The 144,179-nt window shown below is 44.4% G+C and overlaps 2 protein-coding genes across 3 annotated transcripts in view; one reads left to right on the forward strand and one right to left on the reverse strand.

The window, feature by feature from the left end:
* Positions 1-10,284: 10,284 nt before the first annotated feature.
* On the reverse strand, positions 10,285-56,234 carry SMIM7 (small integral membrane protein 7; the record flags this gene model as incomplete). Of its 2 annotated transcripts, XM_082243499.1 has the most annotated exons (5): positions 56,134-56,234; positions 32,794-32,835; positions 15,276-15,328; positions 14,024-14,114; positions 10,285-10,465 (listed from the first exon to the last, which is right to left on the reverse strand). In XM_082243499.1, the coding sequence occupies exons 1-5, from the start codon at positions 56,157-56,159 to the stop codon at positions 10,450-10,452; spliced, it is 228 nt and encodes a 75-aa protein (XP_082099625.1). In that variant the 5' UTR covers positions 56,160-56,234. The 2 variants fall into 2 exon arrangements, with proteins under 2 accessions (XP_082099625.1, XP_082099626.1); XM_082243500.1 differs by lacking the exon at positions 10,285-10,465 and having other exon boundaries at positions 14,020-14,114.
* A 68,537-nt stretch (positions 56,235-124,771) lies between these two features.
* Positions 124,772-144,179, forward strand: part of TMEM38A (transmembrane protein 38A) — a 52,360-nt gene continuing 32,952 nt past the window's right edge. The window contains exon 1 of the mRNA XM_082275451.1: positions 124,772-125,023. Coding sequence (XP_082131577.1) covers positions 124,900-125,023 — 124 coding nt within the window. The 5' untranslated portion in view covers positions 124,772-124,899. The remainder of the gene's footprint in view (positions 125,024-144,179) is intronic.

Here is a 144,179-nt window from a genome sequence, read left to right on the forward strand (position 1 = left end):
TCTATCGAACTTCAGAGAAAAGGATTTTACAGTAAGTTCTTACAAAAATCCAGAATCCAGTTTTCTTTTCGTTCGACAGACGCAGCTCTGCTTAATCATAGACTATAGGGATATCCCAAAGCAGTAAAAACATGAGGGGTGGAACAAGATAGGAACAAAAAACCTGAATGGCCCAATGGCCAAACATAGCCAACCAGGTAAAACAGAGCTCAACCAGAAACAACAGGAGCTCCCCCAGAACAAGGAACCATCAAAGAGAAACTGAAAAAAAAAGGGGGTTCTCTCTTAAACTGCAGCCTGCAAAACCTTGCAGCCAAAAGAAGCATCCGCTGATGCCAGCACATTTACCTTGCAGAATTTTGTAAAGGTATGCACAGATGACCAAGTTGGCGCCATGCAAACTTGTAGCACCGGCGCCCAGAGGGCACTCAGCACTCTAGTAGAATGCGCTTTCACTGTAAAAGGAGGAATCTGACCCTTTGGTGAATAGGCCAGTACAGCAGACACAGCCAGTCCCTTACAAGGTCCATGTGATTTTCTGAAGGATGGAGTGGTCTCTAAGTAAATCCTGATAGCACACATCCAAAGAATGTAAAGCATACTTCTTAGGATGCTGAAGTTTAGGGCAAAGGGTAGGCAGTACAATGTCTACATTTAAATGGAAATCAGAAACCACCTTAGGTCGAAGTACCACCTTTTCTCTGTGAACCACCAGATAAGGTGAGCAGCAAGACAACGCCGCCAATTCAGATACTCTGTGGGCAGAAGTGATTGCCACCAAGGCAACCTTCTGAGACAAAGCAAGCAGCGAAATCTCCAGAATTTTCTCAAAAGGGGGCTTTTGAAGAACAGACAGCACCAAATTGGGATCCCATGGTGGTAACGGGAATCACGGCAGAGGCGCCAAATGGTACACACCTTGAAAAAACGTCCGGATAACGGCATGCGTGGCTAATGGGTGTTGAAAATAGACAGCCAAAGACAAAAAACTTGGCCTTTGATAGTACCCACGGCCAACCGCTGTTCAACCCCTTTCTGTAGAAAAGCCAAAACCCTGGCAATGGAAAACAAGCGAGGGTGCACTTTCAGCGATTCGCACCATGAAATGTACAATTTCCACGTGCGATGACAGATCTTTTGAGAAGTCGACTTCCTAGCCTTCAAGAGAGTGGGGATTACAGACAGAGAGACCCCTATCTCTCGAAACCTGACTTTCAACGGCCATGCCGTTAAAGCCAGTGACTGTAAAGCAGGATGGAAGATCGGGCCTTGAAACAACAGATCTTCCCTGAGAGGAAGCCTCCAAGGGGTACCGGTGGCCAATCTTATGAGGTCTGCGTACCAAGAGCGACAAGGTCAGTCTGGAGCCATCAGAATGACCGGAATGTTTTCTACCTCTCTACTGCGCAGAAGACACGGCAGAAGTTTCAACAGGGGAAATGCATAAATCAGCCAATACTGACCCCAAGGAGCCACCAGGGTGTCTGTGGCATTGGCCAGAGGATCTTGAGACCTGGCTACGAATCTCTGCACCTTATTGTTGAGGCTGGAGGCAAACAGATCAACCTCGGGGGGTCCACCACCGAACACACAGTAAGAGAAACACCTCCGGGTGTAGGGACCACTCCCCTTGATCCAACACCTGACAACTCAGGTAATCTGCCTGCCTGTTTTCCACACCTGGGATGTGTACAGCAGAGAGGGCTGGAACAAATCTTTCTGCCCAAGTCAGAATCTCGGCCAGCTCCTTGGCTGTCAGGACACTCCTGGTGCCCTCCTCGTGATTGATGTAAGCCACAGCCGTGGTGTTGTCTGATTGAACCCGAACTGGACAATCGCGTAGGCGAGTCGTCCAATGGCTCAGACAAAGTTTGTCAGAGGAGGAAGACCCTTGCAAGGCTAAATCCAGAGTCAGGCCTAGGTACTCCAGTCTCAGGACCAGAGTCAATGCGTATTTTTTAAATTGATGTTCCAACCAAACTCTTTAGAGTTCTCACAGTGACCTCCAGATTCTCCAACAGAACCGAATAAGAGACCGCTCTTAACAGGAGATCGTCCAGGTATCGCAATCCACCTCTGGCGCAGCCATGCTAACACCGGAGCCAGAACCTTGGTTAACACCCTGGGGAGCGAAAGGAGAGACAAAAGGGTAACACCACAAATTGAGAATGCTGCTCCGCTCCTGCAAAGCTAAGAAACTGCTGGTGTCCAGCGTAGATAGGGATGTCCACTACCATACCGATGGACTCCATCCGAAACCTCTGTACCCGCACAAAGCGGTTCAGGGCTTTGAGATCTAGGATGGGGCACACATTGCCTTCTTTTCTGGGCACGGTGAACAGGTTTGAATAAAACCCCTGAAAGCGTTCCGAAGCTGGAACAGACAATTACCCCTTGCGACAGCAAGTCGTGTCCAGAGAGGCTCCAAATAGCTTCTCCCCCATAAAAGGAAGATCAGCAACAGCTTTTTTTAGAAGCCTGTTCAGCCGACCAGCATTTCAGCCATATTTGGCATCCAATATGCTGATGTCCTGGCCACCAATAAGGCCAAGTCCAGGGACGTATCACACATGAACACCAGGTCTTGGACCAACTGGCCTAACAGTTCCAGAACCACAGGGGGAAGCTGTGTCGTTTTCAAGTTACTTTTTAGCAACTTCACCCATTCAGTAGCAGTCTGTGCTATGAGAACGTTCACAAAGTTAGCTTTTAACATGTGACCCGTCACCACATGTAAATGGCAGGATAAGGATTCCACCAGTCTATCCACGGGATCCGAAAAGGTCGGCAACTCTTCCACCGGAACCAGAGTCCCTTTATTAAACCTGGCCACTGGGGAATCCAGCTTTGGTAGTACAGCCCACCTGGTATCCACCGCCTCCGCAAAGGGATAAGGGTGTGAAAAACGCTTCGGCACCACCAGCATGTGCTTAATGCGTCGCCATTGTTCATCCACAATAGAGTGAAACAAGCCAGGACGAGGGAATACTTTACCTGATTTGCGACATATGCGGGAGCCAAAAGACAACGGGGTACCTGACGCTGTGGGTTCATCAGCCATTGTAAGAGTTTCCCACACAGAAACTATCACATTTTACACCAAGGCACGTTCTCGCCCAACAGCGGCGGACAGAGCCTCTTCACCATCAGAATGTGAAAACACCGACCCCTAAGGATGGTCTGCGGCAACCATATCGGTGTCAGAATCTGAAGATCCTGCAGATGGAGGGGAGGACATTTGCAGCTAGCAGCACCAGAACAAACCAACTACACTTTTGACATCAGGCTTTGCAGAAAAACCACAATCTCTGGCTGCGACTGCGAGCCAGGAGGTTCCCGCAGTCATTTCCAGGGGGTCTGCAGGGGATATTTTATCCTGGAACTCCATTTGCAAATAAAAAAAAAAAAAATCTGTGCACTGTCCCATTAAGACCACGAAAAATGTGGTCTCCCAGTTATTACTGTGGATCCCAAAACCTGAGCAATGTCTAAATATAGTAGAGCAGGAGAGGGAAACCTAAAGAGGACCCCCAGAAACATTCCTGGTCAGTGTCAAAACGAAAGTAACACAGAAGAAACAGGAAGAGGAAGCAACTCTGCCTCAAGCATAGAAAAAAAACGTGCTGCATGCCAGTCCTGCCTCCAGACCACAAGAAAATGTCTGCTATACATGCTCAATGGGGAATTTCAGAAAATGGCTGCTCATACAGACTAATGGGAACACAGAGGTCATGAACCACTGCAAAATGGTGGCCCCCATGCATGCCATGCGGTCTCCAGGACCCCTAAAAGGAGTCCCAGAACAAAAGGCAACTAAGGGTCCCCATTCAAGGACCCCCTCTGACGATCCATCAACCGTAAATATGCGCCGAAAACCGGCTGCATTATTACCGCCCCCCCCCCCCTGTGAAAACCCAGAAGGAAGGGGGGTGAGCAAGGGGTACACCAGTTAGGCTTCCGGGGTGCCAGGGAACCGAGGATGCCCCTAATGTCCGACCATTGCAAGAAGGGGCTCCCGCCCACTCCACGACCACCAGGGGTAGTGGGGAGGGACAGGTTACTCACCATATCGCGGTACCAGGCAGGCGCCACTCCAAAACAGATCCCCTCCCAGCCGGGATGGGGGTGCTGTTTGCCAAGGGGAGGCTATGACTCAGGACATTCCAGGTCGTCTGCTTCCCGGCCAGATGATCCACTCACAGGCTCATCGGGGCACTGTCGTGGCGAGGCCTAGTACTGGACTATTACCTGCTCACGCTGGATGGCCAGGCTGGGAGACTTTAAGGATCTTTATTATGTCAGCTGGCTGTTACTTGTAGCTCCTCGGGATCTTGGTCCTCAGAAACTAAATAGAAAAATAAAAAATAAAATCACAAACTTTCCCTGTTACAGCGAAAACTGAAGTCCCAGCAGGAACTAGGCCCTATCCCTGTCACTAGGCAGAACAAACTATTTGAGTATAGCAGAGCCTGAGGGGTTATGCTTGGTGGGACAGCCCCTATAGGCATGGACAAGTTTTTTTTCTGCCTAGTGCCCATCCCTAGTGGGAGGAGCATATCCCAAAAGAGCTGCGTCTGTTGATGAACGATAGAGAAATGTAACTTTTGGTCTTGCAAAGATCTCGGTTATGATACCTGTATAAAAGAGGAATAAAATAAATTGGATTTTTATTCCTGCTATGATGTACTATTTAGCATGCTGTGGTGGTTGTAAACCTCAGACATGAAAAGTAAACAAAGCACATCCCAGTATCGTTTGTACCAACGTAAATCCATAGCACCAAATCTGGTTCCTCTCTGATCTCTTCTCTTTCTGCTATCTGCATGAATCACCACTAACAGATCAGCCCGACACCTCAGCCTCCCAGGAGATGGCCACCCCCCACTCCTGCACAAAGCAGATGACTCATACCCTCAGCTCTCGGTTTCAATGAGCCTGTAAGGGGGGGGGGGTGTCACTCCCCCCCACCAATCAGCTATTTAGATGACACTAAGCTCTATTGCTCTAGCTCAGTGTTTCTCAACCTTTTTTTAAGTCACGGGACCCTTTAAAAACTATGGACAATTTCGAGGCACCCTTTAAAATTATGGTCAGTTTTGAAGCACCCCATTCTAAAATGTAAAAACTTTTCTAATATTCTAATAGTTTTACATAATACAGCAACATCCACACAAGTAGGACACCCAGCGTTGGAGGGGATTTATTCTTCCAAAGCAAATATACTTTTGCAAACTGGTACTGACTAGTATTCCAAGGTTTCTCTTCTCCCTCAGTTTTTCTACGCCACTCAGCTAATGTGACTCCAACGCTGATGGAGGGGGGCAGGGGAGGGTCAAACAAGGATGCTATGCAGCCAATCGACATCCTCCTTATCAAAATGATTATGCCAATGTTTGTTAGGATGGTGGCAGATAGAAGGTTGTAATGGTGCACAATGAAATCCTGTGGCTTTGTGTAACTAAAAGGCAGCCTTCATCCACATGCCAGTTTGTATACAATTTTTGGGCAATTTGTAGCCATTTTGCCAAGGCATCACTAAGGAAACCTCAAGGCACCCCCAGGGTACCTGGGCACACTGGTTGAAAAAGGTTGCTCTAGCTCTGCGGTGCCTATGATGTTAGATCCCCGCTTCCCACTTTCTGCTGCTCAGAAATGCTGTGTAAAATGTGTGTTTTGGAAGACTGTAGAGGAGCGAAAGCTGCAGATAAACAGGTACAATTTATGGAGGAGTATTTGTTTCATTTCTGTGTATCACTTGAGGCGGTCACTTCACTGGGTATTCACTGCATATAGTCTACTTACAAAAACAGTAGTAAATCAGCATAGGGCACATCTGTTGTTCCAGACATTTTTCAGCAGGATAAATAATTTTTTTACCTAACATTCAAACCCATACAGGGGAAAAATTCAGACCATTTAGATTAAATATTTATTGTATAGAAAACCTACAGTTATAAAACAGTAAGTTGATGGCACTGTTCTAGAAACAAAAAAGACTAGGCAGAATACTAAGCAAACCCTTTCTATAATTAAATTACACAGCAACAGTGCATCTTGAATATGACCTGTCAAAATCAGACTAAGGGATTAGTAAACCTGATTTATAAAATAATTTATGCAAAACAATCAAAAATAAATATAGGCATTTATCAGAAACAAAGTTATTTGAAGTATGAGTTCATCCACCTCACAGATAGCCTGTTAGCAATTTGTGCAATAAACGTGGATACAGCTGCTCTGTCAAAATTTGGAAAACAGAAAAAAAGGCCTACTATATGCCAAACAGTGAGGACTTTTGAAATAGAACAGGAAAGGGTTAGAGCCACTGACAGGATTTGATTTTGTGTCCCTATTGGGGGGGACTTCTAACTTCCTGTTAGGATAGGAAGTAATGGGTAACCTTACCAACATGGACACAGAAAAAAACAGAAAAAAACACATTTTAGATACTTGGTGAACAGGCCCTTTTCTGACACTTGTTTACAAGTAAACATAAGGTTTTTTTTTTGCTAAAAAAGTACTTTGAAACCCCCAAACATATATAATAATTATTTATTTTTTTTTACAGACGGCGGTCGTTGCAATTTTAGATCACACGTTTTTTTGCACAGTGGTTTTTCAAACACTATTTTTTCAGGAAAAAGTACACTTTAATGAATTAAAAAAAAAAAAAAAAACATAATATATAGTCCAATTTGTTTGTAGAATATGAAAGATAATGTTACGCCAAGTAAATAGATACCCAACAAGGAATGGCGCCAAACTATGGTACTTAAAAATCTCCATAGGTGATGCTTTAAAAATGTTAACAGGTTACTAGTTCAGAGCTACAGAGGGGGTCTAGCGCTAGATTTATTGCTCTCGCTCAGACATTTGTGGCAATACCTCATGTGTGTAGTGCGAACACCGTTTACATATGTGGGTGTGACCTACGTATGTATTCCCCTCTGTGCAGGACCTCATGGGGACGGTGGGGCGGTTTAAAAACTTTTTTTCTATTGCTTTTGCAAGGAATCTAAACATCCCTTGCGATAATACAGCATAACACATCGTCTTCATGGAGAGATCTATGGTCTAAAAGACCCCAAATCTCTCCTCCACTCTTAAAGGCAAAGGATCAAAAAAATAAAAACATTCTGATCTTTTGGTTTAAAAAAAAAAAAAATAAAAAAAAAAGGCCTTGTTTACATGTGGCCGGAACTGGAAGTGACGTCATGAGCAGAGGCCATCTTTCCTTCTCTCCTCTCTCTGCCCATGCGCCTCCAGCCCTGGATCGGTCTTCAGCTTCCTGATCCGCCAAGTAAGCCCAAAAAACACCCGGGGGGGGGGCTGTGGTGGGAGTAGGATAATGACCCCTTAAACCACTTCTAAAAGTGACCTAGCCAGGAATCCGCTGCTTGGACCACTTTTATAGGAAAGACTAGCACGAGAGAAAAAAATTATACTGGGGGGGTGTTATGGCATCCAGCTGCATCCATAACCCCAGTAGTTAATGTCAAAGTAATTACGTATTTTCCCAGTTAGGTGGTCGGCAAGTCGTTAGTAGAAAATGTTTTATAATGCTTCTCTTGTTGACCTGATTACAACCCCCCCCCCCCTCCTCTTTCCTCACTTGATACAAAATTGGACAGAAAATTTAACTCTTCCATACTCTATCTAAAACTAAAAAAATTGGCTTGAAGGCTTTAACTTATGCACAGGCATAATTTTCTACATACATATTTAAAGCACCACATTTTGTAATGAACCTTGTATTTCAGGTTTTCTTACCAGTGTTCCCAAACCTTACTTCAATTACCATTAACGGTGCATATTTTCCAGCTCTTTGCACAGATCATAAAAAAAAGATGAAGACTGGCAGGTAAATTTTTTAGACCAAAAATCACTGGACAATTTTAAAGCTTTTAAAAACCTTTAACTAGTAGGTGTGTGACAATGTAGCCCTGGAGCATACTACATGCTTGATAGGACAAGGGCCAGGGAGACTGACAATGATTTACACTGCACAATTTCTCACAGGAATTCACTGCTAAGATATATCTTGCAGCAATTCTCAATGAGATCTGTTCAAAACAGATTAGTCAGCATAACTGCCTGACTGTATGTTGGCTGATGTAATGTTCTACAATGTAGCGCAACCCATTAAAGAAAGAAAAAAAAAAACAGTGATGCTCAATAGAAACAAAGACGTAGTGATAAGAACAGCCAAAAAATATCAGCCAAAGACATCAGGTGAGACCTTTTCTACATAAAAATCACAGAGAAAACATTTTATACTGATGACTGCTGCATCATCGTGGTATGGAGGCCAACAGTTTACACCCCAATGCTGTCTATGTCCCATATTCATTCCCCCTCTCCATTTGTATTGTAACTCCACTGTTTCCCTTTATATTGTAAAGCGCTGCACAAACTGTTGGTGCTATATAAATTCTGTATAATAATAATTTCTTACCAGAATAGGAATAGATGGTACAATTTTCCAATGGGGATCATATTCTAGTAACAACTGCTGAAGTGGGGATTTCCCCATGCTTTGGAGTGAGTTTTTGCTCAAACAAACATATTATACTTACCTGTTCTGTGCAGTGGTTTTGCACACAGCAGCCCAGATCCTCCTCTTTTTGGGATCAACGCCATTGCTCCTGGCTACTTCCTCCTGCTGGTTGCCCCCACAGCAATCAGCTGAATGCATGAAGGTAAAAAAAAACCTTGTGCCTTTAAAGTAGAACTATAAGGAAAACTATTTTTTTTTCTAAGGGAGGGTTTTTTGCCCTCTGTGCCCCATTGGGGGCATTTACCGTCACTTCCTGTCACATAGCAAAAACAGGAAGTGAGAGGAAACTCCTGCAAATAAAGGGAGTTCCTTGGGGCCCCCAAAGTCACTAGAACTAGTGTCCTCATTGAAAGATTACCCCTCTATACATTTTCTGGGGACAACCCAAAATTTGGGATTTTCTTTTACTTTCACGGATAACAGTAAACAAGACAAATAGAGAGGGCGAATCTTCCAACTGGGGGCGCAGACAGCAAAAAAAAAACAAAAAAAAACTGTCAGGGGGTCTAATCCCTCTGCATTCCGTCCAAAGCAAAAGAAAAAAAAGTTTTACCTTTTAGTTATACTTTAAGTAAAACACAGTTAGAAAATAAAAACTTAATAGGGGTCTTAACCATTTCATATGGTTATCAAAACTAAAATAAAAGGTGCAAGCTTTATATATAAAATATATACACTTTTTAAGATTATCTAGGAAAAAGACCAGACTAAAGTGTCAATTCATTAATGACTGGATTGCTTTTTTTTATTTATACAGATTCAGATTCCTGCTTTACCATGACATCAAAAAAAAAAAAAAAAAAAATATTTAATAAATAAAAATGTAGGGGTCCCTTTAAAAAGATTCACACAACTTTTACCCAAGATTAACACATTATTCGAAATGGATTCATTTTGGAAAATGTGTGAACAATAAGTGAAAGATGTGTAAATCTTAGGTGAAAACATTTACAAATAGACACCTAAACATCATACACATTAATAAAACCCCTCTGTATACAATCACAATTGTCCCTGGAAAAGAAACAACCCAAATACCATTTGGAAGTAATTCATTTCAAAAGGGCAGGACATATTGGGTTTTGTTGTATACTTTAGCAAGAATATTCGGGTCCTTTCACACGAGCGATCTGATCAGGTCCGCCTGTCAGTTTTTCAGTTTTTGCATTCCTATGGACCTCTAGGGTCCGATAAGGCCCGCTATAAAAAAAAAAAAAACAAAAAAAAAAAAAACTGGAGAATGGAGGTGTCCTCTTCCATATGGGAGGACTGAATCAGGGGTAGTCAGGTGTAAACAGACAGGGGAGTCTGTTTACTCCCCGCCATCCATACACAAGCGATCCGATCAGGTCCGTCTGTCCGTTTTTGCTTTCCTACACACTCTCGAGTCTGATCAGGACTGCTAAAAAATTGAGGACTGTGTCCACTTCTGTTTAGGAGCAATGGATTGAAAGAAGCCAGGTAAAAAATGGACAGTGGAATCGGTTTACTCCCCACCGCCTATACAGCAGACTAGGGTCTGTCCATGTCCGCTCTGCATAAGCTGAGCAGACACAGATGTGTCATCCGCCCGCTCTGCTCCAGATCCCCTGCTGATCGGATCACAAACTGCCTGTGTGAAAGTAGCCTTGAAGATCATGATATACGAATTAACTTTTAAAAGGTTTCCATCTATCTAGAACATACTTTTGGTTTATCATTTTAAACCCAGAGCCATTTTGGATAGGCAAGTCACAACTTATCTTTTATTTACAAGTATACAGAAAGACGGTATTTACAAACAGACTTAGAACCTTTGTTACAGAAATATGCCTGGTGGTAGAGAGGGGAAACTTAAAGGACATATCCGGTGTAGAAAATCCACTTAGTCCAACGGGCACCATTTGTCAAAATTATGAGCCAAATAACCTAAAAATTGAGAACAAACATGAATTACAAATTAACCAATACCATAAGGCTTGTACTATGCATTTCATAATATATTTTGCTACAAGCCCATCTTTAATAATAGTCTAAGATAAAATGCTACCTTTAGCTGTAACTCTAAGAGCCGGTTCACCCTACTCCGACTTGTCAGGCGACTCCCAATGCTGTGCAATGGAACCGTTCTACTCAAGTCGTTCCGACTTAGAAAAAGGTTCTTGCACTATTTTTTGTGATGAGAAGTCGTTTGCAAGCCGCGATGAAGTCGCGCTGCACGGGCGACTTCAAAGTCGTCCGAAGTCAGGGCGACTGAGTCAGATTATTGTGAACCGGCTCTTAAGGGGTTAAACTAAAAACAAACATGAAACTAATTAAAAAGAGGACACGTAGGGGTTGATTTACTAAAACTGGAGAGTGCGAAGCTGTGCATGGTAGCCATCTAGCTTCTAATGCAGGCCAAACATAGGTCAAATTCTGAACAAATTTTGTCACTGGGAATCTTCTTTGCTTTCCAGGTCACGGCTCATGCTCATTTCTTTTTCGATTATATTTCTCGCACAATTCTCTCATCATTGATTAGAAATTCGTTGATTTCCAACATACCCAATCACTCAAATTTGACGGCCGCACAAAAATCAGCTTTTACTCCGGCCCGCTAATGGTGTGAAATTAAAATTTATAATTACAATTTTTGAAAGAAAATTAGTTTAGAATTTGAATTTGCCATAAATCCAGCCTAACTTCAGCTTGTTAAATTAAGCTTTGACAAAAAAAACCTGGAATCTGTTTGGTTTCTATGCAGAGCTGCACCAGATTTTGCACTCTCCAATTTTAGTAAATCAACCCCATTAGGTCTCTTCTCATCTAGCACCAAATGTTAGCCTAATTCAAATCACAGAAACAGATATGCAGTCAGATTTACCTATCTTTTTGTTACAACAGTTGAGCAATATTTAAATATGACTTGTGTAGTCCAATAGGCACCAGAGTTAGAGCCAGCGCTCTCACTAATCAGTGCTCAGTAACAAAACTGCTCAGACACGCCCCTCTACCATTAAAGTCTTTGTGAGAACTCCTATGGTTAGGGGTATGGCTGTTACTTAGCTATGCCACAGCAGAGCACTGGAGTAGGAGGGCAGAGAGCAGCAATATTACATGGAAAAATAAGGTATTTTAGAAATTTCCCTGACCTAAATCAATGACAAATAGCATGCAGGTGTACATAACTATGTTTAAATAGAAAGATGTGAGACTAACTGGGTCTTCTGGGAACTACTGCTGGCTCATTGGCTCAAAAAGACAAACAATAACTGCAGTTACACACCGCAATTAATCAAATTACACTTTGCTGGAATCAGGTGAATTCTGACTGGTAACCATGGATTATGTTTTTTTTACATTCCTAAATAAATGTTTGATGTTAAACATTACATATAAAAGGCTATATATTTTTGAAGTTCATATGAGGTATTAAGTAGATATTTTAACTTTTGTCACCAGAAATGAAAGACACTGGGGCTGATTTACTAAAACTGGAGAGTGCAAAATCTGGTGCAGCGGAGCATGGTAGCCAATCAGCTTCTAACTTCAGCTTAATTACGCTTTGACAATAAAACCTGGAAGTGGATTGGTTTCTATGCAGAGCTGCACCAGATTTAGCACTCTTCAGTTTAAGTAAATCAACACCGCTATGTACGACCATCTGCCATAAATCCAATTTGTGTATTCACTAAGGCTATATTTACACAGTTGGCAGTAAAAGTAGGTGGGATTTGTACACAGTATTTCAATAAAAATTTCCCTCTTCAGCTAAAAAAAAAAAACAGCAATTCAGGGAGGTAGCAGTATTGCCTCCTGAATGCCTGGTAGCTACTGCTCTACTGCACTCTGAAAAGCAATTCAACTCAGATCATTTTTCAGAGACGAAAATTACAGGTAACACAAAAATAATTATTCTTAGCCTTTCCCTATGTTCTCAAAAGCAGAAGCCATGTGGTTAAGGAGCAAGGCCAGAGGGAAAATGTGGAAATGTAGTGGATCTGCATAGCTCGTTCTCAGATTTGGAAGAGCAACATTCTCTAAATTTACATAAATCTTGATCAAAATGATGCAATATACTTTTGTGCTTTCTGAAACTTTATGCAAAAATAGGCTGAACAAAACTGAAAGAAGAAGGGATAGTTTCAAATTTTATGTATGAAGAAAAAAAAAAAAAATCTTTAGCGACAGGCAATAAAATGGGAAATTACAAAGCTGGCCACATGCACTAGTTACAATCTGACTGCACAGTCTTCTTAAGAATTACAAATAACTATGTATTGTAGTTTGGATGTGGTTTCTTACCCCTTTCCCTATTTCTGTTCTTGCTTTCTCCCTTCTCTTGCTGACTTACTTTGGGAGAAAACTGTACATGAGTCATGTTCTGGACAAGTAGAGCACATTTTTGTATGTTATCTTTAATGTGGAGTGGATTTTATTTATTTTATGGAACTGTCACCTCTTTATAGGTCAAGGATATTTCATTGATTCTTCCTGAATGACATTCAGCACATTAAAGTTGGGTGCACACTATAAGAAAATTGGGTGAACGATCGTCCGATTATCCTCGTTGTTTGTTGTTACTGATCATGCGCAGTCTCTCTTTTCAGATTTTTCTTGTACAAAAATCGCACGAAAATGGTACACAAACAAAAATAATTTCTTTTGTTTCCCTACGAAAAATATTTTTGGGGTTTGTCCCTTCGAGAATTTTCATACAAAAATTCTTAAAATCGGCTGTCAAAAGTTGTGTACACACAATACAAAAATGTTTGCCTGATTTTCTTATAGCGTGTACCAATCTTTAGATGCATTAAACTTAGGCTGGCCATACAGTATACAATTTTCTTCTATAGTTTTCCTTTAGATTTACCCAAACAATATAATATGAGGTCACACCTAAACACTTTCAATTCATATACAATCAGGCAGGCCCTTTCACTACATAGTTGAAGGTAAATCTAAAGGAAATTGAATAAGAAAATTGTATAACGTATGGCCAGCCTTAGGCTCCTAGTAATCCTATTTATTCCAATCCACTGTATGCCTGCCTGTGTAGAGCTTGTTTTTTTTTCCCTTTGTACTCTTGTTATTTAAGTCTTTTCAAAATAAGAATATTTGAAACGTTAACTTCGTACTGGAGAACAGAGACCTGCCTGTCTGCATACAATATGGACAATGGTATAAATAGCATCCCATACACTTTTCAAAAAATTTAAAGTACACTGTATAGAAATTATGCAATCAGTTTGTAATGTGCATGCCCAGCTTAACTGTGTAATGCACTCCAGCAAACCCATCAAGTTTCATATATTCTTCAGCCAGGTTCACCTATTTTGCATTCCCTAACAAAAAGATAATCTGATCATATAGTTTGTGGAAGTTTACATTCACCTACCCTATGCAAGTCTACATTCTTGCATGCAATACATTTCCAAAAAAATTCTAAAAAAAAAGTTTTTAGAGGGTCCCTAATTGACAATAAAAAAATAAGTGTACACTTACACAATCATACAAAACATCATAAAAATGTTCCACAAAGCAATGAAGATCCGGAAGTATCGGAGGCTGAGCAGGAATTCACGAATGTTGTCTCCTGAAATAAATGGAAGACACAGAAAATGCCTGTAGATGAGGAAAACCGATATGCAGAACAAATGTTGACTGCCTACGATTAAGGGGGGGGGGGGGGGGGCTGGGAAGAGTGTTGAAGCCAGAACTCATCTTTTGTTCCAGAGAGACACAGGAATCCACTGGAAAAACCTACCTGCTAACAATTCTTCACGGGTGCACAGGCCAATAAAGTGGCTACTAACGTCTCATTCACGCCATAGGAGAAAAAAACTGATGGATAAAAATGTGCAGATTTGACTTGAACAGAATACTTTGAACTTGCTCACACCATGTGCAAAGCCGTGCGTTTTTTATTTTTTTTTATTTTATGTAGGTCTCTGCAAGGACACAAGGAAAACAATTGTTTTTTTAAGTGTTGTGGTCACACCTCAACCACTTAAATATCTTGATAGTACTCAACGCCAGGCGCTGCTCAAGCCCCCCATTGGAGGAAGGTCAAGATCAGAGCCACAGAAAAGGAGAGAAGATGAACCCCAAGAGACTCACACCATGTAATATATGACTTCCATGTACAATGGTAGATCTTCCTAGAGGTAGATTTTCTAGCTTTTAACAGCGTAGGAATCACTGAATCAGACAAACTTCTATCTTACAGCACCTGGCTTTCAACAGGCAAGTCATTAAAGCCAGGGACTGTAAAGCAGGATGGAAGATTGGCCCTTGGCACAGCAGATCTTCCCCGAGAGGAAGTCTCCAAGGAACACCGGCAACCAGCCGTACCAGATCGGCGAGGCCAGTCTGGAGCCACTAAGACGTGCCCCACCGGAGGCACAACTGATGAAACACCTCCGGATGAAGTGACCATTCCCCCTGGTCCAACGCCTGTTGACTGAGGTAATCCGCTTGCCAATCTACCCCCTGAATGTGTACAGCAGAGATGACCTTTCGTTTTACTTTAAGTCAGCAAGTTGTAGAACCCTCATATCTGCTGAAATCTACACGGCTTACTATGCAAAGGCCACCCTAATATGGAAATAATAATATCACTACTACCTCCACCACCAATAGAGATATGGTTGTTGTCATATGGTTCCGAAAAATCTTAAACTGTTATACAGAAGAATTACAGATTTATTTTGGACTTGTAAGTGTTAATTGATCTATACTGAGATGTGGACTTTACCTGTGGTTGCTATTGCAGGGTCATCACCAAATCCTTGGGATTCTTTTTTCTTTCTGTAAATGTAAACAGTGGTGAAGTAAAAGTTAGTCGTGATTTTTGAACTTACGCTTACCAAACAAAAATCCAAAGTACATCAGCGCTATTAAGGGAAATAAGAGCGTGTTCAGTTGGAAAATAAAAATTAAAAGCTTATCCTGAACTTCAATATTCCTCGTCTATATTATGGTTAATCATACAATTTAGCATAGAAGTGCTAATGAATTTTGGTGGCAATACAAGCGGTTGCGGTGCATTAGTGTGGCAATTCTAGAGTTAAAAGAAAGTCAAATGCCTCTGAAAAGTGATCCGAACACAAATCACTTTTTAGAGGAGCATCAAGTTAGCCTTACAGGTATGCTTTTACATACAAGTGAACCTGAGCTGACAGGGTTACCTTAACCACTTGTCTACTGGGCACTTATACCCCCTTCCTGACCAGAGCTTTCAGCGCTCCCACAATTTGAATGACAATTACTCACTCAGTCATGCAACACTGTACCCATATGACATTTTTGTACTTTTTTTCACACAAACAGAGCTTTTTTTTTTTTTTTTTTTTTGGTGATATTTAATCGCCACTGGGTTTTTATTTTTTTGCGCTCTAAATAAAGACTGAAAATTGTGTTAAAAAAAAAAAGCATTTTTCTTTGTTTCTGTTAAAAAAAATTGCTAATTAGTGCTTTTTCTTTTTACGTTTTAACCAAAATTTATATGGCTTCTTATCTTTGGAAAAAATAAGCAAAATCAGTGTCAATTATTTGGTCTTTGTGAAGGGTATAGAGTCTACAAGCTATGGTGCCAATAACTGAAAATTGATCACATCTGATGTGAAGGCTTATCTCATTATTTGAGCCACTAATAAGCCAGGAAGTACAAATACACCCCCCACAAATGATCATTTTTGGAAAGTAGACATTCCAAAGTATTTAGTAAGAGGCATGTTGAGTTTTTTGCATTGTAATTTTTCCCCACAAGAATTTACCGTAAAATCCTTTTATCTGAAGTTCGACAAACGCAGCTCCATATCTTCAATACCTCTGTGTTATGCTCCTCCAATCAGGAATAGGCACTAGGCAGGAAAAAAAAAAAAAAAAAAGTTACCACGCCCATGGGGCTGTCCCTGTAGGCATAACCCCACACCACTCTGCTTCAGATTGCAGTTTTGTTGCAAGCAGTGTTTGGAAGACAAACAACCCCATACGCTTAAAAGTAGAGGGGCGGGTGCTGCGACTGTTGATGAACTTTAGAGAAAAGGATTTTACGGTAAGTTCCTACAAAAATCCAATTTTCTCGCTCGTTCATCGACAGATGCAGCTCCATATCTTCATTACCATTGGGATGTCCCAAAGCAGTATAGACATGAGGAGTGGGAGAACAAATGCAAAGAAGAACGTAATTCCACAAGGGCTAAACTAAGCCAACCAGGTAAAAAGGAGCTAACCCAGAAAAAACATACACCCTCAAAAGGGAACAAAAAAAAAAAAAAAAGAGAAGATTCGCTTTAAACAACAGCCTGCAAAACCTTGTGGCCAAAAGAGGCATCTGAAGGTTCCAACACATCTACTTTGTAAAACGTTGTAAATGTATGCACAGACGACCAAGTTGCCGTAGAAGCACTTAACGCCTTAGTAGAATGCGCCTTCACAGGGAAAGGAGGAACCTGACCCTTCAGCGAATAAGCCTGAACCACCGTCTGCCTGATCCATCTGGATATGGTCGCAGCAGATGCAGCCAATCCTTTACGAGGTCCCTCAGTAAGTACAAAAAGAGCATCTGATTTTCTAAAAGACTCAGTGGCCTCCAGGTAAACCCTGATTGCCCGAACCACATGCAAAGAATGCAAAGCAATTTCCTTAGAATGCGTAGGCTTGGGACAGAGGGAAGGCAACACAATGTCTTCATTCAAATGAAAATCAGAAACCACATTAGGAAGAAAAGACTGATTAGGTCAAAGTACTACTTTATCTCTGTGGACCATCAGATAAAGTGAGCGGCAAGACAAAGCCGCCAATTCCAGACTCTGCAAGCAGAAGTGATAGCCACCAAAAAGGCAACCTGAGAAAATGAAAGCAGAGAAATTTCCCGAATGTACTCAAAAGGAGGCTTTTGAAGAACAGACAATACCAAATTGAGATCCCACGGAGGTATCAGGGACCGTCTCGGAGAACCCAAATGGCGCACTCCCTGAATAAAAGTACAAATCAAGGCATGCGTGGCTAACGGGCGTTGGAAATATATAGCCAAAGCTGACATTTGGCCATGGATAGTGCCCAAAGCCAACCGCTGTTCAACCCCTTTCTGTAGAAAGGCCAAAACCCTAGCAATGGAAAATAAGCGAGGGTGCACCTTCAGCGATTCACACCATGAAATGTACAATTTCCACGCACGATGATATATATTCCTGGAAGTCGACTTCCAAGCCCTTAACAGTGTAGGAATCACTGAGTCAGAAAAACCTATATCTCTCAAAACCTGGCTTTCAACAGCCATGCTGTTAAAGCCAGTGACTGTAAAGCAGGATGGAAGATCGGCCTTGAGACAGCAGATCTTCCCTGAGAGGAAGTCTCCAAGAGCATAGGCGACCAACCTTACCAGGTCTGCGTACCAAGACCGGCGAGGCCAGTCTGGGGCCACCAGAATTACCGGAATCCTTTCCATCTCTACCCTATGTATATGTAGAAGCCTTGGCAGAAGTTTTAACAAAGGGAAAGCATAAATCAGCTGATAGTGCTTCAGTGGCGTTGGCTAGAGCAGTGGTCCTCAACCCTGGCCTACAGGGCCCACTAACAGGCCAGATTTTAGGTATTACCTTGGGGAGATGCAGACTTGAGTACTGCAATCACTGAGCAGCAAATGATATCACCTGGGATTTATTTCAGTTATCTTGCAAATCTGGCCTGTTAGTGGGCCCTGTAGGCCAGGGTTGAGGACCACTGGGTTGGAGGATCTCGAGACCTGGCTATGAACCTCTGCGCCTTCTTGTTGAGACGAGAAGCAAACAGATCCACCTCGGGCATCCCCCACCGAACACACAGGAGATGAAACCTCCGGGTGTAGGGACCACTCCCCTTGGTCCAACACCTGACGACTCAGTTAATCTGCTTGCCAGTTTTACCACAGATAGAGCTGGAACAAACTGTTCCACCAAGGCCAGAATCTCGGCCACCTCCTTGGCCGCCAAGACACTCTTGGTGCCCCCCTGGTTATTGATGTAAGCCACAGCCGTGGCATTGTCCGATTGAATCCGAACCAGACAATCGTACAGATGAGTTGTGCACTGGCGCAGACAAAGCTTTATCGCTCTAAGCTCCAAAACATTTATCGACAGTTTGGACTCCTCTGCTATCCACGTTCCGTGTGCACAGAGCTTCCCTAGCACCCCGCCCCAGCCTTACGGGCTGGCGTTCGTGGTTATCACCGTCCAAAACAACGGGAGGAAGGACTTGCCCTGCATAGTGCTGATGACTGAAGCCACTACAACAGAGCAGATGGTGTGTTGTGGCTCAACCGAATCACAGTGTCCAAGGACTTGTTCCACTTGACAAGAATCAAAGATCTTGTATGGAACTGAGCAAACGGAACCGCCTCGAAGGTTGATACCATCAGTCCCAATACCCGCATGCAGGTTCTCAGAGAGGGCAGATCAATTCCCAACAGTAACCGAATCGCCTCCTGCAACTTTTTCAGCTTCTCTGGGGGAAGAAAGACCCTCACCAAGGCAGAGTCCAGAGTCATGCCCAGATAATCCACTCTCAAGGAAGGTATCAGAGCTAATTTCTTGAAATTGATGGTACACCCGAACTCCTGTAGGGTTTGAACAGTAATCGTGAGGTCGCCCATCAGGACTGAATGAAGAGTTCGCTCTCAATAGGAGATCGTCCAAGTACCCCAGTATTGCAATCCCCCGTTGGCGCAGCAATGCCAGCACTGGGGCCAATACCTTGGTAAAAACCCTGGGGACGGAGGCGAGATCAAAAGGTAACGCCACAAAATTGATAATGCTCTTCTGCTACTGCAAAGTGAAGAAACCGCTGGTGTCCAGCCTAGATAGGAATGTGTAGATATTATTATTATATAGGATTATATAGTGCCGACAGTTTACGCAGCGCTTTACAACTTGAGGGTAGACAGTACAAATACAATACACTTTAATACAGTAGGAATCAGAGGGCCCTGCTCGTTAGAGCTTACAATCTAAGAGGGAGGGTCAAGAGATACAAGAGGTAATAATTGTGGGGGATGGACTGATAGAGAAAATAAAACTACAGTTGTTAGGAGGAGGATGCCAGATAGGTTTCTCTGAAGAGATGTGTTTTCAGGGATTATCTGAAAGTAGACAAAGTAGGAGATAGTCGGACAGACAGGGTAGAGCATTCCAGAGGATGGGAGAAGCTCGGGAGAAGTCCTAGAGGTGAGCATGGGAAGTGGTTACAAGGGAGCTAGAGAGCAGGAGGTCCTGGGAGGAAGAAAGAGAACGAGTTGGTTGGTATTTTGAAACCAGATTAGTGATGTAGCTGGGCGCCAAGTTATGGATGGCTTTGTAAGTTATTGTTAGTAACTTGAATTTAATTAGTTGGTTGAGTGGCAGCCAGGGAGTGAGTGGATCAGAAGCTTTGTGGTATCATTGGTTAGGAAGGGACATATCTTGGAGATGTTGCGGAGGTTGAGGCGGCAAGCATTGGAAAGTGACTGGATGTGTGTCCTTGATATCTATTGAGGCCAAAAAATCTCCCTGGTGTAGTGAAGCCACTACCGTGCGGATGGATTCCATCCGAAATTTCTGTACCCACACAAAGTGGTTCAGGGCCTTGAGGTCCAGGATGGGACGCACCTTGCCCTCCTTTCTGGGCACGGTGAACAGGTTTGAATAAAACCCTCTAAAGAGTTTCTGAGAGGGAACTGGCACAATCGCTCTTTGCAACAGCAAATCGTGTATCGCCCCTCGCAAGTCTCTTAACCGGTCTGGAGATAGGTGAAGATTGGACAGGAAAAATCTGTTCGACGGCCGAGACCAGAATTCGATCTTGTACCCTGAGCAGATCAGTTCGTGAACCAGTTTGTCCTGAATCAAGGAGGTCCATGGTTTCGGAAAGAAGCGAAGATGTTCTCTCACCCCAGAAACGGGCGAGAGCGCCCCTTCATGCAGATGAAGATTTGTCTGCAGATCCGGACAGACCCGCCTTTGATTTTCCTGACCATGGCTTCTTGGAATCCCCAGAAGACCTGAACCGTTTTCCTTTTACTTGCGTCCCGGAGGCACAAAAAAGCCGCTTATAAGCAGAGAAGGCCCCCGCTTAGAATGCGGCTCCTTACCCTTAGAGGATTGAGGAAGAAGCATACTCTTTCGCCCAGTGAGACCTTTGATCAACTCATCCAGAGAGGATCCAAACAATCTTTCCCCTGTAAAGGGGAGATCAGCCAAGGCATTGTTGGAAGCCTGGTCCGCAGACCAGCTTTTTAGCCGCACCATGCGTCTAATAGCAATCCCCACTGCCGACACCCTGGCCACTAGCGGAGCCGCATCCAGGGAGGTATCACACATGAACACCAGGGCTTGAGCCAGCAGGTCAGTTAGTTCAAGCCCCGCAGGGGGAGCCGTTCAGCTTCCAAGTTTGCTTTTAATAGCTTTACCCATTCAGTAACAGTCTGACACCAGAATGTTCACAAAAGTAGTTTTCAATATGGAACCCGCTATCACGTGTAAATGTCGGGATAGGGACTCCACCCGTCTATCCACAGGGTCCGCAAAAGTTGGTGAATCCTCCACCGGAACCACAGTTGACTTATTTAGCCTGGAAACTGGGTGATCCACCTTCGGTGGTACAGTCCACCTAGTGGATTCCTCATCTGCAAAAGGGTAACGGTGTTTAAAACGCTTAGGCACCACCAGCATGTGTTTGATGCACCGCCATTGTTCATCCACAATGGCATGAAACATATCAGGACAAGGGAACACCTTGCCTGATTTCTGGAATTTGCGGGAGCCAAAAAACACCTGCGTACCCGACGCTGTAGATTCATCAGCCAATTTTAGAGTTTCCCGCACTGAAACTATAAGAGCTTCCACCAAGGCACGTTCCCCCGCTGGGACTGAGGAGGACAGGTCCTCTTCACCGTCAGAATGCAAAGACACCAACTCTGTAGGGTGGGATGCATCTGCGGCAGCCATATCTGCCTCAGAGTCTGAAGACACTGCCGATAGAGGCGAAGGCAGAGGGCGTTTGTGGCTGGCAACACTTGTAATTACAAAATCTACTTTTGACATCAAGCTTTGATAAAAAGCTGTGAGATCGGGCTGTGACTATGACCCAGAAGGGTCCGCAGCAGCACCTAAGTGGTCTGTAGGAGAAATTTTATCCTGGGACTCCATTTTACACTGGTAAGAAAAAAAGTGCACTGTCCCTTTAAGAGTCCCCAAATCGCGATCTCACTGCTATCTGAGCGGGCTACTTAAACCCAGGCTAGTACAATCTAATAGAGTGTAAAAGGAAAACCCATAGGGAACCCCAGAAAAACGTTACTGAACCGCTGACGGGACTGCCAGGATACTCTGTGAAAACGAAAGTGAAACTAATCTACACAGGAAATAGAAGGAACAGCCTGTGTCTTTGCTAGACTTTAAGTGCCATGCCGCTCGCCTGTCCAGCGATCATGGACCACAGGAAAATAGCCGCCCCATGCAGTCCTATGGGGAACTAACACAAAATGGCTGCCCACCTAACACAAAGGGGAAAAAAAACACGTATCCACAGCAAAATGGTAGCCCCCAGGGCCCCCAGAACATCAGGCATCGGAGGGTCCATAGGAAGGAACCTGCACAGGGTAGGGGAAAAAAAAACTGAGGGGTTTGGGCCTAGTCCTCCCGAGAGGCCAGGGGAAACAAGGGAGCCCAGAGGGTCCGACCATTCCAGGGATAGGGCCCACGTCTGCCCTCGAGACCGCAAGAGGTTTTGGGGGGACCATTACTCACCATACCAAGATACTAGGTGGGCGCCATTCCAAAACAGATCACCTCCCACCTGGGATGGGGGTGCTGTCAGCCAGGGCGTACACCGCGACTCACGGTGTTCCAGGTCGATCGCGTCCCAGCGAGATGGTTCACTCGCAGGCTCATTCCCATCTGTCGGGGCACCGTTATATAGTTCTGGACTATAACCTGCTCATGCTCGCTGGCCAGGCTGGAAGACCTTAAGGATTTTGATTATCTCGTCCGAAACCACAGCTGGCTGTTGCTTGTAGTTCTCCAGGAACTAACTAGTGAAAATAAAAAAAAAAAATCACAAAATAATAAAAATTCCCTATTTACAGCTAAGACCGAAGTCCCAGCAGGGAGCTAGGTCCTATTCCTAAAATTAGGCAGAAACAAACTACAATCTGAAGCAGAGTGTGTGGGGTTTTGCCTGCAGGGACAGCCCCACGGGCATGGTAAAGTTTTTTTTCCTGCCTAGTGCCTATTCCTGATTGGAGGAGCATAACCCAATGGTAATGAAGATATGGAGCTGCGTCTGTCGATGAACGATAAAGAAATGAAGATTTTTTTTTTTTCCTCCACAAAATTGTCATATTAACAGGTTATTTCTCACATGGCATATGCATACTTGCAACTACACTACACGCCAAAACGCATTCTGCTACTCCTCCTGGTTATGGCGATACCATGTGTGAGACTTTTTCACAGCCTAGCCACATAGAGAGGCCCAAAATGCAAGTAGCACCTTCAGGCGTTCTACGAGCATAAATTGCACATCTAATTTCTTGACTACCTATTAGGCTGGCCATACATAATACGATTTTCTTATTCAATTTCTTTTAGGTTTACCTTCAACTATGTAGTGAAGGGGCCTCCCTGATTGCATATGAATTTAAAGTGTTTAGGTTTGACCTCATGTTATTTGCTTTTGGTAAATCTAAAGGAAAACTATAGAAGAAAATTGTATAATGTATGGCCAGCCTTACACTTTTGAAGGCCTTGGAGCAGCAGGACAATTGAAACGCCCACAAAATAACCCCATTTTGGAAAGCAAACACACCAACGCATATTACATAGTTACATAGTTACATAGTAGGTGAGGTTGAATAAAGACAATAGTCCATCTAGTTCAACCTGTGTAGGTATGTGTGGCTGTAATCATCTCCCATACCCCTGAATGTTCTGATCCTTGAGATGTAAGTCTAAGAGTCTTTTGAAAGCCACCATACTACCCGCAGAAACCACCTCTTGTGGTAGAGAATTCCACAATCTTGTAGCCCTAACAGTAAAGAACCCCCCGCGTTGCCTGAGGTTAAAACGCTTCTCCTCTAATCGCATTGTATGCCCTCGAGTCCTCATGCAATCCCTTCGAATGAACAGCTTTTTTTCTAAGCTGGGATCCCCATTAAGATATTTATAAATTGCTATCATGTCCCCCCTCAGACGTCTCTTCTCCAGGGAGAATAAATGGAGCGATTGTAGACGCTCTTCATAGTCAAGGTCCTCCAATCCCCTAATTAGTTTAGTTGCCCTTCTCTGGACTCTCTCCAGCTCCAACACATCCCTCCTGAGGACTGGCGACCAGAACTGGACGGAATACTCCAGATGCGGTCGGACCAGAGTTTTATAAAGTGGAAGGATTATAGTCTTATCTCTGGAATGCATCCCTTTCTTTATGCATGCTAATATTCTGTTGGCTTTGGAAGCTGCCGCTTGACATTGCATGCTGTTTCCTAATCTATCATCAACCAAGACTCCCAGATCCTTCTCCATTTTTGATTCCCCCAAGGGCTCCCCTCCTAACGTGTATTGTGTTTTTATGTTTTTAGTCCCCAAGTGCAAAACCTTACACTTCTATGAGGCATAATGAGTCTTTTGAACAGGTCATTTTTTTCCAAAACTTTTTGGAAATAGTGGAAAGAAAATGAAACTGCATTTATTTATTTTTACAAAAAAGTTGTCCATTTATAACATATGGCTAACACACAGCAAATATGACACCCCAAAATACATTCTGCTACTCCTCCTGAGTAAGGCATACTACAGTGGCACTGCTGAGTGAGTTAATACATAAATAATTAATATTCCAACAAGAAATTCCTTAAAAAGTGCAGCAACTGGTGAGTGCTCCAATATGAACCGAAGAAAAGTGCAAATAGATGATATAATATTTCAAATATAAATAGTAAATAAATAAATCATTCAAAAATCAATAGAGTGCAGTTTATTAAAAGTCCATAATGAATAAATAGTAAGGTGACTGTAGTTAGCAAAGTCCAAAAGTTTTCCTTTAAATTTTAGGAGAGAAATTTCAGGAAAAAAAGCTGAAATTTGAAATGAACAGCTTTGAATCAAATGCAGTCTCACCAGTGCCCACGAATGCAGCCTCATCAGCGCAGTGCCCACGAATGCAGCCCCACCAGCGCAGTGCCCATCCATGCAGCCTCGCCAGCGCAGTGCCCATACATGCAGCCTCGCCAGCGCAGTGCCCATACATGCAGCCTCGCCAGCACAGTGCCCATAATTGCAGCCTTGCCAGCGCAGTGCCCATAATTAAAGCCTCGCCAGCGCCATTGACACTATCCGAATCACTTTTAAAAAAGTCCAAGAAGCAGCGTCGAGAGGTAGAAGGGGGCCGGCGGCGCCGAGGAAAAGGAAGGACGCACTGTCATCTGAAGTCCCAGTGCCTATGATAGACGTCAGCATAGGAGGCGGGACTTCCGATGACAGTGCGTCCTTCCTTCTCCTCGGTGCCGCCCACCCCCTTCTACCTCTCGGCGCTGCTTCTTGGACTTTTTTAAAAGTGATTTGGATAGTGTCAATGGCGCTGGCGAGGCTTTAATTATGGGCACTGCGCTGGCGAGGCTGCAATTATGGGCACTGCGCTGACGAGGCGGCAATTATGGGCACTGCGCTGACGAGGCGGCAATTATGGGCACTGCGCTGACGAGGCGGCAATTATGGGCACTGCGCTGGCGAGGACTTTTTTTTTTTTTATATCGGCGTATAACACGCACTGTTACTTTTTCCTCAATTTTTAGGAGGAAAAGTGTGTGTCATACGCCGATAAATACGGTAAATCTTCCAGTCTTTAATCAAAGTGCAGGTGCTCAATGTTAAATTTTATCCGATGCGGCTTTTGACTAATATGTGGCATAGATTCCTTTTCCACAGTAATATTATAAGGGTGACTTACCAGATGTAATGGGTCTTATGTGCCTTATTAGCACTAAGACCAATAACGCTTGTAGGCCCTCAGAGCCAAGGTAGGTTCCCTCGTGTCTGCTCATGTGATGGGGGTAGGGGTGGGTTCCTCATGCCTGCTCCTGAGATAGGGTAGGGGTGGGTTCCTCCTCACCTTTTTCTTACATCCAGTATGGGGCCAGGGTATAGAAAAAAGAAATGCTCCAATAGTGTAATGAGTTTCAATGAATTTTATGTCCCATCCGTGGGTAAAATTGGGTTAAAAGCAGAGTATACAGTAACTGTGACAAAAAGACTCAGCTATGCTGCAGAGTGGCGAGCAGAGTGTTCCGGCTTGCGCTCCTAGCCAGCGTGCTGATGTCACGCCATGCATTTCAGATCTGACGCATTTCGTCACTTCCTGCGACGTTTTCTGGCACACGTGTTTTTAATCACTTCCATACCGGGCCATTTCTGGCACTATGCTCCTATATGTAACAATTATAATTTCTTTTGCTAGAAAACTACTCAGAACCCCCAAACATTACATACGTTTTTTTAGCAGAGACCCTAGGGAATAAATTGGCGGTCATAGCAACTTTTTATGTCACACAGTATTTGTGCACCAATTTTTCAAACGCTTTTTTTGGGGAAAAAAACTGTTTCATTAATTAAAAAAGAACAAAACACTAAAGTTAGCCCAATATTTTTCTATACTGTAATGTGAAAGATGATGTTAGGCTGAGATACCCAACATGTCACTCTTTAAAATTGCGCACACTTGTGGAACGGCGTCAAACTTCGGTACTTGAAAATCTCCAAAGGGAACGCTTTAAAAATTTTTTACAGTTTACCTAATTACAGTTACAGAGGAGGTCTTGGGCTAGAATGTTGCTCTCGCTCCAACGTTGGCAGTGATACCTTACATGTGTGGATTGAACTTAGTTTACATTAGTGGGCGCGACGTACATATACACTTTACATCGTTTTATTGTTTATTTTGTTTTAATTTTTTTTGTTTTACACTTTCCCTTAATTTTATTTTTTTTCATCACTTTTATTTCTATTACAAGGAATGTAAACATCTCATGTAATAGGAATAGTGCATGACAGGTCCTCTTTATGGAGAGATCTGGGTTCAATAAGACCTCAGATCTCTCCTACAGGCTGAAAAGCCTGAGATTAAAAAAACAAAAAAAAAAAAACCAAAACAAAAAACACGATCTCGGCTATGCAGCCGAGATCATGGCAGTATTTACAACTGCCAGGCGTCGCACCCGGGCCTCCGAGAGTCATAGAGACTGTCGGGGACCATCTAGAAATTTGAAAATAAAAAGATTCCAAGAGATAACCTGCCAATGATTAGCCCTGGATGCAGACTGTGTGCATCCAGGGCAGATCGTTTGCAGGTAATCACTGCATGAGTGATTACATACCCTCCCTTTGAGATTGTAAGCTCTAATGAGCAGGGCCGTCGGATTCCTCTGTCTATATTTTGTAAAGCGCTGTGCAAACTGTTGGTACTATATAAATCCTGTATTATAATAATAATAAATAAATACTTGCATGTGATTGGCTGCAAATAGATCCGGGACTAAGTCAGCCTCCCATTGCTTTTAATGGGGCTTCCTGCCTGAACGCAGAGTCCCCCTGGTCTCCCACAGCGAATGTGTGAATGGGGCCATAGTCAGTGACTCAGAAAGCACAAGAACTACTTGATCCGCACAACAGGCAGCAAATTAAAGTTTTCAATTCTATTACAGAACCCAAAGCCTGCTATACAATATATAAACAAATCACAGCTGCAGCAGCACTCTGATAAAACTATGATAGCAGGCAGAAAGTGATGGCCTAGTCCCCAGTATTGCCTGTGGTCTCCCTGCAGCTGATTTTTCCTCATTAGGGACTTACCGGGTCTTGTTCTGCACTGTATCTCTTTGCTCAGGCTGCCATCTTGGTAGAGGCAAGGCTTTGCTTCCTCATTTCAGAGGTTCCAGAAAGGCTAACCGTAAAAACCTCATTAAATCTTCCTCCAAATCTCCTAAAATTAGCAGGCAGTGCCCTAAATTTTAAACAGCCGATATACAGCTCTGAGGAGACCGATATGGTGACCTAACCACATTAACAAACCTAGAAGTACACTTTTGCTTTGTCAGAGAAATTGAAGACAAAAAAAAAAAAGGATTATATTATATATTATATATATATATATTATAATATAATATAAATCTTCACTTTTTGAGTTCAGGTCCAATTTTAGTGCTTGTTTAGACATGCTTTGTGATGGATCGCTATAATGTACATTGTGGAGCCTACAACGTTGGGGCTTGCACCTCCTGCCCAAGACTCCTGAAGGTGAGGACAGAGAGTGTAAAGACACGGAATGCCAAGAGTGCCATGGTAGTTGGCTGACAATATGGGCACTGTAGGTGGGGATAACTAGAAGCCACAGTCCTCAGGACACAGGAACAAACTGGCACCAGAGCAGAAAGGTAGTAAAGGAAACCAGAGAGAAGGAAAGTCAGTAACAGTCGGGCAAGCATGGGACCAAATCAGCATAGAGCCAAGTCCAGAAAGCAGGCCAAGGTTGGTAATAGCCAGGCAAAGTAGTATAGAATAAGAAGGCAGAGACAAGTCTTGTAATTAGTCTGAAGTTGAAAGAAACCAGATGAGCAGAGTTGAGGCAGAATGCAGAAGCGAAGTCCAGGGGAAAGCCGGGTCATACATGGGTAGGCAACGGATCAGGTCTCAGGCAATACAGGAACAAGCTGAAGACAATTGAGCAACTTCTCTCTCAGTGACACATCAATTTAAATAGGCTGCTGGGCGCCAAGTGTGCATGCCAATTGCTATGTGCACATGTGCAGCGAACCATTATAGTATGCATGGTATTCCCTTTTTGCCAAGTATGAGTGGCACAATGCGCATGAGCATAAGTCTGCAATGGTTCTCTGAACCTGGGAAAATCATTTACCTAGCATTGCCCTGGATAACAGCCAACCTCCAGATGCCCATATGGGATATCGTCTAAGGTAAGTTTGAGAAAAAAAAAAAAAACACCTTTCACCAGTCTTGGGGTGTAAACATAGTTTTTCAGTTCCCACAAGTGAAATTTTCAGATGGTGGGAGTTCAATGACAAAGTCCAAGTTAATCATTTCTCAAGGCTTGCAAGGAATGGGCAAAATGCCTTGGTAAGCCCCAAGCCTTATTGCCCAACAGAATTTCACCCTGGGGAAGACCTGTGACCCTGTGTCAACACGCATAGTGGAGGGGCCAGGACAGTGACGATGCCAGGAACCAGCGTGGAGCTGGATGTCGGAGTGTCTGTAAGGCTTGCTTTTTTTATGAGAGCAATGGAATCTTCCCAGAAACAGAGTATATATACCTGTATTAGTCTGGTGCGCTGGAAGCACTAGATAAAAAGGGAGTACCCTGAGTATATGTTTTTTCAATAAATCAGTTTTAGAAGGATATAAGCACTATTGGTCTTTTTATCTTTATAAACATGATCTCTGGATAACATGATCTCTGGATGCCATGATCCCTTTATGAGGAGATAACGGAGGAGAAGCTGGATGTAGCCCTGGTTAGGCTAAAAGCCTATTTCTGACCCTACCTGACTATGGTGGTCACGCAAACCCCAGGTGAGATTATTCCTGGTGGGGGGAGCACTCCAAGGTGACACACAATTTTTTGTACACGGGAAAGGAGTCGTGGACAAGCACCGTTTGTGGATCATCGCTTAGAAAAATTTGCATATATTTTTATGTTTGCATGGACATTTATGATATATTTGGATTGCACTATATTTTTGTTAGATTGCACTCACTCTTGGTTTCGTTTGATTATATTGGACAGGTTTGGGATATATGGTTTGGCCTATTATGACATTTGACACTTGCAATCATGTATAATTAGCACCAACTATATGTATATTTTTGAACGAAGAAGTTTTGACACAATTTATCATATTAAGCACTTTTAGCGCAGCATTACAGTGTATGTTAAGCTCCAAACCAATCTTGTCATTCTTGTTTTATATACATTATTCACAGGCCCTTACATAGTCCTAACAATCAGCTCTCAGGTTTGGCCACCAAAAGGAGCGCTGTTGCTGTAAAAATTCCAAGGTCTTGTGTATTCCAAAAAGCCCAGCCAAGGGGTGGTTATCACAGATTCAAGATTATCTGACAAAAGTGAGTGCACAAAAAACACTTTGCTCATGGGGAAAACAATCCATCCTGTTCTTGTCCTGTGGTGGACCTTCTTCCCTTGAAGCTTGAGTTGTAAAACGAAGCCTCCTTGAAGCAGCAGGAAACTTTATGCCTGGTCTATAGGTTATTTGAAATGAAAACTGTGAGAACAAAGCCTATCTGGCCTGGCGGGGTTTCAACCACTTGGCAGTATGGAGGTACTCCACATTTTAGTGATCTGTGAAAATTAGAACTGGATGACTTGCACCCTCAAACAGGCAACACCATTCCTCCAAGGTAGACTTGAAGGCAAGCTATGCATGAAAGTCATATATTAATTTTCCAAAGAACCAAATTTCCTTGAGAAAAAGGCAGAGTGTAGCAGTGACTTGGCACTTTGGTGTTGTGATACAATAACACTAACTGCGCTTTCCGAAGTGCCCACTTCAAGAACGATAGGTATTGTGGGATCAGAATGTAGCAGAATCAGTGCAGATGTGAACAGAGCCTTTAATTTGTCAAAAGTGAGTTGTGCTGCTGGTGTTCACTGAAACTGGGTATTTTGTTTATTGAGATGGGTAATGGGGCACAAAGATTTTTGATAAATATGCAGTAAAATTTGGGAAAGCCAATTTAGCTTTGGACACCCTTTCTATCCGCTGGAATAGGCCACTCAAGAATGACACTAACCTGGGGAACCATTGAGATACCAGAGATCGAGATAATCAGTCCCAGAAATTGGATTGTTTCTCTCAAACTAACATTTTTCAGTTTTAGTGTACAGCTGGTGTTCCAGAGATGGTTAAGAACTGAACGTGCACCTGGTATTCCTTCATGGATAGAGAGAAAATTAATGAAAGTCATCAAAGTAGTCGATCACAAAGAGATTAGGAAAGTCTTAAAAGATATTCTTGACAAAATGCTGAAAAGCTGCCATAGCATTGCACAGTCCGAAAGGCATCACTAAATATTCAAAGTGCCCAAAGTGAGATTCGTCCCCTTTCCGGATCCTTACCAGGTTACTATATGCTCCTCGCAAGTCAAGGTCTGTAAAAACTTTTGCTGTTCTGAACCTCTTGAAAAATTTGGAAACAAGGGGCAGGGTACCTGTTTATGTTATTATGTTTAGTTTTCTATAGCCAACACAGGGCCTCAGGGAGTGATCCTTTTTTTCTACTAATATGCTAGCCCTGGGGATGTGGATGGACTAATGAACCCCCTTTCCAAGTTCTCGAAATATTGACGCAAGGCCCCAAGTTGGGCAATCGTATGACCGATGAGGTGGTAATATCTCAGCCTTCTTCTCATCAATGACATCTAAGAAGCCATGATATGTAGAGACAGGACATGCTGAGAAGCTGAGGTCTCTGGTTGTAATTCCATTAACCACTTAAGCCCCGGAGGATTTGGCTGCTAAAGGACCAGGGGTTTTTTTGCGATTTTTTTACTGCGTGACTTTAACGGACAATTGCGCGGTCGTGCGACGCTGTACCTAAACAAATTTGACGTCCTTTTTTTCCCACAAACAGAGCTTTCTTTTGGTGGTATTTGATCACCTGTGCGATTTTTTGATCACGCGCTATAAACAAAAAAAGAGCGTAAATTTTGCAAAAATATTTTTCACATTTTTTTATATGAAATTCCCCAAAAAAAAAGTAAAAATCAAAATTTTTTAACATTTTTCGGCCAATTTGTTTTATGCTACCTATGTTTGGTAAAAAAAAAAAAAAAAAAATCGCAAAAAGCGTATTTTGATTGGTTTGCGCAAAAGTTATCGCGTTTACTAACAAAAGGGAAAGATTTTTGTCATTTTTGGTGTTTTTTTTTTTAACGCGTAATGGCGGCGATCTGCGATTTTTTTTGCGGTACTGCGACATTGCGGCGGACAGATCGGACCCTTGACTGACATTTTTGACACTTTTGGGGGTACCAGTGACATTACTGCAGTAATCAGTGCTATACATATGCACTGTTACTGCAAAAATGACACTGGCAGGGAAGGGGTTAACTTTATTGGACAGGGAGGGGTTAAGTGTGTCCTAGGGGCGTGATTCTAACTGTGTAGGGACATTCCTATTGGTGTAAAAGCAAAGATCAACCGTTCTACATAGTAGAACGGACAGATCTTCACTTTTACACAGGGAGAACTGACAGGCAGCTTGTTTACACAAGCTGCTCTGTCTTTCTCCCTTCACAGGAGCGATCGCAGTGTGACTGGCGGACATCGAGTCCGCCGGTCACACGCACTGACTTGTCTGTGAACGAGCCGCGGCGGGCGCGCGCCCGCCCGCGATAGGCTCACAAGTCAGTGACAGGCGAGTGACGTACCGATACGTCACTCTGCCTGGCCGGGGCTGACCGCCGCAGTATATAGTCGTGCGGCGGTCGGCAACCGGTTAAGGAAACAGAGTCAGTGGAAGTCACATGGCGAACCTTCACAGAACGTCTGGTAAAGTACTTTTGCCTAGAGGTATGAGGGACACAATGCACACGTGCATGAGCTCGCACTGGTTTTCTGAATCTGGAAATCCGGTTTACCTTACAATCACTTTTCAGAGGGCATTGGAGGGATGGTGAAGAGGCGTTATGTCACCTCCTTACCACCTATTTTAACCCCTAAAAACTCACACTGCCCCACATTGCACGCAGTTGCAGGGCGGTTGTGGCGCAGCCCTATTAAGTTAAATAGGTACTGCCCATTAAATGCGACAGGGAGAACAATTTTTGCTGTACTGCAATGCAGAGCATTGTGTACATCTCCACCTGCTGCCTTCGCAGCACAAAGTGCAAACCTAGCCCTACTGTCTATGTGCTTCAGTGTGCCCTTTTACTTAATCAGAGAATGTAAAGATAGTCAATTCAAATTAATGAAGAACTCAAGAAGGCAAAAAGTCAAGAAACATTATAAATTATCTACAGATGTTGCACCAACACACTACCATGCAACTGCCTAAACATTTTTTGTTTGCATTCATTACAATCACATGTTTATGGGACGATGTGGTTCTAGCACCGCTCCAGTCAATGATGGTGAAAAATAAAATGTTAGTTTTAGTAAATCCAACAAATCTGTTGGGAGATATCTAAACTAGGTGAACATTTGGATTGAAAGAAAAGAAAAAGAAAACTTACAGTTTGAAGTTCAACACAGCTCCTGCATTGACAAGCAAGGTCCTGCAATTAAAGCAATAAAACAGCAATAAATAAAACAATCACAAAAGCTTAAAGAGATATGACATCCCAGCGCATCCTGTAAGCAACAGTAAGGCTCAGTTCACATATATGCATTGTGGAAAACGCAGCGAATTCTGTGCATTTCCCGCACTGCAATAAAATCACGCTGCATGCAAACCGCAGCGGGTGTCAATGTTAAGGTAAAAACACCCCGAAATGGTGCACAAAAATGCAATGCAACAGAATTGGATTGCATATGCGTGAACACCCATGCCATCCAATTCCAGCACGGGGGGAAAAAAAAAAAAAAAGGGGACTTGCACTTTTTGCGCTGATGCGGTGCAATTTGCGCCATACAAATGAATGGCTCAAATCGCACCGCACGGACATTGCATGTGATGTGCACAGGAATGTGGTGCGATTCCTGTTCGAATCACATGCGATGTGCCGCACTGCATATATGTGAACCAAGCCTAAGCAAAAGAAGTACTCATTTATTAAAGTGTCTAAAGAACTAGATTTATACTTATGGGTAATAGTTTCCATTACTCCTCCATGATATCGGAAAGCAAGTGACTGGTATAACCACGGCAGATACGTTGCTGGTTGGCAATTGGTAAAAAAGTGGGGGCACAATGACCTGAAACAAGCATGCAGCCAATAAAGTCTGAAAAGTCTAATCTATGTACCATTGGGGATATTTCCCTTCACTTCCTGTCATCCCAAGAAATACAACAAGACGTTAAGTGGAATATCCCAAAGTGATGGCAATTCACCTCTTAAGATGGTTGTCCCATGAACAAGTGTCCCTGTTAGAAGTTTTCCTCTCAGCTCTTGTTCTGGAGGAAACGCTAAAATATTTGGATTTCTCCTCACTTTGTTTCAATGACAAATATTTTCAGTACAAATTGAAATATCCCTTATGAGGATTCAGACAGGAATAAAAACTTAACAAAAAGGGTTAACTCTACCCCACTCTACCCAAAGCTAAAAAAATATTTTGCCTGGAGATATACATTAAAGTGGATGTGAACCCCGTTCATGAAATTTGACCTGGGCACATCTATGTGTGGTGTTTTCTTATCTCTCTCTCCAAAGCCCCAAGTCCTGTGGCTTTCTCTTGCTCTGTTCTTCTGTTATCAGTTCTCCGTCAACTGAGATAAAGCCAGGCTTAATTTTGTGTTGGGGTCGGTGCTATAAATAGATTAGCAGAGAGATGGTCTATTCACACCACAGCTCTTCATGTTTCTGCCTATGTGGAGAAGGGGTATGTGCCTTTCCTCCAATAAGCTGTCTCACAGTGTATGGCAAGGATCCACACCCATAGGTAACTCAGGAAGAGTAAATTCAAACAGGAAGTGCACTTTCTTAACAGTTTAGAAAGCTGAAGACAGCACATACACAAGTAAAACTTATCTAGGGAGATTTGTTTCATCTCTGTGTATCATCTGAGGCTATTCACTTACAGGGGGTATATGTAAGGGTTTACATTCTTATCTTTCTGAAATTTTCAACTTTTTTTTGGCACCTTTTTTACTACGTATGCGATTCGGGATCACATCTCATTGCACCATTGATTACCACCTTTTGTAAAAAAAACATTGCTGTATTAGTTTGGATACTGAGTAGTATTTATTTGCACCCGTCCCTTCTCTTAGGGGTTTGCTCTGTATAGAGTATATGCACATATAGTCACGGTAGCACTTTATTTTTGCACCTTGATATTTGCAGCTTTTCAGTTTACCAATGATCTTTGATACATTGAATTATTTATACCACTGAGACACTAAGAGCCGGTTCACACTACTCCGACTTGTCAGACGACTTGGTTGCCTGACAAGTAGCTCCGAATGTTGTGCAATGGAACCATTCTAGTCAGACTGACTCAAGTCTATGATGAGAAGTCGTTTGCAAGCCGCGATGAAGTCGCGCTGCACGGACGACTTCAAAGTCGCCCAAAGTCAGGGCGACTGAGTCGGATTAGTGTGAACCGTCTCTTAGTCACCTTATTTATATGCACTTTATTTCTTATTTTTTATAAAAGGATCTCTTTCCTTTATCACTATTAGTCACCATTTGGGTATTTATTCAGCATATTGTTTATAAATTTATGTCAATTTCTTGTGTATATTAACCAACACATTACATAGAAGGATTTACTTGATTTTTTGTACTTAAGGATATTTGAATACACATCTGGACACATAGATACATATTTCCTTGTCCATTAACACCTATATCAGGCAGTGCCACTTACCTCCTTACCATCTCCCTACGTAGCCTAGCTTGTAGACTCTATAACTTTCACACAAACCTATTATCATACACTTATTAGGATTTTTTTTTACCAAAGACATGTTGCAGAATACGTTCGGGCCTAAATTTGACGAAATTTGATTTTTTTGGATTTCTTTTTGAAACCGAAAGTAGAAAAACTGGATTTTTGACTTACCGTAAAATCCTTTTCTCTTAAGCTCATTGACAGACGCAGATTCCATATCTTGATATCCATAGGGTATACTGCCCCCTACAGGAGTAGGACACTAGGCAAAAAAAAAGTTCTGGCTACACCCATGGGCAGTCCCAGGGGGTATACCCTCTCTCTCCCTGCTATAGGATGTCAGTTATGTAACAAAGCAGTGTCAGAGAATCAAACCAACCCAACTCAAAATAGAGGGGCGGGTACTGCATCTGTCAATGAGCTTAAGAGAAAAGGATTTTACGGACCCACTCCTTCTTAAGGATATCGTCAAAACATTTGGGAAAGGGAAAAACCTTTGCCACCCTGGAGGGCTTGCGATTGCCAAAGGCAACTTCCGTATCAGTCGCATCCGCAGCTGCAACCTCCAGCTTTAGGGTCTCCCGGACAGACACAATCGGCGCGTCCACCAGCGCTTTGCCTTGCGCTACAGCGGAGGCAGAAAGGTCATCCTCGCTATCAGATGACACGGGGCGCGAGACAGCAGCCCCAGAGGAGAGACCCGCGTCAGCAGCGACTGGCTCAGAATCAGAATCTGAGGCATCAGACGAGACAGAGGTAGGCGGGGGTCGCTTTTTAGCCCCCCGTCCCTGACAGGCCCCCTCCACCCGGGACACAAATGACTCCAGGACCACCGAAAGTGCATCAATGGTGAGCTGGGGACCGGAGGGCCCTGCGGCCACCTCGAGGGGATCAGGTGGGGACACATGTGCAGCAGGGTCCATGGTAAACCAGGGGAACCCGTCAGCAAATTATGACAAAACGAAAACGTCTCCCAGCGCTACAGCGCCCCCCAGTGGCCAGGCAGCATGCCAAGAGACCCCCGCAGAGAGAGAAGAGAGACCCCCAAAAGGCTCACCACCCGATGCTGTCCGCATGGAAAGAAAGTTCTGTGGAGCGATGTTCCCGGGTCTAGGGAGGGGCTCCACCCCCTCACACGCCTCCAGGAACTCCCACTGCAGCCCAGCTCTGAAGCAAAACGAGCTGGGTGTACCAAGATGGCCACCGCCATGAATACACGAGGAGGCTACAAGAAAATAGCGGCCCCGCGCGCCGCGGCGGGAAGGGGGGTCAGCCACCAACACCAACAGGCGATCGATCGGCAGGTAGGCCCTGGGGAGCCAGGGAGGAAGCCCCCCCGCACAACAGCCGTCCGCACCGTCCCATCCCCCACCCCCTTAGCGGCCTGCATGAACTGCCAGCCACCACACACAAACACCCCCCCCCCGAGGGGGGAGGAATGGGGGGGGGGGAGAGGGACACCACCGGAGGGGGGTGCACAGAGGAAGAGGGGAGCCCAGAGAAATGGGGGTCCGACCATCCCAGGGAGGGGCCCGCGTCCACACCAGAGTCAGCCATGAGGGAAAGGGGGGAAAACGTTTACTCACCATACTGGAAAAGAGCGGGTGCCACTCCAGACAAAACCCCCCGCCGCCCAGTAGGGGGGGGTGTCGGCCAAAAGGGATGCTGCAACTCGGTCGCCGACCGGTCGTATGCGACTCGGCAGGACGTTTAACCCGCGGGCCAGTCCCCGTCCAGTGGGACTATGTCGCGGCCGACCCAGTGCGGAGCTAGGACCTGCACGCGCTCGTAGGCCGGCTGGGGTGACCACTGGATCTCAGGATCCAGCCCATCGTCCAGATCCGGCATAATTGCTTGTAGATCTCACAGGAACAATTCGGAGAAAAAAGCTAGCTAAAAAAAAAAAAAGATTTATCTAAAAAAACTTGCCAGGACCAGAGATCCCAGCAAGGAACTTAGGTCCTACTCCTGACTAGGCAGAAAAAAACTGACATCCTATAGCTGCCCATAGGTGTAGCCAGAACTTTTTTTTCTGCCTAGTGTTCTACTCCTGTAGGAGGCAGTATACCCTATGGATATCAAGATATGGAATCTGCGTCTGTCAATGAGCGACAGAGAAATCTTGTTTTTTTTTTTTTTGTTTTTTTTTTCCAAAAAGGTTTGCTCTTTTTTCGCTAATATCACAAAAAATAAAAAAACCCAGTGATGAATAAATACCAACATAAGAAAGCTCTTTTTGTGTGAACAAAATGATAATTTAATTTGGGTACAGTGTAGCATGAAATTGTCATTCAAAGGGCGCGAGCACTGAAAGCTGAAAATTGGTCTGGGAAGAAGGGGGTGAAAGTGCTCAGTATTGAGATGGTTAAAGTGTAAGTAAACCTTCAAACATAACTAAAGGCAACTTCTGTATGTGTTGGATACAGTGGAGAATTAGAAAACTTGTTAGGTTTTTTTTATTTATGCCTGTGTCCCCATTATGGAGATTCACACTCTCTATTTGTCATCTTTACTGTTATTGCAAGTAAAAAAAAAAAGCTACATTTTTGGTTGTCCCCAGAACAGCAAGAGATGGAAAATCTTCCAATGGGGACACTAAATCTGGTGACAATCAGAAATTACCTCACTTTAACCACTTGACCTCCAGAAAGTTTTACCCCCTTCATGAATGTGACGGACCCCATATTTAAGAAGAGTATGTCTGCCATATAAGCTTCCCTTGCCTGGTACCAGCACGATCCAAGATTCCTTCGCCCACCCAGTCACTTGCCAAGATATTAGTGTAGGTTGGTAAGAAGCATAAGACTGTTTATTCAAACACCAGTACAAAGAGATATAAACTCAGGGGATAATCCCCCCCTTCTTTGCTTAATGACACAGGGCGGGGTAAACTATATTCAGTAATGACACACAGACAGTCTTTAGGAAGGGCTGCTGGAGAAACCGCCCCTCTCCTCAAGCAGCTAATCCACAAACACATATACATCCCATAATAGGTTGATCCCAAGGCAGACAGAAACAAAAGAACAATGGGATACAGGCACTTAACAATAAAAAACCCACCCCACCTCAAACCATCTAGCAATGGTCTATTATATAAACTCCTACAAGCAGCCTGAAAAGGTCAAACCAATTTATCTTCATATATTTCTTGAGGGATATTGTTCACAAATATAACTGTCCTAAGTGAAAAGAGCCACTTCATTCTTTTAACCAAACCACACATACAGAACCCAGGATAGTCAGGGTAACACGAAATGCTAAGTCCGATGTGGTGCACAATGAGTCTGGTAAGTGGAGATCCGACTGGTGTTCTTGGTCACCCAGTGCCCCTAATAGACACAGGATGACTTACACATAGGAGGGGCCAGAGGGAGCTGGAAAAGGAGTTTCCTGACCTCTCTAAGGTAATCTGGGTTCCACAAGCCCCCCGCCCAAAGTGACTCCCGTCACAATGACCGATTCACCTATTCAGCACTGTGCCATTTTAACAGGCAACTGCTCAGTCATGCAACCCTGTACCCAAATTACATTTTTATAATTCTTTTCACACAAAGAGCTTTTTTGGGGGGTAGTTGATCACCACTGGGTTTTTAATTTTTTGTGATATAAAACGATAAAAGACCAAAAAATTAAAAAAAAAAAAAAATTTCTACATTCTGTTATAGAACATATCAAATATAAAAATAAAAGAAATCGAATTTCGTCATAAATATAGGCCAGAATGTATTCTGCTACACGTCATTGGTAAAAGAAAAATCCAAATAAGTGTATATTATTTGGTTTGTGTTAAAGTTACAGCATCTACAAAATATGGTATATATACTGCAATATATACACAGCTATAGATGCTATACCATAATAGTAATGATCAGCAACTTATACTTAGACTGCGATAGGGTGGTAGGCAATCTGACGCTAAGAGACTATCTGGGAGGATCACCAACATGGATATCGCTAGTGACACTAATACAGCAATCAGTAATACTGTACAGACCCTGTACTAAAAACACTGGCTGAGAAAGGGTTATCAATCAAGGGAAATTAAGGTGCTAACCATGTGTCTAAGCCCCCGTTCACATTGGAGTGACTTGTCATGCAATTTAAAACTGAAAAATGGGAAATCCGCGCTTAGGATAATTTTAAGCCTCTGATATGATAAATACTGGCTGCAGCCCACCTATACACTATATTCCTAGAAATATAGTAGAATGATAAATAACAGGAGAGGTGTATGGCGCTGCCAAAATATATTAAATTAAATATTCCGTGTGTCTTACAATGATACTACATAAATATATATAAAAAATGTGTCTCTCCACTGTAAATATTAATAAAGTGTCAGGTGCATTAAAGGTGACTGGTGATAGTAAATTTGATTATAATAAGTGATCCAACCCTGTGAGGGGTATAGAATGGTGCTAAAACAATTGAAGAAAGAAAAAAGAAAAAACGGAAAGTCAAATGTAAAAATTGTGAATAAAGATAAAATTGATATAAATAGTGTCAACCTGATAAATAGGACAATCGATAAAAAAATGGTAGGAAAAACAATTGAGTTGGATCCACTAAAAGTGTTAGAAAAATATATAAAGAATATGAAAAACAATACTGTGAAGTGTAAAACAAGGTACTATACAATAAATAGTATCATAAATAGACACAAAATGAAAAATCTTATAAAACCACTCTAAAATCTGACACACATAGTCCAAGTAATAGTAAGTCCGTAATGACTAGAAAAGTCAAAAAAGAGGGAGGGTAGTCCCACAATGGGATGCCCTTCTTGAAGAGAGAGAGCAAAAAGTGACTTGAGTGCAGGTGCTCTATTGGAGAATTTTTAGAGGTGCTCGGATGTCGGTGACAATTTAGTGCTCCCCGCACCCCTTGGACCGCACTCACCAGAGTTGAACACCCCTACAGGGGTATCAGGCCTTAGGTAAATATTCCTGGGGTCCCCTTCTCTGGTTACTAGGGTGGTCCAATATTCTCCCCGAGTCCTGCGTACCAAGGTCCTTTGGGGTTGGGGTCCACGGGTATAAGGTATATGTGGGGGAAGGCGGCTCACATAGGGTAGTACCGCTTTAAAAATTGCTTTATTTCAATCAAAAAAAGGGGTACTCACAAACAAGAAAGGAAAAACAGCATGTAAACGGCAATAGAAGAGCACTTCCGGGACGCCGTGCGTTCCACGGGCCGGATATGCGTTCCACGAGGGCGGATGCGGCGTGATGACGCTCCACATCACGCCACATCCGCCCTCCTGGCCAGTCTCAGGGGGGTATACATCCTCTCTCTGCTATATATGGAAAACCTAATCATTCGGAATCTGTGATGTTGGTGGCCATGGTCCCAATAGTAACACAGTAGACTAAAAAAAAAACCCTAAATGGATGGGACTATATAGGCAACCAGACATCAAAATTTGTATATTGTTTGATAAAATAAAACTTTATTTTAATCGTATAAAAATAACATAACTCAATAGGGTCATAGAAAAAAATACAACAGGACAATGATCAATATGTATACACACAATTAAAATATTGTCAAGGCTTGTGGCAAATGATCATCAGAATATATGGAACATTAATTTTAACAGTATCTCCAAGATCTGAAACGTTTCAGGTGAAACCTTTCCTCGGGTATATTATATGGAGTTGTATATGTTCCTGCATCATATTAATATAAAAAAAAAAAAAATTAAATCATGCAACCGTTGTGTTTACATGTGCAAAAAATGCGTCATTATTGTATAATAAACAGTTACATGCCAGTTAGTATGTTCCTGGTGACCAGAAAGCCATGTAAATTAAAACCAAAAAAAACTAAAGGCACTAGCCGGCCTACTTGCAGACTATGCCGTAACGTACACTTGACCTGAGTTACCGCACAGGTGAGCCATGATAGATCCATATGCAACACGATTTATGCTTTGCACTATTGGAAGGGTTCGGTTGGCGTGAGGACTTTGGTCCTGTTTTGAGATACACAAATGTCCAAATCGAATAAGACTCCTCACTATGTATGTATTGCTTTAGGAACCAAATGGTGTTTTGGGAGTTCTTGGAGCTCCTGATAGCCTCATTCAGCAACACAGAGGCACAAATATCTATACACTTCCAACATCTAGGTACTAACCTTTTTTTTATTGTTCTAATCCAGATATATACTTCTGATTATCTCATCTATTTTAACCCCTTTCATAAATTCTTAGTATATAGTGAGCTCGTCACTTAAATCAATATTACTTCCAGCCACCTTTTTCAACCTATCCCTGATGCACTTTATATATCAATGTCTCCTATAGAAAGGCCCACCTCTAGAACACAGGAATACCTTTGGCTCACTTTTTTAGTAAGGATCTTTAGTAAGGTCCTTTCTTTTTAGTAAGGACTGAGCCATTGATTGATACCCGGCGGCAGTGGCACCCCCATCCTGACAAGTGTGGTGCAGCTGAGACAACTATATCTGTCTCCGGGTTCTCTCCCTTTACTTTGGTTTTAATTTACACAGCTTTCTGGTCACCAGGAACTCTAACTGGTATGTAACTGTTTATTGTACAATAATGACTCATTTTTTGCACATGTAAAAGACAACTGTTGCATGATTTAAATGTTTTTTTTTCTATTAATATGATGCAGGAACATATACAACTCGATATAATATACCCCTGAGGAAAGGTTTCACCTGAAACGGGTCAGGTCTTGGAGATACGGTTACATTGATGTTCCATATATTCTGGTGATCATTTCCTACAAGCTGTGACAATATTGTAATTGTGTGTATACCAACCGAAGCGACAAACCGAATTGACCTGTCTAACAGTATGCGTTAAAAACATGGGTTTAGTTGCACACATTTGCAAATACATGCGTAAGCTGCAGGCCACAGTAAGGCACCCGGATATCTACAGTACCTAACTCTACAATTTAAAGAGTCTCCGCAATGAGAGCACATGCATTCTAATGGATATATGGAAGACAGGTGACTAGAGGGAGCCCACCCCTCCTTAAAGGCCCTGTTTTTAACACATACTGTTAGACTGGTCAATTCGGTTGGCAAGTTGTGACTGGAAATCCCCTTGCTTTTTTGATAAAACTATAGCAAACCAGGTAAAGCAGAGCTCAACCAAAACAACTGGAGCCCACCTGAGAAAAAAACAATACACCCTCAAAGGAGGACCAGGTCCTGTAAACAGCAGCCTGCAAAACCTTGCAGCCAAAAAAAGAAAAAAAAAAAATCCGCAGATGCCAACACATCCACTTTATAGAACTTTGTGCACAGACAACCAGGTGGCCGCCTTACAAACCTCCGCCACTGATGCCTGATGACGGAAGGCCCAGGAGGCACTAAGTGCCCAAGTAGAGTGCGCCTTGACAGGGAAAGGAGGAACCTGACCCTTGATAGAATAGGCCTGAATCACCCTCTGTCTGATCCATCTGGAAACGGTCGCAGAGGAGGCGGACGACCCTTTCCGAGGCCCATCCGTGAGCACAAATAGTGAGTCTGACTTCCTAAAAGACTCCGTAGCTGCCAAGTACACCCTAATCGCCCGGACCACATCCAAGGCATGCAAAGCAATTTCCTTCAGATGTTTTGGCCTGGGACACAGGGAAGGCAACACAATGTCTTCATTCAAATGAAAATCAGAGACAACATTTGGAAGGGACGACAGATAGGGGAGAAAAACCACCTTATCTCTGTGAACAACAGGATAACGCAGCCAATTCTGACACCCTGCTCGCAAAGGTGATAGCAACCAAAAAAGAGGGACAGCGTAAGCAGGGGAATCCCCAGAAGATTCTCAAAAGGAGGCTTCTGGAGGACTGAGAGTACCAAATTGAGGTCCCAAGGCGGCAACCAAGACCGCACTGGGAGGAGCCTAGTGCCGAACTCCCTGAAGAAAAGTACGCACCAGGGAGTGTGTGGCCAAGGGTCATTGAAAGAAGACCGCCAAGGCCAACACCTGACCCTTGATAGTACTCAAAGCCAGTTTCTGCTCAATCCCCTATTAAAGGAAGGTCAAGATCCAGAAAAAGAGCGAGGATAAACCCCAAGAGACTCACACCACGCAATGCACGTCTTCCACGTACGATGGCAGATCTTCCTAGAAGTAGATTTTCTAGCTTTTAACAGACAGCGTTGGAATAACTGGCAAACCTTTATCCTTCAGCACCTGGTGTCCAACAGCCAAGCCGTCAAAGCCAGCGACTGTAAAGCAGGATAAAAGATTGGCCCTTGGGACAGCAGATCCTCCCTGAGAGGAAGCTTCCAAGAAACGTTGCCGACCAGCAGCACCAGATCGGCGTACCAAGACTGGCGAGGCCAAGTCCGGGGGCCACTAAGATGACCGGAATCCCTTCTGTCTTGATCCTGTGTAGAAGTCATGGCAGAAGCTTGAGAGTAGGGAAGGCGTAAATCAGACAATACTGACAACACAGGGGCACCAGCATGCCTGTGGCATCCACCAGAGGATCCCATGACCATGCCAAAAACCTCTGCACCTTTCTGTTGAGCCGAGATGCCAACAGATCCACCTCAGAAGTGCTCCACCAGAGACACAACTGATGAAACCCCTCCGGAAGAGGGGACCACTCCCCGTGGTCCAACACCTGTCGAGGGAATTTCCGCCTGCCAGTTTTTATGTACGGCGGAGAGGACTGGAACAAAACATTCTGCCCACCTTAGAATGCCGGCTACCTCCAGAGCCGCCAGGACACTTCTTGTGCCCCCTCTGGTGATTGACATAATGCGCACTGGACATCCCTGAAGACGATCTGTCCAATGTTCCAAGTACAGTCTGATCGCTGGCAGTTCCTGGACATCAATCGGTAGTCTGTACTCTCCCAGTGTCCAGATGCCCAGAGCAGAATTTAAGCCGAGGACGCCTCCCCACCCAGACAGGCTGGCATCCGTGGTGACCACTGTCCAATACAAGGGGAGGAAGGATTTGCCCAGCCGAAGCACTGGAGAATGAATTCAGAATCCAGCCAAACAGCCTCAGAATTCATATAGTGATCTCCAGGTTTTCCACCAGAGCAGTAGGAGACTCTGCTCACTACCAGCTAAGGATAGGTTCACAGGAGGTCGTCCAAGTAGCTCAGTACCACGACCCCCCCCGCTGACGTAACAATGCTAGCACCAGGGCCAACACTTTTGTGAAGACCCGAGGAGTGGAGGCGAGACCAAGGGGTAACGCCACAAACTGATAATGCTCCTCTCCCATGGCAAAGCGGAGGAAGCACTGGTGACCGGCACATATTGTAATGTGAAAGAAAGCGTCCTTGATGTCGAAAAAGGCAAGAAAATCCCCCTGATACATGGATGCCAGCACTGTGCAAATGGACTCCATACTGAACTTCTGCACCCGTACAAAGCAGTTCCGCGCCTTGAGGTCCAGAATTGGACGCACCTTGCCTTTCTTCCTGGGAACTGTAAACAGGTTTGAGTAAAATCCCTGAAAACGTTCCGATAGCGGAACCAGGACAATCACCCCTTGAAGTAACAGGTCTTGCACCGCCCCAAAAAGACCCTGTAAACGGTCCAGGGACAGGCGCAAGTTGGAAGGAAAGAACCTTTCTGGAGGAGAAGAACGAAACTCTATCTTCTAGCCGAACTGTATGACTTTGTGGACCCACTTGTCTTTTAGTCTTGAAGTCCACGGGTCCGGAAACCAGCGAAGACATCCCCCCACCCCGGATACGGATGAGGGCGCACCTTCATGCTGAAGGAGCCTTGTCCGCGGATCTGGAGAAGCCCACTCTTGACTTGACAGACCAAGCTCCCTTGGATCCACCAGAGGAAGCCCTGAAGGACTTTGATCCCTTGTCAGTCACCCCTGAAGGTTGAGAAAGATGGACCATGTCTACATTTGTCCTTACTACCCTGCAGAAGAAAGACACTCTTCCCCCTGTGAGACCCTTAATAATGTCATCAAGGGTAGCTCCAAACAGGCGATCTCCATGACTCCATGAAAAGGAAGATCAGTCAAGGTCTTTATAGAAGTCTGGTTCGCAGACCAGCATTTGAGCCAAAAAACACACCGAAGGACCACTGCCGAAACAGAGAGCCTAGCATCTAGGGGAGCCGGATTCAAAGAGGCATCACAGATAAACTGCAGCTCCTGGACCAATTGCTCTGCCAGCTCAGCAAAGGCAGGGGGGAGGTGCTCCCCCTCCAGGTCACGGCTAAAAGCTTAGCCCACTTGGTCAGAGTTTGCGACACCAGGGCAATGGTGAATACTAGCCTCAGTGCCTAACCAGCCACAGTGCACATATTGCAGGCCACAGCCTCCGCCTTTCTGTCAGCCGGGTCCTTAAAGGCCGGAGACTCTTCAACCGGAATCATGGTTGCCTTTTTGTAAACACAGAACTCTGGTGTGTGATTGGCCATAGCGGATTGGCCAAAATCAGCTGTCAAATTTGTGTTGCGTCCAATCACAGCACCGATTGGCAGGGACAAGTTTGCATGCGCACTCCCAGAAGCAAGCCAGTGATGTATTAGTATGTTGTCTGGCCTGCCTATGCCATTCGCCTGCAGTAAATATACTGTGGGTGGGCAACACACCTCCTCCCTATGTTATGGTGATGAAACAATGCTCTGTAGGGATAAAAAAAATCTTACGGTTACAATGTTACACCTCTATTAGATGCAGTAGAGTGAGCAGTTGGATCACCAAGTAAAAACAAATAAAAAAAAACACATATGCAGGCACAAAATCTAAGGACTAATCATCAGCTGAGTTCACGTGTGCACTGCAGTGACAGGTGTTTTACTGCATTGTAAAACGCCTGTCACCGCAAGGACACACGGAAAACAATTGTTCCCCTCACACTGCAACAAAGCCTGGGGCTATGCTGGAAAGAAATGCAGGCATGCTGCATTTTATTGCAGCACACAGTGCCGAATCATGCCCTGCTCTACACTGGCATGATTGAAGTGTATATGTTTTTGTGCACTTCGCCCTACCGCAGCCAGAGAAGTAAAGGGCTCCAGCAGCTCTCCATTCCTGTGCAAACTCAGCCTAAGGGTTTACAGACACTTTACAAAAATGTTGTAAGGTGCTAAGACTGAAAAAAGGCCAAAATGCCTCAGAAGCTTAAGTTTTCCCCAGAAGAGAACAGGGCCATACAAAAGAACAATGATACAGAATAAAGATAGTTTCAAGTTTGTCATTACTGGGCCTGCACATGCAGTCCTGCTTTGCTGATGACAAACAAAAATCGGGCCTCTACCTTGTGTCATCCAAACTGAGAAAACACCTGAACAACAAAGACCTGACACCGCGCGCCAAGACCTGAAGCATATTTTTACCTGTGCTCAATCATTCATCCATACGCATGACTGGGAACCTAGCCTGACCCTGGTTAAATGCCACTGCTCTCTCTAAAGATTTAAACTACCAGCTAAGGATAGGTTCACATCTATGCATTTTTTAGTGTGTTTGCAGATCCATAAAAACACACTACAATCCGTTTAACCTTATTTCCTATGGGTTCAATCAGAGGCGTAACTAGAACCTTCAGGGCCCTGATGCAAGTAACCATGAAGGGCCCCCCAGACCCCTGGCCGGGGCCCTTACCTTCAAGCCCAGGGCTCTTCCCACTAATCCTGGGGCTCTTTACACTCGTTGCATGGCCTTTTATTATGGTCCCGCAGCAGGATTCTTTCACAAGTTCTGCAGTGGCCCCCCTTCCTGCAATCTTGTGGGCCCACTTCCTGCAATCTTGGGGCCTCCCCACAGTGGTGCAATGCCAGGGTCCGGTCGCAAATGTGACCTTTGCGATCCTGGAAGTTCACCCACTGGTTTGCTACCGGGCCCCCTGGAGCATGGGGCCCGGTAGCGATTGCAACCCCTGCAGTTACGCCCCTGGGTCCAATTCACATACATGCAGTTCCTGCAATGCATGTTTTGTAAAGGCAGAGCCACTCTCTCATAAGCTGTCCTGATTTGGATGCATTTCAATGACCCCAGTTTACACCATTTTTTTTTGCACATAAACATACCATAACACATATGATAGCACCACAAATACGTGTAAATGCAACTCCAAAAAAAAAAAAAAAAAAATCAAATGCATGTAAACCTAGGGATTGTGGTGTAAATATGCCTATAAGAAAGCCATACACCATGGGTTGCAGAAAATAAATTCGCTCAATTCCCCCATCAACACAGACAGTGTTAGCAGGGGAATCCCTCCTAGCGAGTCATTGTATTTTCCCGGTGGGGGAAAACTGTCCCCTCTGGGAGAAGACAGTGATTATCGCTAGTGGTTGTACCAGCAGCTAGTGATTATCGCCAGTAAAATCTGGCAGGCTGGTTGTACCCAAGTTAATCGATAAATCAACTTGGGTACATTCAGTCTGCCCATATATGGTTCGAATCTCGGCCAGTTCCTAGGGAATCGGCTGAGATTCGAACTGTCTATGGCTGGCCTTACCCCAGAAAGAAGCAGGATATAATCATCTTTCCAGGATATGTGGTGTACACATAGAAGTCAGGCTGAGACGTCCATTGGAAGCAGCAGGGGTAGACCCATTTATATGGAATTAGTCGCCAGCAGGATTTATTTAGTTATTTAAAAAAAAAAATTCTTTAAAGTAGAACTTTAGTCAGATAATGAAGTCCTGCTAGATCATTTCAGGCTGGCTCATTTTGCAATCATAGCTATGTAAAACATTAAAAATAAGTGTCTATGCTGTTTACAATCCAGTAATACACTGTTTCACCCTGCTCTGCACATGCTCAGTTGCTCAACATTTTAGGCATTTTTTAGGCAATGCCGAGTTTGTAGAGGCCGATCTGCTGACCGCTTTAAAGCAGAATTAAACCCTCCTATCCTTTACAGCCAAAGAAACTGCTTCTGTTTGATCTGCAACTGTCATGGTGCTGCTCATGTGATCGTTTATGACACCAGCCATTGGATGGTTTGACAGTTTGGTTGAGAACTTTGAGGCAAAGTTGACATTTAGCAATTCCGGCATTCCAGTAATGTAACTGTTTTTTGAAACCGTTAAATCAATGTGTTCAGTTCCGCTTTATGATTTACTGCTGGGGCTCTGAGCTTCAGCAACATGGGATCCTCCAACAAGAAGAAACTGGAGCAATGCTGGAGGCAGATTACAGAACACACTCATTTTGGTAGCATAATTTATTAATGTGGAATGTATGTTCCTTGCTAAAGAACATTCTTTTTTATCAAGCGGTTATGAGTAAAGTTCCACTTTAGGAGCCAGCTATATTGACAACTAGAAATAAAACCTCAGTAGTTAGGCACCAGTGGTCATTTTTAGAACTAGTTTACTCTAGCATTGCGCTTTGAAAAGTGATCGGCATTTGTTGTACCTCCTCACCGCCTGCTTTAACCCCTGAACCCCACAGTAGCGCACCACAAACACGCTCAGCGGGCAGTACTAAATGGGACAATGGGGAACGTTTTTGTTGCGTCAGGGTGCAAAGCATGGTGGCATACGTACACATCCCTCTACTGCCTTTGGAGCAAGCTAATGAGGGAGCGGTTTGGGGCTGTAAAACAGTGGCTCAACTGCATAGTTTTACCGCCCATCCAACCGCAAATGTAAACAAGGCCCTAAAGCGGAACTTTACCAATATCAACTTGATAAAAAAATAATGTTCTTAAGCAAGGAACATACATCCCACATTAATAATTACGCTACCAAAATTAGTGTGTACTGTAAATTGCCTCCAGCTTTGCTCCAGTTTCTTCTTGCTGGAGGCTGCCATTTTGCTGAAGCCCAGAGCCCCTGAACAGCAGTAAACCATAAAGAGGAACTAAACCAATCCATTTACCGGTATCAAAAAAACAGTTACATTCCTGGAATGCCGAGATTACTAAACGTCACATTTGCTTGTGTCCTCAACCAAACTGTCAAACCATCCAATGGCTGGTGTCATGCCCGATCACATGTGCAGCACCATGGCAGTTGCAGATCAAACAGAAGCAGCTTCCTTTTCTGTAAATGAAAGGATGGTTTCATTACGCTTTAAGGCTGTTAGCAGATCAGCCTCTACAAATTCATCACAGTGCCTAAAAATAGAGAGCAACTGAGCATGTGTAGAGCAGGGTGAGACAGTGTATTATGGGATTGTAAACATCTTTAATGTTTTACATAGCTACAGTATATCTGCAAAAGAGGCCATCCTGAAGTCATCTAGCAGGACTTCATTTTCTGACTAAACTTCCACTTTAAGAAGCATTGGCCACCAAGCTCCTGTCCAGCCCTGGTATACAGAATATGCAAGTTATTGTATCATGGACGTAGCATTTTCCCAGTCCCATAGTCTACAAGGTAAATAGTGCATCTTGGGCCCTCTAGGGCTCATTCATACCTGTCTGTTTTTTGTAGAAGCACTAATGAAATAAAGATGTACCAAAACGCACCCTGCCATGAACTGTGCATTGCTACCACTGATGAACATTGACATACACAAACTACGATCCTCAAACTACGGCCCTCCAGCTGTTGCGGAACTACACATCCCATGAGGCATTGTAAAACCCATGACTAGGAATGATGGGAATTGTAGTTCCTGAACAACTGGAGGGCCGTAGTTTGAAGACCCCTGACACACACTTTGAGGAGTTCCAATGATTTCAATAGAAATCACATTTGGAAAAAAATGGATGATACATTTTTTAAACACAGGAAGACAAAGTCTCGGTTCGCACTGTTGCGCCTGCATTTTCCCGGGTTTTTTGGGCAACTTTTAGGCATGTTGACGCAGTTTTTTTTTTTTTATGTTTAGCCAATGAAAGTCATATAAAAGTAGAGATTTCTATGGGATGGCCACCTGTGGTCATATGCTAAAATGCACAAAAAGCATGTTACATGAGTTTTTCATGCAAGGCCATTGAAATCCATGGGGTCAAAAAATGCATCTGTATTAATGTTCCCGCACAGCACACAAGTGTTGATAGGCCCCATGAAAAGAATGGCAATCCCCCTGTTGCACCATAGAGAGGATCTACATTCACTTGCACTCCAGCAATGTGGCATACATGAGTTCCCTCGCCAGCAGTTGACATCCTCAGCAGGCCTTCTTCCCTTCCAGGTTTGGACCTTTGGCTATCTTGATTAGCCGGGATGAGGTAAGGCCCTGTTCACACTGCTGCACTAAAACACACCTTTCCAGTATGACAAAACACATGAAAATTGGTTTCTTTTAAATTCTATCTGTTCAATTCTCTGCATTACGCTTTTTTGACTGCTTCTTGATGCATTTTTGGTGTCCTGTTCGAAAAATGCATTGTTATGGAAACGCACCATTTTTTCAAGTGCATTTTTTAAGTCATGTGTCAATTGTTTCCAAAGTGACCAAGGATGAAAAGGCATGCAAAGTGTGTTGCATCTAACAAAACGCATTAAAAACATTAAAAATGCATATAGTTTTACAACGCACCAGTGTGCACTGTCCCTACTCCTACATATGATGCGCATTACAAACAAGAACCAAAGAATACTTCAATACAGAAGCCATATACGTCTCTTCTGCTTTACGTAGCCCACCTGTTCACAAATGTTTCTTTTGGAAGTAAAGTTCCACTTTAAAGTGCAACTAAATCCAAATCATAAAAAACTATTATTAACCACTTCTGGACCGGAAGGATTTGCCTCCCTTAATGACCAGGCCATTTTTTGCAATTCAGCACTGCATTACTTTGGCGGACATTTGCCCGGTTGTGCGACGTGTACCTAAATAAAATTGATGTCCTTTTTTCCTACAAATAGAGCTTTCTTTAGGTGGAATTTGATTACCTGTGCAATTTTTATTTCTTTGCGCTAGAAACAAAAAAAAAAAAAAAAGCGACAATTCTGAAAAAAAAACAAAACAAAATTTTTACTTTCTAAAAATCCATCTTTTTTCATCCTTTTAGGCCAATTTGTATTCTGCTACATATTTTTGTTTAGAAAAAATCCCAATAAGTGTATTTTGATTGGTTTGCGCAAAAGTTATCGCGTCTACAAACTTGGGGAAAGATTTATGTCATTTTTATTTATTTTATTAATAGTAATGGCGGCGATCTGCAATTTTTAACAGGACTGTGACATTGCGGTGCACAGATCGGACCCCTAACTGACATTTTTGACACTTTTGGGGGGACCATTGACATTACTACAGTAATCAGTGCTAAAAATATGCACTGTTACTGTACTAATGACACTTGCAGGAAAGGGGTTAACCCTATGGGTGATCAAAGGGTTAAGTGTTTTATAACTATATGGGGGGGGGGGGGGGGACTTGTGAAATGAACACAGAGACCCGTGTTCCTAAATAGGAAGATCTCAGGCGCTCTGTGATAATTTCAGAGAAAAACAGTCTGTTGTGTTTACAACAGCAGACCGTCGTTCCCTCTCAGTGGGGAGCGATCGCGGGTGTCCAGTGGCAATCATTGCCGAGGACCACGTGGATCGTCATTTTTCGCTGCCTAGTGGGGCGGGTTTGCTTGGAACCACCAATTGTTCTGGAAAGAAGCAGAATGGTGGTCTGCCTATGTAAAGAAGGCAGATCATTGTTGTGTCAGTAGGAAAGACATGGATCCTGTGTTTCTCCAAAGCATGTTGCCATACATCTCCCCAACACAGTAACCAAGCACATTTTAGGCACACAGTTAACCATTTGATCACCCCTGATGTGAACCCTTTCCCAGCCATTAGTGTCATTAGTACAGTTACAGTCCATATTTTTAATACTGATCACTGTATTGGTGTCACTGGTTTCCAAACAAGTGTCACTTGTGCGCAATTTGTCCACTGCAATATTGCAGTCCAGCTATAGGTTGCTGATCGCTGCCATTACTAGCAAAAAATAAATAAATAATTCCATAAATCTATCCCCTAGTTTGTAGACGCTGTAACGTTTGTTTTTATTGGATGTGTTTTATAGCAGAGAGTAAGAAATATTAATATTTTTTTTTTAAGGTGACCAAATACCACCAAAAGAAAGCTCTAGGTGTGGGAATAAAGACATCAATTTTATTTGGGTACAGTGTTGCACGACCACGTTATTCTAAGTTTACCAATTACAGACCGCCCACTGCAGTTTTACGTCACTATTTTGATGTCAAATACCGGGGTTATGGCAGCAGATAGCTGCCATAACTCTGGTATTTTTTTTTTTCACAGGGCTGATGGTCCTCTCACATAAAAGTGGTCCCAGCCACAGATTCACTGTGGGATCACTTTTATGGGCGGTAAGAGAGCTCCTCCCCCCGTTTCTTGGTAGTTTTCCCCGCTTACAGGAGCGGGGAAAACGATCCGGTGCTCCGTGAGAATTACCTACCCGTGAGAAAAACCTACCCCTCGTCACTTCCGGTTCACGGCAGTGTGTGTAACGCAGCGGTTACATTAAAACAGCTGTGCTGCAATATGGATAATCTCCGCTCCTGTCCCTGTCACTTCCCCGATCTTGGATAGTAAATATAAAAGCGGCGGCGGGTGTGTGAAAAGATATATCACTGAGCCGACAGCCGCTTTTATATTTACTAGGCAAGATCAGGGAAGTGACAGGGATAGGAGCGGAGATTATTCATATTGCAGCACAGCTGTTTTAATGTACCCGCCGCGTGGGTAGGTTTTTTTCACGGTACACCGTGATCATTTCTTACTAGTGCGCATGCGCACTACTCAGCTCCTCAGCTGTGCCATTACGTATCCGGGGCTGTGAGCATGCACACTGCTGCGCTGCTCAGCTGTTCCTGGCCGGAAGTGACGAGGGTAGGTTTTTCTCACAGGGTAGGTAATTCTCACGGAAAAACCGGTCCTTATCCCTCCTAGGCAGGAAGTCAAGTGAGGGCAAGCTGGCCCCCCACTCAACTCTATGGCCTTGGAGGATCAGAGCGACACCATACATCCCTTCCTCCCAACGGCCTTAAAAGGCCCATTTTTTTCATAATAATAATAAAAAAAAGACTTTATTTTTTTTGCTTTTTAGTGTAGATGTGAGATCCGAGGTCTTTTTGACTCCAGATCTCACATTAAAGAGGACCTGTCCTGCTTATTTCTATTAAAAGGGATGTTTACATTCCTTGTAATAGGAATAAAAGTGATCAAAAAAAATGTTTAAAAAAGGCACAGTGTAAAAATAAAAAGTAAAAAAAATAAAAAATTAAGGCGCCCCGTTCGCGCAAAAGCGAAGGCATAAGCAAGTCATGCCCACATATGTAAACGGTGTTCAAACTACACATGTGAGGTATCGCCATGATCGTTCGAGCGAGAGCAATAATTTTAACCCTAGACCTCCTCTGTACCTCTAAACTGATAACCTGTAGAAAATGTTTGTCACCATTCCACGTGCATGCGCAATTTTAATGCATGACATGTTGCCTATCTATTCACTCGGCGTAACATTATCTTTCACATTATAGAAAAAAAATTGTGCTAACTTTACTGTTTTCCTATTTTTTTAATTCAAAAAAGTATTTTTTCCAAAAAAAATTGCCTTTGTAAGACCGCTGCACAAATAAGCTGTGACAGAAAGTATTGCAACGATCTCCATTTTATTCTCTAGGGTCTCTGCTGAAATATATAATGTTTGGGGGTTCTAAGTAATTTTCTAGCAACAAATACTGATTTTAACTTGTAAACAACAAGTGTCAGAAATAGGCCTGGTCCTTAAAGCGGTGTTCCAGCCTCCACCTCTAAAAATTAAAAGTCAGCAGCTACACATACTGTAGCTGCTGACTTTTAATATTAGGACACTTCCCTGTCCTGGAGTCCAGCGATGTCGGCACCGCAGCTGATGTTTCCATCGGCTGTCGGGTGCTGCCGCCGCCATTGCCGGTAAGGGAACCTGGCAGTGAAGCCTTACGGCTTCAGGGGTGGGTCCCTGATGTGCATAGCGTGCTGCGCATTCGGATTGTCGGCGGGGAAAGGAGGAGGAGGCCAAACTTCTGAGGGACATCGCCGCGGCACCGTCTCCCAGAAGAGGGGAACGGGTACCTGTCAAAAACAGGTACCCTTCCCCCTGAAAGGTGCCAAATGTGGCACCGGAAGAAAGCAAATAAGCGGAAGTTTCACTTTTGGGTGGAACTCCGCTTTAAGTGGTTAAAGTAACGCAGTGCCGTATCGCAAAAAATGGTCTGGTCGTGAAGGGGGGGTAAACCTTGCGGAGCTGCAGTGGTTAAGGTAATTACTTGGGGACCCCCTAGGTCACCACAACTAGTGTCCCCATTGGAAGATTTTCCCTCTATTACTTTTCTGGGGACAACCCAAAATGTGGGAATTTCTTTCACTTTCAATGATAATGGTACACAGGACAAAGAGAGGGTGAGTCTCCTTAACCACTTGCTGACCAGTCACATTGACTGTACTGCGGCAACGTGGCTCGTTCCCGTCCAGCGCTGTAGACCTACGTCGCTGGACTCCTCCCCTTGTGGGCGGCGCGCGCGCGCCGCCGGAAGCTCACTCCCGCTGTATTCAGTTACAGTGGGAGTCGGGCCAGGGGAGGAGCGGCGGTGATCACCGCCGCTCTTCCCCGATCGTCGGGGAATCGAGTGTGGAGATCCGCCCGCTTGTGTAAACACAAGCGGGCGGATCTCCTAAGTGACAGGCAGGGTCAGATTGCAGGGTTCAGCATAGCTGAGCTGAACATGCGATCTGTCCCTGTGTCACTCAGTTAACTCCCCCCACACGTCAGTAAGCACCAGGCATACATTAACCCCTTGATCACCAATAAAAATAAACCCCTTCCCTGCCAGTGTCATTTTTACAGTAACAGCGCTGATTACTGTAGTAATGTCACTGGTACCCCCAAAAGTGTCAAAAATGTCAGTCAAGGGTCCGATCTGTCCGCCGCAATGTCGCAGTCCCGCAAAAAAAAAAAAAAAAAAAAAAAAAAAAAAAAAAAAAAAAAAAAAAAAAAAAAATCGCAGATCGCCGCCATTACTCGTAAAAAAAAAAAAACACCAAAAATGACAGAAATCTTTCCCTTAGTTAGTAAACGCAACAACTTTTGCGCAAACCAATCAAAATATGCTTATTTTTTTTACCAAAAATATGTAGCAGAAAACAAATTGGCCTAAAATAATAAAAAATTTTGATTTTTACATTTTTTTTGGGGGGGGGGGGGGATTTCATATAAACAAATGTGAAAATATTATTTTTTCAAAATTTTCGCTCTTTTTTTGTTTATAGCGCAAAAAGTAAAAATCGCACAGGTGATCAAATACCACCAAAAGAAAGCTCTGTTTGTGGGGAAAAAAAAGGACGTAAATTTAGTTCGGTTACGGCGTTGCATGTCTGCGCAATTGTCAGTTAAAGTCGCACAGTGCCGAATCGCAAAAAGTGGCCTGGACGGAAGACAGCAAAATCCTCCGGTAGTAAAGTGGTTAACAGGGGGGAAGGGCGCATAGACAGCAATAAAAACTGTCAGGGGTTCTAATCCCCCACCACTCCATCCAAAACTAATAATAATAAAAAAAATAAAAGATTTGCCCTTATAATTTAACTGCTGGCTATACAGTGACCACCACTTGCACCCCCTCAGTCAGCCTGCAGGTGCTATAGCTAGGAAAGAGAGGTATGTAGGCAGACATTTCAGCATTAGTATCTGTGTGTGCAGAGAGGGAATGGGACAAGCTGTCAGTCCAGATGCAGCCAAGAATGGATCAGGCAGGTGTTATTTGGGGAAATGGCACCTCCTAGACATGTGTCTGTAAAGTCAGGCTCTACTGGTAAACAGTTCAGTCTGTACTTGCTGGAGGGCCAGGAGAAGTCAGGACAGGCGCATGCGCAGAAAGACTGCCAAGAATGAGGGGGATGGTGAGGTTATGAGGGAGACAACCTGCATTACCAATAGCTCCAGCAATGTGAGCTTCTGCTTCCCACCACAATTACTGCAATGGTCTTCAATAAACCCGCAATATACCGACAATAAAGAGATGACGTAACAAAAAGCTAAAGCATCACACTTTAGGACTGCAGCCACAAAATGTGGCGCCCAACTCCTCCCATTACACCCATTGATAAAAAGCCCGCATTGTGCCCGCTCTCACCCGAACAACAACAGGTCCCCGATCATTGTGCCACAACAGCAGCCAGCTCACCAGCGCCGAGCTTCTTCCGCCTTCCGGGGATCAGCAGCCTAGGAGACCAATCAGAGAATGAACTCTGCACACGTGATGCACCTGGATTGTATACTGTCTCCAAAAAGACGCCATTTTGTTGAAGATTGTTCTGCCTACAGGGGAATTCTTTACACCCAGACTGACTCAATAAGAGACAGGTCTGGTAATATGATCATAGAGTGAGAGAGCTCAGCCCTTCCCTGCAACCAATACCACGACTCACAGCACATCAAGAACTCTCAGCAATCAAGAACTGAATACAAAGTTACAACAGTTCTGAGTCAAGAGTACACCAGTACATGGAGTCAAGGAATCATAGGGGTTGTTCCGTGAGAATTACCTGGTGTAGCGTGAGAATTACCTACCCCGTGAGAATTACCTACCCCTCGTCACTTCCGGCCAGGAACAGCTGAGCAGCGCAGCAGTGCGCATGCTCACAGGGCCGGATACCTAAAGGGACGACAGAGGAGCAGACTAGTGCGCATGCGCACTAGTATGGAAATAGCACGGTGTACCGTGGAAAAAACCTACCCACGCGGCGGTTAAATAAAACAGCGGGGTTGCAATACGAATCATCTCCGCTCCTGTGCCTGTCACTTCCCTGCTCTCGGCAAGTAAATATAAAAGCGGCTGGCGTCTCCGTGATTTATCTTTTCATACAGCCGCCGCCGCTTTTATATTTACTTGCCGAGAGCAGGGAAGTGACAGGCACGGGAGCGGAGATGATTCGTATTGCAGCACAGTTGTTTTAATGTAACAGCTGCATTCCATACAGTGCCGTGAACCGGAAGTGACGAGGAGTAGGTTTTTCTCACGGGTAGGTAATTCTCACGGAACACCTACCCGTGAGAAAAACCTACCCCTCGTCACTTCCAGTTCACGGCACTGTATGGAATGCAGCGGTTACATTAAAACAGCGGGGCTGCAATACGAATCATCTCCGCTCCTGTGCCTGTCACTTCCCTGCTCTCGGCAAGTAAATATAAAAGCGGCGGCGGGTGTATGTAAACATAAATCACAGAGACGCCAGCCACTTTTATATTTACTTGCCGTGAGCAGGGAAGTGACAGGCACAGGAGCGGAGATGATTCGTATTGCAGCCCCGCTGTTTTATTTAACCGGCGCGTGGGTAGGTTTTTTCCACGGTACACCGTGCTATTTCCATACTAGTGCGCATGCGCACTAGTCTGCTCCTCTGTTGTCCCCTTAGGTATCCGGCCCTGTGAGCATGCGCACTGCTGCGCTGCTCAGCTGTTCCTGGCCGGAAGTGACGAGGGGTAGGTAATTCTCACGGGGTAGGTAATTCTCACGGAACAGGGGTCTCCAGAACAGTAAGGGTCCTTTCACATGGGCGATCCAATCCGATCCACCTGTCAGTTTTTCAGGCAGACCTGATCGAATGCTCCATGCATCCCTATGGGGCAGCGGATACAGCTCCACTGACACCCGCTGCTATCCGATTCTGATCCTGTCCCTGAAATCTGGACTGATGAAAACCGTCTATCGGATCGGATGAGAACAGACAGGCGGTCCGTTCTCATCCGATCTCCCCATAGAGGAGCACACATCCTCTCCGCCTGCTCAGCAGTGTTGCCAACCCCCCGGAGGGAAATTTACTGGCAGAACGTCCAAAATTTACGGACGGCACAAATTTTTTACTGGCATTGCAAAAATGTACATATACAGGCTGTCTTCAGTGCTAAACCGTGCAAATATCAATACTTAAACTATAAACATGTAGATGGCGCTATTAGCAATGTGTTTAGGTTAAACAAAAGTCAAAAACCATATTTCTCCATTTACATGAAGGTCAGATTAATATAACCCAGCCAGCACAGAGTTCCCCCATATATCAGAGTGTGCAGGATTCCCTTACAGTGTAACTCTGACATAAAGAGGAATGCTGCAGATCTTGATTTAAGCAGGAACTCTGATTTAAGTGGGTGCTCTGGTGACCAGAAACCGCCTTATATCAGAGTCCACTGCATTCCCCTTTACATCAGAGTTCTCTTTTACATCAGGGTCTGCAGAGTTCCCCCTTTGCACTGTAAGGGGAGAATCCTGCAGACTCTGATGTAGAGAGGAATACCAGGAACTCTGATAGGGGGGTGGGGGGACTCTGGTGACCAGAGACCACCTTCCACAGATTAATTACACTAAGGTAAGGGGGGGGGGGGGTTCCCTGCTATAAGGGGGAAACCTTTATATCAGTTCCCCCTTACATTATTGTATTCACCCAGCCCTTACATCAGTGACCCCCCCTTAGACTGGCCTGGCAGCGCTGTCACTTACCTGAGGGTGGTCAGAGGCTGCGGAAATGATACCGGAGGTGGTCAGATGCTGTGGACATCATACCAGAGGAGGTCAGAGACTGCAGACGTTCTACAGGAGATGGTCAGAGGCTGCGCGGACATGGTACAGGAGGTATTGAGAGGCTGCAGACACCCCCCATTCCCCCCCCAACAGTAGTGTCCTAATCTGCCCCCCTTCACCCTCCACATCAGCGTCCACCTCTGCCACCTTTTACATCACCGTCCCACAGCAGAGTCCTCCTCTGCCCACCTTCATATACCCTCTACAGCACTGTCCTTCTGTGCCCCCTTCAGACCCCATAGTACTGTCCTTCTGTGCCCCCTTCAGACCCCATAGTACTGTCCTTCTGTGCCCCCTTCAGCCCCCATAGTACTGTCCTGTGTCCCCTTCAGCCCCATAATACTGTCCTGTGTCCCCTTCAGCCCCCATAGTACTGTCCTGTGTCCCCTTCAGCCCCCATAGTACTGTCCTGTGTCCCCTTCAGACCCCATAGTACTGTCCTGTGTCCCCTTCAGACCTCATAGTACTGTCCTGTCACTGTCCTGTGCCCCCTTCAGCCCCCATAGTACTGTCCTGTCACTGTGTCCCCTTCAGCCCCCATAGTACTGTCCTGTCACTGTTTCCCCTTCAGCCCCCATAGTACTGTCCTGTCACTGTGTCCCCTTCAGCCCCCATAGTACTGTCCTGTGTCCCCTTTAGCCCCCATAGTACTGTCCTGTGTCCCCTTTAGCCCCCATAGTACTGTCCTGTGCCCCCTTCAGCCCCCATAGTACTGTCCTGTCACTGTGCCCCCTTCAGCCCCCATAGTACTGTCCTGTGTCCCCTTTAGCCCCCATAGTACTGTCCTGTGTCCCCTTTAGCCCCCATAGTACTGTCCTGTGCCCCCTTCAGCCCCCATAGTACTGTCCTGTGTCCCCTTTAGCCCCCATAGTACTGTCCTGTGTCCCCTTTAGCCCCCATAGTACTGTCCTGTGTCCCCTTTAGCCCCCATAGTACTGTCCTGTGCCCCCTTCAGCCCCCATAGTACTGTCCTGTCACTGTGTCCCCTTCAGCCCCCATAGTACTGTCCTGTCACTGTGACACTGTGTCCCCTTCAGCCCCCCCCCCCCCCCATAGTACTGTCCTGTCACTGTGTGTGTCCCCTTCTCACATGAGTGTCCATATTCCGCCGCCGCCGTCTGCTGAACTTCAAGCTCAGCTTGGCTCGGATGGCTGGCTCCTGATTTTTAAATTCTGGCGCCTGGCCTGGCCCTGGCGGTGGTGTGGCGGGATTCGGGAAATGCGCCATGACGATGACATCCGATGATCCAATCAGCTCAGCAGCACTTGCGGCGCCGGCGCCTTGTCATCACAAGTCAGTAGGCGTGCCGGCGTGCCGCACTCACAGCTTCGTTCTGACTCTCCTGAGCCTGACAGCAGCCAGACCCACCCCCCTGGCCAGGGCTCCGCCCGCCCGCCCGAATACAGGAAATGATCGGGTCATCTCGGGCATTTCCGGAACTGCACATGCGCAGTTCCGACCCGAGCCGATCGCTGCCGTATTTCACGGGCACTTTTCTCCTGCTATGGGCATTTACGGGCAGGAGAAAAGTGCCCTGATTTTACGGGCTGTCTGTAAATATACGGACGGTTGGCAACACTGCTGCTCAGGGGGGATAGGCGGATCGATCCCCACTGAGCAGAGAACGGACCGTGCCATGTGAAAGGTTCCTTAGGCTCCATTCACACCTGAGCGTATCGTTTTCAGGTGTTTTTTTTTGGCTTTTTTCAGGACTTTTTTTGTGCTTTTTTCAAGCGTTTTTTCCGGGCTTTTTTCAGGTGTTTTTGGCAGGTTTTTGGAGGCAGGCATTGACATCTAACAAAAAATGCTTGTAATCTGCCAAAAAAAAAGCTCATGTACTTCAGAGATGAGAGTTTTACAAGCTGAAATATGCTCAGGTGTGAACAGGGCCTTAGGCTAAGTTCACATGTAGGCGTTTTCCTGCTCTAGGATCAGCTCAAAAAATGCCCAACAAGACAAATCCTATTCATTTCAATGGCCCCTGTTCACATCTGAGCTTCTTTTTGAGCAGATTACAGGCGTTTTTATTTTTCCCATTGGTCATTTGTCAACCTAAAAATGCCTGCACAAAAACTCCTGTAAAAACGCCTGTAAATAGCAATGCCAAGATGTGAACGTGGCCTTAGAGGCTCATCTCTGAAGTCTCAAAACACCCACCAAGCAAAATCCCATTCATTTCAATGGCCCCTGTTCACATCTGAGCCTTTTTCAGCTTGTAAAACGCTCGTCTCTGAAGTCTCAAAACACCCACCAAGCAAAATCCCATTCATTTCAATGGCCCAGTTCACATCTGAGCATTTTGTCACCTGAAGCAAAACGCCTGAAGCTCAAAAAGTACATAAGCTTATTTTTTTGGCAGATTACAATAGTTTTTGTTAGATGTCAATGCCCTCCTCCAAACCAGGGCCGGCCCTACCATGGGTCCTGGTGGGTCAATTGGACCCAGGCGGCACTCTGATAGGGGCGGCAAATCAGTGGCGGACTGGAAGAGAAGCAGGGGCGGTATGTGGAGCGGAGGAGAGAGAAGCACGGGCGGTATGTGGAGCGGAGGAGAGGCACACAGGCAGTATGTATAGCGAAGGAGAGGCATCGGCGTGTGTGCTGGGAGCTGCAGGGTTTGGGGAACTTCGGCTTCTCAGCTGCGGCTGAAGCTGCAGACTTCTTCTCTCTCCCGGCCCGCCCACCATCTGTAGCATAGAGCCAACAGCGTTTTGGAGAATTTCCTTTGCCTCTGTGATAGGTCAGGTGGTGGACAGGGACAGAAGTCCTCTAACGCCCGCTGCCGCTCCATCCTCCCAAATCCGATTGTTACTGTGCGGGCAGTGGGTGACAGTTGAATTGCTGCAGCTGTCTTAGAAGGAGGGGATCCATCATCCGCACACTGCTCCCTATTCCGTCCCTGAGCTTGTCCCACACATGCTGACCCTCTCTCTCTGCCAGTGTACTGCATCTGGGATGTAAGGGCGGGAAAAATTAAGCAGCATACAGAAAGCCCCCCCCCCCCTCTTTCTCTGCCTCTCCTCTCTCTTTCTCTCCCTGCCCTCTCTCTGGTGGCACATGATAGTGGGAAGTGACAAGCTGCATCCGAAGGCAGGTGACATGACAAGTGACAAGCTGCATCCAAAGGCAGGTGACATGGCAAGTGACAAGCTGCATCCGAAGGCAAGTGACAAGCTGCATCCGAAGGCAGGTGACGTGGCAAGTCACAAGCTGCATCTGAAGGCAAGTGACGTGGCAAGTGACAAGCTGCATCCGAATGCAGGTGACGTGGCAAGTGACAAGCTGCATCTGAAGGCAAGTGACGTGGCAAGTGACAAGCTGCATCCGAAGGCAGGCGACATGGCAAGTGACAAGCTGCATCCGAAGGCAGGTGACGTGGCAAGTGACGAGCTGCATCCAAAGGCAGGTGACATGGCAAGTGACGAGCTGCATCCGAAGGCAGGTGACATGGCAAGTGACGAGCTGCATCCGAAGGCAGGTGACATGGCAAGTGACAAGCTGCATCTGAAGGCAGGTGACGTGGCAAGTGACAAGCTGCATCCGAAGGCAGGTGACGTGGCAAGTGACGAGCAGCATCCGAAGGCAGGTGACATGGCAAGTGACAAGCTGCATCTGAAGGCAGGTGACGTGGCAAGTGACAAGCTGCATCTGAAGGCAGGTGACGTGGCAAGTGACAAGCTGCATCTGAAGGCAGGTGACGTGGCAAGTGACGAGCAGCATCCGAAGGCAGGTGACGTGGCAAGTGACGAGCAGCATCCAAAGGCAGGCGACATGGCAAGTGACAAGCTGCATCCGAAGGCAGGTGACGTGGCAAGTGACAAGCTGCATCTGGTGTCAGGCGACTTGGCAAATGACAAGCTGCATCAGGTGTCAGGCGACGTGGCAAGTGACAAGCTGCATCAGGTGGAAGGCGACGTTGCAAGTGACAAGCTGCATCAGGTGGAAGGCGACGTGGCAAGTGACAAGCTGCATCAGGTGGAAAGCGACGTGGTAAGTGACGAGCTGCATCAGGTGTCAGGCTACGTGGCAAGTGACAAGCTGCATCAGGTGGAAAGCGACGTGGCAAGTGACAAGCTGCATCTGAAGGCAGGTGACGTGGCAAGTGACAAGCTGCATCTGGTGGCAGGCGACATGGCAAGTGACAAGCTGCATCAGGTGGAAGGCGACGTGGCACGTGGCAAACTGCATCTAGTGGCAGGTGACATTGCAAGCTGCATCAGGTGGAAGGTGACGTAGCAAGTGACATGCTCCATTTGGTGGCAGGCGACGTGGCAAGTGACAAGCTGCATCTGGTGGCAGGCAACGGTGTCATGCTGCATCTGGTGGCAAGTGACAAGCTCAGAGTTCCCACTAATTCTGCATTATGGTGAGTTGAACTATTTTATTATATATTACAATGTAGTAATAGAAATAATGTGGTTTGATCATCCTGACACTATATTAAGCACGGTGTCAGGGTGATTTAAGTATTAACACCAGCCATTCGCCGCCAAATCACCCCCGCCGCTGATCAACCCTGAGACTACATTTCCCCCCGTCCGTCCTTGCAAAATTGTCCCTGAATAGCATTTTGGAAATGTTGTCACCCTGGGGGGGCAGGGTGCCAAATTCCCCCTGGGCTGCTCTGATGTCCCATACCCCCCGGCTGTGCATGCCCTCTGTCCCATCCCAGCCAATGGCAGGAAGGTGCCAGTAGCTAAGCGGGCTCCTCAGCTCGCTCCGTGTGGAAAAGATAGTTTTGGGTGCAAACGTTTGCAGGCTATCGAGCAGCCACTGGTGGTGATGTAGGGACTGCTGACGCAAAGGGGGACTCCTAATCTAAAGGGGGGGGGACTTCTGGTGTAAAAGAAGACTCTTGATGTTAGATAGGGGGCTCCTGGTGCTAAGTATGGAGCTTCTGATGTTAAGGGAGGACTCTTTATGTGAAGTGGGGTGCTGTTGCATGTAAATCTGACTTCCTGATAAATTAATTTTAGTTTTAATTATCATGATATAAAATAATGGACGTGGGGCCTTTTGGTGGGCGTGATTTTTTTTTTTTTTTTGGGGGGGGGGGGGCAGCATTAAATTCTTGGACCCAGGCAGCACAATGTCTTGGGCCAGCCCTGCTTCAAACACCTGCAAAAAACACCTAAAAATGATACGCTCAGGTGTGAATGGAGCCTTACTGAGTCAAAGATTAACCGTTTGCCAACTGCCCGCCGCATCTATACTGCGGCAGGATGGCTCGGCTGCGCAAATCAACGTATGGGTATGTCTGTTTGTGGAAGCAGTGCTGGGGGCGAGCTGCCACTAGGCAGCTGGGATGCCGATCCATGGGGCCGGCGGCCACGATCGCTCCCCGCTGAGAGAAAAGGACGGTCAGCTGTTGTAAACACAGCAGACCGTTGTTCTCTCTGGAATCCATAGGAACACAGGTCTTCATGATCATTTTACAAGTCCCTCCTCCCACGGTTAGAAAACACTCCTAGTTCGTACTTAAGCCTTTGATCACCCCTGGTGTTAACCCCTTCCCTGCCAGTGTCATTATTACAGTAACAGTGCATATTTTGTGAGGGGGTGGGGGTTTTTTGATCTTAAAGGTGGTATGAGTAGGTGTTGCCTCCGTCCCTATATCTTGAGAAAAAGAAGGGGTTTTCTTGGTGTCTCAGGCCAAGGGAAATGGGACTTTATGGGCAAGTAGATTTAGAGTAAACAAGGTGAAAAAGAATATATATATAATAAATCAATTTATTACCAATATTTACATGAGTTAAAAATAAATAGATAATATCATCTCGGTGTGAGCATTGGTGTTGGGTATAGGCCCAATGTGAAAAGAATGAAGAAAGAAGAAGGATTCTAGTTGAATCCGTGACACAAGTGTTATTTGTGACAGTTATGGATCTTGTCTCTGTGTATCCCATGTGTATTCAGGGATAGATGGTTCACAGAGTTTCAGCCATAAATACTGACGCGTTTCGGCTGTATTTAGCCTTTATCAAAGTTCTCTGTCACCCAGCTGTAATATATAATTAATGATATTTAGTATTTCCATTGATTGGGAAATATGCATATAATTAATATATAAACGTAACTAGATACATACTTTTGTTTAAAATCTTGTTTTTGCAAACCAAAAAGTTCCCTCTGTCTCCTCTAGTCCTGCAGCAAGGAGTCGTAAGATACCATGGTCTGGAAGGATATATTTATAAGTTGAAATGTCATATCATATAGGGGTATAGGGTCATATACTGCCATTGTTGGCTACTCACATCCAGATTTGGAGGTAATCCTATATGGGTATATGTTGTTCCTCCAGTAGTATCCTGGAATGTTCTGAAAGGGGGTATATATGTATATATATAGTTTCACATTATATCTTACTGAGTAAGTAAAACATGTGGATGTTCTATGCCCAAATATAAAAGACTGACGTTTGCAAGGTTTATAAGTGGAAATGAGTTGGAGGTAGGGAGGGAGGTTGTCTCTCCTATTACCGCAGTCCAAAGTGAAAAAACTGCTGCCAGTAAGCCGTTTCTGCAAGGGGGGGGGGATCATGGGTTATATCCATGAAATGTTCACAATATGATTTGGTGGTTAAAGAAATTTTATTGTGACTTTAAAAAGGTAATAAGGATATTCGTCCAGACTTACATTTAGGAAAGGTATGGTATAAGGGAGGAAGGGGGGTGAGGTCCTTCACCGCCGCTGGTAACGTCCGTCCTGTTCCCTCCTTCCGAGGGAAGTGAGAGTGGACGCCGGCTCCCCGGCCTTATAAAGCCGCTCGCGCATGCGCAGAAGGCGCTGCACGTAGTCGGCTTCTTCCGTCAGTGACTCAGGCTCATTGTACTGCGCAGGCGCCTGGGTGATGCGCGCGCAGCACGAGCCGGTCCTGACAGCTCGGCCGCCGACACGGGATATGTGAGATCTGGAAGGTAACCCAGCCGTAGCCGGTGGGTGCGGAGGAAAGATCTTGAATCCCTTTCCGTCTCAATGGTAGCCCCTGTCCCAAGAAGCGAGGGACAGGGGCTTTCCGTGCCGGGTGCAGGATGGAGGGGAACAGAGTGGTTTGCTTGAAGAACAAGATATACATAATCTTTGTAATATAAGAAGGAACAGTTCTATATGTATACCAAGAAGAAAATAATAAATAAAAAATAATAATAAATACAAGTTCCATATACATAACATTCTTGACTAAGTTTTAACAGCAGTAGCAATATATGGATGGATACATAGGGGAGCATCCCTAAGGGGGACATTAATAGGATATCCACAGGTCTTGGCATATCAAAAGAGGGAGGGGGGAGGATTAAGCAGGAATTCAAAGGAAATGATATAGGTGTAATCTCCGAAGGATTTTTTCTTTATATTATTAATCTGTTTTCCCGGATGTGAAACCTTCCAGGAAAGGTCTGAAACTCTCTGTTTCATTGAGCCCTGGGTATTTGGTGGCATTCAGACGTCTGATCCAGCGCATCTCCATTTGTAACAGTTTTTTATTCCAATCGCCCCCTCGTTGCGGTATATGCATTCTCTCAAGGGCGATAAAAGTTACTTTGGGCATTTTGTTGTTGTGTGTATTTTTGACATGTCTGCCAAGTGGGAGGTGGAAATTGCATATTTCCATACTTTGGATATGCTTATTAATTCTCTTGCCCATTTCCTGTTTGGTCTTGCCAACATAAAATGACCCACAGTCGCACCTCATAAGGTAAACGACCCCTCTCGTCTTGCAATTAACATAGTGACGTGGTCTGAAATGTTCACTATTTGGGAGAATGGTATCTGTACATTTTTTGATGACACTGCACTGTGCGCAAGTGCCACAAGGGTATGTACCTTTATCCTTACGTGGATCCTTCCTTTTTTCCTTAAATTCACTATGTATTAGATTTTGCTTGAGGGAGCCGGCCTTTTTATAGGTGATTAGTGGGCCATCCGGTACATATGGTTTCACCACAGGGTCTTCACTTAGTATGGTCCAATGTTTCTGGAGAATTTCTTTGATTCTATGATGTTCATTTGTAAATCGGAAGATGATACGACTTTTTTCTCCTTGTTCTTTTATTTCATCTACTTTTTTGGTTTGGAAGAGGAGTTCATTCCTTTGTCTTTTCCTAACTTTGTTGAATGCTTTCCTGAGGGTGCTTTTGGTGTACCCTCTTTCTAGTAGTCTGCCTGTAAGGAGATCAGCTTCTTTTTGGAAATCATCCTCATCTCTGCAAATTCTCTTCAAACGTAGGAATTGGCTATATGGTATAGCTCTCTTCAGTGATGTTGGGTGGAAACTAGTGGCATGCAAAATAGAATTTCCCGCTGTTTCCTTGCGGTAAAGTGTGGTTTTGATTGTTCCATTATCTTCTTTTAGAATCCAAGTGTCTAAGAATGCAATTTTATTCTTATCGTAGTTGAGTGTGAAATACATGTTATAGGTGTTGTTATTCATTACTTTCAAACACTCCCTAATTAGATTTTCCGGGCCTGTCCAGATGATGAAAATATCATCCAGAAAGCGTTGCCATAGTAATATGTGGTCCACGAAAATACTGTTTTTTTCTTCAGCTAGAAATTCAGATTCCCAAGCTCCTAAATAGATATTCGCATATGACGGTGCGCAACTCGTACCCATCGCCACACCGCACGTTTGTAAGTAATAGGTGCCATTAAATGTGAAGACATTATGATTCAATATATATTCCAACATCATAACGATGAATTCATTGAAGTTGTAGTCCCTTTCACTCTGTTGTTTGAGGGTTTCTCTTATTATCTCAATGCCTTTTTTGTGGGGGATGTTGTTGTAAAGAGCTTCAACGTCAATAGTAATCAGGAAAGCATCTTCCGGTATTGTTAGATCATCAAGTATCTGAAGTAGGTGGGCTGTGTCTTTTATATGTGATGGGAGTTTGGTCACATGTGGTCTCAGGTATGCATCGATAATTTTACTTGTTGTCTCAGTGAGGTTACCATTCCCGGATACAATTGGTCTCCCTGGTGGGTTATCCTTGTTCTTATGTATCTTTGGTAGTGCGTATAGTGTAGGGGTTCTAGGATGTTTAGTCCTCATGTATGTCCATAGGGTTTCTGTAATGGTACCCTCGTTAAGGGCTCTATCCAGTTTTCTGTAAAAATCTTCTTTAAAGGTCTCCAGCATGACAGGTAGTATTTCCTTATAACATTTTTTGTTGTTCAAGATATTTAGACACATCATTTTATATTGGTCATTATCCATCAAAACAACATTACCCCCTTTATCAGAGGGTTTAATTGTGATGTTCTCATTATCCTGGAGTTCCTTCAGGGCCTTCTTTTGGTGTTTTGTTAGATTCTGTGTGATCCCCTGGTCTTTTAATTGGTTGATTTCTTTAGTGGTCTCCCGCACGAAGAGAGCAATAGCCGGGTTAGTGTTAAGGGGTGGAAAGACACTTGATTTTTTCTTAAATCTTTTAAGGGATGTCCCCCTTGGGGGTTCTATTTCCTGTTCCTCCTCCTCACTATCCATTGTGGTATCATCGTCCGTCCAATCTTCCAGACCACCTTCCTCCAATAATAAATTAAGATCCCTAATGGCTCTGAATTCAGCAGCTGTAAATTTTGTCTGTGGTTCTTCTGTTTGTTTCTTGCTGTACATGACTTTTAAGAGTAGTTTCCGGGCGAAAAGGTTGACATCCTTTATGGTCTCAAACTTATCTGTGGTTCTATTTGGGCAGAAGGAGAGCCCTAATTTTAGAACCTCAGTTTGCTCCTTGGTAAGTGTATATTGAGAAAGGTTTATAATGGTATGTTCCCGTGTTTCATCCCTTATTTGGGCTTGGTTTTCTTCTTCTGAGTTTTCCCTAAAAAAGGCCTTTGAGATTTTGGGTCATTATCTCTATTTCCTCTTGATCTTAGGAATATTTGGTGATGTTTAACTGGGACTGTTCCATCTTCAGTGTTGGGTATATCTGCTTCCCTGGAGTCCGTTTCTCCCAAATTTTGTGGGGGTTCCTCTCTGTCCTCCAGGTCGGATTGTAGGTCCTGTTGGGGTTGTTCTGCACCTCGTCGTCTTCTTTGATTTTCTGTACCCGATGCATAGGATGATGAATCAGATGAATAGTAGGCTCCCATATAGCGGTTGGTTTTATTTCTCCTCTGTTGTCTATTGGTTGACCATTTGTATGCGCGATTTTGGGAAAATGCGTTCTTATCCCTCCAGTATTTTCTCTCCTTTTTCTTTAGTATTTCTCGGCTGTATTCTTCCAGGTGTTCTTTAAGATTTTTCTCCTGTTCACTGTATAATGATATCTTCTTTAAGGGGGTTAATTGGTCGTAGATAGTTTTTATGTCTTCATCCAGGGTTTTCATCTGCCTGGTATATTCCTCCTGTAATAGTATCATTAATTTTTTTGAACATTCATTCAAAATCTCTTCCCATTCTTTTTTCATATTAATGGTGATATTGTCCATTGTTGGGAATATTTGTATACGGAGGCCTACTGGGTTAATGTTTTCCGTTATGTATCTCTGAAAGCATTTGATATGCCAGAAGAGGGCTGATTTCCGTTCTAGGTGTTTCCTTAGGGTTCCAAATAGGGCCAAGATATCTGAGTCCTGTTGCTCCTGCCCCTGAAAGCTCTTCTGGATGTCTGACATGAGGGCATTCCATCCATCCCCCATCAGGTCTCCCGTGGGTATCTCTTCCATTATGAGAAAGTTGTGTATCGATCTCAGCCTTGTTGGTTGAGAGTAGATGGGTGTGGGGTATAGTTCCCCTTATTCTCATGTGATATTATCACAGAGAGAAGGGGGAGGGAGTACTGCCCAACCCTTACAACTTAATTAGAATTATGGGGTCCTGCTGAGCGGCCCCATAAAAGATAGTATTCTTTTTTTTAAAAATTACTTTTCCACCTAAAGATCAGTGAGAACATGGATGTATTTTCCATCCGGTTGATTGAGTGAGGGGGTGGGGGTTTTTTGATCTTAAAGGTGGTATGAGTAGGTGTTGCCTCCGTCCCTATATCTTGAGAAAAAGAAGGGGTTTTCTTGGTGTCTCAGGCCAAGGGAAATGGGACTTTATGGGCAAGTAGATTTAGAGTAAACAAGGTGAAAAAGAATATATATATAATAAATCAATTTATTACCAATATTTACATGAGTTAAAAATAAATAGATAATATCATCTCGGTGTGAGCATTGGTGTTGGGTATAGGCCCAATGTGAAAAGAATGAAGAAAGAAGAAGGATTCTAGTTGAATCCGTGACACAAGTGTTATTTGTGACAGTTATGGATCTTGTCTCTGTGTATCCCATGTGTATTCAGGGATAGATGGTTCACAGAGTTTCAGCCATAAATACTGACGCGTTTCGGCTGTATTTAGCCTTTATCAAAGTTCTCTGTCACCCAGCTGTAATATATAATTAATGATATTGTCATGGTCTTACCTTCTTGCTGTTCTCCTTTGTTTGACATGTGCTAGCGGCCGTCTTGGTTTCTGGGTTTCTTGTAGCCTCCCACCCTGCGGCTCCTCCTTCCCACTGGGAGGAGCTGGATGCCTAGCTCATATATATAGGAGGTCTGTGGCTTCAGTTCCTTGCTTGGTCCTCCTGTGTTCACATGCTTCTAAGACTGCTGCTGCTTCTGGTCCCTGATCCTGGCTTCGTCTGACTACCCTGCTGGTTCCTGATCCTGGCTTCGTCTGACTACCCTGCTGGTTCCTGATCCTGGCTTCGTCTGACTACCCTGCTGGTTCCTGATCCCGGCTTCGTCTGACTACCCTCCTGGTTCCTGACCTCTGGCTTCGCAAGGACTCTGCCTCGGTTTCGCCATCCGTTTGGACTTTTGCTTTACAGCTTGATTTTCAATAAAGCCTTCTTATTTTCACTTTCTGTTGTTGTACGTCTGGTTCATGGTTCCGTGACATTAGGACCAAGCCATGAATTCTGACGGTACAGGGCCATCCTCGCTACCCACGCTGGTTGCCAGACTTGATCAGCAGGATCACCTGTTGGGTCGGTTCGCCGTGGCGTTGCAAACCCTGCTTGAACGCACGGCTCATTTCGCTCCCGTTGCCGATGGGTCGGTTGTCGCTCCTGGGCCGCTCCTACTGCCGCTCCGGTTGTTGCGCCAGAGTCTACCCCGACACCTGTTGTTGCGCCTGCGGTGTTTCGGGGTATGATCGGTTCTGCCCCCCTTCCACTGCGCTTTGGGGGAGAGCCAACTCAGTGCCGAGGTTTCCTTAACCAGGTGGGCATTTATTTCGAGTTGCTGCCACATGCCTTTCCTACTGAGAGATCAAAGGTGGGCTTCTTAATTTCGCTGCTCTCGGACAAGGCCTTGGCCTGGGCCAGCCCTTTATGGGAGAACAACAATCCGGTGGTTGCCGAGTTTTCCGGTTTTGTTGCTTCTCTTCGGAGGGTATTCGATGTGCCGGCTCGTGCTGCCTCTGCTGCGAAGCTCCTTATGTCCATCAGACAGGGTTCACGATCCGTAGCTGAATACGCCATTGAGTTTCGTACCCTGGCAGCAGAGGTGGCCTGGAATAATGAGGCTCTGGTCGCTGCTTTCTCTCATGGTCTCTCGGATGCCTTGAAGGATGAGGTTGCAGCTAAGGACCTACCAGTGGAGCTCGAGTCTCTTATTTCTTTCTTGATTTTGATTGACACCAGACTCAGGGAGAGACCTTCCTTTAAGGAGAGTCTGCGGAGGCCTCCTAACAGATTGGCGCCTACCTTTGCTGTCCCACCCGTGCCTCCCTCTCCTCCCACGCCTCCTGGGGATGACTTGGCTGGGGGTGAACCCATGCAGCTGGGCTTTGCTCGCCTGTCCGAGGGGGAGAGGGTACTCCGAAGACGCGAGGGTCGATGCATGTACTGTGGTCTCGGTGGGCATTTTCGGTTGGCATGTCCGAACCGTCCGGGAAACGCTCGCACCTGAGATCCTGTCGGGGGCAGATCTTGGGTGGAGTCTCCTCGTCCCCGGTTTCCCGTGTTGACAAACCACTGATCACTGTTGTCCTCTCCTGGGTCGGGGGCTCAGTGACGACCCAGGCGTTGGTGGACTCTGGTGCTGGTGGTTTGTTCATTGATAGTGTGTTCGCTGCCGCCAATTCCATTCCTCTGCAGGCCCGAGGTTCTCCACTGGCTCTTGAGGCGATAGACGGCAGACCCCTTCTGCCGCCACACGTGACTCATGAGACCCTTCCAGTGGGGATAGCCATTGGTGCCGTTCACAGAGAGTCGGTCTGCTTCCAGGTTATTTCGTCTCCACACTACTCGGTGGTCTTGGGGTACCCCTGGCTCCAGAAGCATAATCCGACTTTCGATTGGAGATCGGCCGAGATCCTCTCGTGGTCACCGCAGTGTGGGGCTAGTTGCATCCATGGGCCTGTCAAGTTGCTGTGTACTTCCTCGGACTCTCTGTTGCCTCCTGAATACGAGGAGTACCGGGATGTATTCGATAAGGTGCGCGCGGTTGCCCTACCTCCGCACCGCCCATACGATTGTGCCATCGAGTTACAACCTGGTGCCGTTCCTCCTCGTGGCAAGGTCTATGTGAAGTATGTGAAGGAGGCGCTTTCACGCGGACACATTCGCAAATCCTCGTCCCCGGCAGGGGCTGGATTTTTCTTTGTGAAAAAGAGGGGCGGTGAGTTGAGGCCTTGCATCGATTACAGGGGTCTCAATCGCATCACGATCAAGAACGCTTACCCGATACCCTTGATTTCCGAGCTGTTCGATCGCCTTAAAGGGGCCACGGTCTTTACCAAACTCGACCTGAGGGCGGCATATAACCTCGTAAGGATCAAGGCGGGCGATGAGTGGAAGACCGCGTTTAACACCAGGACCGGTCATTATGAATCCTTGGTTATGCCCTTTGGGTTGTGCAATGCGCCCGCAGTCTTTCAGGAATTCATTAACGATGTTTTCCGTGACCTGTTGCAGCAGTGTGTGGTGGTCTATTTGGATGACATCTTGGTATATTCTGAATCCATGGAGAACCACATTCTGGATGTCAGACGAGTGTTGCAACGGTTACGAGAGAACAAGCTGTTCGGTAAGCTTGAGAAATGCGAATTTCACCGATCCCAGGTAACCTTCGTTACATTATTTCCGCTGAGGGGTTCTCCATGGATCCTGAGAAGGTTTCGGCTGTCTTACAGCGGCCCCAGCCCAGTGGTCTTCGCTCCCTGCAGCGCTTTTTGGGCTTCGCCAATTATTATCGGAAGTTCATCAGGGACTTTTCCATGCTAGCCAAGCCTCTCACGGATCTGACCAGGAAGGGCAGTAATTCCCAGGTCTGGCCGCTCGAGGCCATCCAAGCTTTTGAGGCTCTAAAGTCCGCCTTTGTGTCGGCTCCGATTCTGTCGCATCCCAACCCTGGGTTGCCCTTTGTCCTCGAGGTGGACGCGTCTGAGACGGGAGTAGGCGCCCTTGTGTCTCAGCGTAGAACACCAGAGGGTCCTCTGCTTCCTTGTGGGTTTTACTCCCGGAAACTGTCTTCCGCGGAGTGCAACTATCAGATTGGTGACAGGGAGTTATTGGCCATCGTGCAGGCCCTTAAAGAATGGAGGCACTTGCTCGAGGGTTCGGTGGTTCCGGTCCTCATCCTGACGGACCACAAGAATCTGACCTACCTTTCTGAGGCCAAGAGATTGACACCACGTCAGGCCAGATGGGCTCTGTTCTTGTCACGTTTTAATTACGTGGTCTCCTACCTACCCGGTTCCAAGAACATCAGGGCGGATGCCCTATCACGGCAGTACTCCGACCTGTCCAGGGAGGAGTCGATTCCGACTTCGGTCATACCTCCGAATCAGATCCTGGCCGCCATTCGCACCAGCCTGACCTCTCCCCTGGGTGAGCAGATTTTGGCGGCTCAATCTGGTGCTCCCTCTGGGAGACCCAACGGCAGATGTTTTGTGCATGAGGAGTTGCGCACTCGGTTGTTGCGAACCTACCATAACTCCAAGACCGCGGGGCATCCTGGAAAGAATCAGCTGTCCTGGGCTGTTTCACGTCTGTTCTGGTGGCCTTCCCTACGTACCGACATCGCCGCATATGTAGCGGCATGCTCCGTTTGTGCCCAGAGTAAGTCCCCTCGGCACCTTCCGTTGGGCCTTCTGCAACCCATAGCCACCGGGGAGCGCCCATGGTCACACCTGGGGATGGATTTCATTGTGGACCTCCCTGCATCCCGAGGCCATACGGTCATTCTCATGATTGTGGATCGATTTTCCAAAATGTGCCACTGTGTTCCTCTCAAGAAGTTACCCTCTGCACAGGAGTTGGCCACGATTTTTGCCAGGGAGGTCTTCCGGTTGCACGGTTTGCCCAAGGAGATTGTGTCGGATCGGGGGAGTCAGTTTGTGTCCAGGTTCTGGCGTGCCTTTTGCTCCCAGTAGGGGATTCATCTCTCCTTCTCCTCGGCCTACCACCCTCAGTCCAATGGGGCCGCAGAACGATCCAATCAGGCCTTGGAGCAATTCCTTCGTTGCTATGTCTCCGATCACCAAGACAATTGGGTTGACCTCCTGCCTTGGGCTGAGTTTGCCAGGAACACGGCGGTGAACTCTTCCTCTGGGACGTCTCCCTTCATGGCCAATTATGGGTTCCAACCTGCCGTGTTACCGGAGGTATTCTCTCCCCAGGATATTCCGGCTGTGGAGGATCACCTTTCCGTCCTACGTGCTTCTTGGGTACAGATCCAGAAGTCCCTTGAGGTCTCTGCGCAGCGCCAGAGACTCCAGGCTGATCGCAGACGAGCGCCTGCTCCTTCCTACCAGGCCGGAGACTGTGTATGGTTGTCCACCCGCAACCTCAACCTTCGAGTGCCCACTCCCAAGCTGGCGCCTCGCTTTGTTGGTCCCTTCCGAGTGCTTCGCAGGGTAAACCCGGTAGCCTATGCCCTTGCGCTTCCTCCTGGCATGCGGATCTCCAACGTGTTTCATGTCTCCCTGTTGAAGCCACTGGTGTGTAATCGTTTCACTTCCTCGGTTCCTCGGCCTCGTCCGGTCCAAGTGGGCAATCGTGAGGAGTATGAGGCGAGCAATATCCTGGACTCACGCCTGGTCCGCGGTCGGGTGCAGTTTTTGGTTCATTGGCGTGGTTATGGTCCAGAGGAGCGTTCCTGGGTTCCCTCCGCAGATGTCCATGCTCCTGCCTTGCTCCGAGCCTTCCACGCATGCTTCCCTCAGAAACCGTTCTTTACTCCGTGGAGGAGGGGCCCTTGAGGGGGAGGTAATGTCATGGTCTTACCTTCTTGCTGTTCTCCTTCGTTTGACATGTGCTAGCGGCCGTCTTGGTTTCTGGGTTTCTTGTAGCCTCCCACCCTGCGGCTCCTCCTTCCCACTGGGAGGAGCTGGATGCCTAGCTCATATATATAGGAGGTCTGTGGCTTCAGTTCCTTGCTTGGTCCTCCTGTGTTCACATGCTTCTAAGACTGCTGCTGCTGCTGGTCCCTGATCCTGGCTTCGTCTGACTACCCTGCTGGTTCCTGATCCTGGCTTCGTCTGACTACCCTGCTGGTTCCTGATCCTGGCTTCGTCTGACTACCCTGCTGGTTCCTGATCCCGGCTTCGTCTGACTACCCTCCTGGTTCCTGACCTCTGGCTTCGCAAGGACTCTGCCTCGGTTTCGCCATCCGTTTGGACTTTTGCTTTACAGCTTGATTTTCAATAAAGCCTTCTTATTTTCACTTTCTGTTGTTGTACGTCTGGTTCATGGTTCCGTGACAGATATTTAGTATTTCCATTGATTGGGAAATATGCATATAATTAATATATAAACGTAACTAGATACATACTTTTGTTTAAAATCTTGTTTTTGCAAACCAAAAAGTTCCCTCTGTCTCCTCTAGTCCTGCAGCAAGGAGTCGTAAGATACCATGATCTGGAAGGATATATTTATAAGTTGAAATGTCATATCATATAGGGGTATAGGGTCATCTATACTGCGGCAGGATGGCTCGGCTGCGCAAATCAACGTATGGGTATGTCTGTTTGTGGAAGCAGTGCTGGGGGTGAGCTGCCACTAGGCAGCTGGGATGCCGATCCATGGGGCCGGCGGCCACGATCGCTCCCCGCTGAGAGAAAAGGACGGTCAGCTGTTGTAAACACAGCAGACCGTTGTTCTCTCTGGAATCCATAGGAACACAGGTCTTCATGATCATTTTACAAGTCCCTCCTCCCACGGTTAGAAAACACTCCTAGTTCGTACTTAAGCCTTTGATCACCCCTGGTGTTAACCCCTTCCCTGCCAGTGTCATTATTACAGTAACAGTGAATATTTTTAGCACTGATTACTTTAGTAATGTCACTGGTTCCCCCAAAAGTGTCAAAAATGTCAGTAAGGGGTCCAATCTGTCCGCCGCAAAGTCGCAGTCCCGCTAAAAATTGCAGATCGCTGCCATTACTAGTAAAAAGAAAATAATAAATCAAAAATAAATCTATCCCCTAGTTTGTAGACGCGATAACTTTTTCACAAACCAATCAAAATATGCTTTTTGGGATTTTTTTTACCAAAAATATGTAGCACAATACAAATTATCCTAAAAGGATGAAAAATGTTGATTTTTAAATTTTTTTGGGGGGAATGTTATATAGCAAAATAGATTGTGGAATATGCTGCGCACATCTAAAATTAAGGTTAAAATACAAATCAAAAGAAATAAATGAATGAGCTGCCAACACGTTGATCTATGAATTAGAACAGTAGATCCTCATGAAAAATTAAAAACAAACAGGTGTGGCGCTAACACTGAATATAGAAGAACTGCAAAGTCCTTAAAAACCGACAGTCCTAATCCGTATAATCAAATTCCAAATAGGAAAAAGACAGGGTGCTCCAAAGGACACTCCAAACTCCAATCACCATGTGTAGGGAAAACCGCCACCAAGATATAAGTTGGCCTCTTACCACAATGATTTGACCCCCGTAACAGAGATCAAATTCAGCCTGTATAGTATCCACTGGTTAACCGGTGTCAAAACCTTCACTGACCGAGAGCACACAATCTGGAATGAAGACTGCTTCTCCTTCCTCTCTGCAGTCATGGTCACATCATTGTGGTAAGAGGCCAACTTATATCTTGGTGGCGGTTCTCCCTACACATGGTGATTGGAGTTTGGAGTGTCCTTTGGAGCACCCTGTCTTTTTCCTATTTGGAATTTGATTATACGGATTAGGACTGTCGGTTTTTAAGGACTTTGCAGTTCTTCTATATTCAGTGTTAGCGCCACACCTGTTTGTTTTTAATGTTATATAGCAGATTGTGAAAAATAATGGTGGTTTTTTTTTAGAATTGTTGCTCTTTTTTGTTTATAGCGCAAAAAAAAAAATTGCAGAGGTGATCAAATACTACCAAAAGAAAGCTCTATTTGTGGGGAAAAAAAGAACATCAATTTTATTTCGGTACAGTGTCACACAACCGCGCAATTGTCGGTTAAAGTAACGCACTGCAGAATCGCAAAAAAATGGGCTAGTCATTAAGGGGGCAAATCCTTCCGGTCCAGAACTGGTTAATGAGCCTCAGTTAGAACACAGTACACTGAAAGAATCTTGAGTCACCACCAATAAAACAATAAACTAAATCAGCCTTTTTTTCAACCTTTTCAACACAGAGGAACCTTTAAAATAAATTTCTGGTCTCGGGGAACCCCTGCTAAAAATGAAAAATCTACAACTCATGACACATTAGTGTGACAGTTAGTGGGAAGAATGCTCCTTACTCTTGTCATCATTGGGAAGAATTATCCCCTTACAGATAGCTAAAAGGAACAATGGTGTCATTGGGAACTTATCTGAGAGGCAGAAATTGCCCATTTCTCAAGAATTACCTCCTTACAGATAGCTAAAAGGAACAATGGTGTCATTGGGAACTTATTGGAGAGGCAGAAAGTGCCCATTGCTCAAGGAACCCCTAGCAACCTCAGGAGGAGCCCTGGTTGAGAAACCCTGCACTAAATCAATGATTAGGTAGCAGCAGTGATAAGGTTCAGACAGCCTAATGCCTCGTACACACGTTCAGATAATCGGACGACTTATCGTTCGCATTTTGTTGCATGATACTAATATCGAATTCAACAATGCATATAAACGTAGGATTTTTTTCGTATGATTCCAGAAAAGCTTCCTGGTTGCGTAGCTACGTATCAGAGGGTGCAAAACAATGGCAGCCAGGCTTTTTCCATGCTATTTTAGTGTTTCTGATCATGCGCGGTCTTTGTCGATCGATTTTTAGCGGACGCATACTGTACTGATTAAACTATTGTCATTCGCTAGGCTATCGTACGACAGAAGTTTTCCTGTTTGTCCCTTCGGATTTTGTTGGATGAACTGTCATGATTGGCTGTCGAAAGCTGTGTACTAATGATTAGATTATCGTGCTATCAAGTCGAAAGCAATTATTTTCGTACGATTATCTGAACATGTGTACGAGGCATAAATCGCCGCAAAACGCGGGGTGCGCTTGCTTTCAATGGCACCCTAATCACGGCTCGATTTAGCCACAATTGTCACCTGACAATAAGTGGTAAAATTGCGCAAACAGAAATGTTGGATGCCTGTCACCCAAAAGAAGTTCTGGAACTTCTTTTGAGTGATAGGTGTCCCACGATTTTGTTTGTGTGATATTACAGCGATTCTTCGGGTGACAATCGCGGCAATATCATGCACCGATTGGGGTGCCATTGAAAGTAATGGGGATTGAAAATGCGTCCCGTGTTTTACGGTGATTCAGATTTCTGGGCAGAATCGCGCCAATTCCGCCCGCTATCTGGAACGCCATGGTGTGAACAAAGCCTTAAAAACAGCTGGGAAGCAGAGTCTGGATGAGAGGAGATCCTCATTCAAATTAATTCTTTCACCCTTTGTTTTAAAAAGTGAGTTTTTTATTTTATTTTATTTTTTTAATTAAACAGTAAAAAAACCCTTATGGTACACTTTGTAACACAGATCCCTATCATCCGATTAATCACAACACTGATTATACTGATCAAAAAAGAGAAGGGGTTAAAGCGGAGTTCCACCCAAAAGTGGAACTTCCGCTCTTTTGTTTCCCCCCCCTCCGGTGCCACATTTGGCACCTTTCAGGGGGGAGGAGGGAGGGGGGGAACGGGTACCTGTTTTGACAGGTACCCTTCCCCACTTCCGGAATACGGCGCCGCGGCGCCGTCCCTCAGAAGTTTGGCCCCCTCCTCTCTCCTCCGCCGCCGAGCCAATAGGATTGTGGAGCGCGCTTAGGGACCCACCCGTGAAGCCGCAAGGCTTCACTGCCGGGTTCCCTTACCGGCAATGGCAGGGGCAGCACCCAACAGCCGATGGAAACATCGGCTGCGGTGCCGACATCGCTGGACTCCAGGACAGGGAAGTGTCCTAATATTAAAAGTCAGCAGCTACAGTATGTGTAGCTGCTGACTTTTAATTTTTGGAGGGGGAGGCGGAACTCCGCTTTAAATAATCCATAAGTGACGATTTAAAAGCCTGTACAGGACACCAGTTTAGAATTACCATGAATTATGTTTCTAGAATTATTGCTCTCACTCTGACGCTTGTGGCGACACCTTTTACGCGGGCGCCCGACAGTTTTTCTCAGCGGGGATCGATCTACCGATCTCGGCTTAGCAGGCGGTTCACAGGTCTGTTTCCGCTTACTTTGCAGAGACAGACCTCTCAGAGCCCTGCTCTCCTCTATGGGAGATCGGATAAAAACGGACCGCCTGTCCGTTTTCATCCGATCTTATCCGATCCGATCCTACAGACGGATGGAAAATAGGGTTTCCATCCATCCGGATTTCACTAACAGGATTGGATCGGATAGCAGCGGGTGTCAGTGGACATGTCACCGCTGACATCCGCTGCTCCATAGATGTGCATGGAGCATCCGATCAGGTCCATCTGAAAAACTGACAGGTGGACCTGATCGGAAAGCCATGTGAAAGGGGCCTAACATGTGAAGCAATCGTTTATGTACACGTGCATGTCCTACGCACGTTTATTTACATGCAGATATCGGGGTCGGTGGGGAGGGTTTTGGTTTTTATTATTATTTTTTTTACTTTTTTATTTTTTTTTACTTAGCAGTTAGCACGGATCTCTCAGTCTTCTGTGAATCACAGTCTTCTGATTCACAACATTTAATAAGGTGGAGTCATATCCAGAGCTTTGGTTCACTTGCTTATCAGCAGACTCAGCAAGTGAACCGAAGAATCGATTCATGAACCGGTTCATCTTAATGAGTAGTTCCAAATGAACCAATTCACATACAAGATCTGAACTTCCCATCGATAATTAGTGAACTGATTCAAATAAATCAGTTCAGTCAGATGAATAGATTCATCCAGTTCACTGAAAAGAATCAATTCAAAAGAGCGATTAGTTCATGAACTGGACATCACTACACCCAGTGGGTTATCATAACGGGTGCAAGTTGTGCTGGGCCACTGTGTCCTGTCACACACTACTGTAGACACATGTAATAATCCATCCTATTTTGGCAGCCACTGCTGCTAAATCCTTTCTGCCATTACTGGCCTGGAGACTTTCTGCCCTGAAGCTAGGGGCGGGCTCAGTGTGCTGCTGTGACCCGCAATGTTCCACCACAACACCTGGGTAAGAACACAAAGCCCGCCCTGCCCAGTATATCTCTATGGGGGTGGGGATATGCCCAGACTGTGTTCTGCCAAAAACTCCAACCTGCCGAAATGTGTGGGGCAGAGTCATTTTGTATTTTAAAGTAGCATGTGAGGTGCACACTTCTGAACTTTGCCCTTTGCTGTACGCAACATACTCCTGAACTCTGTATGCAGCACATTCCTGAACTCTGCCCACTGTATGCAGTGCACTTCTAAACTCTGCCCTCTGTATGCAGCGCGCTTCTGAACTCTGCCCTCTGTACACAGCGCGCTCCTGAAATCTGCCCTCTGTATGCAGTGCACTTCTGAACCCTCCCTACTGTACGCAGCTCACTCCTGAACACTGCTCTCTGTACGCAGCACACTCCTGAACTCTGCCCACCGTATGCAGTGCGCTTCTAAACTCTGCCCGTTGTACGCAGCGCACACTCCTGTACTCTGCCTGCTGTATGCAGTGCGCTTCTGAATTCTGCCCGCTGTATGCAGTGCGCTTCTGAACTGTGCCCTCTGTATGCAGCGCGCTCCTGAAATCTGCCCTCTGTATGCAGTGCACTTCTGAACCCTACCTACTGTACGCAGCTCACTCCTGAACACTGCTCTCTGTACGCAGCACACTCCTGAACTCTGCCCACCGTATGCAGTGCGCTTCTAAACTTTGCCCGTTGTACGCAGCGCACACTCCTGTACTCTGCCTGCTGTATGCAGTGCGCTTCTGAATTCTGCCCGCTGTATGCAGTGCGCTTCTGAACTGTGCCCTCTGTATGCAGCGCACTCCTGAAATCTGCCCACTGTATGCAGTGCGCTTCTGAACTCTGCCCTCTGTAAGCAGCGCACTCCTGAACTCTGTGCTCCGTACACAGCGCACTCCTGAACTCTGCCCTCTGTACGCAGTGCACTCCTGAACTCTGCCCTCCGTACGCAGCGCACTCCTGAACTGTGCCCTTTGTATGCAGTGCACTCTTAAAAACTGTTCTCTGTACGCAGCACACTCTTAAACTCTGCCCTCTGCACGCCACTCACTCTTGAGCTCTGCCCTCTGTACACAGCGCACACCTTAAATCTGCCCTCTGTATGCAGCACACTCCTAAAAACTGTTCCCTGTAATCATGCACACTCTTGAACCCTGACCCCTGTACACAGCACACTCTTGAGCCCTGCGCGCTGCACACTCTTGAACATTGCCCCCATGTGCAGCACACTTTTGAACTGTCAGTGGTAAGGGGTAGGCAGGCATCAGTCTGATGTGTCAGTGGTTGGGGATGGAGGGGGGGGGTCAGTCTGTGGAGTCAGTGGTTGGAGGAGGGTGGGTGTCAGTGGTGGGGGTAGGCAGGTGTCAGTGGTTGGAGGTAGGTGGGTGTCAGTGTTTGGGGGGAGGTGGGTGTCAGTGGTTGGGGGTGGGTGGGTGTCAATCTGAGGTGTCAGTGGTTGGGGGTAAGCGGGTGTCAGTCTGAGGTTTTAGCAGTTGGGGGTAGGCAGGTGTCAATCTGAGGTGCCAGTGGTTGAGGGTAGGTGGCTGCCAGTCTGAAATGTCAGCAGTTGGGGGTAGGTGGGTGTCAGTGGCTGTGGGAGAACAGGTGTCAGACTGTGGTGTCAGTGTTTGGAGGTGGATGAGTGTCAGTATGGGGTGTCAGTGGTGGGGTTAGGCAGGGGTCAGTGGTTGGGGGTTAGCGGGTGTCAATCTGAGGTGTCAGTAGTTGAGGGTAGGTGGGTGTCAGTCGCAGGTGTCAGCGATTGGGGTAGGACAGGTGTCATTGGTTGAGGGTAGGCGGGTGTTAGTCTGGGGTGTCAGTGGTGGGGGTAGGCAGGTATCAATATGAGGTGTCAGTGGTTGGGGGTAGGCAGGTGCCAATCTGAGCTGTTAGTGTTTAGGGGGAGGCGGGTATCAGTCTGAGGTGTCAGCGGTTGAGCGGTTGGGGGTAGGCAGGTGTCAATGGTTGTGGGAGGACAGGTGTCAGTGGTTTGGGTAGGTAGGTGTCAGCCTGGGGTGTCAGTGGTTGGGGGTAGGCAGGTGTCAATCTGAGGTGTTAGTGTTTAAGGGGAGGCGGTTGTCAATGGTTGTGGGAGGACAGGTGTCAGTGGTTTGGGTAGGTAGGTGTCAGCCTGGGGTGTCAGTGGTTGGGGGTAGGCAGGTGTCAATCTGAGGTGTTAGTGTTTAAGGGGAGGCGGTTGTCAGTGGTTGTGGGAGGACAGGTGTCAGTAGTTTGGGTAGGTAGGTGTCAGTCTGGGGTGTCAGTGGTTGGGGAAGGCGGGTATCAATCTGAGGCGTCAGTGGTTGAGGGTAGGCAGGTGTCAAATTGAGGTGTTAGTGTTTAGGGGGAGACGGGTGTCAGTGGTTGTGGGAGGACAGGTGTCAGTGGTTTGGGTAGTTAGGTGTCAGTCTGGGGTGTCAGTGGTTGGGGGAAGGCACGTGTCAATCTGAGGTGTTATTGTTTAGGGGCAGGCGGGTGTCAGTGGTTGTGGGAGGACAGGTGTCAGTAGTTTGGGTAGGTAGGTGTCAGTCTGGGGTGTCAGTGGTTGGGGAAGGCATGTATCAATCTGAGGTGTCAGTGGTTGAGGGTAGGCAGGTGTCAAATTGAGGTGTTAGTGTTTAGGGGGAGACGGGTGTCAGTGATTGTAGGAGGACAGGTGTCAGTGGTTTGGGTAGTTAGATGTCAGTCTGGGGTGTCAGTGGTTGGGGGTAGGCACGTGTCAATCTGAGGTGTTATTGTTTAGGGGGAGGCGGGTGTCAGTGGTTGTGGGAGGACAGGTGTCAGTGGTTTGGATAGGCAGGTGTCAGTCTGGGGTGTCAGTGGTTATGGGTGGGCAGATTTCAGACTGCGGTATCAGTGATTGGGGGGGGCGGACAGACAACACATAACGTTGGCTCTTTTCTAACACACTGACACAGAGAATATGTCATATGACAGAAAGTAAAACAAAAATGTGTCTCAACTTTCCCCGCACAGACCCAGCTCTCTGTCCTCTGAGACTGTGCACACAGACAGGATTGCAGTGTGGTACATTTCCACTATAAAAATAATAATACCCTGAATTTATATGCAATCTGTCCTTTTATTGCCTATAGATGCATAACTGGGAAAACGCCTTTTCGCTATCCATTGAAAGAGGACCAACGTCAGTAAAGGACCTGGGTGGGGGGAACTGGGCTGAGAATAATTTGTTTCATCAGAACAAGCAAAAACCCAGCAGGGTGGGTTAGAGGGGGGTGGGGGGAGATCGTTTTTGCCCAGAGTTGTGCTTTAAATTGTATCTAAAAGCAAAACTATTTTTTTTTTTTTAGTTAGTACCCCTGTCAGGTCCCTGTTGCTGTATTCTGTGACACATCAGGAATTTACTCATGCAGACAAACTTACTGACAGGTCCACTTTATATCGTATAAGTCAGTCCAGTTCTGATATTGTCACAGCTTTATATGAACACACTGCCAGGGTGACTAGCTGAAATCTGTCTTTCAGCCTTTGCAGATGACACCAAGCTTGTAGTGGAATAAGTTCTTTACTGGATGTCTCCAAATTACAAGCTGACCTCAATGAACCGTTTCATTGGGCAACTATGTGGCAAATGAGGTTTAATGTTGATAAATGTAAAGTTATGCACTTGAGGGCTAAGAATATGCATGCATCATACATACTAGGTAGAGTAGAATTGGGGGAATCCATAGCGGAGAAGGATCTGGGTGTTCTGGTAGATCATAAGCTTAATAATAGCATGCAATGCCAAGCTGCTGTTTCCAAAGCAAGCAAAGTCCTTTCTTGTATTAACAGAGGCATGGACTCCAGAGAAAGAGATATCATTTTGCCCCTGTACAAATCATTAGTAAGACCTCATCTGGAATATGCAGTTCAGTTTTGGGCACCAGTTCTTAAAAAGGATATTGGGCAACTGGAGAAAGTGCAAAGAAGGGCAACCAAACTGATAACGGATAACGGAGGAGCTCAGCTATGAGAAAAGATTAGAGGAACTGAATTTATTCTCTCTTGAGAAGAGGAGATTAAGGGGGGGATATGATCAACATGTATAAATACATAAGGGGTCCATATAGTGAACTTGGTGTTGAGTTGTTCACTTTAAGGTCATCACAGCGGACAAGGGGGCGTTCTTTACTTCTAGAGGAAAACAGATTTCGTCTCCAAATACGGAAAGGTTTCTTCACTGTAAGAGCTGTGAAAATGTGGAATAGACTCACTCCAGAGGTGGTTCTGGATAGCTCATTAGATTGCTTTAAAAAAGGTCTGGATTCTTTCCTAGGTGAACATAATATAAATGGCTACTAAAATTTTTTTAGGTAAAGTTGATCCAGGGAATATCGGATTGCCTCTCGGGGGATCAGGAAGGATTTCTTTTCCCCTGCTGTTGCAAATTGGATCATGCTTTTCTGGGGTTTATTTTCGCCTTCCTCTGGATCAACAGCGGGTATAGGATTGTGTATATGGGATTGTATGGTTGGGTTTTCAATACTGTTTTTTTTTTTGTTTAAACCAGATGGACTTGTGTCTTTTTTCAACCTGACTAACTATGTAACTATATTATCTTCTCACCAGCTGTACAGCAGAAATCAGGCTGAGGGTGGGAATAGCTGTTCTGACATCTGATCAGGGTCCTGCACAGAATTTATGCCAACACTTTTTTTGAAGCATAAACTATTGTTATATTGCACAATAAAAGATGAAATGTTATATAACAGTAAAGCGTAATTTTTCCATACTACAAATCTTCAATGTAACATATTACATATTACATACATTGTATAATGCATTGAAAACGTGTGCATGATTCCATCATGAGGAGTGTTAAACATACTCTATATTTAAATAAGGACGATATTGGATTACAAAGCCTTTTCCTTTTGACTCTACAACTAGGTGTTTCAGAAAATATTTTCCAAATGTTTCTAAGTCAACAAGCAACATTCAGGTAGGTAAACATACAAATAATAAAATGAAACAGTGCTAAAATCTCATTCACATATTCATTCTTATTAAAGTGCCACGAGTAAAAACAGTGAGAAAACATTGGTAATGCGCTGGTCACTTTAAATATGCAAAAAGTGCTGGTGCTAGTAAACCTTAATTGATGACCAGTAAAGTGCTCATTCAAACAACTGCAAACAAACTCTGTAAAACAATCCACCTTGTAACTAATAAATAGAACATGAAGAGCTGGTAATATTCACTAAATTACCAAAGGTATTGGGAAACCTGCTTTACACACATAAGAACTTTAATGGCATCCCAGTCTTAGTCCGTAGGGTTCAATATGGAGTGACATCACAGGCCAGACCCTGCCCTACATGTTTCATCATCTGTAATGACATCTTCAGGTTCAGTTATTCAAAGTGCCAGGAAGGGCACAGTTCTATGTGAGTGTTTTTAATCCTTTTTATATTACATTGGTTTGTTTGAAAGGTTCATTGGTATATACTCTATATTACAAAAAGTATTGGGATGCCTACCTTTACATGCACATGAACTTTAATGGCATCCCAGTCTTAGTCCATAGGGTTCAATATTGAGTTGGTCCACCCTTTGCAGCTATAACAGCTTCAACTCTTCTGGGCTGTCCACAAGGTTTAGTGTGTATTTGGGAATGTTTGACCATTCTTCCAGAAGCGCATTTGTACAGGTCAGGCCCTGCTGTTGAACGAGAAAGCCTGCGCGCAGCCTCCGCTCTAATTCATCCCAAAAGTGCTCTATCAGGTTGGGGTCAGGACCCTGTGCAGGCCAGTCAAGTTCCTCCATCCCAAACTTGCTCCTAGATAGAATACCTTTGGGATAAATTAGAGTGCAGACTACGAGCCAGGCCTTCTATTTCAACATCAGTGCCTGACCTCACAAATGCGCTCCTGGAAGAATGGTCAAACTTTCCCATAAACCACTGATGGTGAACCTTGGCATCCCAGATGTTTTGGAACTACATTTCCCATGATGCTCATGCACTCTGCAGTGTAGATGAGCATCATGGGAATTGTAGTTCCAAAACATCTGGGGTGCCAAGGTTCGCCATTACTGCCATAGACACACTCCTAAACCTTCCCAGAAGATTTGAAGCTGTTATATTACATATGATGAGACATGTAGGGCAGGGTCTGGCCTGTGATGTCACTCCCTTTTAGGTGGAATGCACTCCTGCACCAAAAGGGCTTAAATGCCGGTAGAGCGGTACTGCTGTGAAAGTAAAAGTTGGTTATTCAGAGAGCAAGGAGGGCACAACACTATGCAATTGTTTTAATCCAATTTATATTATATACAGTTGTGTTCAAAATTATTCAACCCCCACTGAAATTGATTGTTTTGGCCAGTTTGACATTGATTTTGATCATTCAGTCATCCTGCTTACAATTAAATCAAAGAGACACGTGTAGGTCAGACAAATATAACATAACATTTATAATGAAATAACCACAAATGTCTTTTCTGTGCTCACATCATTATCAGTTTTATTCAACCCCCAAGTGACATTCAATCTTAGTACAACATCCTTTTACAGTTATAACAGCTTTTAAACGTGAAGCATAGCTTGACACAAGTGTCTTGCAGCGATCTACGGGTATCTTCGCCCATTCGTCATGGGCAAAAGCCTCCAGTTCAGTCACATTCTTAGGCTTGTGCACTGCAACATCTTTCTTTAAGTCCCACCAGAGGTTCTCAATCCGATTTAAGTCTGGTGACTGTGATGGCCACTCCAAAATGTTCCAGCCTTTAATCTGCAACCATGCTCTAGTGGACTTGGAGGTATGCTTGGGATCATTGTCCTGTTGAAAGGTCCAACGTCTCCCAAGCCTCAGTTTTGTGACGGACTGCATCATATTGTCATCCAATATCTCCTGGTACTGAAGAGAATTCATGGTACCTTGCACACGCTGAAGCTTCCCTGTACCTGCAGAAGCAAAACAGCCCCAAAGCATGATTGACCCCCCGCCATGCTTCACAGTAGGCAAGGTGTTCTTTTATTCATAGGCTTGTTCTTCCTCCTCCAAACATAGCATTGATCCATGGGCCCAAACAGTTCTAATTTTGTTTCATCAGTCCACAGAACACTATCCCAAAACTTCTGTGGTTTGTCCACATGACTTTTGGCATACTGCAGTCGACTCTTCTTATTCTTTGGAGACAGCAAGGGGGTGCGCCTGGGAGTTCTAGCATGGAGGCCTTCATTACGCAGTGTGCGCCGTATTGTCTGAGCAGAAACCTCAGTACCCACATCTAACAAATCTTTTCTCAGTTCCTCAGCAGTCACACGGGGACTTTTCTCCACTCTACGCTTCAGGTAGCGCACAGCAGTCGAAGTCAGCATCTTCTTTCTGCCACGACCACGTAGCGTTTCAACAGTGCCCTTTGCCTTGAATTTGCGAATGATGCTTCCTATGGTGTCTCTTGGTATGTTTAACATCTTTGCAATCTTCTTATAGCCATTGCCCTTCCTGTGAAGAGTAATCACCTCTTCTCTTGTCTTCCTGGACCATTCTCTTGACTTCACCATGTTTGTAACCACACCAGTAAATGTCTAGAAGGAGCTGAGTATCACAGTCATTTTAAAGCTGCCTAATTGGTGCTTATTAGGCTTTATTGCTGCTCCCTGACATCCACAGGTGTTTTCAATACCTGATTGAAAACACTTCAATGAACCTCTGTTCTTCAGAGTGGTAGTCTTTAAGGGGTTGAATAATTGTGTCAATGAAGAATTCACAAAAGAAACATTTACTACTGTATTACAAAACCAATTGATGTTATTTTAGTTGCATATGGTTCTTTAAGAAGTCCTTGTAGGATTTTATTCTGAATACAATTACAAATGTACACTAAATTCCCTAAACACTTTACAGCATTGGGGGTTGAATAATTTTGAACACAATTGTATAACACAGTTTTTATGATCCCTAGGGCTAACATGTAAAGGATGTGAAAAAGGGGGACCTCTTGTGGAAAAAATCATGATCTTAATAAAGTGGTTCTAAAGCTTAAACATTTTTTACCTTAATGCATTCCCTGCATTAAGGGAAAAAATGTTTAGGGAGCAGTATCGTCTTCTCACCTCCCCTTATACTTCCCTGTCTTGCGGTCTTGGTGGGCATTTCCTGAAATCTTGTCCGACCTGTCTGGAAAACGCTCGCACCTAAGGTCATGTTGGGGGCAGATCTTAGGTGGAATTTTCTCATCCCCAGTTTTCCGTAAAGATAGACCGCTAATCACAGTTGTCCTCTCCTGGGCAGCGGGTTTGGTGGTTACTCAGGCGTTGGTAGACTCCGGTGCTGGTGGTTATTTTATTGACAGTATGTTTGCTACTGCGAATTCCATACCCTTGCAGCCTAGTGTTTCTCCACTAGTTATCAAGGTGATTAATGGCACAGGTAACCCACAAGATTGTTCCAGTTGATATGGTGATAGGGGCTGTTCACAGGGAGTTGACCTGTTTCCATGTTATTTCGTCCCCGCACTACTCTGTTGTTTTGGGTTACCCTTGGCTTCAGAAACACAATCCAACCTTTGATTGGCAGTTCATTGAGATTCCCTCTTGGCCTCCACAGTGTGGCACTGTTTTATCCATGGGCCTGTTAAGGTATTTTTTACCTCCTCGAATTCAGTGTTGCCTACTGAATATCGTGAGTATCAAGATGCATTTGAAAAGGTACTTGCTGGTACTCTTCCTCCTCATCGTCCGTACGATTGTGCCATAGACTTGCAACCTGGTGCCATTCCCCCTCATGGCAGGGTTTATCCTCTTTCGGTTGCGGAGAATAAAGCCATGGAGGAGTACGTTGCGGATGCGCTTCCCGGGGGGCACATTTGCAAGTCCACTTCCCAAGCAGGTGCTGATTTTTTTCTTCTGCCTCAATCGCATCACGGTCAAGAATGCATACCTGATTCTGTTGATTACTTAATTGTTCGACCGCCCTAAGGGAGCAACGGTCTTAACCAAGCTTGACCAAAGGGCTGTGTATAACCTCGTAAGGATCAGGGAGGGCGAAGAGTGCAAGACAACCTTTAATACCAGAACCGGTTATTATGAATCTCTGGTTATGCCCTTTGGCTTGTGCAATGCACCCGCTGTCTTCCATGAGTTCATCAATGATGTCTTTCATGATATGTTGCAGCAATGCATGGTAGTCTATTTGGATGACATCTTGATTTACTCAGACTCCATTGAATCACACTACCTGGATGTCAAACGGTTGAATTCCACCTGTCTTAGGTTGCCTTCTTGGGCTACATCATTTCTGCTGAAGGGTGCTTCATGGACACTCAGAAGGTTTCAGCTGTTCTACAATGGCCTCACCCCAGTGGTCTCCGTTCCATTCAGCGTTTCCTTGGGTTTGCCAACTACTATTGGAAATTTATTAGGAACTTTTCCTCTTTGGCCAAACCTATTTCAGATCTGCCATCCAAGCTTTTGAGGCCCTCATGTCTGCTTCTGCTTCGGCTCCCATGCTGTCTCATCCCAATCCTGGTTTGCTTTTTGTCCTAGAGGTGGATGTGTCTGAGACGCGAGTAGGCACCCTTATATCTCAGCGTTGGACACCTGATGGACCCTTACTTCCTTGTGGGTTCTACTCCATGAAGCTGTCTCCAGCTGAATGCAATTACAAGATTGGAGACAGAGAGCTCTTGGCCACTATCCTGGCTCTCAAAGAGTGGAGACACTTGCTTGAAGGTTCTGTGGTTCCAGTTCTCATTCTCACCGATCATAAGAATCTGATATATCTCTCGGAGGCCAAGAGTCTCACACCCCTTCAGGCCAGATAGGCCTTATTCTTGTCTCGTTTTACCTATGTGGTCTCCTATTTGCCCGTCTCCAAGAATGTTAAGGCTGATGCCTTATCTCGCCAGTATTCTGAGTTGTCCAGTGAGGACTCCCTGCCGACAGCGGTCATACCTTCAGATTATATCCTGGCTGCCATCCGCACCAACTTAACCTCTCCTCTTGGGGAACAGATCTTGGCTGCCCAACCTGATGCTCCCACAGAGACACCTGCTGGCAAATGTTTTGTACCTGAGGTGTTGCGCATCAGACTGTTGTGCACGTACCGCAATTCCAAGACTGCCGGTCATCCTGGTAAGAACCAGATGTCCTGGGCTATTTACCGTCAGTTCTGGTGGCCATCTCTCCGCACTGATGTTGCTGCGTATGTGACTGCTTGTTTGGTCTGTGCCCAGAACAAATCTTCTTCCCTTGGGCCTACTGCATCCCATTCCCAATGGTAAGTGTCCCTGGTCTCACCTGGCCATGGATTTTATTGTGCAACTTCCTGCATCTCGAGGGTTACATGGTTGTCGATCGGTTCTGCAAAATGTGCCAATGTGTTCTGTTTAGGAGGCTGCCTACTGCTCTGGAGCTTGCTTCAGTGTTTGCCAGGGAGATCTTCCGTTTACACGGGTTGCCTAAGGAGATTGTATCAGACCATGGGGGCCAGTTTGTCTTTAGGTTCTGGGACACCTTTTGCTCCCAGTTGGGTATTCGACTCTACTTCTCCTCGGCCTACCATCCGCAGTCCAATGGTGCAGCTGAGCATTCCAACCAAGCTCTAGAGCAATTTCTCCGCTGCTATATCTCTGACCATCAGGACAATTGGCTTGATCTGTTACCCCGAGCGGAGTTTGCCAGGATCGATCTCTGCCATCAACTCGTCTTTAGGAATGTCTCCAATTAATGACCAATTATGGTTTCCAACCCTCTGTGTTACCCGAGTCGTTCTCGCCACAGGACATCCCAGCTGTGGAGGATCATCTTCGTTCCCTCCGTTCCTCGTGGGTGCAGATTCAAGAATCTTTACGGGTCTCTGCACAGCTTCAGAAGCTCCAGGCAGACCGTAAATGTTTATCTGCTCCTTCGTACCAGGTTGGGAAGAAGGTGTGGTTGTCAACCCGTAATCTCAACCTCAGGGTGCCCACTCCAAAACTGGCACCCCGTTTTGTTGGGCCATTTCGCATCCTCCGAAAGGTGATCCCGGTGGCTTATGCCCTTGGTCTTTCCCCTGGCATGCGTATCTCCAATGTCTTTCACGTGTCACTTTTGAAGCCACTGGTTATACTTAACTTCCTCGCCCTCGTCTCATTCCTGCGGGCAATCATGAGGAGTGTGAGGCTTGCAGAATCTTGGATTCTCTTCTTTTCTGAGGTCAGGTTCAATACCTGGTGCATTGGAAGGGTTATGGTCCTGATGAGCGCTCCTGGGTTCCCACCGCTGATGTTCATGCTTCCGCCCTTCTCCGTGCTTTCCATGCTCGCTTTCCTCAGAAACCATTTTTTGCTCCACGGAGGAGGGGGGCCGTTGAGGGGAGGGTACTGTCAAGGTCTTACTGTTGGCAGCCATGTTGGAGATGTGCAGACTGCTGCCTCTTATAGACTCTGATTGCATCATCACTTGCCTACTGCCTGGGTGTCGCACAGTGATAATGCTGCAAACCTGGCTATATCTATCACCTGATGGGTTGCAGTCCTTGCTCTTGCGTTTGTGCTCCCAGGTTCATCTCTGCTAGCAGTCTTCTGCTCTCCGTGTTCCTCCGTGTATGACTTGGCTTGGCTGACGACTCTCCTGACTCTGGACCCTGCATTGGCAGACGATCCCACATCGGCAGATGACCCGGCATCAGTAGACTTCCCGCTTCTGGACTCGACCCCAGCTTGGATGACTACCCACTTCTGGACTTGACCCTGGCTTGTTTCTGCTCTCACTTCCTCACTCTTGCTGTGCATTTATTGTTATTTGCTCCAATAAACTGCTTTATTGTACCTGCATCCCCGTGTGGTCTGGTTTCCTGGCACCCTGACAACTTGTCAATCTAGACTTTATGTATAAAGTGTCTAACAAAAGAACTCTCTGCCCTTGCAACAGGGAATAAAGAAGCTGATTGTTGTACAGGAAGGGATTACATAAGGTTTTACTTTCGGCTTCATACATGAGGCTTCTTGTGCTGTGAAGTTTGTAACTAGGAGCCTCTTCTTCAACATTTCCAATGCCATATAATGATTACTGATAGGATGTGACACCAGCTCCACCTAGAGGACACAGTGCATGTAGACCAGTGTTTTTAAACCTTTTTTTAGTCAAGGCACCCTTTAAAAATGATGGACAGTCTTAATACACCCTTAAAATTATGGACAGTCTCAAGAAACCTTTTTAAAAATTATAGACAGTCTCAAGGCACCCTTTAAAAATTATGAACAGTCTCGGCGCACCTCATTTTAAAATGTAAAAGCTATTCTAATAGTTTTACATAATGCAGCAACATCCACAAGTTCAAGTAAGACACCCAACGTTAGAGATGATTTATTCTTCCAAAGCAAATACACTGGTACTGACTGGTATTCCAGTGTTTCTCTTCTCCTTCAATTTTTCTCCATCTCTCAGCTAATGTGACCCCCAACTCTAATGGAGAGGGGCAGGGGAGGATCAAACAAGGATGCTATGCAGGCGACCGACATCCTCCTTATCAACTGATGATGCCATTGGTCGTTAGGACACCGGCAGCTAAAGATTGTAATAGTGCACAATGAAAACCTGTGACTTTGTGTAACTTAAATCGTAGCCTTCATCCACACGCCGGCTTGTATACAATTTTTGGGCAATTTGTAGGCATTTTGCTAAGGCAACCCTGAAGAAACCTCAAGGCACCCTGGTTGGAAAAGGCTGATGTAGACATGGCTGTAAAAGTAGAACTGTAATTCTCTATACACTAGCAGGCACCACTTTTACCACTGATTTGGTCAGCTGTTTCTGAACTATGCACAGTCAATAGATTGTTATATTGTGTTTGAAAAAGTCATTTTAGACCGTGGTGCAAGTCCTGTATGACCAACACTATGGTTATCGCATATCGGTATCGGCCGATATCTGCCGATATTTTCGGACATTTAAAAATTATTTATTTGTTTATTTATTTATTTTTTACACAGGTACTCTTGAGGAGGGATCTGGGGGTCTAAAAAAAAACCCCAAACCCCTCCTCTGCACTTAAAAGCATTCAAAATGTCAAGTTTGGCTGTTTTGAATGCTGTAATTTTTTTAATTTGGCGCAGAGTACCTGGAAGTGATGTCATGACATCACTTTGGGGTTTTTACGTGGAGACTCGATCGAAGTCGAATGCGGCTTTGATCGGGTCTTCTCTTTGGCGGCCGTGCAGGTAGGATGCCCGGGTCTACCGGTGGGATGGGAGACAGGGGCGAGCCGCGGAAGATGGCAGGAGGAGGGGGGGACGTCCCCTCCTGCTCCTTGTAATGACAGCCGAGCGGCTTCTCAGCTGCATCAGTTGTCCTTACAAGACAGCCGACCGTCGGCTATGGACGCCGGTACCGGGGAGATGCCTCTAGCTGCAGGCATCACTCCGGTACAGCACTCTCCCGTAATATTGGCAATATTGGTACCCTCAGGGGCCGATTCTGATATATCGGGGAAAGTGCAGATCGGCCCTCGATATATCGGCTTTGGCGATAATCGATCGATCCGTACTGTATGCAATACTTTTTTTTAGCACATTATGCCCACACACCATTGTAACACAGTGGTGTGACTGGGGCACATAGAAACAAGACATTTTGCCCTGTCCAATCGACTGTTCTGGAATAGCTGCCCAACTCAGTCCCACCACATCTGGTGTGAAGCAGCTCTTACATTTGTGAAGTGCATTTTACATGCGTTTTAGATGCGTTACCATTAAACTATAAAAATTAGCATTTCCATGAAAGCACATCAAAAGTGCAGCATGCAGGATTGTTTTAATGTACCGCACCTCAAGAGCACATCAAATGCACAGGTGTGAACCAGGCCTAAAGTGGGTCATAGACAGAAGATGATATCAGCTATGTTCATCAAGAATGAGCTTCACCTTTGGGTCAAGTATTGCAGTGAACCCAACCCATTTGCAGACATGTGGTCATTGACTGCCATAGCAAACAACTACCAATACTGCACTCATAGGTGTGCGTACACCGCAAAGCTTAAACACACAGTACCCATCACCATGGGCGTCCACAGAACTTTTTTCAGGGGGGGGGGGGGATATTTTTAAGGTCACCCATGCTCCGCCTCTTTTCAACAATGTCATGAAGAGGAGGGGCTTAGTCATACTTATTTTGAGGATTTATTTTTAAAGGACAAACGACAGCATTTATTTTTAAAGCATTTGTTAACCTAAAAAAAAAAAATGGTCCTGTTCACTTAAAGCATGTTATACAGCTTATGCTTGTGCTGTGTAATTTGGCCCCTTCTATTACCTAAAATACCTGGCTGATCCTGCCTGGCTATGCCCTCCCCTCTGTAAACTGACCACGGTATACCATGGCTGCTGAGCCCTGACACCGTGGTCAGTTTACGTGTCTCCATCATTCGCAGCTCTCCTGTCCTCCTCTGTCCTCTCTCCTCCCCCCCCCTCCCTGCCTGTCTGCTCCTGAGTCAGTCTCCGACCCCTCTCCTCCCCTCCTCCTGCTGTAGTTTTATTTAAAGTTTCACATCATGTCTACAGTCTACAGTCTGTTTAATAATCCTGTGTGCCCCTGTGTCTGTGTTTTTATAAAAAGTTTTCAGAGCGCCAATCGCCGCTAACGTGACCCGTCACCTCTCTCCTCCTCTCCCCCTCCCCTCCCCTTCCGACTGACGTCAGCAAGAAATCCTCGGCCCCGCCCGTGGCAAGTAGCTGTCAGACGGGGAAAGGAGAGAGCCGACAGGTCACATGAGCGGCGCTATAAAAACTGGTAAAGAACGGCTTATTTTTTTAAAACACAGACACTGGGGCACACATGATTATTAAACAGACCAGACAGGATGGTATAAACCAGCCACTTTAAAGGGGAAGTTGAGATTCCAGGGGGGGGGGATTTGCCCCCCCTTGCCCCTACCTGCGGATGCCCATGCCCATCACTCATTTTGTTCATTCAGAAAGGGAAGATGCCAGTAAATGACATTATCCCTTCCCCCACTTATTCTCAAACATCATCTGTGTGTGCCTGCAGAAGTAGCCGGCGGGACAGGAGGGAATCCAGCAGCGCTGCGAGAGTGGGTCCTGGGCAGCAGGGGGTGATTAGGGTGTGCCCGGGCACACCTGTGCACACTGTGCGCATGCCAATGACTGCACTTCCTGGACTTTGAACTTAAGTTGGGTCACTTAGAATGGTTATGGACAATGTTGGGAGGCGTTCTTATGTGCCAGCTCCTCTCTATAAAAAGACTGGGTTCCCAGCAGCCATATTGACAGTGTGCTTAGCTGGAACAGGGAAAGCATAAGAGTGTTGTTGATGATATAGGGAAACATCAGTGTAGGCCTTGAAGGCACTGGATTCAAGTAGTAAACTCTTACTGAATGTCTTTTAGAAGAAAAATTCTGTGTATCTTGGGAAATTTAGGGGGTGGGGTGAACGAGGATTTTTACATGTTAATGCGCTGATGTGTGTCTTGCAGCATCTTTACAGTCTTTTCTACATGCTCTTTCCATAGACATAACAGGCGTAAAGTGTTCTTTTAAAGGGGCGTATTTTCCTTTATTTCGCTGGCTAAAATCTTTGTTTAAAGCTTGGCCCTTAATCCACAATGCATTTCACAGCTAAGAGGCAGCGTGTGTATTTTACAGGGAATATTTGCTGTTGGCTGCAATTTTTTGAAAAGCGCTTTTTTTTGTAAAAACAGTGTAATATTCCTGGGCAATGTGCATCTAATTTCCCCACTGATTAACAAAAATAAAGACTGAAATTCCAAGGTGCCAAATGTCACCTACGTGCCCTCAAGATATCCTAGTCAATGTTATCCCCCGAAAAGCTTTGAGTGGTGGCTAATGGAAATACTTATTTTTATGAGCTCGCAGCCTCTCCAGCAACATGGCTGGATAACAACAACAAAAAGCCCTCTGTGCTTGCAGTTCTCGTTAACCTGTTTTGCCTCAATCATACATGCTTTCACTTACGTTATATTACTTTTTTAGCCATCATTGCATAGGGCTTTGTGTTTTCTGTATCTGTAATTATGCAAGTCTACCTTTATACTCATGTCTGTGGAAGGTGCATGGCCACCTATCTTCTCCTTACTGATGTATATCCTGTGTGGATAAAGTTGAATTAGAGACCCGAAAGGGTTGGGTCTCCATGTGTGTTTTTTCTTTGTGTGTAGTTGCCATTATTTAGTTGTTACAAGACAGCACTTTGCTCTTCCACCACCACAACTATACACCACTGTACCTTCAGTTCATTACTGCTAAATTCTCCAGCATTAACTATGGTCTAACACAGGTAACAGCACCATACCCTACATGTGCATTCAAGTAGACTCTGTGTGACTTTCTATGTCATTGTTTATGTGTTGGCAACACAGGAGCCTTCTGCACAGGTTGCCACCTTGATCCTTATTTTCCATTCTTGTATGTGACTATGGGTACACATACGATCTTTAAAAAAAGAAGTATGGAATTGCTTTTTATTTTTAGTATAATACTTACCTAGGTGGATGCAGCGCTGCATCTGTCCCCCGCTAACTCTAACACTGAGAACCAAGCAATCTAATACCGCTGATCACTCGGCGCTCACAGCTCCCCAAGCAGAGAGCTGGTGACTGTCAATCAGCAGCTCTCTGCTCTGTCCCCTCCTTGCTCACTGGAGCGGTAGGCTGTAGGGGATCGGGGAGCGGCCGGCTCAGGCTTTAAGTGGCTTGCTGAGCAGGGTGTCGATCCAGACATGTGGACTGATCCCGACTCCATGGTCACGATCTTGCCCGAGCCTGGACTGGCTCCACTGTCTGCTGAAAACATGTCACAGGAGTGCAAAAGGAACTGCACTCCTGTGATCCATAGGAGAAGTGCAGCCAAACAAGCTTTTTCTCCTTTAATATTATCCCATAGAACATCTGAGGAACACAGGAATCTCTCGGATGGAAAGCACTTTTATATGCTCTGACTTTAACTGAATACACACTATACGATTTTCTTGCACAATTTTCCTTTAGATTTACCAAAACCATATAATATGAGATCACACCTAAACACTTTCAATTTGTATGCAGTCAGGCAGGCCCTTGCACTATATGGTTGAAGGTAAATCTATCGGAAATTGAACAACAAAAGTTGTATATTGTGTATCCAGCTTAAGTATAATCCAATATTAGTCTGTCTGATCTTAATATGAACATACATACTACGTTTTTCACACCTCTTATTCGGGGGTTGTTAGAATATTGAGGTAACTGGACATCTTTGGAAAATATATGGAAATATATTGCTACTTACCAATCCTCAAATGTGGTGGCTACTTTTTTTTTTGTTTTTCTTAGAGCTCGGTTCACACTGCCACGACTTGGGATCCGACTTGTGAGAGCCCAAGTCGCGTGACATGTAGTCAATGAAAGCTGTCTTAATTAACACTACTGAAGTCACTCCGACTTCAGAAAAGGTTCCTGTACTACTTCAAGGAGAAATTAACACTCCTTTTATTCTCTTCTATTCTATACTTTTATCAAAGTAATACTCAAGTTGCCTGGCAAAGTCGAACTGCAAGTCTCATGACTTTCAGGTCGCTGCAGTGGGAACCGAGCCTTATTCTCACTTGGTGATCCAGCCATCAATACACTTCTTGTCTTAAAGGAGTTGCAAAGGCAGAAGGTTTTCTATCTTAATGCATTTTAATGCCTGCTACTAACCAAAAACATGGCCTCCTCCAAGGCGGCGACAACTTTTTTCCAACTTACCCAGGTTCTATCAAAACACTCTACTCGCCCTGTATCGGAGTGTATAGGCTGCCAGTGTTCTGTGAAAATAGCAACTCGTCGAAATCTCCAATTATTGCTGCTCTACAGTCACCAGAAGCGTCGTGGTTGAAGATTTCGGCGAGTTGGAGTTTTCGGCAGAACACCGTCTGGGACTCCTTCCTGATTGGCTGAGATACAGCAGAGGGGCCATTGGCTAAATAATCAAATCAATAATGCCGCGCAATTAAAGTGCCTTCAGTGTATATGTAATAAATAGATAAATATAAATATCAAGTGCTAAATAGATAAATATATAATATATAAATATCAAGTGCTGATCATATAAAAATACATAAATAAAAATATCATATAATAACCATGTAATAAAAATATATATAAAGTATCAAGGTGCTTAAAAAAACATGCAAATCTGTGACCAAAAATCCAATGTGAATCATATATGCATTAGGTGTCAAAATTCATAAAAGTCCAAATAATTTGTGAAAATTAGTAAAAATATACTCTAAAAAAGTGTTCAATAGTGCTATGAACGATCACCCCAGTGATCTCGTGAATTATCTACTTCAAAGTGAAAAAAGGTGTGTCAAAGCAAATCTTCCATAGATAGCGACACCATCAACCTCAGACCCCCAGTGGATGGATCCTCACCTCAATTCCTGTGACCCAGCAATTAAGCCTGGTCTAATGCGCAATGTACCCCTGCCGGGTCACCCTTCTCGGGTTAGAGATGATCAATCGATCCCCCCAGATGGGGATCCTAACCTGGATAGATTCTCCTTATACCAATCGATCAATATACCATATAAAAAAGAAGGATCTCCAATAGTGCTTATATCTTTTTAAACTCAGATTCATTAATGACAAGAGATTTACTCACATAACCAAGGTACTAAGTGCACCAAACTTTAAAAGCATTCCACGATGAATAATCTATGATGACAGCGGGATCCGAAATGATCAGCCTCTCTGCTTGCCAACTCTCTGTTGAGTGTCTGCAGCTGCCGTCCGAGCCCCTCCCCTACGCGTGACAACACAGGGACCACGTGTCTTCCTCAGGGAGATATGCTTTCGGCAGAACACCGTCTGGGACTCCCTCCTGATTGGATGAGACACAGCAGCGGCACCATTGGCTCCTGCGGCTGTCATTCAAAGTCAGATAGCCAATCAGAAAAGGGAGGGGCAGGCTAAACTGCAGTTCCGTGTCTGAATAGACACATGGAGCTTTAGCTCGGCTCGGGTGCCCCCATAGCAATCTGCTATGCGAATTGCCTAGACTGGAAATGACGTGAACGGGAGGACTGGGATGTTCTGATTGACAGGTTGCTATAGCAACAGTTGCCATGTCCCTGTGAGGGAGAGAGAGAACTGCGCAGGCACGAGATCGGGAGGTGCATGCTGGATAGCCAGCTGCACCGAATCCTGAAAATCAAGAGAAGAGGGCTTCAGATGCCCAGGGATAACATGGAACCTGCCTGCTTCTGAGATCTGGTTAGTCTTCAAATATTTTAAAACAAATTACAGGGACTACACATATGACACATTCTAAATGTTGCTGTATATGTTGAAACAAGTACAGAGGAGTGTTAAAAAAAAAAAGTGTTTGGGGGACTGGAACTCCACTTTAACTATTTTAGGAAAAGGATAGATCAATAAGTTTATTTCCATTCTAAAGCCAAACTCCTGCTAACACCTTTTAAAGCGGTAGTATCCCGCTTTTTGACACTTTTACCTACAGGTAAGCCTATAATAAGGCTTACCTGTAGGTATAATTAATATCTCCTAAACCGGCACGGTTTAGGAGATATTTGTAGTGCATGCAGCCGCTCACGCGAGCGGCGCATGCGCTCTGAAGGTCCGGGGGGGACCTTCAGTTTTCCTAGACGGCAACTTGCCGGAAAATCACTCCCGCCCGCATGCGCGGGAGTGACGTCATCGTGGCTCCGGCCAATCACAGCGCCGGAGCCGCCGAACCCGGAAGAGACGCCGAGGGATCATGGCGGCGCCCGCAGCGATGTCCGGGGGTCCGTGTCGGGGCTTCGTTCTAAGGTAAGTAATGCATAATGAGCTAGTATACAATGCATACTAGCTCATTATGGCTTTGTCTTGCAGGTTTTTTTTTTTTTCATTTTCGGGTTTACAACCGCTTTAAGCTGTTTTTTTTTTCCTTTTGGGATAAAGGTTTTATATAAATGAATAAAAGCTGTTCATTGTAAGCATGCCTATCAGTGTTAAATGGTTTTCTCAACCCTCTGACACGTTTGCTGGACAGCTTGATCTGTTAGAGGGAGCTGAAAAATAACAGACTTACTGGCAGGATCAACAAGTGAAAAAAAAAAAAAAAAAAGGAAAAAACCCAATGTAGCCACCACATTTTAGAATTAAGAATACCCTTCTAAGACTAGTGTTTCTCCCAATCCCTACTGTAATAGGCAATAAGCTGACCATTGCTGTTACAAGCTGATGGTTACCCTAGTTTATGTAATATCAGTCTGGTTCTTAGACCCTGCTACAGTAAAGTAGATTGGCAGCACAGAAATCCTAGCCATGACATTTGTGACGTAATTCATCACTTCACAGAGTACAGGAGGCATCTGAACCTGTGTGTCAAAGGGCTTCCTGCAACTCCCTAAGATAATTCTGGGACATTGCATAAGTGTTTTAAATTGGAGGGTGGAATTGCTGATCCCGCAGTTTGAAAGTAAATGCTCAGCTTTGACCTACTCTGTTTGACGTCTCATTGAAAACAAGATAGCAGACTGTATGTAAAGTATGTTGGTGTGTAAAGAAGACAGGGGTCATTTAGACCCCGTTCACACTGGGGCAACGCTACTTGCCGGGGCGACCTCACAGGTCGCGGTGCGCAGCTCGCACCTCGACCTCGGAGCGGCCGGCACGGACTTCATATCATTGAAGTCAATGCAGGTCGCTCCAGGTCGCCCCAAAGAAGCTCCGGACCCTTTTTCTAAGTCGGAGCGACTTGTGTCGCTCCTATTAGAACGGGTCCACATCTACTCTATGGTAGGCGACCTGTCAGGCGACCAGGTCGCCTGACAGGTCACCCCAGTGTGAATGGGGTCTTACAGATTTTTTTATATATTAAAACAAAAACATAAAATACGTTATTGGCTAAACAGAAAAGTAACAAACTAAATATTTTCCCATAGCTGTCAATATGGATGCTGAAGCCATCCAAAGTTTATAGTTTACATTGTTACCACAAAAAACACCACATTTTTAATTATTTTTAGGCCTCTGAACCAGGGGCGTAACTACAGGGGTTGCAGGGGTTGCATTTGCAACCAGGCCCCATGCTCCAGGGGGCCTGTGAGGCTCCCCTGTACACCTGGATAGGAGGGGCGGCGGGGGCAGCATGTAGAGAAATCTCTGTCCCCCCGTTTCCTCCTGTAGCTTCAGGAGGAAAATGGAAGAGATTGGTTCCTCTGTATGCTGCCCCCGCCACTCCTCCTATCCAGATCACTTGTGTTCTGCTGTCTCTGGGCCCCTGTGTGCTCCCCTGGTCCCCCCCACTGTGCTGCCCCCCCCCCCCCCACACACACACTGTGCTCCCTCCCCTCTCCTGCCATCTGCTGCAGGGGATGTGTCACAATAGAGAACCAGGAAGGGTTCAGTAAATATGTAATTTACCAGCTCCTTCCTTTTCTGAATGGACAGTCATAGTCAGAGACATTGTAAAAAAATAAAATAAAATGATAAAAAATAATGCAATTAAAATACCAAAAAATAAAAACTACTGACACCAGTGGGTGAGCTTCCAGGATCACACAGGTCACACGTAGGACTGGGCCCTGGCATTCCACCACCATGGGAAGGCCCCAAGATGGCAGGAAGGAGGCCCACTGCAGAACTTGTCAAAGGGTCCTGCAATGAGAGTAAAGGGCCCCAGGATCAGTGGGAAGAGCCCCAGGCCTGAAGGGAAGGGCCCCGGCCAGGGGTCTGGGGGGCCCTTCATGGTTTCTTGCACTCTGGCCCTGAAGGTTTTAGTTACGTCTCTGCTCTTAATGCAGCTCTGTTTTAACCAATGTGTTTATGCACATCATGGCATTTATATTCATATTTTAGAGCATCATTTAGGGACATAAAATATGCCCCTAACCTGCATTCGGAGAGGTGCTTACTGGTAAAACGTGCGTGCATAAGTGCCTAAAGTGCAGAGATGCATTCTATTGGCTAGATAAAATAAATAATATGATAATGATATAATAAATAGGTTTATGTGCATACACTTCAAAACACCATACATGTGTAAACATTCATAAACGTACTTAAAGGGTAACTCCACTTTCGTGGGGAAAAAAATAGCAAATAAAGAAAATAATATAGTGTATACAATTGCGACACAAGTCATATTGTAATCGAGTGTTATTCAAAATTACCTTTCCTTTTCAATCTGCAGCCGCTGTAAATGCAATGCAATATGGCTACCTGGAGCTGTTCTGTGTACTGACCACACCCCAGAAACATAATTTCCTGCTTCTGTGATTGGCTCACTGATTTTCCCAGAAGTCTGCACTAAGATACAAGTCAGATTTCTGGCATCCCCTGCAACAAAAATGTCATTTTTGGTTAGATACTCCCAATGGGAACACGTCTAAAGGGATGCAGACCCGGCAGATTTCCTCATTAGTGTCCTGCAACTGCACAGCTGATTGCTAATTAACCACTTAACCACTTGCCGACCGCCGCACGACTATCTACGGCGGCGGTCAGCCCCTCACAGGCAAAGTGACGTAGGTCTACGTCGCTCGCCTGTGAGGGTTTAGGGAGCGAGCGCGCGCCGCCGGAGGCGCGCTCCCGCTCCCGCGTGGTCACGGACCCCCCCGCGCGTGTGACCGGCGGACCCGATCGCCGCCGGCCACTCTGCGATCGGCGGGGGAGAGGGAGAAAGTCAGGCAGCTTGTGTAAACAAGCTGCCTGTCATTCTCCTCTCTGTATGAGAGCTGATCACATGGATCTACTATGTAGATCCATTGATCACTCTGCATACAGTTGAAGCCACAGCCAATCACAGTTAGAATCACGCCCCTAGGGACACACACAGCCCCTCCCTCTCAAATAAAGTTAACCCCTTCACTACCAGTGTATTTTTACAGTAACAGTGCATATATATAGCACTGATTACTGTAGAAATGTCACTGGTAACCCCAAAAGTGTCAAAAATGTCAGTCAAGGGTCCGATCTTTCCGCCGCAATGTCGCAGTACCGCAAAAAAAAATCGCAGATCGCCGCCATTACGCGTTAAAAAAAAAAACAACAAAAATGACAAAAATCTTTCCCTTTGTTAGTAAACGCAATAACTTTTGCGCAAACCAATCAAAATACGCTTTTTGCGATTTTTTTTACCAAACATAGGTAGCATAAAACAAATTGGCCGAAAATATTCAAAAATTTTGATTTTTACATTTTTTTTTGGGGGAATTTCATATAAAAAAAAGGGAAAAATATTGCTATTTTTGCAAAATTGACGCTCTTTTTTTGTTTATAGCGCGTGATCAAAAAATCGCACAGGTGATCAAATACCACCAAAAGAAAGCTCTGTTTGTGGGAAAAAAAGGACGCCAAATTCGTTTAGGTACAGCGTCGCACGACCGCGCAATTGTCCGTTAAAGTCACGCAGTGCCGAATCGCAAAATACCCTCTGGTCGTTTAGCAGCCAAATCCTCCGGGGCTTAAGTGGTTAAGGACCAGGCCTATTTCTGACACTTGTTGTTTACAAGTTAAAATCAGTATTTTTTGGTAGAAAATTACCTAGAACCCCCAAACATTATATATATATATATATATACACACACATATATATATATATATATATATATATACACACACATATATATATATATATATATATACACACACATATATATATATTCACACACATACACATATATATATATATATATATATATATATATATATATATATATATGTGTGTATGTGTGTATATATATATATATATATATATATATATATATTTTTTAGCACTTCTTTTTGTCTTGAAATGGAATGTATCTGAACTGTCACCCTTTTATTTGTAAAGTGCCGCACAAACTGTCGGTACAATATAAATCCAGTATAAGAATAAATAAAATAATGTAAAATAGAGAAAAAAGGTAGATTTCATATAGTCCGTGACCTATGTCAAAATAATTTTCCTAGTCATGCAAGAGGGAATATAGGTGCAAATACAATTTGTGGTTTGTTTCCATTTCCCACCGACTGAGAGATTTGTATTACATAACGCCTCAGGCTGTCATGTGCACTGTTTGTGTGTCTCCCTGATGCTGTCCTCTGCAGAACACTTAAGCTTCTTCTGTTCCTATAACTGTTGCCTGAGCGTATTTTGATCCATGCAGCTGGTTTTGTCAATAAGAATGAGAAAAAAAAAAGGCAGTCTATTCCGAAGTGCACTGCTTGAAGTTCCAGTTCCTGCACCAGTTGACAGCCAAACATGGTATAGCATTGAAAATGTACTAAACATGAAAAATGCATGTACTAATTTTGTGGTAGCATGAAGGTTTCAGTGTCCTGTAGGCAGTTTATGAAAGTGCCTGTGCATATTCTGCAAGAGGACAAATATAACAACATTACCAAATTACACAAAAGCATAATGGCAACTAAAAACATAAACTAAAGTTACTTCCTTAAAGATGAACTCCAGACAGATATCAAACCAATAAATACAATTATGCTTTCATTAAAATCTTTATAGCCTTAAGTCCCGTACACACGCACCGATTGTTGGCCGTAAATTTTCGGCCAACGTCCGATCGGCCGATTGTCGGCTTGTTAGTATGATGCTTCTGACAACCGACTGCGACTTTTCGGCCGAACAAAATCTGGTGTGCATGCTATAAAATTTTTGTTGGCCGTCAACAGAGCGGCCGATTGTTCGTCAGTCAGTACAGATTTCGGCCGACAAAAATCAGATGAGCAAGACTGGGCATGCTCAGAGAAGAAAAAACACACGGAAAGTAAACCATCACGTGACATCCCTTCTGAAGTTGGTTGTTGTTGGCCGAAAAAATTCATGTGCAGTCTAGAGCACATTTCAGCCAACACAACAACACTGGACAAAAGTCGGCCGATCGGTCGGCCATCAATCGGTGCGTGTGTACGAGGCTTAAGTTTCGGGTTTTTTTTTAAATCAGCACGAGAAGTGTGCCATGTGCTGATGACTGTTGCCTTAGTTTGAAACCATAGTCTTATGCTAAAAAACAAAATTATACCATACAGCGCTACTAGCACATCATCATGTGCAAATATGCAATAAAGTGCCAAAATAATCAATAAGGTGTTTAGTAAACTGCAAAAGTGCTAATTAATAAAGTGCTAAAGTCTTGGATATGTAAACCAAATACCAATTTAAAATAATACTACAATGGTATCATATGTGTATAGATAAATCAAAAAATCATGTGCAATCTACCCAATGAATAAACTGTGCAAAAATCGATTGTAATGTGCTCATAAATAGGCAATCGATAATAGAGTGCAATGACATTCAGTAAAAGAGTCCAAAGTTTGGAATAGCAGAATAGCAGTTTCTTCAATATCCACAAAGTGCTCAAATGCTCAAACAGAGTATCCAGTGCTCATGATCCCGCCACCATAAATAGATGGCCTCTCACCTCATAATTTGACCCGTGTTTCACCACTGGTTCACACACACTTGATTAAGGGAAAGACAGGGTCACTCCACCAAATCTTGAAATATTCATAGGGCACTGCAAGAGTTAATTATAACGCTGGCTTCCTGTTCCATGTACTCGGACAGCACCATATATAAAAATGAGAAGGAGATCTAGTGCTCTCTGTATAAATCGTGTTTATTACAACAAATAGCATAAAATACACTCACGTATTCCTGCACATAAGCTGTGCAGGCTGTGCGGGCTTCTGGTATAGTGGACTCGTGCGATAGGAGAAATAAACAGGGCCGCGTCCTGTGTCTACTGCCGGATCACGTCCGTCAGGAGTCTCCGCCCCCTATACGCGTTGCGTCATGCGCTAGGGCAATTGACTTCCTCAGTAGTCTTATGCTACCTCCCCATACCCAACGCAGTGGTAATCTTCCAGTGCTGCAGTGGTTAATAGAGTTGCCGGACCTGTCATAGGTTCTCTTCAAGAGTGCTAACTATTCCTGCCCTTTCCACCCTCCTCCTCCATTCATAGAACCTGTACTCTCAATGAAAAGCAACCTATGAATGGATGAGGTGGACCCTTCATTTATCCACCCATCCTCCATTCATTTTTATTGATGAAGGATATAGTACAGCTTCTATGAGTGGAGTAGGGAAAGGGCACGCAGCTTTATTAACTCCCACAGCACCTGAAGATATTAGCGCTTCAGGGGTATGGGGGGGGGGGGTAGAGGACTTTTGATTTCAAATAAGACGGCAGCTAGCAGCACAAGGAACACTTCGCATTCAATGGAAGTACCATCCCTTGTGTAGTTATGTGCTTGGCTAAGAATAGAGAGTGAGTGAAACCCTGGCTGCAGCTGCTCTCTGTAGCTGCTGCCCTGCAGTGCTAAACGGGTAATCACTGCTTCCAGAGAGAGGAGGGGGCTGCTGAGCAAGAAGAGTTCAATAGAATTTTAGAAACTGACTCTTCACCTTTCTAATAGCCTTATTCATTGCCGACAGGTTTCACTGGGACTGCACCACTGGGAGACCTGGGTCTCAACGCTAGCCAGCTGAAGAGATAGCACTAAGGACTGACTCCCCTACAGCTGCTCCACAGAGACCTTTGCCTATTGCTTAGTTTAAAAGATACAGTACCTCTCAGGGGACATTGCACAATATCCTAGTCCAGGGGTATTGAATTAAATGTTTTACAGGCAGTAAAACATTCTTCCAGCAGAGGCCAGCACCATGCAGTTCAGTGCGTAGTAATTTACAAAATGGGTCCGGGACATCTTATTCTGCGTTCCTAAATGTAATACAGCTGATTGAAATGAATAGGCTGCCTACACACAGGAACATGTGGTCGCAATGATGTAAACCTAGCCTCAGATCCTTCACATCACAATCCCTTTATTACAACAGTGTTCTCAGTCCCCCTTTAAATCACAGCCCCCCTTTACATCACAGTTCCCTCCCCTTTACATCAAGATTACCCCTTTACATCACAGTCTCCTGTTCACAGCAGCGTCTTTAACCTCCCTTCACATCACTTTGCCCATTCATGTCACCGGCTCTTCACATTCCTGTCCTCAGCCCCCTCCTCCTTTACATTACTGTCCTCAAACCCCATTCACATTTGTGCCGTCAATCTCCCGTTGTATCACCCTCTCCCCTCCTCGTTCTCATTCTTACCCTGACCCCCCTTCACATTTCTGTCCTCAGCCACCTTTAAATTCCTGTCTTCAGCACCTCCCTCTTTATATCACCCCCCTCCTCCTTTAGATTCCTGTCACTTTATATCACCCCCCCTTCACATCATCCTTGGCTTCCTTTACACCCTTCACAGCAGTCACATAGCCCTCTTCCCTGTCCTACCTTACACAGTGCGCAGGCTGGGAGGCACAGCAGGTCTGGAGCTGACATTGGAGGACAGATGGATGGAGCTGCACAACTTTTCCTGGTAACCAGCTTGTGATTGGTTGCTAGGACCACCCTGTGTCCTAGCAACCAATCACCTGCTGGTCAACTTGAAAAGGTAACTCGGCAGCTTCACTCCTCCACCTGGAACTTTCCTGCTTCCAGTGTTAGCTCTGTGAAGATGACAGCAGTGACGGTAGCTGAGCGGATGAGCTGGTTACTAAACGGCAGGACTGCAGCGGTCTGGTGGGACAATGATTTGGTCCGGATCCGGACTGCGGTCCATCATTTATTGGTGCCTGTCCTAGTCATTTTTCTTATAGTGCCCTCTGAACCAGTCATAGAATTCTTATCTAAACTGCGGTTATGGTTTATATGTACTGTTTATGGTTGACTTATGAGTTGATTTCAGTCTACTGGTACAGAACTCTATTATAAGTTCTTTGACATAGCATTTATTCTATCTAGTAGGCTGTGTCTGAATCTACCCTCTATTTGCTCATTTATGTTTATACCACCATTTACTCTAACCTGTACCAATACATTGAGTTCATCTACCAATAAATGGTCTTGTGTCTATTTTCTGGTACTAATTCATAGCAGAGTTCAAGTGGTTCTAATTCCTAAACATTTTTTTTTGCCCTAATGCATTCCTTGGATTAAGGTAAAACATGTTTAGGTAGCAGTATGTCCCCACTCGATCCAGTGCAGTCCACGTCTGTAGTGGCTCTCCCCAATCTCACAGGCTTTGTCTGTCAAATCCTGTAATGAGGCTAAGCTGCACTGTGTCTATGGATGTGGGCAGCATAGCTTGGAATTGAGCCTGCAGGTGTACCACAACAAGACGTGGCTTCCTATGGTGGCACACTGAGAATAGGAGGAGCAGCCAGAAATGCCGGTTCAGGGCCACTCTGTGTATTTCCATTGCACAGAGCAGGTAAGTACAAACCTGTTTATTTGAAAAACAACAGAGCTTACAATTACTTTAAAGGTATATATATACTTGTGGTATTATAAGTGCTTGCAGCAATTTTCCCTCAAGCATGTGTGTCGGAGGGACAGAGATTATTCACTGAGTTGAGGTAAAGAACAGAGAACCCAGTCTAGTGTGCTACACTTGTATTGATTTAAAAAAATAAAAATAAACTTAGGCTTTAATTGTGTGAGTATAGGTTCACCCAGACTGTCTGAAATCTGTATACATTACTCGCCCAAGTAGTGCTGCAGTTTTCCCATCTCTACTCTCCCACTGGCCGCTGTGGGGGATCATATCAGGATGCAGAGCAGGGAAGGAAGTTTCCTAACTCCCTTCTCTCTCCTGTCTTCAAACGAGTGAGTACACTATGGTAAGGAGGGCTCAGATGTAAGGGGTGTAGCACCCCTCTGACACCCCAAAGGCAGAATAGGCACCTCCTGAGGCTGGGGCGGGCTAGCATTTCACCCCAGGGTTTAGTCTATGGCTAAAATGGGGACGCTGAGAAAAGACATTGAGCGCCAGTCACTTTTTGTCTTTTTAAAATTTTATTGCAAAACGGTTAAGGAGGTGAGGGTTAGGGGTTGCAGAAATAATAGCAGATCACTTACAGACTCTCAAGATTCAGATCATTGTCCAGCTTCACAGTGCCAGCCCAGAACCATTAAGCTGACCCGGCAACACTGTAAGCAAGTTCCCAAATTTCAGTGCGTCCTCCAAGTCAACAGGCCCTTCTGAGAGACCAGCCTTCTTCCCGGCTCTTTCCAGCAAGGGCCCTCCCCTGGGTCTCTTCCTCAGCACAGCTTCCTCCAGACCAGGAAGCACAGCTTCAGAACCTATTCAGCACACGTTAGGCCCCAAGATGAGCTATTGGGTCTAACAACAGGGCTCCATCCAGCATTTCCTCCCTAGGCCACAGGTCAGGGAAACAGAGTGAGCACATGGCCTGTCTCAAATATATTTATCCTCCCCCAGCATGCACCAGTGGCATACCCTTCTTACTGGATTGGCTGGAGAAAATATAAATATTCATAACTTAGTTTTGTTTGTGAAATCTTATACTATGACCAGTGAGATCAGTGACATCTACTGGCGACAGTGAGAAATCATAAGCCAACTTAAAGTGATACTCACCTGATCGCCTGAGGAAGGAGCACGCATGCTCCGAAGGCGAGCACCCCCCTGCCACTATTGGATGTAAGCCTGGATACTGAATGCTGCCAGAACCACAGGAAGTGTCGGACTCCACCGGCACAGCCAGGACCACGGCCGCCACAGTGTACTTCTCGAACATCCCTGCAGTGTTGCAGATGAACCATCACCATTTGCTGATCAACGATTTCCTCTGTGTGAGTTACTACGTTGTTTTTATGTAATAAATAACCTTTTAATCTACACTGAGGTGGCGCTGCTTTTCTTCTCCTACCCCTTTTTGTCTGTTGCAGAGTCCCTCTAGCTCTGTATGAAGCCTGCAGCCATCTCCACTAACCCCAGGGATTGAACTATCCTGCATACCTCCTAAAAAGACTACCTACAGCCACAGTTGAAACTTTTTTCATAAGATCGAATGTACTTGACTCTTTCACTGGCGCAGGTCGAACGTTGTGTACATGTACCTGTCTTGAGTTTTCAGGCACAGACTAGGGATAAAAAAGCAGAACTGACATCTAAACGGTGGCAGCCCCATTTCACATACTGTATATTACCAGAATTTTTATAACCTTTGAGGCTTTGTTGACACCAGCATGTTGCAGTAATGCTCAGTAAAACATGTGCTTTACCATACGTTGGTGTGTTGTGGAGCAATTCATGTTAAATGGTATCCCAAGGCACCTCCACAATAGGCCTTGACAATCTGAATGATCTGTTAGAGTTATCTGTTAAATTATTGTCAAACATACTGCTTTGGTTTAGTATTTCAGTAAAATACAGATTTTAAATACCATTATAAGAACAATTTCACCTGAAAAATATTACAACCCTGATCATAGTTACATAGTTGGTCTAGTTGAAAAAAGACACAAGTCCATCCAACACAGAAAAAACACACACACACACATAAAAAAAACCCTCCATATACACTATCCTATAACCACAGTTGATCCATAGGAAGACAAAAAAAAAAAAAAAAAACAATAAAGCATGATCCAATTTGCTCCAGCGGGGAAAAAAATGCCTTCCGGATCCCCCAACAGGCAATCAGATATTCCCTCGATCAACTTTACCTATAAGATATTAGTATCCAGTTATATTATATTAGAAGGACAAAGAGGGCTTTCTGTCACAAAGACTGTAAGTGCCGAACTGTATGTTTTTTACCGGGCACTCAGGTTCAGCACATTGCGGATCGGGTGGGCAGAATTTTGGGTGAGGCTGGGGAGGACCAAGCTGTCATGGTATACGTGGGTGCCAAAGACAAAGTAAAGGGAAATGGAGAGTCCTTAAAACTGACTTATTGAAGAGTAGGAACTCCAAGGACCTCCAAGGTAGTATTCTCGGAAATACTACTGGTACCTTGTGCCACACCAGAGAGGCAGCGGGAGATTAGGGAAATGAACAAGTGGCTGAGGAGCTGGTGTAGAAAGGAGGGTTTAGGATCCTGGAGAACTGGGCTGACTTCTCAGTCGGTTACCGGCTCTTTATCAGGGACGGATTGCACCTAAATAAGGAGGGTGCAGCTCGGCTGGCAAAGATGGCTGAAAAGTTAGATGGGCTTTTAAACTAGGTTTAACCACTTTACCACTAGAGCATTTTGCTGTCTTACGTGTGGGCCACTTTTTTGCGATTCGGCGCTGTGCGACTTTAACTGACAATTGCGCGGTCATGCGACGCCGTACCCAAACGAAATTTACGTCCTTTTTTTCCCACAAACAGAGCTTTCTTTTGGTGGTGTTTGATCACCTGTGCAATTTTTACTTTTTGTGCTATAAACAAAAAAAAGCATTTATTTTGAAAAAATAACAATATTTTTAACATTTTTTTATATGAAATTCCCCCTAAAAAAGATGTAAAAACCAATTTTTTTTAAAATTTTTGGACAATTTGTTTTCTGCTACCTATGTTTGGTAAAAAAAAATCGCAATAAGCGTATTTTGATTGGTTTGCGCAAAAGTTATTGCGTTTACTAACTAAGGGAAAGATTTATGTCATTTTTGGTGTTTTTTTTTTTAACGAGTAATGGCGGCGATCTGCGATTTTTTTTGAGGGACTGCGACATTGCGGCGGACAGATCGGACCCTTGACTGACATTTTTGACACTTTTGGGGGTACCAGTGACATTACTGCAGTAATCAGTGCTATAAATATGCACTGTTACTGTAAAAATGACACTGGCAGGGAAGGGGTTAATTTTATTGGAGAGGGAGGGGTTAATGTATGCCTGGTGCTTAATAACGTGTGGGGGGGGGGGGGAGGTGACTGAGTGAGCCAGGGACAGATCGGATGTTCAGCTATGCTGAACACTCCGATCTGTCACTCCCTGTCACTTAGGAGATCCGCCCGCTCTGTTTACACAGGCGGGCGGATCTCCAAACTGGATTCCCCGACGATCAGGGCAGAGCAGCGGCGATCGCCGCCGCTCTTCCCCTGGCCCGACTCCCGCTGTGAATGAAAACAGCGGGAGCGCACCTCCGGCGGCGCGCGAGCGCCGCCTACAGGGGGAGGAGTCTGGCGACGTAGGTCTACGTCGTCAGACCTACAAGAGCCACTTTGCCGCAGTAGTATTACGGTACTCAACGGTAAAGTGGTTAAACTAGGTTCTGGGAGGGGTCCAGATGTAGAGCTAGCCAGCATGGAACAAGGTTCAGCGGGTAATACTTGGGGCATTTGCGGTAGGGTGACTGGAATAGCAAAACCCAAGGTAAGTAAGTTGGCAAATCCAAACTGCAGCCTCATAACAACTAACAAGGTAATAGTATGCGACAGGACAAAATTATCAAGGGCTTTGTATACCAATGCTAGAAGTCTGGCTAACAAGATGGGAGAACTGGAGCTGCTAATTTACAAAGAGGATTTCGATTTTGTGGGAATTTCGGAAACTTGGTTCGACAGAGATAGAGATAGGGAGGGTAGGAAAGGGGGAGGGGTATGCCTGTATATCAAGGATGATGTGCAAGTAAACGTGAGGTATGACCTCACTAATGGAGCTAGGGAGGAGGTGGAATCCTTGTGGGTGGAGCTCCAAAGAGGGGAAAAAAATGGGAAGGTAATAGTGGGAATATACTACAGGCCCCCTAACCTGAGGGAGGACAGGGAAGCGGACCTCCTATCACAGCTTGGAATAACAGCAAGGCTGGGAAATGTTTCTATAATGGGTGATTTTAATTATCCAGATATAAACTTGACAGAAGGAACCGCACATTTGTCTAAGGCTTGCCATTTCCTAAATGTCTTGCAGGATAATTTCATGGGTCAGTTGGTAAATGCACCAACAAGAGAACGCATTATTAGACCTACTGATTACTAACAATGCAGACCTGACCGCGGATGTGGAAATACGGGGCAACTTAGGAAACAGAGACCACAGGTCAATTAGTTTCAGTATAAATCACAGAAATAAGAAGCACAAGGGTGCTGAATTTCAACATCCCTAAACTGTGCTCTTTGCTAGACAATATTAAATGGGATAAAATTCTAGCAACAAATAACACGGAGGAAAAATGGGAGTACTTTAGGAGCATAATAAAGGTATTGGTCAGTGCATTCCAACGGGAAATAGGTTTAAATGAGCTAAAATTAATCCTGGGTGGCTAAACTCTAACTTAAAAATGCATATGAAAGCAAAAGGCCTTTAAAAAATACAAGGCTGAGGGGTATTTGTCAGCATTCCAACACTACAAAGAATACAAAAAGAAATATAAGAGCACAATCACGAAAGACACATCGCGTAGGAGAGTAAAAAAAAATAAAAACAATAAATTCTTTAAATATATAAACAGTGAAGTAAGAAAATATTCGACCAATAAAGGATGATGAAGGGAATTTGGTTACAAAAGACAAAGAGAAGGCAGAGGTTTTAAATTTATTTTTCTCAGTTCCACAAAGGAAACAGGGGGATATAGTAACCAAGACTGTAATGGTAATAAAATGTCACCCTCATGGCTTACAGAAGACAGTATCAGAAATAGACTTGAAAAACTTAACATAAAGAAGTGACCAGGACCTTACACCAGAGGGTCTTTAACCACTTTAAGACCGGAAGATTTTGCTGCTTAATGATCAGGCCCTATTTTGCGATTTGGCACTACGTGACTTTAACGGACAATTGCGCGGTCGTGCGACGCTGTACCCAAACAAAATTTACGTCCTTTTTTCCCACAAATAGAGCTTTCTTTTGGTGGTATTTGATCACCTGTGCAATTTTTTTTTGCGCTATAAACAAAAAAAGAGCGACAATTTTGAAAAAAGCACAATATTTTTCACATTCTGCTATTTAACATTCCCCCAAAAAAATATGTAAAAATCTAAATTTTTTAACATTTTAGGCCAGTTTATTTTCTGCTACATATTTTTGGTAAAAAAAATTGCAATAAGCGTATTTTAATTGGTTTGTGCCAAAGTTATTGCGTTTACTAACTACGGGAAAGATTTATGTCATTTTTATTGTTTTTTTTTTTTTTACTAGTAATGGCGGCGATCTGTGATTTTTTGCGGGAGTGCGACATTGCGGCGGACAGATCGGACCCCTAACTGACACTTTTGACACTTTTGGGGGTTCCAGTGACATTACTAAAGTAATCAGTGCTAAAAATATGCACTGTTACTGTAATATTGCCATTGGCAGGGAAGGGGTTAATACTATGGGTGATCAAGGGGTTAAATGTAAGCCTAGTCGAGTGATTCTAAGTGTGGGGGGTTGGGCTTGTGAGATAACCATAGAGACATGCGATCCTATATAGCAGGATCGCATGGTCTCTGTGATCATGTCAGGGAGAAGGACGGGCGGCTGTGTTTACATCAGCCGTCCGTCCTTCTCTGTCAGTGGGAAGAGATCGCCGGTGTCAGGCGGCCATCGGAGCCGCCTGACACTCGCTCCAGCTTTCCAGCTGACAAACCGTGGCGGGAGCGCGCCGGTGGCGGCGCGCAATCGGCCCCTAGCTACTCCCAGGCGAGCGCCGTAATTGTACGGGGCTTTGCCTGGGAGAACCAGCCTGCCACAGTACATCTGCGGCGGCTGGACGTAAAGTGGTTAAGGAACTCAGCCATGTGATAGCTAGACCATTGTTCCTAATTTTTATGGACAGTTTACTGACTGGAATGGTACCAGCTGATTGGAGAAAAGCCAATGTGGTACCAATATTTAAAAAAGGGCCAAGATATATTCCTGGAAACTACAAACCAGTCAGCCTAACATCAATAGTATGTAAGCTAATGGAGGGGATGAAAAGAAATCATATACAAGATTTTAGTAATAAAAACAGTAATATTAGTGGTAATCAGCACGGATTCATGAAGAATCATTCTTGCCAGACCAATCTATTAACGTTCTATGAAGAAGTGAGCTGCCATCTAGATAAAAGAAAGCCTGTGGATGTGGTGTATCTGAATTTTGCTAAGGCATTTGATACAGTTCCCCACAAATGCTTACTTTACATGGCATGGACCATTAGGGTGAGTACCTGAATTGAATTTGGGCTACAGGGGCGGGTCCAAAGGGTGGTGATAAATAGCGAGTATTCAGAATGGTCCAGTGTGGTAAGTGGGGTCCCCCAAGAATCTGTCCTAGGCCCTATTCTGTTTAATTTATTATTAAACTATATAGAGGATGGGATAAACAGCTCAGTCTCAATATTTTGGATGATATAAAGTTAGGCAGGGCAATAACTTCAGCGCAGGATGTGGAAACCTTACAAGAAGACCTAAATAAAATAATGGGGTGGACAACTACATGGCAAATGAGGTTTAATGTTGAAAAATGTAAAGTAATGCATTTGGGTGCTAAAAATATGAACGCAAGTTACTCGCTAGGGGGAGAACTTCTGGGGGAATCTAGGATGGAAAAGGACCTGGGGGTCCCAGTAGATGACAGGCTCAGCAGTGGCATGCAATACCAAGCTGCTGCAAGCAAAGCCAACAGAATATTGGCATGCATTAAAAAGGGGATTCAGTTCAGAGATAAATTGATAACTCTCCAACTCTACAAGACTCTGGTCTGGCCGCATCTTGAGTATGCCCTCCAGTTCTGGGCATCAGTCCTCAGGAAGGATGTGCTGGAACTGGAGATAGTACAGAGAAGGGTAACAAACCTAATAAACGGACTAGAGGATCTCAGCTAAGGGGAAAGACTACAAGCATTATTCTTATTCTCTCTGGAGAAGAAACACTTGAGAGGGGATATGATAGCAAAGTACAAATACCGTAGTGGTGACCCTAGCATAGGGAAAAAAAATTTCAGTGAAAGGAAATTTAAAAAGACATGCGGCCATTCATTATAATTTGAAGAGAAGCGGTTTAACCTTAAACTGCGTAGAGGGTTCTTTACTGTCAGAGCGGTAAGGATGTGGAATGCTCTTCCACAAGTAGTATTATCAGCAGGGAGCATCAATAGTTTAAAAAAACTATTAGATGGGCATCTTAACGATCTCCACATACAGGGATATACAAGTACTTTTGACATAAACACATATACCCACAGACACACAGCATAGGTTGAACTGGATGAACTGGTGTCGTTTCTCAAGTTTACCTTAATAGTTATGTATTATGTGCATTTAGGAAAAATCCCAGCCCTTTTTAAAACAATCTACTGAGCTGGCCAGAATCAGCTCCTGAGGGAGTCTATTCCACATTTTCAAAGCTCTCACTGTGAAGAGGCCCCTCAGTATTTGGAGATTAAATCTCTTTTCCTCCAGATGCAAAGAGTCTCCCCTTGTCCTCTGTGATGTGATGTGATCAGGCACTCTCATGAATTACATTGCATAGCCAGAGGGTGACACCACTGCTCAGAGCTTGCAACTCTGCTACCTATCTTACATGCTGCTAGCATTTGGAATGCACTAGATGAGAATCTTCCCACTAGTGTGGTCTGTCTTGTGTACCCGTCCTTTTGTAAGATGCCGAGTCAACTTACTTTCCAGTGTTTATTGCCTGATATTGTAGTAGAGGCTGCCGAGCTTACAGTACTGTGAAGCTGATTTTTGGAGGACAGCAGATTATAGGGAGTTAATATAAAGAGAGATTTCAGGTTATCATACAGCATTAAAGAAATTTGAGTGTAGTTTGACCACAGTGATTTTTAAGAAAAAATGTTCATCATTGTTGGTGTTATCCATATGTTCCCCATAATCAAATATTTATTATATCAAAATTTACATATTCAGACATAGAGCTAACTGACAAATGATCACAGTTTTGCTGTGAGGAAGGAGCAACAAACAGGTGCACCCAGTATACATTGTGCAGATGCAAATAATCCCCGAATCCAACAACATGCAAATACAATGTTAGAATGAAATAGCACCTACTGTAGGTGTAGAACTGGCAGTCTGCTACTGTATATTATTACCACCATAGAGGCCAGGGAGCATTCAGGTCAATAAACTAAAGTATATATAAGTCCAATCGCTAAATTCGCTTATAAGCTTTAACATGTTGTTTTTATTATTTTTCTTTTTTTGCAATATATTTTTATTGTGTTTTTATTATTTTAATAAAACAATGTAGGCAATATACAAAGTACAGTCAGCAAATGCCCATATGAAGCAATATGGATTGATTGAGCAATATCACATAACATGGTGCATATCGGTGCAAAACAAATAGTAACAAGACATAACATTAATGGGTTAATTATGATGTTCACTCATCAGAGCAAAAAAAATGTAATTATTCCATTTGGATGAAACTGAGAGAGTAGAAAAAAAAAAAAAACAACCAATTGGGAAGGGGGAGTTAAGAAGAAAAATGTGAAAAGAGTAAAAAGGCAAAAGATGGGTAATGAAAACAAAGATAGAGAAGAGGAAAAAAAAAGACTAAAAGGGGGTGACGTAGGGGTGGGATTCAGGCAGATGGGATAAAAAGGGAGAGGGGAATTTGCAGGGCACAGCTTTAGCCTTTTTCAGTATACTTTATTCTACAGCTTTAATAAAATGACCTGCCACAAGGGTCTTGTTCAGGTGTTTCCTGTTATACAATGACAACACCATACTTGCCAACTGTCCCGTTTTTGCCGGGACAGTCCTGGCAAATCGGAGCCTGTCCCGGGTAATTTACATTGTCCCGGCAATGTACTTATTTCCACTTTGCACTTTATTCATATTTACATATTACATTTTTTGTATGGTCACACCTGAGCACATTTGACACTTTAGAATTGCAGGGAATTGTGATGAGAATTTTAAACTTCAGGCAGAAGTAGTGCAGCTGAATGGGGGAATTATTCCAACTCTGCTGCTTTGGCCTTAAGTTTAAAATTCCCTTTTCAATTTCCTGTAATTCTCTCTTTATTGAGTAGACCCTATAATCTAAAGATAAGTAGGCGGAGATTAATTATGTTGAGTGGGTGTGGATTCAGGGAACTGGGTGTGGTAAGTAACTGATAGCTGTGCTGCAAAGTGTCCCTGGAAATTTTTTTCAAATGTTGGCAACACATTTTCCTTATCTTCAATTGTGTATTTGCATTGCCAACCTGTCACATTGGTTTCTGATGGAGACTACCTGTGACCGTTTCAACAGACATGGTCCACTGTTGCTCAGGATGAATGTCCTGAGAAATGCCATGCAGCCATCACTGCAAAGATATGTTGCTCAGCTACTGATGTACAACCCCATTAGTACTCAGGGTTGGGTGTTAGTTCTTTTAAGGCCTTTCTCTACCTCTACAACAAAGAGAAGCGTAAGCCACACTCCAGATCTCTTGGCTGTCGGGATCTTATTGAGTGTCAGTTGCAGTAGCTTAGGTGGTTTGTCAAGCACCAAGTGGAATCATAGAGTATACAGCAGCTAAGAGATCAAGAATGCAGGTTTCCTTTCTCTTTGTTTATGTGCCATCACTTGGTATGAGCTTGGGGTTTGCTGATACCATGGGTTTGCAGTGGATCCAAAATGCACAGTCCCCACAAAAGAATGTTCCATTGCATGGTACGTGTTCTCAACGGTGGTGGTGGCTGTCTAAGTGTCGCTTTTCAGAGTTTTTTAAACCATAGAAGCCGAGCCTTGCTGCAGGCAGGATTCACAAGGCAGCACATTAACCACCTGATTACTGACTACACCAGCGCCAGGTTTGATGTAGACACTCTCAGAAGTGAGGACCCCATGGACTGTTGGTTATCTAGGTTGGACCACTGGCTGGAGCTTCTGGCTTGCCCTGCAGCCAGTGTGCTGTCTAAGAGAGTCTTTCACTAAAACAACTCCCCCCCCCCCCAAAAATAAAAAAGATACCTGCTACCATTACCAGTTCCTGACACCTCTCCTGACCTATTCTTTTGCTTTAGCACTATAAGGGTGTCACAGGTGTCACACAATGCTTTCACAGCTGGACTTCAGCTGGCAAATATCTAATGTTTGATGCAGGGTAAATACTGCATTGCACCTCAAACTTTGCAGTCTATTTTGCTCCGGCACTGTAAAGGTGGACCTCAGCTGCCAAATTTATACATTTAAAAAATATCTGTAGCCATTGTTTATCACATAATACACTCTATTTTTAATTGCAAGATAAAACCTGCTGCATCTCTTTTCCATATTGCATTTTATCCAAGCTGCTGACAGACTGTAAAGCCACTGTAAAATAATTCTGGCCATTGTCTCCTAAATAATACACTCTAATATTTATTTTATTTTAATGTTTATGCTTTTTATGATAAAACCTTCCTCATAGCTCCCTCTTACATTTCAGCCACACCAAGCAGCTTACTTACTGCCTAGCCACTGTACAATATTTGTGGCTATTGTCAAATAATACACTCTATTGTTTATTTCAGGATTACACCTGCCTTGTCTTCCCCTTTTATATTGTGGCCTAACCAAGCTGCTTACATACTGCCCAGCCACTGTACAATATTTGTGGCTATTGTCAAATAATACACTCTAATGTTTATTTCAGGATTATACCTGACTTGTTTTCCCCTTTCATATTGTGGCCTAACCAAGCTGCTTGCATACTGTCCAACCACTGTACAATATTTGTGGCTATTGTCAAATAATACACTCTTTTGTTTATTTTAGGATTAAACCTGCCTTGTCTTCCCCTTTTATATTGCGACCTAACCAAGCTGCTTACATACTGTCCAGCCACTGTACAATATTTGTGACTATTGCCTATCATAGTTACAGTTAGTTTGGTTGAAAAAAGACACAAATCCATCCAGTTCAATCCACAGAGAACAAACAAAAAAACGAAACGCACACAAATTGAAAACCTCCATATACACAATCCTATACCCACAGTTGATCCAGAGGAAGGCAAAATAACCCCAATAAAGTGTGATCCAATTTGCTCCAGCAAAGGAAAAAAATCCTTCCTGATTCCCCCAATATTATAAAACGATCTACTGAGCTGGCCAGAATTAGCTTTTGAGGGAGTCTATTCCACATTTTCACAGCTCTTACTGTAAAGAAGCCTTTCCATATTTGGTGGTTAAATCTCTTTTCCTCTGTGATGGCTTTAATCGCTTGTCGACCACCCCATGCAGATGTACTGTGGCAGGGCGGCTCGGCTGTGCATAATCACGTAGATCTACGTGAATTTGTAAACGCGGTTAGACACAGCGGGAGCCAGACTGCAAGGAGTGGGCTCGATCACCACTGGCCTCCTGCGATTTTTGGCTAGAATGACAGAAGAGCCGCCTGCTTATGAAAATAAAGCAGGCGAGTCTTATGTCAGATAGGCAAGGAAAGATTATACTGAATCACAGATCTCTCTCTGTCTCTGTCCAACTCATCCCCCCCACACAGTTAGTAAGCACAAAAGGGAACACATTTAACCCCTTGATTACCCCCAGTGTTAACCCCTTCCCTGCCAGTGTCATTTATACAGTAACAGTGCATATTTTTTAGCACTGATTACTGTAGTAATGTCACCGATCCCCAAAAAATGTCAGTTAGGGGTCTGATCTGTCTGCCGCAATGTCGCAGTCCCAATAAAAATCGCTGATCGCTGCCATTACTAATAAAACATAAATAAATAAATAAAAAGTCCATAAATCTATCCCGTAGTTTGTAAACGCTATAACTTTTGCGCAAACTAATTAATATACGCTTTTTGGGATGTTTTTTACCAAAAATATGTAGCAGAATACAAATTTACCTAAACTGATAAAAAAATTAGATTTTTACATTTTTTTTGGGAATGTTTTCTAGCAGAAAGTAAAAAATATTGTGAATTTTTTCAAAATTGTCGCTCTTTTTTTGTTTATATCACAAAATCTAAAAACCGCAGAAGTGATGATCAAATACCACCAAAGAAAACTCTTCTTGAGGGAAAAAAAGGACATCAATTGTATTTGGGTTCGGCATCGTACGACCGCGCAATTTTCAGTTAAAGCAATGCAGTGCCGAATCGCAAAAAATGGCCTGGTCATTAACCACTTCAATACAGTGCCCTTTCACCCCCTTTCTGCCCAGGCCAATTTTCAGCTTTCAGCGCTGTCACATTTTGAATGACAATTGCACGGTCATGCTACACTGTACCCATATGAAATTTTTATAATTTTTTTTCACACAAATAGAGCTTTCTTTTAGTGGTATTTAATCACCGCTGGGTTTTTTATTTCTTACAAAAAAAACAGAAAGACAGATAAGTTTGAAAAAAATAAGTTTTTCTTATTTTCTGAGAGTACATTTTGAAAATAAGTAATTTTTCTCCTTCACTGATGTGCACTGATGAGGCGGCACTGATGGTCACTGATGAGGTGGCACTTATGGGCACTGATGAGGTGGCACTGATGAGTAGGTACTAATATACTGCACTGATGGGCACTGATAGGCGGCACTGATAGGTGGCACTGATAGGCGGCACTGATGAGCAGTGATAGGTGGCACTGATGGGCACTGAAAGGCAGCACTGATGGGCACTGAGAGCTGGCACTGATGGGCACTGACAGGCGGCACTGATGGGCACTGATGATCCCTTACGGGACTCACCAGCCAAAGACCCCGAGCACATGTGCTCCTGGCTTTTATACCACACCCCACAATGCACCGAGACAACAGTCTGTGCCAATCACTGGGGCTGTATCAAAGCCTGTGTGCCCATTGGTCAGGTTTCCTCCACTGTCCAACATGCCTCCCTATTGGACCAGTGGGGACACTCTCCAGACCAGATGAATCACACACTGAGCACCATGAGCAGACCTAACTCACAGATCCTGATCTCTGTTAAGCAGAAGACAATATAGAATTTACCTGCTGCTCCTCTGATAGGCAAACAGAACTAAAACTATACTCACTCTCTAGGAGGGTACTACATCTTGGAAACCGAAGCTTGGCATTGCATGCTATTATTATTATTATTATATTGTGATCTACCAGAAAACCCACTAGACTTTATCTTACACATTAGCCATGTGTGAGAAACTGTGTCAAATGCTTTTCAAAATCCAAGTATACTACATCCACAGCCACCCCTCAGTCCAAGGATTTACTTACCTCCTCATAAAGAGAAATCCGATTTGTTTGATAACTTCTGCCTTTCATGAATTCATGCTGTCTATTGCCTAAAATATTTTTTTTCTAGCAAAAACTCACCTATGTTGTCTTTTATTAAACTCTCCAATATCTTCCCAGCTGTAGAAGTTAACCACTTGCCGACTGCCTAACGCCGATCTACGTCGGCAGTCAGCCCCTCACAGGCAAAGTGACGTAGGGCTACGTTGCTTGCTTGTGAGGGTCTAGGGAGCGAGCGCGCGCCCCCGGAGGCGCGCTCCCGCTCCCGCGTGGTCACGGACCCCCCCGCGCGTGTGACCGGCGGACCCGATGTCCGCCGGTCACTCGGCGATCGGCGGGGGAGAGGGAGAATGTCAGGCAGCCTGTGTAAACAAGCTGCCTGTCATTCTCCTTGCTGTTAGGATACTGATCACTCGGATCTAGTATGTAGATCCGTTGATCAGTGTCCATACAGCTCAAGCCCCAGCCAATCACAGTAGAAAGCACGCCCCTAGGGATACACACAGCCCCTCCCTCCCAAATAAAGTTAACCCCTTCACTACCAGTGTATTTTTACAGTAACAGTGCATATATATAGCACTGATTACTGTAGAAATGTCACTGGTAACCCCAAAAGTGTCAAAAATGTCAGTCAAGGGTCCGATCTGTCCGCCCCAATGTCGCAGTACCGCAAAAAAAATCGCAGATCGCCGCCATTACACGTTAAAAAAAAAAACAACAAAAATGACAGAAATCTTTCCCTTTGTTAGTAAACGCGATAACTTTTGCGCAAACCAATCAAAATACGCTTTTTGCGATTTTTTTTACCAAACATAGGTAGCATAAAACAAATTGGCCGAAAAAGTAAAAAAATTTTGATTTTTAAATTTTTTTTTTGGGGAATTTCATATAAAAAAATGTGAAAAATATTGCTATTTTTGCAAAATTGACGCTCTTTTTTTGTTTATAGCGCGTGATCAAAAAATTGCACAGGTGATCAAATACCACCAAAAGAAAGCTCTGTTTGTGGGAAAAAAAGGACGCCAAATTCGTTTAGGTACAGCGTCGCACGACCGCGCAATTGTCCGTTAAAGTCACGCAGTGCCGAATCGCAAAATACCCCCTGGTCGGAATGGGGGTAAAATCTTCCGGGGCTTAAGTGGTTAAATGAATTGGTCTCTAGCTACTTGGTAAAGACTGTGATCCTTCTTTTAAATATAAACGCAATATTTCCCACGTACACATTCACGACTGGCTGTTCGGTGATGCTGGGTGCTGTAATGACCATTGGTTTGAAACCGTGGATACTCAAAGTGAAGAAATGTCATCAGCACACCAAGGATTCCTAAAAAGGGTCTAAAGCTTTATTCCATGGTCACATAGTAGATATGTAGCAACGCTTTAGAGTCACGCAGGACCCTTTCATCAGGCAAGTCACTTGCTTGATGAAGAGGCCCAGCGTGGCTCAGAAACTTTTCTACATATTTACTATGTGTTCACGGAATAAAGCTTTGTACCCTTTCGAGGAATGCTTGGTGTGCTGATGACATTTCTTCACTTTTTTAAATATAGGCACCACATTGGCCCTACGCCAATCCAGTGGTACTATTCCAGTCAATAAAGAGTCCCTAAAAATTAGAAACAAAGACTTTAAAATGACAGAGCTAAATTCTTTTTGGACATGTGCGTGTATGCCATCTGGTCCAGGTGCCTTATTCACCTTTATTCTGTCTAAATATTTCTGGACCATATCAATTTTGAGCCATTGTGGATCATGTGGGGCTGTGTCAATACCATCCTCATTATGGACTTGAGCTCCTCCATGCTCCTTTGTATACACAGAGCTAAAGAAGGTATTTCATAAATTTGCCCTTTCTTTGTCCCCAGTCACCCAGATTACTTTGTAAAAGGCCTACACGCTCAGACCTGACCACTATTTACTATTAATACAGTATATTTGAAGAATATTTTAGGGTTTGTCCTAATTTCTCTCTACAAATTTCCCAGAAAACAGAACAATAATTTAGGCTACTATACATGTTACAATCTGCTTGTACAATTCCATTTAGATCTTTCAGCAAAGATGTAGTGCAGGGGCCAGCTTGGTTGGCTACAAATTATGGGATAATTTAGGTAGGTCCTCGTGGTACATAGGTTGGAAAGATGTAAGGTTGATTGTACAGAGATTGTATGGTCAAATCGTCTACACGATCAGAAAATCAGACGAAAAAATACTGCTTTCAAAGTGATCGTACGATTATCTGATCATTCGTACACAGCTTTCGAGAGCCGATAACGACAGTTCATGCAAAGTTATCCGAAGGGACAAACACAAAAATGTTTCTTGTACGATTCCAACAAACTATTTTAGTTTAATCAGTACAGTATTTGTCCGAAAAAAAAATCACATGACCAAGACCACGCATGCTGGCAAACAAAGAAATACATTACAATACAATACAACACATTACATCACTTCCGAAGTTGTATTCTGTCGTATGAGAATTTTCGTAACTTTAGTAACCTCTTCATTTTCGATATGAGACTAGCAGGCATAAAAAAAAACTAATGATCATTTGTCCAATATTCCCATCGTGGGTACTAGGCTTTAGTTTGGATAGTATTCCAATATGAGCATTTGGGAAATGAATACAGAGGACTTAAAGGAGGGTTTTACTTAGACGACGAGGAAGTCCAGCTCGTAGTTCTAATTGTATTCTATTTTCCTGTCCTCCCAAGCAGCAGAAGAGGAGGGGCCTGCTTCTCTCAGTCAGCTAAATATAGTGATGGCAGAGGAGGTTTTATTTTTGCAGTAGTAGAGGTGGGCGTAGGGAAGGGGACACCCATACGGTCTGCTTGTCATCCAGCACAGATCCCTGTACAGCGTGCTGTCACTTCATCTGTAAGGCCAGTCTGGGACGTATTGGGGCACCATGGAGCTGCTGTCATCTCTCAGCCTGGAGGATCTGGCTGTATCCTTCTCCAAGCTGCCTGTCTTCCCTCTCTTCGATGTGGCTTATTTTATCATCTCCATCCTATACCTGAAGTATGAGCCAGGTGGGTGTCTGGTTTAGCGCTGCTCCTGCAATTGTTTTAGTTTTATTTGCTGCATATCCTCCCATTGTTCTCAGTACTATTTTATATAGAATAGTATACTGAAGAGGCTGAGGTTGGAATGTGCTTCAGGTGAATGCATCTCTATAGTTTACCTTTTAAGGATAAAAAAAAGGGGGATTTACTAAAATTGGAGCAGACAGAATGTGACGCAGCTGCGCATGGCAACCAATCACCTTTAGCTTTAACGTGTTCAATTGAAGTGGTATTAAACCCAAAAACTAAATTGGATTACATTCTATTACCAGTTCTTGGATGTGGTGGCTGCATCAGTTTTCTCTCCTTTGATTTTAGTCTAATATTCCTAACAGACCAAGCTGTCCAACAAAAGTAAGGGTTCAGACAAAGCATTGAAAGTGTAAGGCCTTGTGAGACTTGTCCTGCGATTTTAGGACTGCAAAGTCGCATGACAAATTGTTCTCCATGATTTTCAATAAGTAGCGTTCATATCTGTGCGACTTCAAGTTGCAATGACTTCAAAGCAGTCCCTGCACTACTTTGGTCCCATTTTAATGTGTTTTGAGGTCCATAGACATAGGCATTGCTTCAAGTCCAGTTAAAATCACGGCAATAAATAATAAATAAAAATTGCTGCAATATCGTGCAACTTTTAGGTCGCACAAGTGTGAAAGGGGACTTACTAAACCCACAACAGTAACGCCCCTATCACACTTGTGCAACCTAAAAGTCGTGCGATTTTACTGTGATTTTGTCACAATTTCTTTGCCGCGATTTTGCCTGGACTTAAAACAATGCCCATGTCTATGGACCAAAGTAGTGCAGGGACTACTTTGAAGTAGTTGCGACTTGAAGTCGTACAGATATGAACAGTATTCATTGGAAATCATGGAGTATGACTTGTTATGCGACTTTGCAGTCCAAAATCGCAGGACAAGTCGCACAAGTGTGAAAGGGGCCTAAAATCAGTGTGTATATTCAGTAAAGCATGCTTGTTACACTCACTGTGGAACCTAAGAGGTTAATCCTCTGCATTGTGTAAAAAGACTGTTTGATTCTGTCTTCTCTGATCCTCCCCTTCTTCCACAGTCCCCAATCCATCTCCTAATAGAACAGAGCCTTGGGGGCAAACTGCACATGACATGCTCAGTTCGGTGTGTATTGCTAGAGAGTTTTACATTTATCTTGGGAGAGTGCATGTGATCAGCACAGGACCAATCAGCACTGCCCAGACAGAGGGTCAGGGGTCCTGCATCTTTATAGAACAATCAGGGGAGAATGAAAACTCCTCCTACAAGCTTTAAAGTGATTGTAAGAACATGGTATACTTACCTCCTCTGTGCAGTTGGTTTTTCACAGAGCAGCCTGGATCCTCCTCTTCTTGGGTCCCTCGTTGCTGCTCCTAGCCCCTCCCTCCTATCGGATGCACAGCAAGCAGCTTGCTATGGGGGCACCCGAGCCGAGCTCTGTGTGTCCATTCAGACACAGAGCTGCTGCTTGGCCCCGCCCCCCTCTCTTCTGATTGGCTAACTGACTTTGACAGCTACGGGAGCTGGGTCTCAGCCAATTAGGAGGGAGGGTCCGGATGGCCGAGGGACCCATGGACATCGCTGGATAGAGATAGGGCTCGGGTCAGTATTAGGGGGTGCTTCTACACACAAAAGGCTTTTTATCTTAATGTATAGAATGCATTAAGTTAAAAAAAAACTTCTGACTCCTTTACTCAGACATTGATAGAAGTGACTGCTATATACTGCTGATGAGAAAAGGTATTTAGGAGTTTGTATTTACCAAAATAATTGCATTTCCATGTTCTGTGTCCTGGGGGAGACCAGATATAGTGAATGCAGGATTCTGGGTTTAATAACACTTTAACACTGACAGGTGTGCTTACAATGGTCAGCCTTTATTCATTTATATCAAACCTTGATCTCAAAAGGAAAGAAAAAACTGTTTCTGTAACTGCTAATAAAGTGTTAGCTGGAGTTCGGTTGTAATTTGTTAGTCAAATCCATTTAAATCTGCTAGTCTACAACTATACTCTCCCCGGACTGACAATGCTGCTGTCCAAAGGCGTCTCAATTGCTTCTCCATGGAGCACAGACATTCTAAGACAGGAAGAGGGCTACTGGCCAGATCTCCAGTTGAGAGTCAAGCAAAAAAAAAAAAATACTAAAAAAAAAATAAATAAAACTAATACAGCCACCACATTTAGGAATTGGTAGTCTGAAATATATAAAATGTTTGTTTTTGAGTTTAATACCAATTTAGCCCCGGTTCACACTTATGCGAGTGCGGGAAGGCTGCGAATTCGCAGCCTGTTCCCGCATCGCACACGCACCCCCGGCAGTTCACACTGCCATATGCGATACGCTGGGGGTGTCAATGTAATCTTAACGACACCCCCAGTTTGATCGCATATCGCAGTGCGATCGTACAGTTCGCACAGGATCGGATCGCACAAGTGTGAACCACTGTGCGATCCGATCCTGATGCGGCTTCCAAAAAGGGTCCCTGTGCGTGTTTGCTGCGGCTGCGGTGCGAATTTAGCCATACAAACTGTATGGCTAAACTCGCACCGCACAGCCGATCGCATGTAATGAAGGAGCAGTGCGCACTCGCACAAGTGTGAACCGGGGCTTAAGGTGTAAACATGAAAACTAGAAGCTTGTAGGGTGGGGCCCTGGCCCAATGATGTACAATCAGGGAGAGACTAGAGTTGGTAGCTTAAATTATACATTATATTGTATACAGGTAAGAATTAGAGACAGCTTCTGTAGGCACTAGTATCAGATAATATAGCAGTTGATTTTTGTACAGTGTCACCTGGCTTGGGCCTGCATTAATGGAGAACGGCTTCCGCTGGAGAGGCAAATATTTGTAGTTATTGAAACGGTACTCTGATGCTGTTGGCACAGTGTCACCTACTGGATGGAGGAAATCTGCACCTGCGTACAAGCTAACTAGCTGCCAGACACAGCTGCTACAAATTCTGTCTGCTCCAGTTTTAGGCTCCTTTCACACGGCCGCTCCGTGTGAAAGGTCCGCTGCGGGACTTTATTTTTTTTTTTTCCACGGAGCGGATGACATTTCTGTCATCCACTCCGTGTGCCCGCATATCATCCCATCCGTTTGCGGATGATATGCGGACCTAATGTAAGTATATGGCACTGCGGATGTCAGCGGATGACACCGCTGACATCCGATTTTCCTTCCTTTCCGTTTTTTACACGGATGGAAAAATAGGGTTCTGTTCCATTCGAAAAAACGGAACAGAACTGAAAGGAGGAAAATCGGATGTCAGCGGATGGTATTCCGCTGACATCCGCAGTGCCATTCACTTACATTGATGTCCGCAAATCATCCGCAAAAAAATAGGATGATTTGCGGACACACGGAAAGCAGCGGAGCGGCCGTGTGAAAGGACCCTAAGGGCTCTTTCACACGGGCGGTCCGATCAGATCCGCCTGTCAGTTTTTTAGGCGGATCTGATCAGATCCTCCATGCAGCTCTATGGGGCAGCGGGTGTCAGCGGAGGTCACCTCCGCTGACACCCGCTGCCATCCGCATCCGATCCTGTGCTGAAATCTGGACGGATGGAAACCCTATTTTTCCATCCGTTCAGTAATCGGAGCGGAGCGGATCTGATGAGAGCGGACAAGCGGTCCGCTCTCCTCCGATCCCCCATAGAGGGCAGCGGGTGCTGAGACACCTCCCTCTCCGCTCTGCAAATCGGCGGAAGTGATGTTCATCACTCCCCGGCGGAAGTGACCCGACCTGCGTCAGCCAATCTAACGCCCTAATCTAACTTCCTCCGGCGTTAGATTGGCTGACGCAGGTCGGGTCACTTCCGCCGGGGAGTGATGAACATCACTTCCGCCGATACCGGACTGGCTGACTGGCGTCACTTCCGCCCATCGCGGATTGGCAGACGCTAGTAGCCATAGCCAACTGTACACATACCGATACTGGATTGGCAGACGAGTGTCGCTTCCGTTTACTGCGGATTGGTAGACGCTCGTCGCCATAGCCAATTACAGACGGACTGCTGCGGACTCCACGACCAGTAAGCTGATCTTTGGGGGTACTTTAGGCGTGTGAACTGCGTCTGGAATCACGCCCAGACGAAGTCTATTGAGACGAAACGTTGGCGATTCCAGACGCAACGTCCACACGCCCCTTGAAATTTTTCGCCGGCCTTCATTATCTACTACCTGGGACAGTCTGCGGGACGCCGCTCTTCCATCCCTTGTATTACCAATTGATATGCCTGTTTATTCATGCCACATTGTGAGTACCTTTTTTTAAATAAATAAGATTGTATTTTAAACGGGATCACGCTATGGGCTTCGTTTTCTCTTTCCCTACATATTCATTTATGACTACTGGAAATTATTGAGGAGATTTTACCCTGTACTGATCCCTGAACGCATTTTAAGAGGTGGTCCATCTGTACTGAATAAGTATTCATGCAACATCAGATCTTCAGTGGTCTTGATTAAAAGTTGGGAGAGGCTGACTCATTAAGTTGAGCAGCCATGGAAATCTGGTAAGCTGTTTTCCTTACCCCATCACAGAGGTGTTCCTTTCTTTCACACAATCTTGGTGCCACGGGAAGAATCCCCTCTTGGATTATTGTGCATGCGGACTTATGTATTGTTTTCACATTAATTTTTTTTGGGACTTATTCATTTGGACACCAAAAATATTTTTTCCCTTTTTTTCTATTTGCACATTATTGTGATTATTAGTTGTTTATTCATTTGGACACTATTCATCATTATTGTGATTTATATTTTTAGCGCTACACTTTTATGTTCTATTATCATTTTAGGAGCTGTGCAATAAAAAAATTCCTGCTTGCTGAATCTTTGATGTGCTTTCATCAAAACACACATTATGTAGAGTACAATGATAATGCATAAAAAAACACATGTAACTCGCAGCTAAAATGCAACATGCCTAAAGTGCACTGCACAGCGGCAAATGGCAGTGAAATGTGCTATATTCTTTTACTGCACACAAGATCTTTAAACTCTTTTAATGGGTAAAGGGGGTTAGGGAGGGCCGCGGTGCCTTTACTATAGTTAGTTGGAGCATAAATATGCAGGCTGGGTTTGCAAGAAAATGTATTGGTGGACCGAGGAAAATAACTCTTTCAAACCCAGTCATCCCCCCCCCCCCCTTTAACTCAGTTGACCAATAAATAAATGAAGAACTGAATTTTATCTAAATCCACCATAAGGATTTGTTTAAACATGCGACCAGGGGGCAGAAAAAATAGGCGCTTGAGCCACGTTTTTACTGCCCTCCTCCCGACCACCATTTAACTCAACACAGCAGCTGGACGGGGTTGCACAAATGCTGCAGCTGCAGCAAAAATGATCCCCCCCCCCCCGTTGCATTCAGCCCTAATGCAGCCCATGGATGATTCAATTTTCTTTCCTTCTACCTGTGGTGGTGAAAATCGTTAGATTCCCCCATCAACACAGTCGGAATTGTGTGTTCTGCTGACAGGGGAGAGAACGGGGAGTCTTCCTGGCTGGCAGAACACAATGATCACTGTTAGCGGCTTTAACTACTGGCAGTAATTGCATGTAAAAAACAGGCTGGTTGACCCCAAGTTGATTGATGGATCGACTTGGGTATAATCAGCTTGTCCATACATGGATCCAATCTCAGCTGGTCTCTGCTGAATCAGGCTGGGTTTACACCTAAATCAGATGTGGCTCACAGCAGGGGTCCGGTGCGTCCAGGTTCTCCATTTCAGGGACGAATCAGGCCCGAATTTTTGCCTGAATTTGGACCTGATACGGAGCCAAAGACACACAGGACCCCTGTGTAATGTGCTTCGTGGCCGCTCCGGAGATGTGTGAACCCGCTCCATTGAGAACCGTACACACTCTCCTGTCATGTGAATTGCATAGTTGCCAACATTTGAAAAAAATTTCCAGGGACACTTTGCAGCACAGCTATCAGTTACCTACCACACCCACTTCCCTGAAGCTCCGCCCACTCCACATAATTAATCTCCGCCTACTTATCAGATTATAGAGTCTACTCAATATAGAGAGAATTACAGGAAATTAAAAAGGGAATTTCAAACTTAAGGCCACAGTAGCAGAGTTGGAATAATTCTCCCATTCAGCTGCACTACTTCTGCGTAACATTGACGGGCAGCCCGATTAACAGGCGCTTCCAGGGACAATGTAAATTACCTGGGACAGGCTCCTATTTCCTGGGACTGTCCCTGCAAAAACGGGACAGTTGGCAAGTATGGAATTGGATGTTCAGTGTCTTCAGTGTTTATTACTGAAGACCTCTGAGTACGTATCAGGAACAACTTTAGTGCAAATGGCCTAGTATAAACAGATGTCAAGCAAGTCATTTTACACACTAGAGCAGGGGTCCTCAAGCTACGGCCCTCCAGCTGTTGTGGAACTACACATCCCATGAGGCATTGTAAAACTCTAACAATCACAGACATGACTAGGCATGATGGGAATTGTAGTTCCTGAACAACTGGAGGGCCATAGTTTGAAGACCCCTGCACTACACAATTTCTATATATTTGTGTGCTTTCCATTGACCAGTGCCCAATGACGTTAAGCCAACCACAGTGCAGCAGAACAACACTATTATTATTTATTATGTGCATAGAGAGGATATATTAAATACAGAATTGGAAAGACAAGGCAATCCACATCAAGCCTCCTTCAGCATTAGCTGATTTCTCACGTACTGGAGATGTCCTTCACTTATATTCAGTGCTGTTCCTTTCTATTTTCTGCTCTGTGATGCAGTTAGTGGATACCGGATCTGACATGGCTGAAAGCACATGAAAAACATGCTTTATTTGCAAAGCCCAAGCCATTCACTTTGTTCAATGACATTCAGATATCATGTATACAAGCCCTTAACCACTTAAGGACCGAGCCTATTTTTGACACATTTTGTTCACAAGTTAAAATCAGTATTTTTTCCTAGAAAACAACTTAGAACCCCCAAACATTATATATATTATTTTAGAAAAGACTCTGGAGAATAAAATGTCGGTCATTGCAATCATTTTTGTCACGCGGTATTTGCGCAGCGGTCTATAAAGCGCCATTTTTTTGGAAAAATTTTGAAAAATCACATTTCACTGCATTTAAAAAATACTAAACAGTAAAGTTAGCCCATTTTTTTTGTATATTGTGAAAGAACATGTCACGCCGAGTAAATAGATACCCAACATGTTACGGTTTAAAATTGCGCCCCCCCGTGGGATGTCGACAAACTACGGTCAGTAGAGATCTCAATCTGCGACGCTTTAAATTTATTTAACGGTTACCAGTTTAGAGGTAGAGTGTAGCTCTTTTTTTAAAATTATTGCTCACACTCTGGCGATCGCGGCGATACCTCACATGTGTGGTTTGAACAGCGATTTCATTTGCGGCTCGACTTGCGTATACGTTTTTTTTTGTGCGCGAGCTAACGGTGACGGGGGCGGCTAAATTTTTTTTTTTTTTTCCCATTTATTTTATTTATTTTTTTAACTTTATTACAGTTTTAAAAAAAAAAAAAATCTGATCACTTTTATTGCTGTCACAAGCAATGTAAACATCCCTTGTGACAGCAATATGTCGTGACAGGTACACTTTATGGAGGGATCGAGGGTCTAAAAGACCCTAGACCCCTCCACTACACTTCCCTGTATGCAAAATGCCAAAAACGGCGTTTTTGCATACAGCCGATTTTCAAATTTGCCGCCTTTTGCGGCACAGTAACCCGGAAGTGACGTCATGGACGCCGCCTCCGGGTTACGTCAACGGAGCCCCGATCGATGCTGTTTCCGGCATTCATCGGGACTCCATCCAGCCGGCGGTAGAACTCCAGCCGTCCCAGACATGTTGGTTTTGCATAGGTCAGGAAATAGCCTTCTTATTCCAGTGTCCCCATTGTGGAGATACAGAGAGTAACGATATCTTGTCAGTGGGGACACAGACAATATCCTGAAGGTGGTCCTGACCATTCTTCACCTAACTAGATAAAGTGCTTTACTGCCATCAGTAGGGACCTTCTCCTTACTGACTGTCTCGGGAACACAATTAGAAATTAGGGAAATCTCCCAAACAGAGAATATGACAGGAATACCATCCTGGCAGGGATTATAATCCCATTCCAAATCCATACAAAGCTAAATAGTTTGCTTGGAGTTCAACTACTATTATTATTATACAGGATTTATATAGTGCCAACAGTTTGCGCAGTGCTTTACTATATGAGGGAAGACAATACAGTTACAATACAATTCAATACAGGAGGAATCAGAGGACCCTGCTCGTTAGAGCTTACAATCGAGAAGGGAGGGACAAGTGAAACAAAAGGCAATAACTGTGGGGGATGAGTTGATGGAGAAAATGGAAGTATGGTTGTTAGATGTGGGTAGGATAGGATTCTCTGAAGAGGAGGGTTTTCAGGGATCGTCTAAAAGCTAATGGAGTAGGAGATAAGCAGACAGATTGGGGTAAGGAGTTCCATAGGATTGGAGAGGCTCTGGAAAAGTCCTGGAGGCGAGTATGGGAGGAGTTGATGAGGGAGCTAGAGAGTAGGAGGTTTTGAGAGGATTGAAGAGAGCGATTAGGTTGGTATTTTGAGACTAGGATAGTGATGTAGCTGGGGGCTAAATTGTGGATGGCTTTGTAAGATGTTGTTAGTATACTATAAGGGCTCATTCAGGGTTATATAACTATAAGGGCTTATTCAGATAGTAAGTGAGTTTTCATCCTGTACGTACATATTTCTCCAAGACATAGCAAGGTAGCCCTGTATAAAACATTCATACATCATTTTCATTATCATTCTGAATAGTGACATGACCCTAAAATGAATGCTCTTTTATATTCTGTATTTAAACTACAACAATGGGTAACAAATCTAGCTCTAATAATCTGGGACTCCGGACTAGATTTCATAGATATCTTCACAGTAAAAAATACATTGGTCATGGGACTTTACATAAAGGAAATCAAATACAAAACATAATATAATTGGTACACATTATTACAAATTTATTGCATGGTAACAGATTTCATATTTACAGTAGTTAAACACAGTACAATTCCAGCTATAAAAAAAGAATGAGCTGCTCCATAATAAAATAATAACATAATAACAATATGAATTCATAGATAATCCTGGTGTTAGTATACATAATGTTATTTTGCAGGTGGAAAAACATAATTACATAGCATATAGCGACCAAAAGATTCCTAACATCCTATGAGTCTACGCGTTTCGTGGATCCCTGTTCACTTCATCAGGAGTAGATGCAAGAAAATTGTCAGTCAGCTCAAAAAAAAGCCCGGCAGCCTTGTAAGTAAAGGGTGCTATGGGACATCTGTCCTGGGGGGCTGTGGCAACGTAACCCACACAGACCACAGGGGCAACTGGAGTGCGGACCAAGTTTCCATAAGGTGCAAATCCATGAATTGTGTGAATTGGTGTCTAGCCAACAATTGTATATATGGACCCATCATGTAGGGAAAGGTCCACAGTGCCCACAAGCAGGTCAGTATTTCAGACACAATTTGTAGCAGAGACATTTTCGTTATTGCCCTAAAGAGTATCTAAACCCAAAAACGAAAATTGATAGCTTTGCAGCTTACCGGCCCTTAGATGTGGTGGCTGCATTCTTAACCAATTAAGCCCCGGAGGATTTGGCTGCTAAACGACCAGGGGGTATTTTGCGTTTCGGCACTGCGTGACTTTAACGGACAATTGCGCGGTCGTGCGACGCTGTACCTAAAAGAACTTGACGTCCTTTTTTTCCCACAAACAGAGCTTTCTTTTGGTGGTATTTGATCACCTGTGCGCTTTTTACTTTTTGCGCTATAAACAAAAAAAAGAGCGTAAATTTTGCAAAAATAACAATATTTTTCACATTTTTTTACATGAAATTCCCCCCAAAAAAAATGTAAAAATCAAAATTTTTTTAACATTTTCAGCCAATTTGTTTTATCCTACCTATGTTTGGTAAATAAAATCGCAAAAAGCGTATTTTTATTGGTTTGCGCAAAAGTTATCGCGTTTACTAACAAAGGGAAAGATTTTTGTCATTTTTGTTGTTTTTTTTTTTTAACGCGTAATGGCGGCGATCTGCGATTTTTTTGCGGTACTGCGACATTGCGGCGGACAGATCGGACCCTTGACTGACATTTTTGACACTTTTGGGGTTACCAGTGACATTTCTACAGTAATCAGTGCTATACATATGCACTGTTACTGTAAAAATACACTGGTAGTGAAGGGGTTAACTTTATTTAAGAGGGAGGGGCTGTGTGTTTCCCTAGGGGCGTGCTTTCTACTGTGATTGGCTGTGGCTTGAGCTGTAAGGACACTGATCAACGGTTCTACATAGTAGATCCGTCTGATCAGTGTTTTTACACCGAGGAGAATGACAGGTGGCTTGTTTACACAAGCCGCCTGACTTTCTCCCTCTCCCCCGACGATCGCCGAGTGACTGGCGGACATCGGGTCCGCCAGTCACACGCGCGGGGGGGTCCGTGACCGCGCGGGAGCGCGCCTCCGCGGGCGCTCGCTCGCTCCCCAGACCCTCCCAGGCTAGTGACGTTAATTAACGTCACTCTGCCTGGCCGGGGCTGACCGCCGCAGTAAATCTACTTGCGGCGGTCGGCAAGCGGTTAATGCTGACATTACTCATTTCCTGTCTTAGGGTGACAACCATAATGATTAGCATTGTTACCCTAGGACAGGAAGTGTGTTAGGTCTATATAGCACCGCCTCTCTCCCCCATACCAGGAGCAGCTGTTTTGTATTCCAGAGAGATAGCAGGGCAGAGAGCACAGAAAGTTATCAGCTCACAAGATTTCTGGCTGGATGAACAGCTATTTTCTGCACTTGTCAAACAGATATAATACATACTGCCAATGGTATATTAAAATTGGTTCTAAAGGCTCAAGGTTTTTTTAACCTTAATGCATTTCAATTCTGGGGGTCAGCTCCCCCCTCAGCCCCCCCTTTCCCCAGCCATTGGCTTCTGCTGCTGTCAATCACAGCCCTTAAGCCAATGAGGAGAGAGCGGGGACAGGACTGAGACACTCTGTATGTGAACAGACACACAGAGCCCAGCTCAGGAGAGAGTCTGCTTGAGTGCCCCATAGCAAGAGGCTTGCTATTAGGGGCACTCGGCAAAGGAGAGGAGCCAGGACCGCCGGGGTAGGACGTAAAAAAAAAAGAGGATCAGGGCCGCTCTGTTCAAAACCATTGCTCAGAGCAGGTGAGTATATCCTAAAAAAAGGGCAACCTAAGACAAAAAAAAAGTCTGTAGGGCTCTGTCATTTCAGATGCCAGAGATTTAAGTGAAAGCTTTTCATTTCAAGTGAATTTTTGCTTCATGTACTGCATATTCTGTCTATAAAACAGTGGCAGATTAGGTAGAATAAAAGACAGTGGTGGAACAGGTACCATTTTGAGCCATCAATGTGTCAACCTGTGAGTAATAGGACTGCTGCGAGAATCTGTGAAAATATGTAGCCCCTGCCTCTTGAAGCTCATTGAAGTCTTTCATGTTGATGACCGTAAGAAAATTGATTGTTTAAATTTGCATAAAACACCTTCAATTGGTTGAAAACTCTTACATATATTCAGTGAAGTGACTGGCCTCAGGGGATACACAGAGATGAAACAAATCCTCCTACAAATTTGTACCTCTCTATCTGCAGTCTTCTCTTCTCTACAAGTCATTCAAGGTCCATAAGTTATACAGCTTGTCTGAGCTTTCAGAAGGCAGGGGGAAGGGAGCTGAAGTTATATTGTTCAGATCTCAGTGAACCCTGATTGGACAGAAGGGACACCCCCCTTCACACAGCACACAGGAACAGAGCTGAGTCTGTCACTCACACTGTGACCTTTTGTCTATTGGTGTCAGGAAAACTTGTCAGAAGTGACTCAAGCAGATAGCAGAGGAATGAGGCAGGAGGCACAAATAACACTAGAGCTGGCGATAAATAGATGTAATCTTGGCCGGTTGAGCAGGGAGCAGAGGAGATTCGATCCATCTATGGATAGGCTGGTTGAACCCAAGTCATCATATCGATCTGTTTTTTTCTATGCAATTACTGCCGGTGGCTATGGCCACTAGCAGTGATCGTGTTTTGCTGGTCAAGAAGGCTAGCTGCTGGCAGAACACAATAGGGCCCCTGCACTCTGTGTTTTACTTAGTCATGTACATTACACACTCCTGGGCGCTGCACTCAGTGTATTTCTTATTCATGTACATTACGCACTCCTGGGCCCAGCACTCAGTGTGTTTCTTATTCATGCACATTACGCACTCCTGGTTCCTGCACTCAGTGTGTTTCTTATTTATGTACATTACACATTCCTGGGCCCAGCACTCAGTGTGTTTCTTATTCATGCACATTACGCACTCCTGGGCCCTGCACTCAGTGTGTTTCTTATTCATGTACATTACACATTCCTGGGCCCAGCACTCAGTGTGTTTCTTATTCATGCACATTACGCACTCCTGGGCCCTGCACTCAGTGTGTTTCTTGTTCATGTACATTACACATTCCTGGGCCCAGCACTCAGTGTGTTTCTTATTCATGCACATTACGCACTCCTGGGCCCTGCACTGCACTCAGCGTGTTTCCTATTCATGTACATTACGCACTCCTGGGCCCTGCACTCTGTGTGTTTCTTATTCATGCACATTACACACTCCTGGGCCCTGCACTCAGTGTGTTTTGTTATTCATGCACATTACACACTCCTGGGCCCTGTACTCAGTGTGTTTTTTATTCATGCACATTACACACTCCTGGGCCCTGCACTCTGTGTGTTATGCTCTCCTGAACTTTGCAATTGTGTGTTACACACTCATGACCCCTGCACACTGTTACTTACTTATGACCATTGAACAAGGTACATTACACATTCACGACCCTTTCATTCAGTGCGTTACTTACTCCTGACTTATGCTGCACCCTGCACAATATGCACTCCTGACCCCTGCACTTTTCATGTTAAATACTCCTAGCCCCTGCGCTCTGCACATTACACACATCCCTAAACTGATTTCTCGGAAGGAGAAGGAGGATCTGTCTGCTATAATCACAAGATCATTCAGTGGCTGTAAAACTAGAGAGCCTGAATTTGGTAACCCTGAAGGTGTTCTGAACCCTAACCAGAATATCAATATGAAAGGCAAACTGCAACAAAACTAAGGACATTGCTGGGGATAGCAGAAATTTTACCTCAAGCTCTGTGGAGACGTCTGGGAAAGGCGAGACAAACACATAGAAAAGGAATGTGATTTATACTTTATGGGACAACTAGACATGGGAGTGTAGTCATAGCTGCCGTGATTACATGGAAATTACATTTTAATTAGTTCTCAAACACTGGAGAATGAAGGATATGCTCAATAATTGCATTGATGGGTAGCATACTATACATACTAACAATAAAAACAACCTATCAATATGGCTAAATTGCAGATATTTGTCCCAAGAAGTTTGAAAAAGTATGGTCCACCTAGAGTAATGCTCATGGTCCAGCTGAGCCTACTGATGGGTGAACTCTTCTTTGCGGTTGGGGCTTGGATATGGATTGAGTTCTTCTCCACCCCCCCTTTTTTTCCCCCTGTTCCCCCCCCCCCTTTGTGTTTTATGCTTCTCCTTCCTCCCCCCTTTGTGTTTTATGCTTCTCCCTATGATGGTTGGGTGTTTTTTAAGTCTATGGAGAAGGAATTGTGTGATTAGGTACCCCCGTTAATCCTTCTCAATGCATTCTGGAAGTGTTACTATGATACATTGTGTACTTTACTCTTAAATCTTATGTGTTGGATCTGAATTGTGCAAACCTTTATGTGGTCCTGTAATTGATGTGTGAGTCATTTAATAAACCTTTATCTGTTAAAAAACCTGCAGATGTTTTTGAAAAAGAAAACTGAAAGAATCTAGTTGGGCACCATCATGTACATGTCAAAACATTAGAGGTAGTGCGGGTTATAGCTTCTAAAGAGACCAGCTTCTTAAGCCTCGTACACACGCAACGAATTTCCGCCGACCGGTCGTCCGTCTTTTGTCCAGAGTGGTGTCTGTTGGTTGGAATGTGCCTAGACTGCACACAAATTTTCCCGCACGACAGAATTCTACTTCAGAAGTGATGTCATGTGTTGGATTGCTTTCTATGTGTTCTTTAATCTCTGAGCATGCCCAGTCTTTTTCATAAGATTTTTCCCCATCGAAATCTGTACTAATGAGACGAAAATCGGACGTGTTTTGACGGAGGACAAAAATTTTAATGCCTGCACACCAGGATTTTGTCAGCCGAAAAGTCGGGGTCGGCTGTCGAAAGCACCATACTAACAATCCGAAAATCGGCAGATCGGTCGTCGGACCAAATTTCCCGGCCGAATTTCTTATCGTGTGTACGGGGCTTTAGACTTGCAGTCTGCTGTCCTTGTTTTAAACATTTTCTGTAGATATCATCTGGCCCAGCACCCAACAGGGCAAGCCAGATGCTGAACAGAAAATATTATATATAACTGGTCAGAGACGTGAGTTTATGTACCATTCACCTACATAAAATCCTGACTGCATTTCCTCTTAGCTCTGAAACGCAGTATAACTTTCAAACAAATTAAAGTGTATGTCCTGCCATTTTTTTTTAGAGTGGAGAAGGATTAGAACATCTGTCAGGTGTTTACTGCTTTCCAGTACTCTAAGCTCGATTCACATGTATGCGTTTTTAGATGCTTTTTGCAGAAACCCACTACAGTCCATTTAACGTGGTTTGCCATGGGACACGTTCACATCTGTGCTTTTTTCAGCTGCTGCATTTTTGGAAAGGGTCAGGGACTTTTTAAACACAACACGTTGCTTTTTTTGGTCCCATAGACTTCAATAGAGAAGCTTCAAAAAAGCATGTAGCGCGTTTCTGCCGCAATTTGCGTTTTTTAATCTGCCCAACAACAATTTGGCTGAAAAAAACCTAAGAAAACGCAAATCGCGGTAAAATAAAATTGCGTGTGCAAAAATGAAAAATGCACTGTAGATCGCACTAATCGCAAACTGCATAGATGTGAATCGAGTCTAGAGAGATTAAAACTTCTCCCTACTATTAGCAACACCACCCAGCCCATTTTGACAATGATTGCAGAAGTGGCAAAATCTCAAAGTGTATGTCCAGGTTGGTTTGGTTGGACATACAGTACACTGTCAGATTTTTCTATTTCTGTCCTGCTGGGAAAGAACAGTTAATTTTACTGCTAAATATGTCCTTTGCCATAGTGTGCATTTTATGGGCTACTCAAGGTAAAAGTGCCCCATAACCCAGTTTACTGTATATGACATGAATGTGTATATTGCCAATAACATTCTTTTCAATGTTGACACAACTTCTGCAATCATTGTCAAAGTGTGCTGGGTGGTGTTGCTAATAGTACAGAGAAGCAGATAAGATTAAAGGCTCCACCCTATTGAGAACACTACCATCCAGTTTAGGCAGATAAGCTCCTAGTTCCTCAAGTGGCGCCAAAGTTACAGGTTTTTTTTTTAACTGAAAACTCAGAAGCTTCCCATACACAGTCAAACTGTTGCATGGTTTAAATTTGTTTGTTAAAATTACGTTACATAAAAAAAGAACACAAAAATTGTAAAACCAAATCATAATAAATGCAGTGGTGCATTTACATCTGAGTGACTAAAATGCACTGGCTTTAAAGTCAGAAGTATTTTTTTTATCTCAATGCATTCTATGCATTAAGATAAAACAAAAACCTTCTGTGTGCAGTGCCCCCCCCCCAGCCCCGCTTATACTTACCTGAGTCCCATCTCTATCCAGCAATGGTGCACGAGAGTCCTGACTTACCTTGACTCCCCTCCTCATTGACTATGCTGCTGTCAATAAAAGTCAGTGAGCCAAAAAAGGAGAGAGAGGGGGTGGAGCCAAAGCGAGGCTCTGTGTCTGAAGAGCTGCTTTCTGTGGGGGCACTGGGCACGAGGGAGGGGCCAGAAGCACCAGTGAGGGACCCGAGAAGAGGAGGATCTGGACTGCTCTGTGCAAAAACCAACTACACAGAGCAGATAAGTATAACATGTTTGTTATTTTTAAATAAAAAAAAAAAAGAGACTTTAGTGTCACTTTAACCACTTTCTGACTGCTCACTGTGCTACTACTGCGGCATGCGGCACAGTGGCAGCCCTGTGTCCAGAGACATAGACCTACGTCACTGGACTTCTGCCTGTCTAGGCAGTGCGCACGCGCCGCCGGGGGCTCGCTCCCGCTGTGTTTAGACACAGTGGGAGTCGGGCCGGATCACCGTCTCTCCTCCCCAATCGTCGGGGAAAGAGTGAGAAGATCCGCCCGCTTGTGTAAACAAAGCTGGCAGATCTTCTCTGTGACAGACAGGGACCGATTACAGGATTCAGCATAGCTGAACCTGCGATCTCTGTTTCTGTCACAGAACCCTCTCCCCCACACACATCAGTAAGCATGAGCCACACATTTAACCCCTTGATCACCAACAGTGTTAACCCCTTCCCTGCCAGTGTCATTATTACAGTAACAGTGCATATTTTTAGCACTGATTACTGTAGTAATGTCACTGGTCCCCCCAAAAGTGTCAAAAATGTCAGTTAGGGATCCGATCTTTCCGTCGCAATGTCACAGTCCTGCAAAAAATTGCAGATCGCCGCCATTACTAGTAAACAAAAAAAAAACATTAAAAATGACAAATCTTTCCCATAGTTAGTAAACGCGATAACTTTTGCGCTTATTGTAATTTTTATTTACCAAAAATATGTAGCAGAAAACAAATTGGCCTAAAATGTTAAAAAATTTAGATTTTTACATTTTTTTCGGAATGTTATATATAAAAATGTGAAAAGTATTGTTTTTTTTTTTCAAAATTGTCACTCTTTTTTTCAAAAATTAAAAATCGCACAGGTGATCAAATACCATCAAAAGAAAGCTCTATTTGTGGGGAAAAAAAGAACGTAAATTTAATTTGGGTACAGCTTTGCACGACCGCGCAATTGTCTGTTAAAGTAACGCAGTGCCGAATCGCAAAATATGGCCTGGTCAGGAAGAGGGTAAAATCTTCTGGTCTTAAAGTGTATAAAAATACGCTCATTGAGAATGTTTTTTCAAAGACATGTAGCTAAATACATTTTGGCCTAAATATATGACAAAAATTGAATATATTGGATATTTTTTAACAGTCAAAGTAGAAAATGTCAATTTTTCGCAAAATTTTCACTTTTTTTATTAATATAGCAAAAAATAAAAAGCGCAGAGGTGATCAAATACCACCAAAAGAAAGCTCTGTTTGTGGGGAAAAAAAGGACGTAAATTTAGTTTGGATACAGCATTGAATGACCGCGCAATTGTCAGTTAAATTCACGCAATTCCAAGTTGAAAAAAGTGGCCTGGTCATTGAGCAGCAAAATCCACCGGTCTTAAAGTGGTTAAAGCTAGGTTCACATATATGCGAATTGGATGCGGTTTTCTTCGCTTCCAATTCGCATGGCAGGCGAGTGCGACATGGAGTCGGTTCACACCGGTCTGGGGCACCCAAGGTCTGGATTGCAGAAGGGTCCTGTGCGTCTTTGGGTCCAGTTCAGGACCCGAATCAGTGAACAGACACGCACCAGACCACCAGGCCGCTAGGGTTTCCTCCTCATCCCTTTAATCCAGGACACATATTAATTACACAGGTTCTGAGGCTAATATAATGCACATAATGCACCAAGTGAGTTTAATTACCACCTTAGTCAGCCACAGAACCTGTGTAATTAATGTGTCCTGGATTAAAGGGATGAGGTGGCAACCCTAGCGGCCACATATATGCCACATATATATGTGAAGCTGATCTTAAGCCATATAAGATGTCATTAACCACTTTAGGACCGGAGGATTTTCCTGCTTTACGTCCAGGCCACTTTTTGCAACTTGGTACTGTGCGACTTTAACTGACAATTGCGCGGTCATGCAATGCCTTACCCAAACAAAATTTACGTCCTTTTTTTCCCCACAAACAGAGCTTTCTTTTGGTGGTATTTGATCACCTCTGCGCTTTTCATTTTTTGTGATATTAATAAAAAAAGAGCGACAATTTTGAAAAAATAACAATATTTTTCTACTTTGACAGTTAAAAAATATCCAATATATTCAATTTTTGTCATATATTTAGACCAAAATATATTTAGCTACATGTCTTTGACAAAAAAATTCTCAATGAGCATATTTTTTAACCGCTTTAAGACCGGAAGATTTTACCCCATTCCTGACCAGGCCATATTTTGCGATTCGGCACTGCGTTATTTTAAAGGACAATTGCACAGTCGGGCGATGCTATACCCAAATTAAATGTATTCCATTTTTTTCCCCACAAACAGAGCTTTCTTTTGGTGGTGTTTGATCACCTGTGCGATTTTTACTTTTTGCGCTATAAACAAAAAAAGAGCGACAATTCTTAAAAAATAACAATATTTTTAATATTTTTTATATGAAATTCCCCCCGAAAAAATGTAAAAATCAATTTTTTTTAACATTTTAGGCAATTTGTTTTCTGCTATATATGTTTGGTAAAAAAAAAATCACAATAAGCGCATTTTGATTGGTTTGCGCAAAAGTTATCGCAGCTACTAACTACGGGAAAGATTTATGTCATTTATGTCATTTTTATTGTTTTTTTTTTTTTTAACGAGTAATGGCGGCGATCTGCGATTTTTTTGTGGGACTGCGACATTGCGGCAGACAGATAGGACCCTTGACTGACATTTTTGACACTTTTGGGGGGACCAGTGACATTACTACAGTAATCAGTGCTATAAATATGCACTGTTACTGTAATAATGACATTGGCAGGGAAGGGGTTAACTTTATTGGTGATAAAGGGGTTAAATGTATGCCTGGTGCTTACTGACGTGTGTGGGGAGAGGGGACTGTGTGACACAGGCACAGATCGCAGGTTCAGCTATGCTGAATCCTGTAATCTGTCCCTGCCTGTCACTTAGGAGATCCGCCCGCTTTGTTTACACAAGCTGGCGGATTTCCTGACTCGATCCCCGACGATCGGGGAAGAGCGGCGGTGATCACCGCCTCTCCTCCCCTGGCCCAACTCCCG

The sequence above is a fragment of the Pelophylax lessonae genome (genome assembly GCF_965119305.1).
Source record: "Pelophylax lessonae genome assembly, chromosome: 1".
NCBI lineage: Eukaryota > Metazoa > Chordata > Amphibia > Anura > Ranidae > Pelophylax > Pelophylax lessonae.